The 132,001-nt window shown below is 52.5% G+C and overlaps 5 protein-coding genes and 1 long non-coding RNA gene across 26 annotated transcripts; 2 read left to right on the top strand and 4 right to left on the bottom strand.

Annotated features, from left to right (window-relative positions):
* Positions 1-14,694: 14,694 nt before the first annotated feature.
* On the bottom strand, positions 14,695-39,120 carry SUGP2 (SURP and G-patch domain containing 2). 10 transcript variants are annotated; one of them, XR_012498050.1, is made up of 12 exons: positions 38,716-39,037; positions 37,217-37,348; positions 31,844-33,451; positions 28,853-28,973; positions 27,555-28,042; positions 26,406-26,517; positions 22,488-22,987; positions 20,416-20,477; positions 18,106-18,242; positions 17,032-17,462; positions 16,738-16,840; positions 14,695-14,952 (listed from the first exon to the last, which is right to left on the bottom strand). XR_012498050.1 is itself a non-coding variant. In XM_074337816.1 (12 exons), exons 4-11 carry the CDS (start codon positions 33,414-33,416, stop codon positions 17,342-17,344), a joined length of 3,114 nt encoding a protein of 1,037 aa, XP_074193917.1. In that variant the 5' UTR covers positions 33,417-33,451; positions 35,643-35,796; positions 37,217-37,348; positions 38,716-38,781; the 3' UTR covers positions 14,695-14,952. The 10 variants fall into 10 exon arrangements, 7 of the variants coding, with proteins under 7 accessions (XP_074193917.1, XP_019592403.2, XP_074193913.1 ...); XR_012498049.1 differs by having other exon boundaries at positions 14,695-16,840; positions 17,032-17,144; positions 17,342-17,462; XR_012498051.1 differs by having other exon boundaries at positions 17,342-17,462.
* ARMC6 (armadillo repeat containing 6) lies at positions 39,061-55,361 on the top strand. Of its 7 annotated transcripts, XM_074337821.1 has the most exons (9): positions 39,062-39,199; positions 42,982-43,087; positions 43,987-44,156; positions 45,287-45,369; positions 49,417-49,990; positions 51,489-51,634; positions 52,719-52,850; positions 53,456-53,593; positions 54,625-55,361. In XM_074337821.1, exons 3-9 carry the CDS (start codon positions 44,030-44,032, stop codon positions 54,835-54,837), a joined length of 1,413 nt encoding a protein of 470 aa, XP_074193922.1. In that variant the 5' UTR covers positions 39,062-39,199; positions 42,982-43,087; positions 43,987-44,029; the 3' UTR covers positions 54,838-55,361. The 7 variants fall into 7 exon arrangements, with proteins under 7 accessions (XP_019592411.2, XP_074193920.1, XP_074193922.1 ...); XM_019736852.2 differs by lacking the exon at positions 42,982-43,087 and having other exon boundaries at positions 39,061-39,199; XM_074337819.1 differs by lacking the exon at positions 42,982-43,087 and having other exon boundaries at positions 39,061-39,199; positions 54,430-55,361.
* LOC141572688 (uncharacterized) lies at positions 42,029-44,111 on the bottom strand. 2 transcript variants are annotated; one of them, XR_012498052.1, is made up of 2 exons: positions 43,974-44,111; positions 42,029-42,506 (listed from the first exon to the last, which is right to left on the bottom strand). It is a non-coding gene; the product is annotated as an uncharacterized LOC141572688 (long non-coding RNA). The 2 variants fall into 2 exon arrangements; XR_012498053.1 differs by lacking the exon at positions 43,974-44,111 and adding an exon at positions 43,798-43,967.
* A 5,080-nt stretch (positions 55,362-60,441) lies between the features above and the next one.
* Positions 60,442-87,456, top strand: SLC25A42 (solute carrier family 25 member 42). 2 transcript variants are annotated; one of them, XM_074337810.1, is made up of 8 exons: positions 60,442-60,544; positions 80,409-80,521; positions 80,795-80,900; positions 82,408-82,433; positions 82,961-83,127; positions 83,422-83,538; positions 84,066-84,217; positions 85,389-87,456. In XM_074337810.1, exons 2-8 carry the CDS (start codon positions 80,441-80,443, stop codon positions 85,694-85,696), a joined length of 957 nt encoding a protein of 318 aa, XP_074193911.1. In that variant the 5' UTR covers positions 60,442-60,544; positions 80,409-80,440; the 3' UTR covers positions 85,697-87,456. The 2 variants fall into 2 exon arrangements, with proteins under 2 accessions (XP_074193911.1, XP_074193912.1); XM_074337811.1 differs by lacking the exon at positions 85,389-87,456 and adding an exon at positions 85,023-85,281.
* Positions 87,457-90,694: 3,238 nt separating this feature from the next.
* Positions 90,695-105,149, bottom strand: TMEM161A (transmembrane protein 161A). Of its 2 annotated transcripts, none has more exons than XM_019737016.2 (12): positions 105,050-105,149; positions 102,211-102,314; positions 101,564-101,644; positions 101,116-101,213; positions 100,866-101,022; positions 99,788-99,939; positions 92,613-92,673; positions 92,392-92,535; positions 92,173-92,286; positions 91,827-92,001; positions 91,617-91,713; positions 90,695-91,507 (listed from the first exon to the last, which is right to left on the bottom strand). In XM_019737016.2, exons 1-12 carry the CDS (start codon positions 105,050-105,052, stop codon positions 91,254-91,256), a joined length of 1,440 nt encoding a protein of 479 aa, XP_019592575.1. In that variant the 5' UTR covers positions 105,053-105,149; the 3' UTR covers positions 90,695-91,253. The 2 variants fall into 2 exon arrangements, with proteins under 2 accessions (XP_019592575.1, XP_019592576.1); XM_019737017.2 differs by lacking the exon at positions 105,050-105,149 and adding an exon at positions 104,896-105,020.
* A 4,711-nt stretch (positions 105,150-109,860) lies between these two features.
* MEF2B (myocyte enhancer factor 2B) lies at positions 109,861-128,042 on the bottom strand. Of its 3 annotated transcripts, none has more exons than XM_019736987.2 (9): positions 127,987-128,042; positions 113,578-113,660; positions 112,869-113,072; positions 112,015-112,149; positions 111,384-111,531; positions 111,110-111,243; positions 110,923-111,016; positions 110,620-110,731; positions 109,861-110,318 (listed from the first exon to the last, which is right to left on the bottom strand). In XM_019736987.2, the coding sequence occupies exons 2-9, from the start codon at positions 113,629-113,631 to the stop codon at positions 110,093-110,095; spliced, it is 1,107 nt and encodes a 368-aa protein (XP_019592546.2). In that variant the 5' UTR covers positions 113,632-113,660; positions 127,987-128,042; the 3' UTR covers positions 109,861-110,092. The 3 variants fall into 3 exon arrangements, with proteins under 3 accessions (XP_019592546.2, XP_019592545.2, XP_019592548.2); XM_019736986.2 differs by lacking the exon at positions 127,987-128,042 and adding an exon at positions 125,105-125,212; XM_019736989.2 differs by lacking the exon at positions 127,987-128,042 and adding an exon at positions 116,641-116,693.
* Positions 128,043-132,001: the final 3,959 nt, after the last annotated feature.

Here is a 132,001-nt window from a genome sequence, read left to right as displayed (position 1 = left end):
CTCAGAGCCCTGGGGAGCCATGAAAGGCTTTTGAGCAGGAGAAGGTCATGATCTGTTTTTACATGTGCTAGATAAGTTTCGCCAGAGTGCCACTTGGTGGATGGACTGAGAAGGGTGATTCTAAGACTTTCTTCCTCTATTATCTCGAGGCAGAGAGTATCCTGGGCTGTGCTTGATAACAAATGACACTGTTATCAGCCCTATTATTATATCTTTGGGGTTGGCCACAGGCTCTAAGTTCATATCACTCCCAGGGCCTCGGGGAGGGAGTCTGTCTCACTTATAACCCCCTTTCTGTCTTATCTGGCCTCTCTCTCTCTCTCTCTCTCTCTCTCTCAACCTGTCTCTGTCTCTGTCTCTGTCTCTCTCTCTCTCTGTCTTTCTCTGTCTTTCTCTCTCTCTCTCTCTCTCTCTCTCTCTCTCTCTCTCTCTCTCTCTCTCTCTCTCTCTCCTCCCCCTGAAGCCCTCTTATCGCTGAAATTCCAGGCCTCCAACAGGACGGAAACATCTGCTTCCCTGAGCATGGATCCCGCAGCCCCAAGGGAGGTCACAGAAGAGCCTCCTGTCCCCCAGGCTGGGGGAGGAGGACCACTGAGGGAAAGAGAAAGGGTCACACATTATGCACTGGCTGCATACACAGGGGAGACACTATATACAGGCTGCATTCAGGGGTCTGCGTTCGAGTCCTGTCGCGTCCTATTCTGTCTGGGAGGCCTGAGAGCGGTGGCCACATGACATGATTCCGGGTGGGGAATCACAGCCAGGCGCAGGATGAGTGCTTGTTGATGGATCCAACAGAGCAGCATCACCTGCCTGATTTGCAGGACCCAGCGCAAGCAGCAAGTTCAGAAAATTATTCAGAACTTTAAGACAGTGACATCAGAGCGTTAAACTCAGACGCTGGCCCTGCTGGGAGCCTTCAAGGTCACCTTCTACAACTGGGGAAACTGAATCTGAGGGAGGGGCGTGCCAAGAGGAGAGGGACCTGCGGGGACCCTCCCACCTCCTGAAACAGTGGCAAGTGTGTTGAGTGGCTGGTGGGCTGGTGAGTAGATCCCAGGAGCTGGGCTATATCAACCTCATTCTTGGTGAGAGGCCAGGAGGAGCCATGGCATACATTTTCTAACAGAATCAGCTTTATGAGTTTTCTCTTCTGACTGGCAAAGTAATACGTGCTCAGTGTAAAATGTTTTAAGAAACACAGACAAGCATAATGTAAATAGCATTTAATTCCCTGAGTGCATTTTAATTATGAACTTACAATGTGCTTGGTGTTCACTGGTAATTTAAAACACACTGGAGGGGTGGCTGGTTGACTCAGTTGGTTAGAGCGCAGCGCTTATAACACCAAGGTTGCCGGTTCGATTCCCACATGGGCCAGTGAGCTGCACCCTCCACTAGATTGAAAACAACAACTTGACTTGGAGCTGATGGGTCCCAGAAAAACACACTGTTCCCCAATATTCCCCAATTTAAAAAATTAAAAAAAAACAAAAACACTGGAACAGGAAACAAAATTCAGACGCCATCCCTGCCTTTGGTGGGCGTGGGCTGACACACACCAGGTGCTCCATAAATATCTGCCAAGTGAATGAAATTTTAAAAATAAAACAAATGCCCAGAAATCACTGTTACTAACATGATGGTCTATTTCATTAGATTTTTTCTTTTTTCTCTTCTCAGCCATAATGCAATCATACAATACCCATGACTTCTCAGTTGAGGCCCACTTTCCACACTGATCAATACCAGTCTGCCCTCTTGTGTTGAAAGATTTCATCATCAGGGGCTCCTCCATGATTTATTAAATTGATCCCCAATGGTAGGGCATCTAGTTTGCTTCCTGGAGGGTCACATTTTGGGGATGCCTTTAAAAGTGGAATCACACATTTTCAAGGCTTTTGATGGACACTTAGGGCCATACCGCTTTCCATACCACGTGTGCCAAATCTTACTCTGCTCCCAGCAATGGTGGGTGAGTGTGCCCATTTCTCTGAATATTTGACATTTGCAAATAAATATTAGAGACATTTGCTTTGCAAGATGTGGATTAAAATCAGAGGTCCCCAAAGGGGGAGTGAGGAGTGACTTCTTAATAGACATGGAGTTTCCTTCTGAGGGGATGAAATGTTCTGGAACTAGATAGAGGTAGTGGTTGCACAACACTGTAAATGTGCTAAGTGCCACTGAATTACACGTTACAATCACTAATTTGTGTTATGTGAATTTTAGGTCAATTACAAAAAAAATCAGAGGCCTCAACCTGGGGGGGGGGGTCTCTGGCTTCTAGAAAGTCCCCAAACTCTGCTCGAGTGTCACCTCCTCCAGGAAGCCTCCCCTCATTATCACACTCAACAAACCATGTCTCTTCCAGCACTTTCCATTTATCCTCTTATTAGTCTTCAGAGCCCTCTCCCTCCCTGGAATAGTTTCATTCATTCATTCTACAAAGGTATTTTGAGGCCTAATAATGTCCTGGGCCCTCTGGGTGTTGGGGTTACAATAAGCATAAAAGGTAACTATATAAACTATATTCACATGGCAATATGCCCTGAGAAGGAAATCAAACAGGAAGCAAGAGATGTTCTGGAGAGCACGGAAACGGGTGGGGTTGGGAGAGTGAAGTGGGGACTGCCCTACTGTCTCCAGGACATGCAGGGAGGCCCCTCTGAGGAGATGACATTTGCGCTGAGACCGGAAAAAGGAGGAGTCAGGCAAGCCGAGATCAAAAGGAAGGGCATCCCAGGGGGAGCGTACAGCACACGCAAAAGTCCTGAGGTAGAAAAGTCCTTGGCATGTGTGAGGAACATGGGGGAGGATGCTGCGGCTGGAGCAGTGTGTGCATGAGGGAGATGGAGGGTGAGGAGGCCAGGGAGATGAACAGGGGCTGGGCCTCCCATGGGGCCTCAAGGAGTAGATTCTATTCTAGGATGATGGGAGCCATGGGAGTTTTTTGAGCTGGGGAGTAACTTGGTGTGGATTGTAAGTTCTGGAAAGTTCCCTGTGGCTGTTGTAGGGAGAAGGGACTGGGAGACGGTTGTGTCAGGGACAACAAAGATGACAGTCTCCAGGGGAGAGATGGCCTATCTGAGTAGAAGGAGCAATCATGAAAAGTTGGTCAAGGGTGGGGGGGTGGAATGTTCTGGAGTCTGAGGAAGGAGAGGAGTCCAGGGAGGCTCTTGCATGTCTGGATGTTTGACAGAGCTATTCCCTGATTTGGGGAGACTTGGAAGGCACTGGGCAGGTCTGAGGGTGGCCTGGGGGCCTCACGTCCACAACCTTCAGTGGATGAAGGCGCTGGACATGGGCACGGTGAATTTCCCCTTGGCAAAGACATGCATGGGGAATACACAAGCAACCCGATGTACACCTTCCCCCTCAGAGGAAGGCAGGAAAAGGAAAAAAATTAAAAAAGGTGGGGTTGAGGCAGGCAGGAGGCCGCATGAGACGTTTCACCATCCTGTGGGAAGGAAGCAAGTTAGAGCTGGCCTGTGCCTCCCCACCCTTTGGCAAACACTCTCAAAAGTCACTGCATTGTGCTGACAGGGCAAAGCTTGCTTGACTCAGCCATCAGGACAGGCCCACAGGGGACTTGGAGACTATTCCGGATTGAGTCACATGTTTCTGGGTTGGACTCTCTGCCCTCCCCCTGACTAACTGTATGAGCCTGGACATGGATGAGCTTTTAAATAAATTGTTCTGGAGCAACTAGATATCCATATGGGACAAAATGAGTGATCCCTACCTCACACCATCCACATAAATTCAACCTTGGGCAAAGCCCTTTCTTAGTCTGAGCCTCTTCTGGGAGATGGTCCTCACCTTGCAGAGCTGTTGTGGGTTTGGGTCCCAGGAAGCCTGTTGCGCGGCTGGCACACAAACAGCTACTGCCATTATCATTATTATTATTCCTTTAAAATTCTATGAGGCGCACACATGAGTGCATTTAAAACCGGAGAAATAAGGTCTATTGATTGTATGCTTGTCAATTTTCTGGTTGTTACAATGTACTGTATTCCTTCAAGATGTTCCCACTGGTGGACGTGGGGTGAAGGGTACCCCACATCTCTCAGTATTTGTTTTTTTAACAGCTTTATTGAGATATAATTCATATACCATAAAATCCACCCTTTTAAAGTGTTCAATTCCATGTTTTTTTAGTATATTCACAAAGTTGTACAACCACCACCACTATTTAATTCCGGAATATTTTCATCATCCCCGAAAAGAAACTCCATGCCAATTAGCAATCACTTCTTTCTCTTCTCCGCCTACCTTGTGTCCATGGCTAATCTACTTTCTGTCTGCATAGATTTGCCTATTCTAGGCGTCGCATGTAAATGGGACTATATAATATGTGGCCTTCTATTTTATGTCTGGCTTCTTTCACTCATCCCCATGTTTTTAAGATTCAACCACATTGCAGCCTATATCACTATTTCATGCCTTTGTGGCTGAATAATATTCCACTGCATAGATATTTCATATTTATTTATTGATTCATTCATCAGTTAGTAGACATTTGTATTGTTTCCACTTTTGACTATTATGAATAAGGTTTGTAGTCACATACAAGTTTTTGTATGAACATATGCTTCCAATCTTCTGTCTTATTTCCTACAACTGCATGTTAATCTAGAATCATTTCAAAATAAAAGCTTTAATGAAAGGGGAAAAAAGACTTATAATGCTGAGGATTAAGATTACATGTTGAAAATAATGGAAAACAATAAATATTATTTTGTAAAGTGGGGGCAACCTCTATGAAGATAGTGAAACAGCCCTTAGCCCAGGCCTTGCCATTTCCTGTCTGCTCTGGGGCTCTTACCGCTCCCCCACCCTCCCACCTGGAAATGCTGACAGACGCTCAACAGCCAATGACAAGGCTTACAATGGTTTGATGTACCTAACCATACCCCTCCCCCACTCTAATGCCTACTGTAGCTTCCCATCATCTTGCAGCAAAGTTGACTTGCTTGGTTGACCTTGGAGCTCTCGCCCTTGCTGACATTTGCACTGCCCGCCCACAGGTACCCCATGTGCCTACCCTGCTTACTCCCCTTCTGGTTTCCTCTGCCCAGATGCAGCCAGTCAACATGCCTCTGTGTTTTCACCTTTGTGGTGGGTACATCATGAAAGACTTCTCAGAGGAGGTGGCATTCTAATGAGTGGGCTTGTAGGGAAGCATACAGATGGTTAAAATTTAGTTTCAATTAGGTCAGGCAATGGTGCCCAGTTCTTTGGTCAAATACTATTCTAGATGTTGCTGCAAATGTATTTTCTAGACGTGGTTAACATCTCCAATCAGTTTACCTTAAGAAAAGGAAGTTATCCTCGATACTCTCTGGATGGGCCTTATTAATCAATAAGGCCTTGGAGCAAGAACTGATTATCCTGGGGGGAAAAGAATTCTCCTCAAGACTGCAACATAGAAACCTTTCCCGAGTTTCCTGCCTGCTAGACCGAGACTTTGAACTTACTACCCCCAACAATCATGTGAGCCAATTCCTTAAAACAAGTCTCTTCATATACTGTATATAATGTACATATATCCTGTTGATTCTGTTTCTCTGGAGAGCCCTGACTGATACAGGCAGCCAGAAGCCCGGCAGTGGCGGGAGGCAGGGCTTGCTTCTCAGAGACAGGATTTCCTGGACAAAGTGAGAGCATCCAGTGGCAGAACCTCAGCCGCTTTCCTTGGCCTTTCCCAGTTGGACGCAGGCCAGGCTCTCGGCCTCAGAGGATATCCAAGACGCCTGCAGGCCAAGGACACACATTAGCGGCCTTGGCTTTCATGGTCCGAGGCAGAGGTCACACCAAGGTGCTGGTCCAGCCTGCCAGCCTCAACGAAAATAAACCCAGAGCAGGGAGCTGTGAGATTAGGCACGCCGAGCGCGCGCACACACACACACACACACAAAACAACCCAGGGCCGGTTCTGGGGTACAGATCTGAGTGTGGCCAGCACCTGGACAGGGCCATCCTTGGCCCTGAAAAGACTGAGAGGTGGACCAAGTGGCCTGGAAGAACAAAAAATTTCATTTTGGAGAGACTCAGGCGAGAGGAAATGATTACAGAAGCTGATAATGAAAGGGCACTTTCTCTTCAGGGGACCCTGACGTCCCTCATAATCTAGGGCCTTGGAGGTCCCCTTCACAGATGAGGCAGTGGGGGCAGACCCCAGCCCACATTTCTGATTTCAAAGCCTGTGGCACGGGGTCTCCAGTCTACCCAACCAGGTGACTATTTAACAGGGTTCAATATAACTATTAAACATGTACTGACCATCCTCACATCTACCCAAGAGAGGTGAAAACATACATCCACACAAACACTTGGACACTTGGACACGTGTTCATGACAGCACTATTTATAATCGCCAAAAGGTGGTAACAACCTCGATGTCCATCAGTGGATGAATGATAAACAAAATGTGGTCCATCCATACAATGCAATAGTATTCAGTCATGAGAAGGAAAGAGGCTTTGACACACACTATAATGTGGGTGAACCCCAAAAACCTGATGCTGAGTGAGAGAAGCCAGACACAAAAGCCCACATGTTGCATGATCCCATCTATATAAAATGTCCAGAACTGGCAAATCCATAGAGACAAAAAGCAGATTAGCAGTTGCCAAGGGTGGAAGGAGAGGGAGGGGGGAATGACTGCTAATGGGGATGGGGTGTATTTGGGGGGATGATGAAAGTGTTTTAAAATTGACTGTGGTGATGGTTGCATATATCTGTGAGTGTCTTAAAAAACATTAAACTATATGCTTTAAATGGGTAAATCGAATGGTATGTGAACTTTATATCTCAATAAAGCTGTGTTTAAAAACATTCTCTAACCACTCCACATTTACTGAGTATCCACTGTATACCAGGCCCTGCACTGGGTGCTAGAACAGAGTCCAGAGAGGGAGGAAGAGTCATAAACAGATGACCATAGTGCCAGGGGATTCCTTTCTTACAGTACAGAGAGGGAAAAGATGGAACATTTGTGTGGATGTGTGAAGGATGGAGGAGGGAGTGTGTGTGTTGGGTTTTGAAGGATGAATAGGAGTTTGCCAAGTTGAAGGAGGGAACTGATGGTGAACTCAACTTTATAAATCTAGTAAACAATAAAATAAACATAATTTAAAAAATGAAAATAAAAATGCTTGCATCCTCATTTGTCTGCATGAACTGAAGGAGTGTTTATTTTTGGATACTTCACAACCCACCCTGAACCACACCTGGCTCACGCAGGCCAACTCTCAAATGACACTGTTCATGTGCACCACAAAGACAGTGCTGTGACAGCACGTTAGTCTCTTTGTCAGGAAGTGTGGAGAAATCGCAAATTTGAGCTGCCTGCAGTCCTAGATGATGTCTATGAGGATAAACAAGGTCAAAGACCAGGCCTAACAGAGAACCTACCCCAAGGACCCGCCTTCTCTTAGCTAGGCTGGGTTCTTTCTGATCTCCCTTTTCCCCGGTGTGGCCAGTGCATGGCTCTGGCAGGTGGCCACAGCGAGTAAGGAGGACTGACGTTCTTATCTGAAAATAAATCATGGCTCTGAATGGATAAACAAGAAACTAGGGCGGAGGAGGGGCTGAAGGGAAGGAGAGAACTGTGCCTTTCCTGGGAAGATGAATGCAGCCTTCAAGGGCTAGCCTCCTGGGGCTGGGCCTGCAGCCATACGCTCTGCCCCCAGCTGTTCCCAAGTGCCTGGGACCCACTGTACCTTTCCTCTGAGTCTTGACCCCTGGGCCTGACACCTCTCCCAACCCAACGTGGACCCTATTGTCTCTCAGAAAAGTCCCTTCCTTGCGCTGTTAATGTGGATCTTGCTTTTTTGTAAACCCTTTTGTGTGACCTTTGACCGTTCGCCCAGTGTAAGATGCTCCCTCATGACCCATTTTACAGAAAGAAGGGGAGAAAGCAGGACTAGGACTCAGTGGTGGGGGCTCCAGGGGCCCTCCCTAGGCCTGACTGATGGTGATTTTAAATGGGAGGCATCTGAAGGGGTGAATGTCTTGGTCAAAAGCAGCTGAGTATAGCTCAGGGGTGAAGGCTTGGCTTCTGGTCCTGGCTCTGCGCACCTGCAGGGTCTGTTCCTGCTCCTTCCAGGAACAGCATCTTGGCATGTACAGAGCTGACCCCCTCCCCTCTCAGGAAGGTTGTCAAGTGAGTGAATGAGTGAATGAATCAATAAATAGATGGACAGAGGCTACCAAGAGACTGTCAGGGAGACACCGGAGGGACTTTCACAGCAGCCTGCAAACCAGTCCTGGGAGGAAGCAATGGGAAGAGACTGCCTCCATTCAAATCTGGTGCTTTTTTCCCGAGACCACAGCTGCCTCCAAAACAAAGACCTGACAATTGCCACCAGCATGTGCTTTGCCGGGTTTTTTTTTCTTTTACTTCCTTTGAATATTCAGTGAATTTTCTTTTCAAACCGCACAGGCAAGCACTCTCTGTGAAATGAGGTGCATGGCTTAGGGAGGGGCAGGAAGAGCCCCCACCTCCCCCACTCCCCTCCACTTTCTGGGAGGGGAGGAGTGGAGGAGGGGAGGAGAGTTCAGAGCAGACCTTCCTTATCTGTGCTCAAATACAGCTGAGCGTCCCTGCATATGGCCATCTGTCTACATTTTACATTTCTACAAAAATTACATCCACTTTGGCTTTTATCCTCCAGGATCAAACCTCTTTTCCCAAAGCTCTATAATATGTCGCACCCGAAGACCCCTTCACTTTTCCCTTTCTTCCCTCTATTTGCTTTGTCACCAGGATTTGCTAGCACAGCAAGGCTCCTGCCACATCTGTGGACATCCAGGCTCACACCCTGAGTTGACTGCAGTGGTTTGCCCCAATGAGTAGAGGGGCACCAGTGTTTAAACACACCAGTCCAGCTTGGCTGGCAAAAATGCTGGAGTCTGGTACAACTTCTGTGAAAAACAGCTTGGAGAGTTCCTCAAAAGGTTAAATGCAGAGTTACTAAGATCTAGTAATTCTACTCTTAGGTATAGACCCAAAGGAATTGAAAACAGGTGTGCAAGCCAAAACTTGTATACACGTGTTCAGAGCAGCTCTATCCACAATCGCCAAAAGGTGAAAACGACCCAAATGCCCATCAACAGATGAATAGATGAACAAAACGTGGCCCATCCACACAGTGGAATATTACTCAGTCATAAAAAGGAGCAAAGCACTGACACCTGCTACAACATGGATGAACCCTGAAACAATGCTGAGTGAAAAAAAGCCAGACGCAAAAGCTCACGTTGACTAATCCCATTTATCTGAAATGTGCACAACAGGCAAATCCATAGAGATAGAAAGTGGATTAGTGGTTGTCAGAGGCTGGGGAGGGAGTATGGGAAGTGATTGCTCATGGGGATGGGATCTCCTTTTGGGGTGACGGAATGTTCTGGACTAGAGGTGCTGGTTGTACAACATTGTGAATGTGCTAAATGCCACTGAATTGTTCACTTTAAAATGATGAATTTCATATTATGTGAATTCTACATCAGTAAGAAACAAAAGTTTGGGGTGATCATCATGGAAGCCAGCAAAGAGGGGGTGCCATTCCTGCCAACACGGGCCAGCAATGGGTGTTAGCAATTCTGACATTTCTCTGGGCTCTTGTCAGTGAGCAACTACCTGTACTCGGGTAGTTATTGCCTGCCTGCATTGCTTTCCTCTGAAACCCTTTCACCTACATTTTTCTCAGGTGATGCTCTGGGAAGGAGGAACATCCATAATCTACAAATGAGGAAACTGAGGCTCTGAGAGGTGAAGTGAATTTGCAAGGTCACTCACGGGTGGCTCTTCCATCAAGACACATGATTTAGGTAAGGATTTGGGAACTTTATTTTTAGGAGGACGATTGGGCCAATAGGAAACCTCAATGACAGGTACCCAGTGACACAGAACGGTGGAAATAGGACAGCTGACATCGGTGAGCTTCGCAGTGTGGCAGCACCGATTCTCAGAACCCTGGCAGTAGATACTGTTCTCGCATTTTACAAATGAGGAAACAGGCTCACAGAAGTGGATCACTCGCCCCAGGTCTCACAGCGCAGACAGGACATGTTAGGACTGAGAATTCAAACCCTCAAGTTCCGCTTTGCTCTGAGCTGCCTTCAGGCAAAAGCAAGTCATCAAGATGTAAACGCTGAAATCTCAGCGTGGAATCTCACTTCTTACAGGGGACCAGGAACTCCAGGAACTGGTAGGCTGCACTCCCAAGAGGCCAACCTGAGAAATCTCTGGAGGAAAATCAAAGAAAAGAAAGCTCAGCTCTGTAAGGTCCCCCTCCTGGGGTCTGAGGGAAGCAGCTGGTGCCAGATTCATCGTGGAGCTGCAATTCTTGAGTCAAAGTTCCCAGGGCTTGGTGGGAAATAGGAGCAGCATGTGTGCATTTGTGAGGGTGTCTGCATGTGTGCCTGTGTGTGTGCATGTGTCTGAGCCTGTGTGTGCATGTGTGCCTGTGTGTGTGCATGTGTCTGAGCCTGTGTGTGCCTGTGTGCCTGTGTATGTCTGTGTGCGCATGTCTGTGTGCACATCTTTGAGCCTACACATGCACACATGTATTTTGTCTGTGTGTGCATGCATGTATACGTATATGCACTTGTAGACGTGTATACATGTATCTATATGTTTGTGCCTGCACATTCACGCCTTTGTGTACGTGCATGTGTGTGCACACAAGTACACGGGGAGCTTCAAAACCAGATGAGATCAACAGGATATCCTGGATTTTAGAGTTTGGGTCTGGAATCAAACTGTCTGGGGCCTCAGTTTCTCCACTGGGAAATGAGCCGGCTTCTGCTGGATTCGAGGATTAGCGTCCAGAACGGCCATCGACTATTAGATTTATCAATTTATAGTCTGTGCTACGGGCTCCGAAGTTGACACCTGTTATCTCCTTTGATTCGCAAAGCAAACCCATGGCTGAGTTTATCATCCACGTTTTCATAGACAATTTTTTGTCATCCTAAAATCATACAAGCAAAGATGTCAAACCACACAGAAATGTGTGAGGTAAACAGTGAAAATTCCACCCATGGCCCTGCCCTCTTCCCAAAGGAGCCTGTTAAGAAACGGGTATGGAGTTTTCCAGAATTTGTCTGTGACTATGTATTTATACATTTGAGTTTGCATTTGTTTCTACATAGTCCAATATATGTTAAAATGGTGATGTACATACTGTAGAAAAGTGACTTTTCAATTAATGGTAGATCATACTTGATTGTTTGATGTTATGGACACAGGAGACAGAGTCCCAGAGGGCATGGCGCTTGTTCCATGTCACCGCTGTCATGCCCCAAGCTGGGCTTTGGCCTGGGTCTTCCTGTCCACCCCAAAGCAGGTTCCAGCGATAAGAAAGGGACTTCAGACATTGTACAAAGAGCATTCGTTCACTGTCCTTTCATCAAACATTTATTCAATGCTGGAAGTTCAAAGACAAGATGCAAACCCATAGAGAAGCCCCCAGCCCCAGTGAGGCAGAGCCAGATATACATGCCCCCAGCCCACAGCGGTCAGGGACAGGCCTGAGGAAGCCAGAGAGGCAGCCAGGCCTCTGTCTGAGAACAGGGCAGGCTGCCTGTAGGAGGGGACCTGGGAGGTGGGCCTGGAAGGTTGAAAGGAAGTCCACAGGCACCGGGGAGCCTGGGGGCAGGATGGAGAGTCACACCCATTGATATGCCAGCCTCAGTAGCTTGGGAGCCTCAACACTTGACATTCAGGAGTAGGAACTGATTCCTGACCCTGGAGCCCAATTCTAAGTCCCAATGACGAGCTGAAAGGGTTGCTGCTGCTGCCAAACAGGGCCAGCCTGTTCCCAGATGGAAAACTGAGGCTCACGCAAGCACGGTGAGTAAAAGAGAGCTTTGAAGAACTCATTGTAAAAAAAAAAAAGAACTCATTGTACAGCCTGGAACTAGCTCGTCTCTTTTCTGGGCCTCAGTTTCCCCATCTGTACAATGGGGCAGAAAAGCTGGCAGAGCAGTAGCTATGCGGGAGTTTGGCTACAGCCCCAGCACTAACTGTCCCCCAATCTCCCAACCACATGGAGTTCTACAATGTACCCCTTTTCTGGACAGACGCTTGGCCTCAGCCCCTCCGTTGAAGGGCGGGGGTTGTAGGTACAGCCCCATCTTCAAGCTAGTAGGGGAGGGGTGGGCAGGGTGCACTGTGACAGGTCTTTGGGATCCTCACACACAAGGTCTGCTTCACGGGTGGGGAAACTGAGGCCCAGGAGGGCAGGACGTGGAAGGAACAATACCAAGGCCAGTCCTGGATTACCACATTTAAGCCTGCCAGCCTGCCACCCCATTTCACGGGCGGAGATTGAGGTTTAGAGTCCCATGTTCCCACAGCCACAGGGAGGGCGTCTCCAGCCCTCATGAGACCCCTGTGATACTCCCATCGGCCGTCAGTAGAGTTGCAAATCGAGGCCTGAAGAGGCAGGGACCCCTCCCAAGCCCACAGCTTCCTCTGGGAACTCAGTCACCCAGGGCGGTTGAGGTTTGGGGGGGCTTAGGGTGGGGATGAGATGGTCGGGGGAAGGGATGTGGGGGAAAGCAGAGGTGTGGGAGCTGGGCCATGGCCATGTAGAGCTTGGGGACAAGGTCTGGAGAGGCCATGGTTTGTGGCAGAGTACTTTCCGGGGTCCACAGTGCCCCCCATCCTGGTGAGGCAGGCGCCGCTGGGAAAATAGGAGCACAGACAGGATCACCCCTAAAGTCAGACTGCACTGGAATGCTGTGGAGGGAGGGCCCCTTGGTCCCAGAAATGCTATTTCTAGGGCTTTATCCACCGAGTGTTGCAAATAAAAAATAACTGCCAACGTCAAACCATGTCCAGCGTAAGGGAAACCAAGAATTAGGCTGCAGGTCAAAGGACTTGGGACCAGAATCCTTGAGAATAACCCTGATGGCTGTGGGTGGGGATTTGTGAGATAAGGGACAGACAGTCCATCATAAAATATACTTAAATTTGGGGGGTAGTTTTTAAGTAAAAAACAGCTACAGGCAGAGAGTAACATGTGCAGTGAAGTGTAATTTGCATCTTAAAGTTATATCTGAAACGTGAGCCTGCACGTACAATCGTCTATAGAGAGACCTGAGCCCTGGGTGCTGTGGGTCAGGGAGACTTATTTTTCCACGGAAGACATGTTTGCACCTTTGGATTCTGGCTGGTGTTACTGATTCACAAATAGCACTTGAACATTTACTCACATGGAAAGACTGCTGAGACCTCCAGTGACAAGATGACGCGAGTCTCCAGGCAACATGCTTGGCGTGTCTTATTTAAAAAATTAATTTTATTTTATTGCTATGGGGGAGTGGGAAGGAGGGCAAACCTCTGTGATTTGTTCTGGATGTATCGGGATTCTTTTTTTTACCTTTTACAAAGAAAATGTATTCATGTTGCTTCACTGTGTGTTTGCGTGTTACGTATGCACGTATTGTACACGTGTGTACATATGCAAGCATGCATGCAAAACAAAGGCCTGCTTCAAAACCGGAGACCAGAGTCTCTCACAGGGCCCTGGGGCACCCAGGTTTCTAGGAGGGAGGCTGAGGAGAAGGGAGGGTAGTGGCATGTTAGGTCCCAGTTAGCCCTAAATTAGAAGGTAGCAGAGGAAATTTACCTTCTGAACTGGAATAAATCCTTCCCAGAATGCAGAAGGGAAACTGAGGCCTGAGGTCGAAGCCTGACCATGTCCTCCTCTACATGACCTTCACCAGCCTGGTGGTGAAGTGAGCTGGGGGTGGGGGGTACGGGAGAGCAATTCTAACTGCTGCGGCTTCCTTACCTCCAGTCTCCTCAGAGCGGGTGGGGTAGTTACAGGTTCTGGGTCACTTTCTCAGGGAATGGCACCAACGCCTTCATCACACACCCCCACCCACCCCCTAGTTTTTGGTAAAGGAAGGCAAACGTGTGGGAGGTTCTGGGCTGACAGTAGCTCCCACCATGATCAAATGGGTCCCCACCACTGTTGAGTGTCCTCCAGGACACAGTGGGGAGAAGGGAGGCTCAAGGGTCCCACATCAGCTTCTTAAGGGGCCCTGTCTCCTCTGTCCCCCTCTAACCTGCCAAGACTTCCCCCACCACCAACCCTTCCCATGCTCTCAGGAGCCTGGCTCCTGCCCATCACACTATGCTCAGGTGGCGGCCCCTGCAGGCCCACAGGTGCCAGGCTTGCCCATCTGCTGTGCTCTTTGCCCTTTCCCCCAATCGGGAGGGCCAGGGGCAGCTGGTGGAGGAATCAGACAGAGGCTGGCAGCACATGGGAACAGCAAGGAGCTTTGAAGATACCCACAGGCCAGCTCCTTGGTCATGGGAGGCCTAGGTGGGCCTTGGTCTATCTCTAATAGCTGGAACTCCAACCCTGGGAGTGGGCAAGGCCTTGCGTGGGGCAGGCAGTCGTGGGCAACTAGGGCAGGGCTCCCGTGTCCAGACACCCTCTCGAAGGTGGTTTCTGTTCCCAGTACTAAACCTCCCTCCCCACAGAAGAGAGCAGCGCCCACCCTCTCCGGGATCACTGGCTGCCAGTGACTGACCAGGCTCCTGCCCCTGCAGGCAGAGCGGGTGCCCTGAGGCAGGCGGTTTACCGTCTGCTTCCCTGTAAGCACCACATCCACCATGCATCGCCACTGGCCTGATTTTAAAAACATGTCCACGGAGACTGTGGAAGATTGGGTTCCTCTATATTTATTGCAACTGCTAAATGATTAACAACATTCACAACTTCTTAGATTAAAAAAAAAAACAAAAAAACCCCGAAAACTTCCATTTTGTAACATCACAATGTCTTCTAGGTTTTACCAAGGACCGAAAACACTAAAATTCTCTATCTGATTTCCAGTGACGGAAACAAGCCAGACAGTAAGCACCCAAAGTGGCGAGTTAGCACTTTCCGGATGCCTGTCGTCCTCGCGGGAGAGACCCTGGAACTAGAATGACAGAAAAGACGCTGTGACTTTGACGAGGCCACACACCCACACGCGCGCTCGCACGCTCCCTGCAGAGAGCCAGGTGGCACAGAGGCTGGCAGTGGGCCCAGGGCGCCCCACCATGCTTCGCCTCAGTGTCCTGACGCCTCGATGCTGTCTCCCCAGGAGAAGCACCACCTGAGGGCCCAGAGGACTTTCCAGGCTCCAGAAGTAGCTGTTTCCTTTAACGTCTGCCAAATGCTCCCCGTGTCAGCTCAAAGTGGGATGTCCCCAGGAGGAGGAGTGGCAGGAGGCTGCGGGAATAGGGTATCCCTGGGAATTCCTAAAGCATTTTGCTTGTGAATGAAAGCAGAGAAAGCCAAGAATGAACACACAGGACAGAGTGAATACAACGGTCAGGGCGAAGACGACAGTCAGGGCTACGTTCCAGAGAAAGAGAAAATGTGCATGGCTCGCCAGCAGGCACTCTGAAAGGCCCTGGGGACCAAGGCCCTGTTCTCAGAGTTCCATCCTGTGGCCCAAGCACGGCCAAAGGGAAGGCTGATGGAAGGATTAGGCAAGAGAGGAGCAAAAGATGAAATTCCACAGCCCCGTGCGGGCTGCTTCACCTCTGCTGAAGGACCACCAGCACTGCCACGGCCACAAAGGTCTGCCAAAGCAACAGAAGTGACCAGAAGCAGGCAGAGAGCTGGGGGCTACACCCGACATGAAAGGAGGCGGCATCAGGAAGGCGAGATGCTACAGTGAATGGCAGGACAGACAGACAAGGCAGACCAGAGGAGCTGGGACCACAACTGGGAGGTCTGTGCTCTAGGAAAGCAAGGTTTTCTTGATAGCCAATAAAAGCAGCTGACACAGTAACTCACTGCTGTACTATCAGTACGACCAAGTTTTCCAGGTTTTAGCACACATTTAAAACTTCACCACTACTGCTTTAGGAGGAAGGGCTGAGATTCCCACAGCCTGAGAATTTTGCACGTAGTTGCGAAGAGCTGGGAGAAGCTGGAAGGGGGTGGCAATCACAGGCCTTGAATGGCATACAGCTGCACAGCCCACCCCAAGAAGATCCTTTCTGTTCTGTAGAAGAGCCCTAAAAAAGCAATTCTTTCCACTGCCACACATGCAAAAACCGAAGAGTCCTGAAGAGTTTACCCCCACCGCTTTGTAGGAGGCTCCATTATGTGGTTTAAAAAGAAAAACCAAATTGTAGCTTTCTGTGTGGATTCTAAAGAGACCTCTAAATTTGGAGAAAGTTTCATCAGTGTAGTGACTACTCCCCACTGAATACACCGATATGATACTGTTGCTAAGATTTCAATAAGTCTCTTGGGATGTACTTAAGAGATGAGACTCCATAAAATAACATGTTCGTGGAATCAAGTATTTCCACTTGTTCAAAGAGCTTCAGCGCTCCCACTCACAGGCTGTGGTACCAGAGCGCAGATTACATCCCATTTAACCTCTGGAAACGAAAAGACACAATCAGTAACTGTTTCAGCATCAAGTCTGCTAACAGAGCACTTCTAGAGAGCAACGTGCTCTGGACGGGAAAACAGACAGGAGCTACTTCCCAAGCACTACTGTCCCGGTGCTACCCGGGCAGCACCACCTTCTGAGCGGGAACCAGGAAAGACTCGGAGGGGACGTGCTGCCCAAAGCATTTGGAAGAGGAGGAAAGGCAAAAGCAGATTGGAAACGGTGCATTTTTTTTCCTTTAAGAAACAGAAAAGCCAGCGGCACCTCCGCACCAGAAACTGCAGATACGTTTGCTTCTCGTGTACACACCAAACCAACTTGGGAACTGGCTCCACGGTGGATCCGGGACAGAGGTGGCGTTTTTAGGGTAATTGCTGCTTCAGGGCTTATCTTTCTCACCAATGGTTTTCATCTATTCAAGGAGAGAATGATTTTGTTCAAAACCGAGCTGGAAATTATGGGTGGGAAGGGCAACTAAAAAGAGAGGAGAAGGATGAAGATAGTCGTAGGCCCAAGGCCCTTCAGAAGGAAAAGGATTTGAAGACCCTCAGAAAGGGAAACCAAGTGACCATACTCTGCGGCCAGCTTCCAGGTTGCTCTTACACTTATGGGACGCAAGGCCACTCCTGGGGTGGCCTGGGAGCCCGCACCCAGGCCCCGCAGGCAGGCCCCAGGCAGCTGCGCAGGGAGCGTGGGACTCGCTCCTTTAGCCGAACCTGGAAGGTGAGAGGGGTACACATTGCATTCAAAGACTCCTTTTGCTTCCCTCACAGAATTTTCGGATTTTTTTTTTTTGGGTGGGACTTTGATTTTGGTTTTGGGGGTATGGGGAATACTGACTTTTGGAGGAAACGTGGCTGCTGTCAGAACCCGGCTTAGGCAGGGCGCCCGATGCGCCGGCTCGTGCACGTACCTATTTGTTGGCCCGTTTGTGTCTGTACATCTGCATCATCCTCTGACGGAACACGTCGAATGTGTCTTCCTTGTGCTCCGGCCCGTCGGCACCCAGCCCCTCCCCTTCCGAGGCCATTCCCCTGAAGAGCAAAGTGCAGAGTTAGCCACACCCGCACCCAGACCTGGCCTCCAAGACACTGGAAATGGCTTAAGCAGTCAGAGTGGACAGAGTAGTGGGACATGTGACAGTGATGGCGAAGCAGAGGGACTGTGGAGATGCCATCTGTACAGCGAACAGGGGTATCCGCCTATGTGGGTGCTCAGGAGCCCGATTACAGTAGAAGCGCCCCCATAGGTGCTAAGCCCAGTTGTGCATGAAATGTCTGCTGGCCATTCATGGGTTTAACCAGTTCTGGAACGGGTTCTACCTGCCAGGCCTGCATATGGGTTCCTAGGAAAGGGAAAGTGGTTCTTGGTAGAACTACCCAGAATCACCACTCAGCTTTTATGACAATAAATGTGGCCAAAATGCCAGATGCCACGAAGCCATTTAAATAATCTGCACAAACAGCAAGGAGCCGGGTGAACACCTGCCTATGGAAATGTCCGCTTCTCATTTCATCTGAAGACTCCCCTGCCTAATAAAAAATAACTGCAAACGTCAAACCATGTTCAGCGTGAGGGAATCCAAGAATTAGGCTGTGGGTCAAAGGACTTGGGCCCGGAATTGCAGAGAAAACCTCTTCTCTCAGGCATGTGCACCCCCCGAGCCCCGCCGCGTACATGCCGACAGGCTCCCGGATGCCCTTCCCACAGGATCCCAGCCCGTGGCCCTCCTTCCAGCCCATCTTCTGCAGCATCTGGAACCCCAGGTTCTTGTCAGTCAGCTTCTGCTGGGCGAAGTCCGAGGCCTTGGGTTTCTGAGGAAAGAGCAGAGTGCGGCATGTGGGCTGCAGCCAAGTGCCCCGCGTGAGGGTCTGCAGCCCGGTCCAGCACTAACGCCCCCTCAGGCCTCTCTGACTCCCCAGGTACTCACGATCAAGCCATTGTCTCCTACCCTGTTCTCACCCTAGAAGGGACAAAACTACCCAGCGAGGCACTGAGAGTCCAGGACAGGAAGTGAAGTCCACCCTGAGGTATGAAGCAGTGTGTGTGCGCATGAGTTACTGAAGCAGCTGGGGCAGCTGGGAGGTGAGGGAACAGGAGTCTCGTCAGGATGGTGGGCCGACATCCACCTGAAGGACGTTTAAGGAGGCACGTAGGGACTCAGGGAAGGAGGAGCTTGCTGTTGGCAGGGGCAGGAAGAGAGTACAAACAGCAGTGTAGGAGACACGTGTGCAGGCTGAAGAACAAGGGAAAGCCAGGGGAACGATGGGCAGGAGTTGCCAGCCCTGGGGGGGGCCCTCACCATCAGGAAATCACCTGGAGAACAGAGGAGGTGGAACCTGCCACTGAGGTGACGAGAAGGCATCTGTCATGCCCTCCCAGGCCCAGAGAAGAACAGCTAAGACAAATGGAGGGTGGGAAAGGCTGGCCAAGGGTCCCCAAACAGCAGGCCGGCCCCACTGCAGGAAAGTGCTTGGTGGGAGCAACGGAAGGAACAGGGGGCAGCTCGGCCTGGACAGGTCTTGTAAGCTTTCAGTCTGTGTCTAAGAGTCACCCCTGGGTTGCACAGCGAACTGCAGGCGAGGCCTCCTCCCTTCCTCCAGTCACCACAAGGAGACCCGCGTCTATAGGACACCCCTGCATACCGGGTTAACACGCATTTCATGTAAGCCTCAAGGTATTTTCTACCTGCAGGGTAGGTGTGACAGATGTACAGATGGAGGCTCAGGAGTTACACGCCAAGATGAGGTGGCCATCCTGAACCTGAACTCAGCTGATCCCTCACCAGGCACCTCGGTGCTGGCCCCCAATGCACTAGCAGGACCACGAGCTCTTGGCACAGGAAGGAAGGCCCCTCCTCCTGCCGTAGCTGGGGTCACAGTGATGCTTCATCTGGCTGCTGAGACTGGTGCTGCACTCGGAATGGGGGCCGCTGCTCACCTCCCTGACTTCTAGGGACCTATGATGTCTTCACATGTCCCAGGTGACTTTGCCTGGCCATCTGGAATTTACCTCCGTCTTCTTCTGGTGACCTGCTTCCCACAGGGGCACCCCGGTTCAGCCAATGGCAGCTCCTTTCTCCTAACTGCCCGGGCTGACAACCCTGGGGTCTCCCTGGACTCTTGGCTTTCACTGTTCCACATCCAGCCCACCTGCGAGTCCCCCCTGGCGCAGCTTCACCCCTCCTATTCCTGGCTCTGCCCGGCCCTCATCCTACAGGTTGCTCTCAGCACAGTAACCACAGCAGCCACATCTTCCGTCGAAATCCCGCCACCAGTCCCTGAGGGCCTTCCCCAGAGAAGAGCCACAGTGCAGACATCTGTCTACAGGCCTGAGTGACCTGAGTCCTCACTGCCTCTACTGGATACTCACCTCCCCATGTTCATCACCCCACTTGGGCCCCAAAAGCTTCCTGACCACCTGGGGGCCTCTCTAAGGCTCTCCCTAGATGACCAAACAAATGTTACCTCTCAGGGAAACTTTCCCTGGCTTTCCTCATCAAATGGCACCCCTGACCCCACCTTATTCCATCGCCCAATGACCCGCTTCTCAGTACCCACAGCACCCCCTGCGACCTAGTCATGCATTTTGGCCCTGCTTGCTGCTGCCCCAGGGTGGGACGTGGGGCCTGGAACCTAGGAGGTGCCAACCAGTTAACACACACTGTCTGCTTAACTGCCTTTTAAACCACAATTACAATCCACTAAATCTGAACTGCTCGAGGGCTGAGACATTATCAAGTTTCTCTCTCCATTCCTTGCACCGATCGGGCTCCAACGATCTGTTATGGACGACTCTCCTGCGCTTTGGACAAAGCTAAATCGTTTTCAGAAGTCCCGGCAGAGAAAAGGCATTTGTTGTGCTTTGTACATTAGCACCCAGTCTGAAGTATGAGTACAGCTCAATCGCCAGCCCGTGTCCTTTGAGACTCTGACAAATTCCAACTGACTATGTCACATGTGAGGACTCACAAATGGTCACGCTCACCTTCTTTTTGGACATGGGACGACCCCGGGGCCTGTCGTAGGCGATGCGAACTGGTTCGTGAACTGGAAGACAAAAGAAACATATATATATATATATACCTATATGAGCTTTCCCCAGATTTCTGAGAGAGAACATGCGGGCACTGTGGTTTGGACTAACAGCCCCTCTGCTAACAGAAGGTGGTTACGACCCGCACAAGACCAGCAGCCTGGCCTTGCTCCTCTCAGGAATCGCATGACCACGGAATGCAGAGGCTGAATGTGCGGGCTCCACTGAGGGCTCCTTGCTGTGAGAGTGTGTCTCTAATTAACGTAAGGTGCCTACGTTTATGATGAAGGACCCGGTACGTGGCTCGTGCTCCATGACCACAGGAATACACTTTGCTGTACAAACGACCTATGTGCAACCCTGCGCTCCCCGGTGCCTCTGCAACGACTCCACTGACAAAGAATTCAAGTCCAAGGGCGGCCGGGTGGCTCAGTTGATTAGAGCGTGAGCTCTGAACAACAGAGTTGCGGGTTCAATTCCTGCATGGGATGCTGGGCTGCGCCCCCTGCAACTAAGATTGAAAACGGCGACTAGACTTGGAGCTGAGCTGTGCCCTCCACAACTAGATTGAAGGACAACGACTTGGAGCTGATGGGCCCTGGAAAAACACACTGTTCCCCAATAAAATTAAAAAAAAAAAAAAAAAGGAATTAAAGTCCACACAGAACTTTCCAGCAAAAACAACCATGCTTCTCATACAAAACTCCGAATCACATCATTATTGTTATTGTTTTGACGAAGGGGAGATCGGAGGCCCGGTTTTGTCTCATCACTCACTCAATCAGAGAACTGAGAGCTTCCACAACGGGACTCCACTTCCCCACACACACAAAGGACAAAGTGAAACATTCCGATATGCTACCACCACCTGCGGTGAGTTCTGAAGGACGCAGAGTTTGGTAGAACAGTTAGCAATCCGTTGCCATGCCCAAGTTTGCAAACACAAACCACGGACGGTTCTGTTAGTGGGAAACTATTGACACTGCTCGGTGTGAATGTGTCAACAATAGAAAACACAGGTGACACACGACGGGAAACTGTTCACCGTGGCCACTTCACACGCAGGTATCGCGGCATCAGCCCCACACTCTGAGCATAGCCCAGGCCTGGCTGCACAGACCTCTAGCTGGGCAGGAGCCATGAGGGGTAACCTGGGCCATGGCCCACCCATCAAAAGGCCACACACGATACAATTGCACTTAACGAGTCTAGAAAAGGCAGGACCACGAAGCCAGAACACAGTCGGTGGTGGCCGGGGCTGGGGAGGGGACTGCGGAGGGACACAGACTTTCTAGGGACGGGCTCCAGCTCCACTGTACTGGTGGGTTCCTGACTGTACACATTTGCCAAAACTCCTCAAACTGTCCACTTGGAAGGTGTGAGTTTTATGGCTGGTAAACTGCACTTCAAGAAACTTGAGACTCCCCACAGGAGGGGAGACGGGCCCCATGGGGCATGAGGCTCCCACTGACAGGTGCCCGACAGCCGCCCTGCCCCGTTTCCTCCTGCTGCATCCTCACCATAAGCAGGTGTCACCACCCCCAAGGCCACAGGCAGGAAATGGCTGAGATGACCGGACCCGTCCCCTCCATGGCCAGGACTCCCCTGCTGGACTCTGAGCAATAATGGAAACCCGAGCAGCACGCAGGGCAGTAGAAGCCACAGACTATGTGGCAGCATCTCCTTAGAGGCTCAACATTAAACCAACTGGAAACATGAGTTTCATACGAACATTTGGAGTGGTGTGCACACCACTAGGACTGTTTTAAGTTAAAAATCCGAGACCCAAGAACCCCGTAATGAGTGGGGCCTGGGAGGATTTGGGAGGTAACGTCCAGGTTGGTGGTGGAACCAGGACTGACAAGGGTGACAGGCCAGCTGGTTATCTTGTGGCTGAGCCTGGGCTGAGGGCAAGTTAATTCCTCAAAACAGTCACACAAGGTCTCTAACGTGTCTCTACAAGCTCCATTAACTCCTCCTCGGGTGCTAGAGTGTGGGGCGCTGCACCGGTGGCAGGCACTCACCTTTGGGCTCCTGGATGAGACACAACCTCTTGGGAGCCGGAATCATGCCGACCTTCAGCGACTTGCTGCTGACCCTTTTCCGGGGGAAGCAGGCTCCCAAGGAGGCCTGTGACAGGGCAGGCGCGTCAGCGGGGCTGTCTTCGGCTGCCTCACTCGGGAGGCCATCAGCAGAGGGGCTGCCCTCAGAGCCCTCGGACTTGGCAGCCCCTCCAGCCCTCCTGGAGGGCCCTCCGGAAGCGGAGGCCTCCTCGCCCCCCTCCTCCTCCTCCTCTTCCTCCTCGTCGTCGTCCTCCTCCTCAGCCATCACCTCGAGGCTTTCCAGCTCAGCCTCCTGCTGAGGGGGCTCATCCTCAAACTCTCCTTCCCCTTCTACAGGCTCTAGGGCGCTCTCACCGGCATGGAGGTTCAGCGGAGACGATGTGAAACAAATCGATGGGCACAGTTCAAATACTTTCTTTCGATAGAATTTGAAAGCTGTGCTACTTTGGTCATGTAGAAACCTGGATAAAGACGATATACACGGGTTAACCAAAGGGTCCTCTGAATATTCTTATTTGCTGAGCTCTCCAAATGGGCCCGACAGTGCTGGGGGTGGGACAGAGGAGTGAATAACCTGACCTCTTTCTACCAGCGATGGCTGATGGTGCAGCAGCTTCCCAGTGAGAACGTCTGAGGAGCCAGAATGTGAGGCCTAATTGCTTTTCGTGGAAGGAAGGTGGAGGAACAAGGTATGCGGGGACGACCAGGGAATGTGCTGGAACGAGCTCCATCACTGCAGCCCAGAGATCTGACCTGGCCTCACTCAGTCCTTTCTAGTGACACAATGGCCTTTATGGGCCTCTGAGTGCTCCCTGTGACTCGGTCCCTCTCACTTCCAGGCACGAGATGGAGGAAATGTGTCACCTGCAGCATCTCCTGTCTCACGTCCTGCAGAGAAGCTGCATAAAGATGGTGGTGATAAAGCTTCTCTGCCTAAGTCCGAGGGCCGCCTTGACTCGTAGCCACAGCCAGGGGCTGCAGCTGGGATAGAAAACCAAATCACGCCCAAAGACACAAAATACACTTGGACCAAAGGAAAGACAGCCCTTGTCCTTGGACTGGACAACTTGACCTCATGAAGATGTCAATTCTCCTCTAGTTAATGAATTAATGTCAAGAAGCATCCCAATAAAAGCATCATTTGTTTTTAGATCTGGACAAGATGATTTTAAAGTTCATAAAGAAAAATGAACATGCGAGAACATCTGGGAGGACCCTGAACAAGACCTACCAGGTATTACAAGGTGTGTGAAGTCTCTACAGTGAAAACAGCATGGTACTGGTGCACGGACAGATGGACAGACAGACCAAGAGAAAGACCACAAAGGCCACAAAGCATCTGATGACAGTAGCTGCTCAAACCACTGTGAAAAAACCACTCTTTTCAAAAAATGGTGTCGGGACCATTTGTTGAATATTTACATTGGATCCATGTTGTATCCTCTGCTCCCCAGTAACCCCACACAGATCGGGGATCTAAATGTGAAAAACAAGCCAGACGAGTTCTGGAAGAAAAGAACATCAATGTCTTTATAACCTGAGTATGGGGAGAGTATTTCTAACTATGACTCAGTATACAGGTGCAATCGAAGAAAAAATTGTGAAATCTGCATCCATGAAACACTTCTGCACTGCAGAACATCCCATATGTAAAATAAATGTCAAAATAAGAAGGAAATATATACAACAACACAGATAAGAGCTCTTAAAAATCAAGAAAGAACAAGCTAAAAAAAACCAATAGAGGAAAGGGTTAAGAACGTCTGCCCTCTAAAAGATCCAGCTGGAATGTGAAGTTACAGACTAGGAGGAAATGTCTGCCCATCATCTGAGAAAGGACTTGTATCAATAATATACAATGAACTCTCAAAATTCATTACTAATAAACAACCCAATCAAAAAACGGGCCAAATATTCAGACAAACAGTTCACTAAAGAAATATGGAAGCCCCTATGCATCGTCTGTCCTCAGAGAAATGAAAGCCAGAGGGATACCCCCTCTCTCTCACCACACTGGGACATTAAAAAGATGGATACTAGCAAGTGCTGAAACTCTTGTCCAGACTGCTGAAAATACAAAATGGTGCAGCCACTTGGAAAGGCAGTTGGCAGTTTTCTCAAAAGTTAAATGTGGACCTACCATGGGAGCCAGCCTTTCCCCTCCTAGGTATTTATCCAAGAAAAATAAAAGCAGGTGTCCACAGAAATCCTTGTACACGAATGTTCACAGCAGCTTCACCTATAATATTCCCAAAATGAAAACACCTCACATGCCGTCAACAGGTGAACGCGTTCAGTAACTGTGGTCCAGCCAAATGGTGATCCCACTTCCAAGCTTACCTTTTATAATTTTTAGTTTACAACCATGAAAATCCTATACTTATTTTTAAAATTAAATAAAAAATGGGAAACAAAAGCCCTAAAACTAATTTTTCTGCAGGAACGAATGAACCTGACTATACGTCAAACTGATGGCACAGCCATGCACACAAAATGAATCAACTCAAGCGACTACGGAGTGCTGTATCAGAGGTATAATTCTTCCAAGGACAAAAAAACACAAAGGCATCTTGGCCTTTCCCAAATACGCACGCTGTCGAGTGCAGTGAGTGTCAAACTATTTTATGAGCACTGGGGGACCACGTGTATCACCCTCCCTGACTGACGCTGCTGCGGAATCCAGGGCTCTTGCTGTAGGTGAGGGAAGAGCATGTTCTGACGAGCACTGCTCAGAAAAGGCTGCACAGAGGGGGAGGAATACCCCCCAGCCCTGGTGGTGCCAAGTGCCCAGGCTGATGCAGAGTTCTCTTACAAACTTTAGTTCTCATGGGGGGATAACAGGACTGATGAAACAGTCCTGGGTGTCCTGCACTGAGCTGTCCCACTTGCCGGGCCCTGCCAGGGTGAGGTCCCCCGTGCCATGGGCAGTCCCACTCTGACGCCTGCAGGTGGCCTCCTCCTCAGGCCACCTCCTCTGAGGTCACCAGGCATGGAAAGGCAGAAGCAGGCCGAGTGCCTGGAAGGCTGCCAGTACTCCAGGCAGCTGGGCTGGGTCCCCCAGGAAGCAGAAGGCCTACTGGTGAAGTGCCCACTCAGGGTCCGAAACAAGCTAGAGGACCACACTGGGTCATCACTGGGTCCCAGACATGCTCTAGGACATGTGAAGGTTTGAACCGTATTCTTTATTAGACTCAAGCATGACTCTGCAGCACGTTGGGAGCCAGCGAGGAACCAGCGCTCCAGCAGACTGTAGGATGCTATGTGCACAGCACGCAAACAACCCTTGTTCCCACACACTCCCCAACCACTCTGAGGGGAGACCAGCAGGTTTATAGCTCAGTAGTGGGGACACTGAAGGAGAACCCATGCCCCAGAGACAGAGCTGCCTCTGAGTCTAAGGAATGGGGAATGTAACGGTGCCCCTCCTGCCACAAGGGTACCCAGCCGTCACTGCGTGGAAATGCGTATTGCCCACACCTGGGCTAGGGACCACTCTCACCCCAGAGCAGTGAGTGTGACCAAGGAGCAGTGCCCTCCTCTTCCTCAGCCCCTGTTCTGCCTCTGCTCAGGTTCTGGGGACACCGTCCCTCTGCCCAGGGAGCTATCTCCCTTCCCCTAGAGAACTCCCGCTTGGCCTTCGGGCCCAGCTAAAACAGCCCTCCACAAAGCTTCTCCCGATCCTTCAATGAGGCAGGTCTCCCCCACCCCACCCCCCAGGACAGATGCTTTTCCCTCATGGCCCTGACTCAGCAGAAGTGAAGTCCCGACTTCTCCCAGGGTGACCCCCAGGGCAGGAATGTGTATGCCAGAACACCTGCAGGCTCTCAGGACACTCGTGGGGCAAACAATTTCAATCAGGAGGGTGTGATGAATACGTACCACAGATCAGGGTTGTCGGCGCTGTTTTCTATGCTGAACTGTTCAATCTCTGGTCCCACCTGAGCAACAAATTTGGCCAGTTTCTCTGCAGTCTCCATTGTCTTTGTGTCAACTGCAACATAAAGGAACTGTCACTCGTTGGTTCTGAGCTGCCATGTCCTGCGTGGACACGATGGGGCCGTGGAGACTGATTACAGAGACGGCCCCGAGTATCCCCTCCTGCATCCTCGCCCTTTGCCATGTGACTCTGCAGCTCTGTCCAGCAGAGGTCAGCTCCCCTCTCTCCTGAATTGGAACTGGCCTCAGACTCCTCTGGCCGACGGACATGGCGGAAGTGCCAGCCCAGGACTCGCAAGCCTCGAGCACCTCCACTGCCTCTCTCAGAGGCCTGACAGCAACCTCAGGGGAAGCAACCCCAGCTCGCTGCTGGGGGGCATGGGGTGGATGGGGGTGACAGGGATATCACCTCAACCGGCCCCAGACAACCAGCTGCTGCCTACAAACACACATGCAGGCTCACCCAGGTGTGGTTCCTATGCGAAGCCACAGTTTAGAGCTGCTCGTTCCATGGCAACAGCTAGAAAGGACAGCGGCTGTGTGGCTTTTCCCCTCCGTTCCTACCTAGTGCTGAGTGGGAGCGCTGGTTAGGGGGCAGGCCTGTGGCAGAGGGAGAAGGTAACAGCCGGGACAGACAGAAGGGGCTAAGTTGGTAACTTCAGGAGAAACTGTAGGTGAGCGAACCCTGAGGGGGGAACACACAGACCCGGGGAGAGGAGGCCGAATGAGACCAGCGCAGCCCTACAGAACGTGAGGGCAAGAACAGAGAGAACTTGATCAGGCAGCTCCCAGCCCCAGGCTCAGGCACATGGTGGCCAGTAGGAAGACGCTGCAAGGACGCAGAGTCCCTGGGCAGCAACCTGTGTTAGCTGTACCCTCAGGTCAGGAGGAAGGCTGCAATAGGACTCTCCGGCTGCCCCCTCAAAGAAGCAAGAGGAGAAAGCACCGCCTCAGGCACCCGTCCTAGCTAGGTCCCTGTTGCTACTGCTCACTGCTCAGACCACCGCCCACCCTGTCCTGCTTTGCAGAGACCCCTGGAGACTGCAGAGTCGGGGCGGGGGCCCAGAACAGGGGACAGGAGTGAGCACACACCATCAGCAGCTGGGCAGGGAGACGAGCTCTGAGGGGCTTCGGAGTCGTCCACTCCTGCTGGCTTGGGGGACGGGCCTGCGGCTTCTGGGCTGAGGTCCCCAGGAGAAGGTCTGGCTGGGTCTGGCGGGCAGCCCTTGGCGGCATCATTTCCATCTGGCTGGGGCAGCTTTCCCTGCAAGGAGCCTGGAGCCTGGCGGCTGTGGTGTTTCAGTCTGGTGCCTGAGGAGAGGAGGGTCTGCGTCCCGGTGGTTGCTCTCCTCACCTTCCAGCCCTGGAGCCCTGGAGCTCGGAGCAGCCCCCGCCGCCGCCCGGGCAGGAGCCTCTTCTTGAGGCTCCGGACGGCCTGGGCGTACAGCATGGCCCGGACCGCACACTCCGCCGCCGCCGGCTTCTGATCCGCTCCTGGGGAGGTCTGGCTCATCCGCTGCACGTCTGCGAGTTTCAGCTTGTAATATTTATACTCCAGACTACTGTCGTCAGACAGAAACCTATGTAACAAAACAGGTGCAGTGGGACATTGCTAAGACACCAGCACGACCGAATCGTTGCTGCAAATACACTTCAGCAATCCCTTCCTACGAGATGGCTTCTCTGCTATCCAAGGCTCCACCTGGCTCCACCAAGGACCCAGAGCTGGGCCCAGGCCACCCATCCTGCCCAAGGTGACCACAGGGCAACCAGGAGCTTTGAGCACTGGTGGGTTCCTCCGCCACTTCCTCCTTCCAGTGGCCTCACGACACGAACCCGTCACCTTGGAGTCATAGAGCATTCTGCTACCACACACAACAGGTATCGCTCCTAGATGCCATTTTCAGAAGTGACACCCTTCAAATGGTGGGCTATCAGTGACCTGTCCACTGCATCACTCTCTCTATAAGCAAGTACTGCATTTATGATGAAAACCTTAATTTTAAAAAGTTGGTCTATTCATGTGAAGAGGCAATAAAGCAAAAGGAAGACAGTTTAACAAGTAGTAGCAATAGATGACAAACAGCGGCTGTGACATATCCCTCATCTTACACTCACTCTGCATGCACATCTCAGCTCATCCTTAAACCAGCACAGCAGACGCAGAGCTCCAAGCCCAGCGGAGAAGGCTGGCTACACGGCAGGTCTGCCGCAAGGCTGGTGCCTGAAGCCAAGGGAAGCTGACCCACTCTCACGTTCTGCCCGCTGGCCGGCACCACTGCTCAAAATAGCAAACACCTCACCCTCTGCTCTGGACACCACCACAGCGACAGAAACGTTACTAGGTGCTCTACGGGAAGAATTCGGAGGGCTGACATTTAAAGACCCACCAGTAAGCAGGGTCCTCCTTGAGAAGAGCTCTCTCTTTAGGAGACAGGCTGCCTTCAACGACACGTGTGACCAGCTGGTCGATGGTGTCCACCACCTTGTGATCAGCTCGCTGGGGGACAGCTGGAACACACAGAAAGGCTTGTCTGAGAAACAAACTGGACCACGTGGGGCCTGGGAAGACCAGAACTGAGTCAGGGGCTTAGGACGGAGCCTACGCAGGCACCAGCAACCAAAATCCTCATTCAGGAGAGACGAGCATCGAAGAGAGGAAAGTGGCATGTTATTCTAAAAACCAACATGCAAAATAGCTCCCACAAGCTGCAGCGGCATAGCCACCAGGACAGAAACAGTCACAGGCTTACGGTGGCTGTACAGAGCACTATATGCGTATGTCCTACGGAAGGAAACGGTATATAGCAACCCTGTGCCACTTCTTACGTAGCACCTAACTTGAATGTTCACAACATGTGGAGAAAACATAAAGATAGGAAATGTATTTAAGTATAAAATAGGTAAAAGTTTATCTAAGTTGTGATTCCCAATAGGAAGAAGAGAAGAAAAGATACATAAATATGAGCACATAGAAAAAATAAATAGAAGGAAATATCTAAAAGTTAACAGACATTATCCAGGGGAGGTAGATTTATTAGGATTTCATTTTCTTTGTGCTTTATCTATAAAACATAAACATACGTGTGTTCTGTAATCAGAAAACATGAATTTACAAGGAAAAATTTCCCAATTAAAAAAGTCAATGATTCCAAGGTGGGTGTTCATAGAAATATTTGCTGAATGGATGAAAAGAAAGCATTTTTTAAAGTATGAATTTCCTCCAATGTGACTGCAATTTACAATGCCCCCAGCAACACAGCGAGCATCTGGGTCCTTAAATAATAAGACTGATTAGCTTTCCGATATTTGCTAATTTTAACAGCACGGAATGGTCTATTCGTTCACTCATTCAATAAAAACCAGCCCTGAACTGGAGAGGTTTTCCAGTTTGTTCTGTGGAGTAATTGCGCTGTCTTCTCCTTGCCTTTGTCTGAAGTGTAGCTTTGAGCTTATTTTAAACACCAGTGGGAGCTCTTTACACAGGATAAGTCAATCTTTCAATTGTCATGTTATTGTAAGTATTTCCCTTTCGAAATTGCTTTCCTTTTTGTTCTTGGCTCTCATTTTACAGAACTGTTAATTTGAAGTGATTTTTCAAGACAGAAGGTTTCAGAGATATACACAATCTGTGGGTCATTGCAACCATCTCTGGAGAAGGTGAGCATAGCAAGGGCCAGAAAGTGGGTCCCAGCAATCCTTCTCCCGAGACTGTATCCTTTCAAGGAGGATTTAAAAATAAAAAATAAAAATAATAATCAACAAATTCAACCAAAGAGCTCATCCCAGCATTTCCAACAGTAACGGAAACCATCCACCCACTGCCTGGATTGCCAAGGCTCACAGACACCAATTACAAGGGAACCCAGTTCTGCTCGGCCCCAGAAGCCTCTAATAAAAGGTAGCATGAGTCCAACATCAAGGGAGAAGTGAGGTAATTCAGATTAGGTCAATATCATGATGCAGCAAAGACTGTAGAGACATCGGAAAGGGCCTTTGACAGTCCTGTACAAGGGCAGGCAGTCGTGTTTTCAGCACAGCAAGACTGCACTGCCAGGCCAGCCTGCCCAGCAGCACCACTAGGGGACGGTGGGGAGCTACTTTAGGCTGCGGGAAACCTTTTCCTCAAGTATCACTGTTACACTGCCTTTCTGCTCCACCAGTTTGGGGGGTGTGTGGAGGACAGGGCCTGCTTCTGCCCTGGGTCCCCTCCTGGAAGGCTCCCTCTGGAAATAGGCGTGGCCGCCCATCTATGGTGGGACCTACCAGTTGAGTCTCCACCAGGGTGTAGAGGAGTGAAGAGATGCAGGAACAAATGTGACTTCCTCACTGGGCTGGGGCAATGGCAAACCACGTCAGGAGGAAACAGGACAGGGCCCCTACGCATGCTCATGAGTCCTGGGATGTTTGGGCTTTGGGAGTAGCCACATTGGGAGCTAAGGGGGAGGGAAAAGGGACACCAAACATCCAGTCACATCTATTACCGTGTTTCCCTGAAAAGAAGACCTAGCCGGACCATCAGCTCTCATGCGTCGTTTGGAGCAAGTATCTTACATTGTGTAAGACCCGGTCCTATAGTAAAATTAAGACGGGGTCTTACACTAATATTTGCTCCAAACGATGCATTGAGAGCTGATGGTGCGGCTAGGTCTTATTTTCGGGGAAACACGGTACCTCCTGCTTGGCCTGCCTCCTCCCCTGTAAGCCGACTGCTAACTGCAGGTTACCGTCCACCTAAGTGATCCATGGACCTTTGGCCAGTTTAGAAAGTGAGCGGGTGCCTCCACCACACAGATAGACCTGGCTGATGGCTGTCTGTCCCTCAATACAGCTCAAACACACCTCCCTCTGTCTTCCCCAACTCTCCAGGCGTGGCTAGGCTGGGACCTTTCCACTTTCCCCTTCATCCCATCACAGGAGGGGCTAGTTTTTGTTGATTTCTGCCCCTCAGGAGCCTGGGACTCCTCAGAGACAGTGCCAAGTGTTTACGTTTTCTTTTAGGAATACTTCAGGGGGGACCCTGTTAGAACAGGACTTCTTAACCTTGGCTGCAAAGTGGTACAAAACCCCCAGAAAGTGAGGCAAAACTGTATACAAAGACGTGTGTATTGTTCCTGGCAAGGGCTGCAGCTTTTCATCAGATTCCAAGGAGTCTATGACCGAGAAATATCTAAGGACTTCTAGGGTGGACAGAAGATTCCTCATATATGCTTATGGAATGAAGGGTAGACACTGGCCAATGTGAGTTTCCTGCTAAAATTGATTTGTTTCCAGTTGGCTAAAGAACTTCTCTGTAAAAAAACCTCCAAGAGAATAAAAATCATTACAAGAAAACATGAAAAACCAATCAAAACAAATAGAACGTGCGCTGCTTCCCTTACCATCACTCAGACCACTGGACGCCTCGGCCTGAATGTCAGGTTTGGTAGGAGGAACCATTTTCTCCTCATCTGGAGTTGGCTTGGGTTCAGCTTTCTTGACCTGCAGTGGACAGCCGCTGCTGGCCAGCCAGGCCTTCAGGTGCTCTATGTACTCTCTCCCAAACAGCGTGGAGTCCTCGAAGTTTGGAAATGCAGCAGGAGAGGGAGCTATATCTTGGAGGCCAACAGCTTCTAAGATTTTTTCTTGACGGAAAGAAGAGGCCAAGGAGAATGTCTGCCCTAAAAGGGCCAAAGATTTCCGGCAGAGAGAATTGGTGGTCTCCAGGGCAAGAGCCAAGTCCAGGGGGTTACTGAGAGTTTTCATTTTGACACTCAGCTCGTAGGCGTTGCAGGCCATGAGCAGAGGTGTGACGCTCTTCAGAAGCCGGTCTTGAAGCCTCATTATGTACTTGTCAAAGGGCTTTATGATTTCAAAGAAGCAATTTTTGGTCTTTACAGCACCTTTGTCTAAAAGCATGTTTAAAAACTCGTTATCGACTCTGGGTGTTTTCAAAGCAGAGTGCTTTAAAAATTTGATAGTAAAAAAGCAAAAATCTCTGTGCTCTGGTTTTAAAGAGCATTTGAATGAAGCGAGCATTTTAGCACAGGTTTCAGTTTCAAGTTCAAAGAGAGTCTGGAAAAGCTGGGAAAATTTAACATCATCTTTTATGGTATGGAATCCTGCCCATTTGATGATTTCTATCCCAAATCTTGAAAATACATCGGACTTGTCTATGATGTCGAAGCTCATCTTTCTTCTGGGGAGGCGAATGTCCTTCAGATTGAGCCCCAGAGGGATCTTCTGAGTAGGGAATTGGATATCTTCCATCCCGGGGTTTGTCCCTAGGGTCACATCAGAACTGGGGGTGGTTTTCTGGATTTGGTTAGTGCCCTGAGTTTTGGGAGTAATACGATTTATGGTGGGTACTTTTTTTGTGCTCACACTTCTCAGCGTGACAAGTTTCCCGACCTCCCCTTTCGGTGTGAGCAGGCCCGGAGTCTCCCCCTTTCCTATGAGGGCACCCTCCTGGTCAACGATGTTTAGACCTCGGCTTCTGCCCTGGACTTGACTGTTGCCTCGGAGCACAGAGTCTGCTTCCCCTGGACGGTCCACATCATAATCCCGACTCTCCTTCTCCAAACACTCTTTCTCAATCAGCCTGGAGGAGCCAAAGTCCCCCAGTAGTGCAGAAGGACCAAAATTATATTCTTGTGACCAAGACAATTCTTGAGAAACTGGGTGGCCAAAGTCTTGTTCCCAAGAGCCACGGAGTGTAAATTTCCAGTCCGGAGAACGGAAATGTCCCAATTTCCGGTGGCCAAAGACTTGGTCTCGGGAGTCAGGGTGGGAAAAGTCCAGATCTCGGCCACACTCTTTGCGAAAGTAGTTGTCTTCACTTACAGATGGGTTGCTTGATCTGAAAGAAGGCCCCGGAAACACATCACCTCTCAGGCCTTCTCTCCCAGCATCTCGAGAGTGAGCTACGGATCCGCCCAGAGTGTATCTACTGTCACTGTGAATGTCATCATACATATCTGCTCTGACTCTTGGGACTGTCCTTAGAAGATCTGAAATAAACAATCCAAAAGGAAACACAAAGGTACTTTAGACAAGAGGCTGCAAATGGACGGTCCACAGACCGTGGTGGACGGTCCACCATAAAGCTGGAGTGCTTTATCTGCCTGAGTGAATTTTGCAAATTCCTATTTGTTGCCAACATTTGTATGGTTTCCCTTAAACACCCGGATTTACTGCTTATAAATATAGAGACCCACAAGCACTGGGCCTGCCATCTGCTCCGATGACAGTGCATCGAGGCTGGGCAGTAGTGCCCCTCACTCATTCAGATCTCCTGACATGGCTCAGTGGGCATCTGGTTTACCAGCCTTCCTTTAGACTCAGGGAAGGGTGTCTGGTCCTCAAATAACCTGGACGTCTTCACTGTGACTAGAACACTCGTATACTTCTACCTCTATCACACAGCACACAGGTTTTCTGGAGGTTACCTGCTCTTCTTGCCTTTTTTTTTTTTTAATTATTGGGGAATATTGGGGAACAGTGTTTTTCCAGGATGTCAAGTAGTTTTTCTTGTTTTTTTCCTCCAATCTAGTTTTGTGTGTGTGTGTGTGTGTGTGTGTGTGTGTGTGTGTGTGTGTGGCGGGGGGGAACAGCTCAGTTCCAAGCCAAGTTGTTGATTTTCAATCTAGTTGTGGAGGGTGCAGCTCACTGGCCCATGTGGGACGCGAACCAGTGACCTTGGTGTTATGAGCACTGCACTCTAACCACTGAGCCAACCAGCCGTCCACCTGCGCCTCAGCTCCAACTTCAAGCTGCTGCTTCTCACTGGCCCATGTGGGACTCGAACTGACGGCCTTGGTGTTATGAGCACCGTGCTCCAACCACTGAGCCAAACGGTCACCCACCGGCGGCTCAGTTCCAAGCTCAAGGCGTTGTTTTCAATCTAGTGTGGAGGGTGCAGTTCACTGGCCCATGTGGGAATCGAATCGGCAACCTTGTTAAGAGCTCGCGCTCTGACCAACCGAGCCATCCGGCTGCCCCCCACTTCTTGCCTTCTAATAGGAACTCTTGGCATACACTTGACACTGAGTCAGGAGCCACGTCTGACACTGCACCCACCACAGCCAACTGGGCCCCAGCCGAGCATCTGACCCAAAGCTGGTGGATACACACCCTTAGAAAGGTCCACTGGGTCAAACGATCCTCGGAAAAAACAGATTGAAGCAGAGAGGGAAGGCACCAGTTAAACGAGCCATCGAGAGAGGACACAATGGGAATTGAATAGTGTACTTTTGTCTTCCTCTGTGTGAAAATGAGGAAAATACGTACCTGTATTTGCATTTGCTTATTCACGTATAAAGAAACTCTGTAAGAAGCTAGGAACATAAATGAACTATGGGCCTCAGGGAGACTTTACAGAGTACCTTTCTAACTTTCTGCTTTGAATCAGAATCTATTATCTAGTCAAAAAGTCAAATGAAAAAGAAGAGAGATGCCAGGAGGTAGTAATGGGGCAAGAGGCCACAGGAAGCCAAATCTTTGTATAAATCCAAGTTTATTTACTCAGCAGTACTTACTGAGCACCTACTGTGTGCTGGCATTGCTCAAGGAACTGAAGTTACAGCAGGGAAAAGAGACAGCAAAGTCCCTGCTCTCCTGGACTTGTCACTTGAGGGAACCAACAATAAACAAAAATCCATTAGGTAAGTGCCAATAAGAAATATCAAGCAGGCGGGAACTTGAGAGGGAAAACCATCTTTAGACAGGCTGGTCGAGGAGGGCAGTTCTGACAATAAACTGAGCAGCAGAGGCCTGGTGAGGGGGGCCATACAGCTATGGAGGAAGACTTCTTGGCAGGAGAGTGTGAAGACAAAACCCTTAGGTGGGACCAGCAAGGGAGGAATGTGCTGGAAGTGAACAGAGGGAACGAGGGGAAAAGTGGTAAGAAGGTGGCTCCTAAACTCTGCTGCACATTGGAGTCCCAGGCGACCCCTCCACACACACACACACACACACACACACACAGATTTAATTAATCAGCATGGGGTTTGACCTGGGCATCAGGGTTTTAAAAGGGCCCCAGATGATTCTAACGTGCAGCAAATTTCAGGGACCACTACGACAGGAGATGTGAACAGAAGGGGGGTACTAGATCAAGTGAGGACCACAACGGTCCTGGATGCTGGAGTGTTCTCTGAGTGAGCTGGAAAGCCACATAAGGGTCCAGAGCAGAGGGCCGACCTCACTGGCTACTGTGCAGGAACAGACCACGAGTGGCTGTGGATGTTCCAGGAAGAGTCCACTGAGATGATCCAGGTACTGATGACGTGGCGAGGGTGGTAGCAGCACAGGTAGAGTGGGGGCTGGTTTCTGCACGACAGGATTTTCTGATGCCCTGTAAACCAAGGCATCGGAAAAGTGGAGTAGAGCAGAGACACATAGAAAGGCCAACCAATGGACCATGCAGCTCTGTGACAAAGAGATGGTTCCAGAACTATCTAGCATCCTGCTTGGTTTCTCGTCCTCCCCCACAAACTTACTTGAGGTGACAAAGTATGTATCGGTATGAAGTCTCTAGATAAAGATGCCAAGATTTAGATCTCCATATATACATGCACATGTACACATGATGTGTCTGTCTGTATATACATGGATGCACAAATATGTCACTAAAAGAATTAAAGGATGCATAGACTACCAAAACGGTGGTTACTTCCGAGGGTTAAAGAGACAGCTAAGAGGACTTTCACATTTTACTCTTAAGTACTTCTTCATTCTTCCAATCTTTTATAACAGCTACGTTTGTGTCCCATTCACATACTTTTTGAACACTCAGAATCAGGAGACAGCCTCTGAGCCTTGGTTTCTCCAGGCCCAAAGCATGTAACAAGAGTTATCCCTACCTGGAGCCCTTCAGACTTACTCTACCCACGCTGAGAAACCCTCTTCCATGTCGAGGCTGGCTCAGGGACTCGTGCAGCAGTGAGCAGCACAGGCCTGAGAGGACAGCCCACAGTAGAGGAACGAGTGCACAGCGTACCTCCCTGGGGCCGGGAAGGGCAACCAAATCAACCTCAAGGTCTGCTGCGGCTTCCTGTGGGGAAGGCACCTGTGAGCTGGGCCTTAGTGCCTAAGGGAATCAACCAGGCAGAGCTGGGATTCAAAGCATAGACAGATGGCCCAGTCTCATTGAAATACAAATCCCAAGGCAGGGAGTAAGGGTTGGGAGCCTCAGGCGCGGTAGTAAGGGACCTCCATGTCGTCCTACCATGTGTGTGGGCACCATTTTTGATTCTGCTGGCATGATGTTTCAATATTTTCCAAAGGGAAATGTTTTCAGGCAAGGCCTCCTCTCAGCAGCTCCGTAGCCCCCCCACCTCCCATGCCCTCCTGTCTTGCACACACCACTGTTACCTGTATCCCCGAAGTGGTGAGTCCCAAGAGTCTAAGGAGGACCTTGGTCCAGCAAGGTTGGCAATAGATCTGTGGTGCGAGCAGATTTGAGGGGAATGAAGCCAGAAGTGGAGAGACCGTTCAGGAGGCGATTATTGCAATAATCCAGGCCAGAACTGGGCAGCGGTGGTGGGGATGGAGCCAGGAGACTGATTCAAAAACCTTTCTTTAGGTGGGGGAGGGTACCTTCTTCAGCATAAGGTCGTAACATGTAGACCCAGAGAAAACTTCATCTCCCCTCAACAAATAAGGAATGTAGGATCAAAGGAATTGCACAGTTTGCCCAAGGCACTGAAATCCTCCTGTCCCAACCCGCAATGCCCGATTACCCCTGAACCCCCAAATCAAGCACTTCAATTTACCTTGAGCTTTAAACTGCAGAGCTTCACCTGCTGCCTCACCGCTGGGATCCATGTGATATCGGTTAGCTTTTTCTTGTAATACGGCATCAAAAGTCTCCTGTGCAATTCGCCTTGCTGCCATGTTTCTCTGACCTACAGGGAGAGGAGGGGGAAAAAAAGACACTAGGAAAGACAACTACTGCTCACAGAGCCTGCTCTCTATTTCACCTAATCCTAAAAGCAACCAGGCAGTAATCCATAATCCCGCACAGTACTACAGAGGAAGGTAGGATTATTTTAAGGGGCCTCTGCCCTCAGGAAGCTCACGGGTGTGTGTTGGCTGAGGAGGAGCAAGAAGAGCATGGTGATCTTGGACAAGTGCTTTTGCCTCTCTGAGCCCATTTTCTCAGAATCCCTTAAAAGAAGCGCTATGAAAGCAATCCCTAACCACCATGTGCGTTGCTGGAGGGCAGCATGAAGCAACACACATCACTGAACATAACCGTGTAGGGGAGTGGGAGCATAAGCATCGCACATGGTGGGTAGGAAAGACGTGATCATTCCCATTTCCCACCCAGGGCCAAGAGGCTCTGAGAACCAATGTCCCCTCTGAGAGAAGCCTCTCAAGCGAGTGGAAGAATCCCTGACTAGTGAGAGTTGTAGGGAAGGGACTCCCATCATCTCGTTTACTTCTTGCAATAACCCAGTGAAGTGGGTCCAGTTATGAATGACATTAAACAGAAGAGGAAATGGGGAAATGGGAGCCTCAGGCTAAGTGACCCCCACCCCCACCCCAAGGTCAGCCAGCCTGGACTGGAATCTGGCAAACAGGGCACGGGTAGTGAGGACAAAGACCTGAAGATTAAGTAGAAAGACTGAAAAAGAAGGAACACTGAGGAATCCGGTGGCGGCCTGTCCTTACCCACCAGACATCCCTTCCAACTTGAAATATGCAACCTAAGACCCAAGCCTGCGCTTGCCTTATAGTCTTCCTTATAACCATCACCCCCTTTCCCACCCTTCAGCCCTTTTCCTAGGATGCGCCTTGTTCTCAGCTGGCGAAGGGCAGGGTCTCCAGGCCAGGGCGGCCCGGAACCAAATCAAACGACCTAACCTTTCTGTGCTTCCGTTTCCCCATCTATGGAATGGGCAGCTAATGGTGGGGACTGAACCCGTTAAAAATGGCAAAGGGCCCGATACAGCGCCCGGCCGTGGTGACCGCCTCACGAGGGGCCGCTCTGGGCTGGGGTGGAATGAATGAGCAAGGGAACGAATGAAACCCTTCGGGTGCGGCCCGCCTGCTCCCGGCCTCCGAGGATGAAGAAAAAGGGGTGTTGGGCCCGGAAGGCCGCGGATCGCCCCTCAAGTCTATACGGGCGGGGCGCGGCCGCCGCGCAGCCCGAGGGCCGAGCCTGCGGCGCAACCGCGGGGACGCGTGGGGGGCCAGGGCCCCCAAGGGCCGAGTCCGAGTCCTCCACCCCGGGGCCCACCCACCGACGATACCCGTGCCGGGGCCTCACCCCGAGCCCACCGCGCGCGGAGTCGCCCCCGCCGCTGTCTCAGACTTCTCAGCCTCCACCGCCGGGAGAGGCGGGGACATGTAAATGAGCCAACGGTCTCCGCAGCGCCGCGCAGGCGCAGGCCGCCGCCGAGCCCTAGTGCACAGGCGCAGGCGGCGGCCGCCGCACCCTCTTGCGCAGGCGCACTGCTCGCTCCTTCAGGGAGGAGTACCCTGAGAAAAATTTCCCTGTATGGGGCAGCGGCAACAGAGTGGCCCGGAAAAAGCAGCAGAGACGCCGCCACCGCGCAACTGTTGGCACTCTTGGCTTTACCTGCGCTCATGGCCACCCTTGGTCACTCAGGGAGCGGTTCGCTCACCTGAGGAGGCTGAGGCGAAGCTGCGCAAGCGCGCCGGCGCGCGTACGGCGGCCGGCAGGGTCCTACGGCAGCGCCGCGGGTGACAGACGCGAGCCCCACCCTTTCCCACGTGGCGGCGAAGACCGGGTGAGAAGAGGGAGCCCGGAGACCCCTTGCGCGCCGGCGGGGGCTGGGGGCCGCAGGGTCGGGTTGGTGACTGTGGGCCGGTCTGGGTTGGGGGGAATGAAAGACTCTTACAGAAGCCGCCCGGGGGCGAAATGCCCCACTTCGCAGGCCTCCGTTTTCTTTTCATTCACTACCTGAGTACTTGGTATCTGTTGCATGCCCGGCCCCGCCCTGGAAAGGGGTGAGAAGGTGGGGAGCAAAATGGACTGGGCCCAGCTCTCATGGAGTTAAATTTCATTGGGGAGGCGGCTAGACAGTACAAGCAAATAAGTAAATGAACCATGACACTGCAGGTAGACATAACATCCAAATAATAAAAGAGTGATGTGAAAGGAGAGCCAGAAACAGCGTGATTATGATGGATGCCCCTTGAATAGCTGGGAAGGATTAGAAAGAGACAGGGACGCCCGGGTGAGGAGATCCAGGTAGGAAAAGAGCTGGTAAGGAGACGGTTTTGTTCTGAGAGAGTTGGGACTCCACTGCGGGATGTTGAGCAGGTGAGGAAGGCAGTCTCTTTGTGGTGAATAGACGTGTGGATGTGGCAGGGAGGAAGTAGGCGAGGCCACCTGTTGGGGAGGATGGTGCCTGAACCACGGTAGGTGTGGCTGGCTGGTGGAAGCAGATGAGTAATTCAAAGTCCCCCATGATTCAGTGCACCATTTTCTGGATGAGCAGAACCCTGGCTGTCAGGTGGGGGCCTTGCTAATTTCCTTCCTTTCTCCCAACACATTGAACCCATTGTGGGAGCTGGTCATTTCCCCTCTCTCTTGGCCTGGCCCAGGTGGCTCCCAGATGACCATGCTCAGGCACCATCTTTCTCACGGGCTCTAGATACTTTCATCCCCCGCCAGCCCCATGTCAGACCCAGGAGATCTCGGAGGACCTTTGGGGTGGTCTCAGAGCCAGACATTGATCTCCCCAGCTCAGATGAGCTCAGAGCTGGGCAGAGGGAGGTTTATGGGGGGGGGGGGAAGTGGGGGGTGCAGAGCAAGGCCAGAGAGCACAGGCTCTGAGCGGCCAGGGGAGGCTCCCAGGAGGAGGAGGCCTGGAAGTCCTGGCAGAAGCGCCTTAGAGGACGCAGGTGGAGGCAAGGTGTTCATGAGCCAGGTGTGCATGATGGCCAAGTCTCGTACTGCCTGTGTGAACTCCGGCAGGTTCGTGCCTCGCTGAGGTTCAGATTCCTCTGTAAAGTAGGCATAATGGCATTCCCCTTTAGGACCGTGCCTCTGTGACAAAGTGGCCACTCACTGTGAGCCCACTTGGGTCTGAAGCACTGCCAGTGTAGGTGAAGTAACGTCAGGTGGCAGAGCCAGGAGCAGAGTCCCACCTGTGGTACCAGCTCAGAAATTTCTGTCCCTCGAAGCTGGCCAGGGAACATTCCACCATCACCAGCCTGGACTCCCTATCTCAAATCAGAAAATCCTTAATATTTTCCTTCAGCTTTGACCTTGAAAATTCTTAGCAATCCCTAAACAGGCTTCCGAATGTTCTGGGGCAGAAAGGAATGGGAGACTGACTCTCTGCAAGGGTGCGACGTGGGGTGTTTGATGCCCTTCTGCTCCCACCTCCACAAATAAACTGGCTGTATTACCCCTTAAGTAACCAAGGAAAGGAGCTAATAGGCAATGTTTGTTGAGCTCTTACTCTGTGCCAAATCCTGCTCTAACTGCTTTTTAGGAATTAACTAGTTGAATTTTTACTATAGCCCTATGAGGTAGATTCTGTGTTTATCCCCGTGTCACCCATGAGGAAATTGATGAACAGGGAGGTTACATAGAAAGCCTTGGATGTGGGTGTCGTTCCCCTGCCCCCGCTGGCCTCGGAGCCTGTCCTCCTCCTTCCCGGAGTGTGTGCACCAACACAGATGGAATATTCACATCCTGCGCCACCTCTGTAAGGAGGAGCACAGGCTAGAGTGACTTGTTTCCCACACGGCTCAAATTTGCACTCAGATTTTTGCCACATTCCCATAGTGCTGTCCTAGTACCCCCATGCCTTTGTCCCCCTACCACTTTCTGTGTTGTGTGATCCTAGAATGGACCCAGACCAGAAACAAACAAATTGTTTTAAAAGACTATGTTAGGACAATCAAGGCAGTTGATCAGGGAATGTATATTAGAAAATAATATTGTATCAGTGTTAACTTTCCTGTGTTACATTTCAGATATGTCTGTCTGCCTTTTATTTCCTATGAACTGGTCATTAGCTCTAGAGCTGTGCTTTTAATATGGTAGCCCCCATCCCCTGTAGCTATTTACATTAAAATGAATTTAAATTAAGTAAAAGTACACCTTGCCTTCCTCAGTGGCACTAGCTACATTTCAGCTGTTCAATCCCACCTGGGCGGCACAGATACATAAGAACACTCTGTCCTTGCACAAAGTTCCAATGGGTGTATAGTCAGACTCAGATCTGAGGTTTTGGCAAGATGACTGACTTCACAGGTGCCTTTCGATCTGGTCAGGAGGCAGGTGGTGTTGGGTTTCTCTTTTGATAACGAAATAATACGGGGGACACAGGTACTGTCCACCCGATATCAGGTTCCCCATCAGTTTTGTACCTCATGGTTTTCAACCTGCAGGGATCATCGTCTAGGTCTGTCCTGTTTGGTCAGTTGGCTGAAATTCATCTACAAGTCAGAACTTTCTCTCATCCTCTCTTTATAAACAGATACCCACTTGTGTGAGGGAAGTGGGATAAATGGTGGATTCTTTATTTGCCAGTTTTCAGAAGAATAAGCTGGGTTTGTTTTAAAACTATTATGAATGCACAGATTTTGATTTTGGTATCTATTGGATTTTTGTAAATGTTCGCTTGACCCATCTTTAGCTAGCTGGTGCCCCTTAGGGTTTGCTCCCAAGTCCTTTGACATGACCTTGATGGTCTTTTTTTTTTTTTTTTTAATTGGGGAATATTGGGAACAGTGCGTTTCTCCAGGGCCCATCAGCTCCAAGTCGTTGTCCTTCAATCTAGTTGGGGAGGGTGCAGCTCAGCTCCAAGTCCATTTGCCATTTTCATGTGGGAATTGAACCGGCAACCTTGTTGTTGAGAGCTTATGCTCTAACCAACTGAGCCATCCGGCCGCCCCATGACCTTGATGGTGTTTAGAAGCTTCCTTGTGTTCTGCTCTCACAAGATGCTCCTGGCTCCTCTGGCCCATTTCTTGCCCAGACCTGGAAGCAGCCATTCTTCCAGGAGCCCTGGTTATGGTATTTAGAGACCGCAGTTTGTGTTTGGGGTGCTCATTGCTGCTGTGGTGTCATTTCTCCTAGGCATTTTTCAGTTGGTACAACAAGAAAATAGTTTTTTTAGTTTGCTTAAGAGAATATACATCATGAATTTGCATTGATACTTCCAGTTCAAATTTAGGAATTCTGAGTTTTTAACTTCTTTGATTTTCTTACGTTAGAATCTTTTTTCTTTTATGCTGGTTCCTAATGACATAAACATTAGTACTTATTTGCTACATCTATAATAGTTTCAGAATAACATTACTAATACTTCCAATAACATGATTACTGAAAACTGTTGAAGATTTTCTTTTGTATTTCATACTATCCTTAGCATATAACCCAGTAAGAATGTGCAGTTACATAACTGTGTTTTAAAATCACATGAAGTGATCTGATTGGTGCAGATATGCTGTTAGATTCCTGGACTTCATTTTACTCTTGCTTTTTAGGGATTGCTTTTATTTTTATTTTCATTTACATTGGTTTATTTCTTTTCCTAACCGCATAAAGCATTTACCTGGGCTCCAAATTCAAACCTGTAAAACAAGTACGTTCAGAGAGAACATCCAGCTTCTAGTCCTGTCCTCACCACCCTTTTCTCTACCTCTCCTTACAGGTGACTCTTTCTATTAGTTTTTGAGTTATCCTTTTTATTTATTGTTATTAATTTTTATTTTAAATTTGATTAGTATAACAGTATGCTATTATAATATCTTACATAATTATATACAAACATAACTATATAATAAAGTAATATATTGGGGGTGCCAAAAAATGTATACAAGTGGACACTTTGGTCAACGTTGCTCAAGCAGTAGTTCGCTGTAATCAGAAATGTTTGGACGCTTTTGTGAGCACCTTTTATAATCGCAGAAGTCAAATGTGACTTGTAGTCATCTTTTGTTATCGGGATACATTGAGTATTACAATTTTAATAGTTTTTTTCCTTTCTTAAAATGTGTATACATTTTTTTGGCACCTTCTGTATAGTTATAGTCGTATGTATTATATATAATCATTATATACAACATAATCATATTTACTATGTTACAGTATAATATAGTACACAGTATATATAGGCTATTCATATATAGCATAGTGTATATATACAGCATACTACTATATACTATAGTAAAAAATAATAAAGATAAAGTAATAGTTTAATAATATTAATATGATATATGATTATATCATATATAATGATATATTATACTACTTTATTATTTTATATAACAATCATATAACATGTTATTAAGCTATTATTTTTTACTATAAGGACATAATTATATTAACATTCCCCCGTTCTAATAAAATGTAGTAAACTACCTGTCCTCTTCTGCAGTTTTTGAAGCTCTAGGGATGTTGGGATGTCACTCTATCCTATGATTCAGGTTGTAAGAATTTTCCAGGGTGGTCACACAGCTCTAGCCCCAGTAGATGCTCCTTAAATTGTGGCCAGGCTCCCAGCTGCCCTCTTGCCCTGAATGAAGCTTTCTTCTCACCTTAACTTCTCAGCTCAGGAGAGTCTATCAGGCCCCGGTGGCCCCATGCACATGGGATGAAGATGGCCTCCAAGCACATCACCCAGGAGACCTTCGATGCAGCTGTTCTTGAGAACATCGAGGAATTTGAGATGGGGCCAGAGGAAGCAGTGAAAGAGGCTGTGGAGCAGTTTGAATCACAAGGTAAGATGGTGCGGCTCTGTCCGGCTCTGGTCCGGCTCTTTGCTCGACAGCCCCCTCCTGTCCATGGCTCTTAACGTGCGAGAGTGCTGTCCTGCTGTGGCCCCGTCTCGCCTGGCATGGCAGCCCTGGGCCCCTTTCCCTCTCCACACTCTGCCCCAGGCAGGCTGGCGCCCACCCTCTACTTGCCTGGACCTTACCCAGGCATCTGCAGGGCGGATCCTTCAAGGTGGGTCTCCTTTTAATTGTCACTTCCTCGAACAGGCATTTCCTGACCACCTCTCAAGAAATAGAGCCACCTACCGCCATGCTCCACCTGCACCCATGCTTGAGTTCAAGAAGGCAGAAGTACACGTTGATTACCCACCTGTGCAAACAGGTGTCAAGTGTCATGCTCAAACCAGGCCATGGAGGGAGTGGTTAAGAGGGAGTTGTTTCTAGTGATGTGGACAGGATTAGGAGACCCTGCAGGCCACAGCAGGGACCTCTCCTGCCCCAGGAAAGGCCGTGACGGGGTGAGGGTCGCCTGGCAGAGGCAGGGAGCTGAGAATGAACACCTGCCCTCCCACTCCTTGTCTCGATCCAGCTCCCCATTGGCCAAACCCAGTCAGACGCTGGAGGGCAAGGGAGCCCAGGAATCCAGCCTCAGAGATCAGAGGCTGGTGTCCCGGTCACAGAGTGGGATATAGACACTGGACAGGGTCTGGAGGGGCACCCAGAAGTGTCCTACACAGTGGGGGTTTCCTTTGGGGGTGCCAGTGAGGGCAGCGATGCAGCCAGGGGAAGGAGTGATGGGTATCCCAAGGGAGAAGGCTGTGGGGTCCTCTCCCCTTTCAACCCGCCAGGCAGAATGTGCCTCTCACTACAGTGATGGTGGACTCTGCTCTGCTCTTCTCCTGCTCTGCTCCCTTTGGCTGGACAGGGCTGAGGGGCAAAGGCCCCCTCCCTCTCCCCCCACACCTTCCGTGTGGATGTGGCTGTTAAGTCTGGCCTGGGTGGGGAGTGGGGTGCGGGGGGGGGGGGGCCTGGGCAGATTCCTGAAGGCCTCCTAAGTGGGTCATCCCAGCAGAAGGGACATGAGGTGTGACCCCAACCGGCCACACTTGTTTCCTGACTCCTCCTCATCCCTACAGGTGTCAATCTGGGCAACATTATAAAGATGGCGCCCAAAGTCTCTGCAGATGGACCCCAGGAGCCCACACACGAGATCTTGCAGGTAGGAGGGGGCGGCCCATGTGGTCAGGGCTGACCTTACACGTGTGGTCCCACACACATCACCTTGTAATGGTCTCTCAGGGGTACCTTTTCCCTGGTTCCCAGATGGCAGACGTAAGCTCCGAAGGTCAGGGCCTGCCCAGCGTGTTCAGGCAGGCCGAGTTTGCAGCCAGGGCTCCCTGAGTCCATGTCTAGGGCCCCTCGGGGGTGGACAGCGCTCATGGTTTTCCCTGGTGTTAGGAGCCTGCTGGTAGAGGGCACCGTGGAGGAGATTCTCTCTGGCCTTCCTACCATCGAGTTTGCTCAGTGGGATCATAGTAAGGCTGTCACCTATTGAGCACCGACTCTTAGCTCTTAAACTGGCCTGTAGGGTAGGCAGTGGCATTCCTGCATTCTTGATGGGGAGACGGAGGTTCACAGCCTGCCCTTGTTTTCTAGCAGCCCAAACAGGGAACATCTAGCTCACAGGAGTTAAGTCCTTCCCTTAGGGGCATGCATGAAATGGTAAGCTCTTGGTGAAACAGCAGAAGCTTTTTGTGTTTATTGAGAACGGGCTATGAACTCACTTCTGTGCAAAGTGCTTTCCTTGTACTATCTCAGTTATTCTCTGAAGGACACCTGCAAGATTGGGATTGTTATCCCTGTTTTACAGATGGGGAAATTGAGATCCAAAGATAAGGCAGCAGGGGAGTGTAGTGATACAAGAGGAAGTTGGAGGAGACAGCCCTAGGTGTGATCCCAGCTCTGACTAAAGGCAAGGTGCTTGCTTCTCCCGGTCCTCAGAGTCCTCACCATCTCCTGCCTTACAGAGCTTTTGTGAAAATCATCTCGTTGTTTTCTTTGCTAGTAAGGATGAATGTATTTTAAAATGATCTTGTATTCTGGCAATTTTTCTATGGGTGCTTCATCTTTTTTTGTCTTACGGATTTTTAGATGCCCTTTATATATGAAAGATCTCAGTAACAACGATCTCTAACAATCATTGAGTACTTCTGAAGTGCTCAGCATCGTACTAAATGCTTAAAACACATGATCTCAATCTGTAATTAGCCCATTTTGTTGATTAGGAATCTGAGGCTTCCCAAAAATAACTGTCTCACCTATGGTCACAGCCAGTGAGGGGCAGAGCTGGGACCCAGACCCAGGTCCCTTTCTCAGGGAAGCCAAGCTCAGAGAATGGCTCGAGTGTCTTCTACCAGCAGTATAGGAAACTCCTTATTTGTTTCCAGCCTTTGCTCTTTGATTCTTCTTAATTTCACTTGTAAAATTTTATTTTTCTTTACAGAAGACAATGTGAATATGTTCTTGGCATAAAAGACGCAAGCAATTCTCAGGCATTTATAGTAACATCTGAAAGTCCCTGCTCTGTGCATCCCACCAGCCTCCTTCTCGCCCCTCCCTGGGGGTGGTGCCACACACTTTGGCGTTTGCATCTCCCAGCCCTTCTCATGTGCCCGCGGCACTGTTGACCTCTGCTTGTGTGTTTTAGTTCTGATGCATACAAACTGCTTATCTGTGGAGGGAGAAAAATTCAACTTTGTGATGCTGCCTTTTGAAGTGAATCAGCTAGAGTTATGAAGTTTGTTGTAACAGACTCGTACAAATAAAACCAAGATGAAATCTTGAAACTCTGAGTAGAAAGTGAGGCTGGCCGGTTTTATGTGTGGGAAGTTGCAGAATAAAAGCCATCAGTCATAGAATGACCCCAGGGTTAGAGGACAGAGCCCTGTCACCATGCTGAGCTGTCACAGGTGGAGCACAGGTTTCTCTGCCACCTCCACATTAGCAGTTGTCCTCTGCTCAGCCAACCTGCAGGGTTTTGGGGTCACAGGCAGCACCGAGGAACTGTGAAGACAACCCCCATAGCCAGCTGACTCAGACTCAGCGTTATGATCAGACCCAGGACAAGAAGAGATTTCCCATAAATTTGATAACCACCAGTGTGCAAATATTGGTCATTTTCTGTCCTCTCTTTATCTGGTTACATAGAATAGTTGTAACTCTAGTATATTGTGTCTCAATGGCACTTGTGTCATATGCTTTTCAAGTTTCTTGCAGGGTTCCAACTAAAATGCCACAACCTCTGTTTGTTTTGTTCTTGTGGTAAAAAACACAACATAAAACCTACCATCTTAACCGTTTCTAAGTGCACAGCTCAGTGGCATTAGTACATTCACATCGCTGTGCGGCCATCACACCAGCCATATCCAGAACTCCTTTGTCTTCCCAAACTGACACTGTCCCCGTTAAGCACAAACTGCCCTTTCCCACCTCCCCCAGCCCTTGGCACCCACCATCTACATTATGTCTATGAGTTTGTCTCCTCCAGGGACCTCATATAAGTGAAATTTTGCAGTATTTGTCCTTTTGTGTTTGGCTTATTTCACTGAGAATAATGTCCTCAAGATTTATCCATGCTGTAGCAGGTGTCAGACTTTCCTTCCTTTTTACGGCTATGTAATATTCCATTGTATGGATGGACCACATTTTGTTGATCCATTCATCCATTGATGGACACTTGAGTTGCTTCCACCTTTTGGCTATTTTGAATAATGCTGCTGTGCGCCTGAATGTACAAGCATCTCTCTCTTCGAGACCCTGCTTTCAATTCTTTTGAGTGTATATCCGAAGGGGGATAGCTAGATCATGTGGTAATTCTATACTTAATTTTTTGAGGAGCTGCTAAACTGTTTTCCAAAGCGGCTGCACCGTTTCACATGCCTCCATCCATGCACAATGGCTCCAATTCTGCACGTCCCTGCTAACACTAGTCATTTTCTGTTTTCATAGTGGCCATCCTTCAGGGTGTGATGGTATCTCATGGTTTTGATTTGTGTTTCCCTGTTGATTAGTGATGGGGAGCACCTTTTCCTGTGCTCATTGGCCATTGTGAATCTTCTTTGGAGGAATGCCTATTCAAGTCACTACTCCCATTTTAATCTATTTCTTAGTATTCTGTTTCATTTTAACACATGCTCAGTTAAGTCCACAAATCTATCCCAGTGAGGCTTGGCTGACAGGCATCCTTGCCTTTCAGGGCATTTGAACTACATCAAAGGCCTTTGGGCTGAGGGTATCTATAGAAACACCCTTACTGTGTGGGTAGGCTGGGGTGCAAATTATTTCAGAAACTCCAGAGGCATGGATTCATCTTGGACTCCTGCTGAGGCAGGCCCTGAAGTCATGGAGTCGAATAGCAGCTAGTCCTGTCTGTCCTGTTCAGATTGTTTTCTCTCATTATTTTTTCTCCAAGGGCTTAGAGTTGAATTTGAGTGAACCAGTGTGGTTTCATTTGGCAGATGCTAAGTTAATATTTGTGGAATGTATGAGAAAGACAAACAGGAAACATGTGTGAGCAGGTCTGGCAAAGGCAGCTTTTGCCTTCTTCGGAGAACTGACCATTGGTGTATAGCCATGTAACAAGCAACTAGAGTTTCCAGGCGGGAATTCCCGCCTGTTCTCAGGAATTTTTTTCGCTTTCCCATTCCTGAATCCCGAGAAAAGTTGGTCGGGAAATCGGGAAACTTGGCTCCTTGAGCCCAGGTGGTTGGTAGTATTGGCCGTCACATTGTGGGAACGATTCATTGTGGAGAACAGAACACAGTTTATAATCTCAGGATTCGGGAACGGGAAAGCAAAAAAAAATCCTGAGAACGGGCGGGAATTCCCACCCGGAAACCCTACAAGCAACCAAAAACAACAGACAATTTATTGTTTCTTACAGTTCTACTGGGTTGACTGAGCTCAGCTGGATGGTTCTCTTGGTGTCGCTTGGGGTCTCTCATGCAGTGGCAAGCAGCGCTGGAACATTTAGCACATCTGCACTTTGTGTGGTTCCTTGGCAGGGACACTGAGAGGGCTGGGCCTCTCCCTCTAAGTGGCCTCTGAAACTCAAGGCTCCTACAAGCACAGCTGTAGCAGCTGCCACGGCTGGAACTGGCCTCACAGAATGAGTGCAGGCCCAGACCTTGGAGGAGGGGGTGCTGCAGCCGTGCAGCCCTGTGGCTCTTTGGGCTGAGCTGACACAGGTTTCTCCCGTGTTCTGTAGGTCCTGGACGACCTGCAGGAGTCTGTAGCCTGCGCCCGCCCCCAGGAGGTGTCCGTACATCTTGCCCGCTTTTGCGAACAATGCAAGCAGCACAAGGCCTGCCGCTTCCTGGCAGCCCAGAAGGGCGCCTACCCCATCCTCCTCGCCGCCTGGAAGCTGGCTGCCGCGGGAGACCAGGGCCTCCTGCTCCAGGCCCTCAACGCCCTGTCAGCCCTGATTGACAGCCAGCCCGACCTCCTGGACACCCAGGGCCTAAAGCTGCTGGTGGCCACGCTGGCCCAGAATGCCAGCACAGCTGATCTGCTCTGCTCTGGGATACGCTGTGTACGGCACGCCTGTCTGAAGCACGAGCAGAATCGGCAGAGCCTGGTGAAGGCTGGCGTGCTGCCCCTGCTGACCCACGCCATCACCCGGCATGGCTGCTGTGCGGACGTGGTCAGGGAGGCCTGCTGGGCCCTTCGTGTCATGACCTTTGATGATGACATCCGTGTGCCCTTCGGCCACGCCCATGACCACGCCAAGATGATCGTGCAGGAGCACGGAGGCTTGAAGGTGCTCATCGAGGCAGCCAGAGGTAGGAGCAAGAGGGAGAGTCAAGGCTTAGGCCTGCTCCAAGCACGGCCGCCTTCAGGCTCCACTGGCCTCTGTTGGCTTCATTCCACCTACCTGGCAGCCCTCATGGAACAGTATCCTTACTCCTAGCTGCTCCCGGAGAGTTCCAGGCCAGCACTCATTGGCCAGGACCAAGTCCTGTGCCCATGTCTGAAGCCATTTGGGAAGGAGGCTCAGCTCTGTCCAACCACAGATTGAGAGTGAGGAAGGGAGAGCTCCCCAAAGGGAAAAACAAGGGTGTTTCGCGAAGATGGGGTAAATGTCGCTGGCACTCACCGTGGCCGGTCCCAGGTGGCAGTTTACACTCTGGTTCACACTTGATTACAAATCCTTATGCTTGTACATGTTCCTGACTCCAGGGTGAGCATAGTAAACCGGCCATGGGAGGTCACAAAGCTGACATTCAGACCCCAAAGCACCAGCCCCCTGTCCACTGCATCCACCAGGAAAGGCCTGACTGGGGTCTGGGGCACAGAAGGTGCTAGAAGAGTGAGTTTTCCTTCCCGGCCTGCCCGTGGCACTGGCTCCATGGCCAGGCCTGTGTGCAGGATGCCAGCCCTGTCTGCAGCGGAGGTGGGCCTGCCTCAGTCTCCCGTCTACACCCTTGGAGAGGGTGGAAACAGGTCCTGACCCTCTGTGAAGTCAGTCTGCTTTTTCTGGGGTAGCAGAGGAAGGAGCCAGTAGGATATGTGGATGTACAAAAGGGTTATTGCAAGGAGTTGGCCTTCAAATCTGAAATCCTTGGGGCAGGAGCAGACAGCACAGTCCACACGTGTGCTTCCTCCTCCTCAGGGAGACCCCAGTTTCTCTCGTAAGGCCTTCCGCTGCTTAGATGAGGCCTATCCAGACCATTGAGGTTCTCCTTTACTTCGTCAGCTGGTTGTGGATGTTACAGTGTGTAGAGAACATCTCCACGGCACATCCAGATTAGCGCTCATGGTGGCACTGGGGTTGTGGCCTCGCCAGGGGACACACGAACTGACCATCACCGAGCTCTGTATAAATGATGGCTCTCCACCCTCTCCTAACCCACACCGGGCTCAGAGCAGCCTCTTCATCCTGTGCCTCTTAGCTTGGTCTTCACGTCTGTTCAGTGTTGTCGGTCAACTCTATCCATATGTCTCTATGGTTTCTGGGTTTCCAGTTGCACTTAGAAAGGTCATTCCCACCCCAACATCATAAAAATAGTCTCAGATGTTTTATTGTAGTACTATTAGTTTTCTTTTTTTAGATGATACCCTCAGTAGGTCTGGAATTTATCTGGGTGGGGGGAGTGTATTCCCCAGCAGGGGGCGCTGCAGGCCTGGGCAGCCCCTGGTGTTCCCTGGGGCTCAACTGGTACAGGCAGCCACCCCACCAGGCAGAGGATGGAGCAGGATTTGCATCAGGACCACCAGCTCAGAGCCACGGCTGGTCCCCTGCCCCTTCTTCACCCCTGTAGCTCCTCTCCGTCTCCGCAGCATTCCCCGACAACCCCAGTGTCCTGAGTGAGCTCTGCAGCACCCTCTCCCGCCTGGCCGTCCGCAACGAGTTCTGCCAGGAGGTCGTCGACCTTGGGGGCCTCGGTGTCCTGGTAGCCCTGCTGGCCGACTGCAGCGACCACCAGGTGGGCATCCAGAGCCATCTTAGGGTGCGAAATCCCCCTTGCTTGGGTTTTGGTGTGGTATTTTCCTCTACACCAGGGGAAGGCTTTGGACTCCCAGAGAACTCTGCCCCTTTGGTCCTCTGCCAGACACACAAGTTGGAGTCAGAAATCACTGGTCCTGTCTGTTGATCCCAGAACCAAAGTGTGGTTTCCACTTCTCATTGATGCATGGGCGGGAACTAAAGTTTTGGGGCAGACAAATCCACCCACCTGCTGTTACTGCCATTTAGCACCTTTGTATTTTCTACTAGGAGTGGGAGGAACGAGTGGGTGTCACCAGGGCTGGCCCAGACCCCAAGTCAGCTGTGTGATGCTTGAGTGAGGCCCACCCCGCACTGCCTGGGTTTCTTCATCTGTATGACAGGCAGGGACCCCTACTGACACGCCTTCATTTAGCAGTCACTTATCAACCCCTGCTCCACATACCTGGCCCAGGGTCAGGGAGCCTGGCCCGGGGCAGCAATGGTTCTGCTGCCCCCAACCCCGTCCAGTGACGTCAGCCAGGCTCCTGTGCAGGCAGCAGAAAGCTGAATCTGAGCTGGCTTAAGCAATCGAGGGAATGCAATTAGCTTGTACTCCTGGACCGCTGGGGTGGGGGCCTTGATCCACCCCCTCCCTCACTGGTCTGCCCCTCACTGGGGCAGTTAGCAGTCCCAGCGGCATCTGGCTGGCTGTCCTCAGCTCAGGTCAGTCAGAGCCCACCTTGGGCCTACAGCTGTGGCCAGGGGGACCTGGGGTCCTGTTTGCTGGCCTGAGCCAAGGCCTCCTCTGTGTGTGTGTGGGAGGGTGTCAAGGTTGTCTCAATGCCTGGGCTGGATGCAGGTGGCCTAAACCACAGGGTCCGCCTCCCCTGCCTCCCCTGCCTTCTCTATACAGCGAGTAGTAACCCTGCTGTTACGTGCCAACTACACTCCCCAGGGTGGCCCCAGCTGTTGTTCAGACCCTCCCTCGAGCCCCCCTCCACAATACAGCAATCAAGCAGTTAGTGCCTGGTGCAATGGGAGGGGGACTGGCCGGGCCTGACCCCCGTGTGCTCTCCGTGTAGGACCTCGTGAAGCAGGTGCTGAGCGCCCTGCGGGCCATTGCGGGCAATGATGATGTGAAGGATGCCATCGTCCGTGCTGGTGGGACAGAGTCCATCGTGGCTGCCATGACCCGGCACCTGGCCAGCCCCCAGGTACCACCCGGAAGCACATGAGGTGGGATGGTGGGGCGGGAATCCCAGCTCAGTGTCTATATCTGCGTGATGCTCTTTCCATTTCCTCAAGCGGGGCTGAGGGAGGGGTGGAGCCCAAGGGTGAGGGGGGGTGGAACCCAGGGATGAGGGAGGGGTGCAGCCCAGGGGTGAGGGAGGGGTGGAGCCCAAGGGTGAGGGGGGGGTGGAACCCAGGGATGAGGGAGGGGTGCAGCCCAGGGGTGAGGGAGGGGTGGAGCCCAAGGGTGAGGGGGGGTGGAACCCAGGGATGAGGGAGGGGTGCAGCCCAGGGGTGAGGGAGGGGTGGAGCCCAAGGGTGAGGGGGGGTGGAACCCAGGGATGAGGGAGGGGTGCAGCCCAGGGGTTAGGGAGGGTGGAGCCCAGGTGAATGGGGGGGGGCAAGAAGGGGCGGGGAGAGCTTGGTTGATATTTTTGTCACCCTGGTACTGTTCCTGTTAGTACTCAACCCATACAGACCTGGACTGACAGCAGTCCATCCAGGTGAGGTTGCAGGGCACTCCCCTGAGGAGTTGATAATTATGGGGGTCTGTTGGCCGGGTCTCCGTCATCCTGTGACCCATCCGCAGGTGTGTGAACAGAGCTGTGCAGCCCTGTGTGTCCTGGCCCTGCGCAAGCCGGAGAACAGCCGGATCATCGTGGAGGGCGGTGGGGCCTTGGCTGCACTGGAGGCCATGAAGGCACACCCACAGGAGGCCGGCGTGCAGGTGGGCACATGGAAAGAGGGACAGGAGCCTGCTGGGTGGGGGGAGGGGGGGCGCGGAAGGAGGACCTCCCTGTCCCTGCCCCCATCCCCATCATGACCCAAGTCTCGGTTCTCCTTCCTTCCCAGCCTGTGGTCTTACGGCTGCATCCCGACTCCCAGAGTATACGAGCCTCGCTCCTGTCTTCTCCCTGCATTTGATCTTCCCTAATAGGCCCTTTGTAGGGATCTGGGGGGGAGGAGGATTGGGGAGAGCAGATGGGGCTCTGCTGGGGTTTAGGGAGATTGCAGCCCTGCCTTGGACTACTGTCCACACCTCACTGGGGAGTCGGCGGGACCGTGTGCACAGCTTGGCCAGAAACCCATGCTCCTCCCTGCGCTCCCTGGCTCTCCTGTCTCCCACTCCTGCACCTTCCAGCACTGGGGCCTCCTCCTAGTCCTTACACACACTAGGCTCCGAGCCCAATGTGGCCTATGCCATCCTGGTCCTTCCTCCAGGACACCATGCCCTTGACTGGACCTGGCGTCCTCTCCCGACTACCCTTGCAGGAACCTCCTCACACCTCCCCTGCGCCTTACCCACTCTCCCAGTGGTGGCAGGCCTTGCGGTGCTTCTAGGCACCCACACGTGGGAGATATATATGCAGGGTGCAAATGGTGACCGAATGAATATGTCATTCCCAGATGGGCCCTGTGCACACGCCCCTCTTCCCACTGTCTTACTGCGCTCCTCCCCTGGGGCCCCTGCCAGGCTCTGTGACACTGAGGATCCACCCCTGAGAAGGGATCAGCCCCACCTGCCAAGCCCTTGGCGTCCCTGAGCTTTAGTTTCTTCACCAGGGAGATGGGGGATTAGCTGCTGAGAGGATGAAGAGATGCCTCAGGCCTGATGAGTCACAGTGTAACACCCGTGGAATGCCAGCTGTGCTCCTCACTGACGCATTGTGTTATGAGGGCAACCGTGAGGTCAGAGCGGACTCTACCCCAGGGCCCCGCCCACCAGCTCATAGCCCTCACCTCTACTCTCCCTTCCAGAAACAGGCCTGCATGCTGATTCGAAACCTGGTGGCCCGCAGCCAGGCCTTCTCACAGCCCCTCTTGGATCTGGGGGCCGAGGCCCTCATTACTCAGGCCCGGGCCACCCACCGAGACTGTGACGATGTGGCCAAGGCCGCCCTGCGGGACCTGGGCTGCCACGTTGAGCTCCGAGAGCTGTGGACTGGACAGAAGGGCAACCTGGCACTGTGACCCAGCCTTGATCTGGGCCATGAGTCTGGGTGAGTCGTGTGACTCAGGAAATGGGGAGATCCATGTCCTGCCACTCTGCCCCGATACCCCCCCATTCCTCCCCTCACTCAGCAATAGGTGTTTTCTGATGGGGGCCAGGTACAAGTTGGGGGGTGGGAAGGGAGCACTGGTGAGGGGTCTCCACTGGGTCCTGTGCTCCCCTTACCAGCTGACAGTGTTGGTATCATCTGTCCTGCCCCGCCCCCCACCCCGCCCTTTCCTACCAGAAGGGCCTTCTAGCGTTGCTTGAGGCAAAGGGCTGTCTGAAATTGGGCAGCCACACTGGCCAGTCTCAGAGCAGGGCAGGGATCCCGCTCTTGCCCCTTCAAGTCTGTTCTGGCGCTACTCCTGTTTTTCTTACCTGTAAAACGGGTGGCAGATACCTTGCTCTTCTGGCCAGAGGGCAGGGACCAAGGCTGGTCCATCTCTGGGGCCCCAGGCCAGCCAGTGGTGCGTGGTAATAAAAGACTGTTGGTTGAATGATGGAGGGGACTCTTCTGTGTGTGTCATGGGGGGGTGGGGGAGGCTGTGGCCAGTCACCTCAGAGAACGGGATGGGTGGATGTTTGGGCAGGCCTTGGGGTCACTAAGGAAAGCAGAGCAGTTTTGAGAACAGCCTGGGATGTAGTATTTGCTGTCACCTTCAGACAGGCTGCTGGGGCCACAGTTGGCGTGAGCTTGGGGTCTGCAGGTGCCCTGGTCGTTGTTTCCGAGCGTGCATCGCCTTGGGGAGTTGGAGAGCTCAGCATCCAGCCACTACTCAGCTGTGTGGCCTTCAGCAAGTGACATCACCTCTGAGCCTCAATTTGATCCTTCATAAAACAGTTTAGGAAGGGATAGAGCCCCTCTACCTGGTGTTGGAGCACAGCTGGGACATGGGAAGTGTCGGTTGTCTTAGCTTCACCTTGGTCACCCCAGGAGCACTCTCCGTTACTCCCTTTCCTGGTCACATTGAGGTCCTTGCTTGCTGGGTGTCTTGGAGCAGCCCACCCTCCCTCTCTGAGCCTGTTTCCCCATCTATAAATGGATATTACTTTTGCTGCTCCCAGTACCCAACTCACCCCCAAGTGTTCTGAGGGTTCCTAGGTAGCTGTGTGTGGAAGACCCCAGGTCTCCTTCTCTATCGTCACACTTGGGGGGCATCTTGTGGTCGCCTGGCAGCTTGTGCATTCTGTGTGACCCGGTCAGGGTCAGAGCAGCCTCAAGACCCTGGGGGGCTCTGAGTGCCATGCCCGGACCCTCCAGCCTGCACCTGGGAGCCCCTCTCTCTCGGAGCCCCACTTCCCTGCTGGTCATTCACCTCCCCTAGTCTGAGGAGAGCCCCAATTCCACCCTTGACATCAGCGCATGCTCTTTTCCCAGAAGGCTCCTGGTTTCCATGGAAATTGGTCAATGTAAATAGCTGTAGGGCATCACACTGGCCCCACCTCCCTGTGGTGTCCAAGTCTCCTCTGCCCCCAGCTGGGTGGGCCCTTCCAGCCCAGTGGGGCAAACATGAACCTCTGCCTCAGTCACCCCACCCCGTACTTGGCCAGGGAAGGATTCCTTGCCTGCTCCAGTCTACCCTGACTTTGACTTCTGGGTCAACCACGTGTGTGACCTTGGGGCAGTCCTGTGACCTTGGGGCAGTCCTCAGGCCCTATGAGCCTCATGTTTCTTCGTCTGTCACTTGGATGTTTCTTCGTCTGTCACTTGGATGGGTGCTGCCAGCCCGTTTCTGAGGAAGGCTGAAGTGCTGCCCTGTGATCCCTGCCCCAACTCTGCTCTCAATCCACCCATGGCTCCCCATTGCCCTCCCCATAAAACCAAACTGTCCTCCAGGCCCTGCCCACCTCGCACCCTCATCTTCCCCATGCTCTCCTTTAATCATCGTTGCAGTCACACCAGACTCCCCACCTCAGGGCCTTTACACATGCTTCGCGCTCTGTTTAGAGCACCCTTCCCTCTGCCCTCTCCCTTCCCTAGCACCCCAGTCCCATCATCCCTTGTGCTATGCCTCTGACTTCTGACCCTATCTGAGGTGCCCTTGTTTGTATGCTTTCCTGTTTGTCCACCCCCCACTGTCCATGAGCTCCATGTGGGCAGGCTGCTGTCTCCCCGCTCTGCTCGTGTCCTGTAAACATTTCTGCACGTGTGTATACCTGAGTATGTTAGGTACACAGCGTGACTGGAGGGACAGCCTCTCCCACAGCCCGGTGCCCTCCCCTGGGCTCCCGGCCAGCTTCCTGTAGCTGCAGGTTTCTTCAGGGAGGGGTGGCTACTCCCGTTTATCAGTCCCTGCCACCTTAGCCTGAGGAATTGGGTATCTGCAGCGGGTGCACTTGGGGCCTGTTTGAATGTCCTCAGTCTGGGTGTCCCTGTGCCTGTGCCTCAGTCTGGGTGTCCCATTTTCACAGAGGTTGGCCAGGCCTGGGTTCCACTTCCTGCTCTGCCACCGCACGTGAGCCTCAGCCTCCTCACATGAAAACAGGCTAAGTGTGTGTTACTGCACTGGGTCCATCACCTCCTGCAAGGCCTGGCTGGGGGTCTGCCCTACATAGCCCGCCCCTAAGGAGCACTTGCCAACCTTGTTGATGACATCAAAATGTGGCCTGAGGGGGCACCACTGCAAGGGCGGTGTCAGCACACCCAGGCCGAGCCTCTGCGCTGGGTGCTCTTGGATGCGTGGCCTGGCCTCACTCAGCCTCTCAGGAGGCCCTCGCAGGAGGCTGCGACTGCGTTGAGACCAGCCGGACTTGGCTGTAATCACTGTTGTGTCCAGGACATGTCCCTCTAGCCAGGGAAAGGCCAGGCTCCTAAGTTGTGAACACATCTCTGTGACACAGAGCCTGTGAACCCCATTTTCCAGATGAGAAATAGACTTGCTGGCATTTAGGGGGCCGCGGCAGGATGAGAACCCTGCTCAGCCTGTTTTTGTTGCCAATGTTGCTAACCTGACCTTTGACAAATGGCTCTCTGGTCTCGGTTGATTAAGCCCTGTCACTCTGCCTGGGCCTGGCTCACTGCTGTCATGTGAGATGACTCCTGGAATCCCCAAGAGGTAGAGGAAACTAGGGGGCGGAGAAGCAGTGTCCTGCTCAGCGCCAGCTAGGCCAGCTCAGAAGAGCTAGGATCCTGGGCTCCCTGGCTGGGCATAACCAATGTCCCCATGATGGGGGTGTCAGTTGCTGATGCCAAGGGGCTTTGCCTGCCATTGCTGGAAGAGAGGTTGGCTGGTGCCAGCCTGCTGACAAGTGAACAGAAGCCAGAGCCCAGCCAGCATTTCTGGCACCATCAGGACAGGCAGCTGGGTGCTGGGCCACTGCCCGACCCTTGCCTCAGTTGGCACTGTCCCTGGGGGTACTGTGGAATTTCCCAGGAGTTTGCTGCCTCCCTCCCATGGCCTGGCAGGTAGGTCCTTCGGGTGGAGACTTCTCCAGCATTAATCTCTCCCCCTTCGGGTGGCAAACCACACCCATAGTTGGTCTATGTCCACATTCCATCAAGTGCCATTTACAGAAAGGGAAACAGGCCCAGAGAACAATTTGCCCATCACAAATGCTCAGCGAGCATTCGCTGCAGACCAATGCAGTTGTGTTTTACTTCCATTCATTTCATTAAAGCTGCCATCAACTCTGGGAGGTAGTTGGAGAAACTGAGGCAGGGAGTTTTGAGTCACTTGCTGATGGTCCTGTGGTCAAAAAGAGCAGAGATTCAAACACAGCTTCAGGCCCTTCCAGCAAGGAACGTTTTTCACACAAGGCTGGGTTTTCTGGTCTGCAAAGTTGGTACGGTACTGTCACCTCCATCTGAAAGTCACGTGGTTACATGGTATTTGGGAAGCACCAGGCCTGGCAAGGACCTGATGCTCTGTAGGTGTTCAGCAGACACCACTTCCTCCTCTTCTCTGGAGGGCAGAATGGAGACCAGGGCCTTGAAGTTTCAGGGAAGCAACCACAGCTGGGAGGTATGGAAGAGGAGGTTGGAAGATCAGGAGTCAGAAGGTGGTCTTGGGCTAGTGAGCCCAGCCATGCACATGTGGTGTGAGCCTGTCATGTCCTCCAGTGGGGCCCTTTGAGATACAGTGGGTTAAGCCCTTAGCAGCGGCATGTACAGCCCTGAAATGGGAGCCTTTGTTAAGGCCTAGCTCAGCCTTGCTCCTTCCAGGACTCCCTGGTTCTGAACTGGATATCTACTCCATCCTGCCCCTGGAGTAATAAAAGCCAGTACTTGGGAACATTTGTAACCCTCTCTACCCTGGAGATGAAAGGAGTCAGAGAAAGGGGTGGCCTCAGGGAAGGTGCCAATGACAACAGAGCACTGGATGACAGATGGCTCCCTAAGCTGCTGGTGTGTGTCTGCAAAGAATCATATGAATTGCACCTCACAGAGAAGCTGAGGCTCACAGGCCTGATATGACCTGCAGAGACTTTCACCAGAAGGTCAAGGAGAGGGCTGAAATATAATTTCTCCCAGGTGAGAAGCCCCAGAAAGAAAAGATTAAGATGTAGGAATCATTGTCCCATGAGCAAACTGAAGCTCAAAGTGTCCAAGGTTGCACGGTGGGTCAGTGGCTGGACAGCGATTGGAACTCAGGTCTCCCAGGCCTCCAGTGGCTGTTCTCTGACACTGCCTTATCCCTCTTTCAAAAAGCAGGCTGCTCTAGATTCACGCCCAGATCCAGCCACTGAAGTGCTTTGTGATGTTGGGGCAAGGAGCTTGACCACTGTGCTCTGGTTTCTGTAAAAGGAGGCAATGGTCGTGTTGAATGAGTGAGATTGTGGTTAGGATTCACAAAAAGCTTATAATTCACAAAAGGCTTTTATCAGGGATGAGGCCGGGCTGGCATGTCACAGGATAGTGGGACAGAAAGCTTGAACTCAGAGAAGCCAAACACTGCCAGAAAATCACAAAGCCCAAGAGTAGGATTCCACCTATTTCCTGGTCTTCACCAATCCTGAGCTGCAGAGGGCGAGCCTAAGTGACTTCCAAAGAGTTCGCCCTCTCCGTGTCGTTTGCAGGGGAATAGTGGGGAGTGAGGGAATGGAGGCTTATCCCCGAGTCCTTTGGCCCTCATGGCCCAAGCTCACTCGACACAGCCTCAGGGGACCCCGCGCAAGGCGTCGGTGGCCGCCACGCTCGGCCAAACACTGCACCTTGCACTCTCGAGCCCGCTTCGGGGCGCACCGCCCACGGCCCCTGCGACTGGCTGCCGGCCCTGCCCGTCTTCGGCTTCTCAGCCAATCATCGTCGCCCTCCAGGTTACGCCCTCCGTTCCTCTCGCGCCTGTCGCCCCAGCCACCTCGGAGCCCCGCTCTTGTTCCCAGCAATTGGTCGTTAGGGTTGCCTGTCTTCTACCAGTGCTCTAATCATCGCCTGCCTCCAGGCCCGCACCTCCCAGCACTTCGCACCCGGCGGGACCATCCCAGGGACCCAGAGCCTTTGCCAACAGCCCAGCCTCTACCCCTCAGCGATTGGCTTCAGGTGCTGCCTGTCTGCTTTATGCTCACCAATCCTTGCCGTCTCCAGCGCTGATTGGCCATCGCGCAACCAATTGGAGCGCATCATGGACCCCTCCCGCTGCTCACTCTGGAAGTGCGTGAGGCGGGGCCGCGGCGGCTGGAGGCGGTGGCGGCGGTGGCGGCGGCGGCGGCGGCGGCGGCGGCGGTGACGGAGACGCGTCCCAGCCGGTGAGCGAGCGCGGGGGGCGCGGGGCGGCGCAGGCATAGGGGGCCAGTGCCCCTCGGACCGAGCCAGGGCGAGGAACGGCCCTGTCATAGGTCCTGGGGCGCTGGTGGACGAGGCGGAGCGTGACAGCGTCGCGGGACAGGGAGAGGTCAAAGGCCCCCCCGGCCCCCACACCCCATGTCTGATGTCCCTTGGGGGCTCCCGCAGCCGGACCTGAGCCCCTCACCGTCAGCCCCCACACACCTGACACTGCGTCCTTTCTCATTGACCCCCCCCCATACACCTGAGACTGCCTCACTGACATCCCCACACCCCCGGGGGAGGGAGGGCCACAAAGTTGGGTCTGCACCCCTTCACAAACCTGAGTCTGTGCCTCTAATGAATGTAACGCTCACACACCTGACACTGCGCCCCCACTCATGGACATCCCCCACACCCTGATACCGTCCCTTTGGGTGACATCTCACACCCGGAGCTGTCTGCCCCTACAGTCCCCTGCACCTCCACAATTGGGCCACCACCCCCACACCAACACCTGGGCCTGTGACCCCAAACTCATGGTGCCCCACTCACATCTGAGCCTATTGGTGTTCCTTCACTGACTTTGCTCATATCCAGGGGTATGCCCCTCCTTTCAGCAATTTGGGTCAGGACCCTCAGGTGCTCCCCCACCCCTACCTGCCCTGTGCCCCTAGAAGCACTTCCTCACTCACACCCCAGTCAGTGCGCTGGCTCATACTTTCTTCCACGTGCACCTGTGTTTGTGCCCCTCTCTGTAATTCTCAAATCCCCCTAGGTTCCCCAATATTCCAAACCTCACTATTTCAGGATCACCCTCCCCTCCAAAGAGAAGCCCACCCAGATGTCATCTTTTCATTTATGACAGTCTATCAAGTGATACGTGGATGTAGAATAATCCCATCACAGACAAAATCTGAATTATCTCCATTTTCTCAGCAACAAACCTAAAGTGACTTGAGCTAAGGAAACAGAGCCCACCCCTCCCTGAGCATTACTGAGCCTTCTCTGTGGAGCTCCCCCATTTGTTCCCATCTGTTGTGTTTATCTCTGAGGGATTGGCTGGAGAGGGGATCCCCACCCTTTCTGCAGCTGTTCCTTAGGCATCATGACTTTGACTGGGTCTGGAAAGACTGAGCTGGAAGGGCAACGTCTCTGAGCCCTGGGGTGGGGGGCCGGGGTGAGGGTGCTGGGGAGTAGGGCTTCAACATCCGGGGTGCTGCCGCTGGCAGGGTCACCTGGAAGGGAGTTGCCAGGCTTCTGGCTCCCACTCTTACAGACTGAGGCCCCTTCCTTACCCTCTGGAGCTCCTTGGGCTCTTGGAGCCAATGAACCAAGAGAGTAAGGAAACACTCTTCAGAGTGAAGGAGCTAATGTTACAGCCACTCAGAGCTAAACTGCAAAACTGGAGCCTGGTGTCGTGCTAGGGATAATGGTTTTTCTGGAATTTTTCAAGTTCCCAGGAGTATGATTTGCTAGTGTGTAGCACAGAAGGAGACTGGTGGCTTTGTAGTTAAGAAAGCAATAACGTGCCATTTCCTGTATGGCTTGCATAGTGTCTTTTACCCTCTGCCCCCTCCTGTCTTTCCCACAAAGATGGTATTGGAATGTTCCAGAGGGTCATGTCACCTTCAGCTTTTCCTATGGATACTGAAGCCATTGGGGTTTTCTGTTCAACTTCAAAAGGAGTCATTTAAAATGTGTGTGTGTGTGTGTGTGTGTGTGTGTATGTGTATACTTATATGTAGGTGTTATACACAGATAAGCATATATACACATTTATATATACATGCACTGTACATGCATTTTATATATACGTGTGTAAAATATACATATATATACATATGTGCACATATATTTTATATATATACATAAGCAAATATATAGACTTTGACAAGGTAATTGATGTACATGGTAAAAAAAACACAACTCAAACAATTGTAACAGGCGTGCAAAAAAACAGACAGGTCTCCCCGTACCTGCATCCCGTCCCTCTCTGAAGGCACCACGGTTAATAATTTCTTGCTTCCTTCCAGAGATAGTTTATGAATTTGGGGAGGGAGTTAATCCCCCCACCCATTTTAAGTCACTGGTAAATTTCCGTCAGATTTTATCCAACAAGTATGTTGATTGTATACCCAGCCTCTAACTGAGGGCTGTTGAAGTTGTTGCTCATATTTTCTTTTACAAATCCAGCTGCACTGAATAGATAGACTCATGCGTGAGCAAATATGTAGTGAATGTTGTGCGGAGCTTCATAGAGTTTCCATCCAATGCAGAGAATTCCTAGGGTTGGCCAGGCCAAAGGTCATGTCCATTCAAATGGTTACTGTTCTTCCAGAGAGGTTGCGCAGTCTCTCAGCTGTGAACTTGGAATGCCTCTTTCCTCCCACAGTGGCCAGGACAGCTTTTATCAAGTGTTCTGGTCTCTCCAATCTGATAGGTTAAAAAAAATACAGCCCAAGAGATCCTTTTGAATGTCGCTTCCACGCTTCCTCTCCATCTCCTAGGGCTTCTGGCTCATGTGGTGGTGATTAAACATTAGATTTCTGTTTCTCTTCCAAGGTCAGACTAAAGCTCAATCCAAGAAATATTTGAGTCCCTCCTCTGCAAAGTTCTGAAGGCAATCTTGGGTTTGTGGGGACATCGCCCAGAGTCCTAGGAGGGCATGTCCTGAGATGTTGGCACGAGATATCTTGACAAGAAAAATTGGCTGAAGAACTGGTTAGCTGTTGCTAAATGCCCCCCTCCCCACGTGGATCCTGCAAAAGAACGAGGGTTGAGGATGAGATCGAGAGAAGTCAGATGTTAAATCTATTTGGGAATCTGTCTCCACATTCTCTCAGTTGTTGGTGATTCCCCATTGATGCCAGGGGGAGGGCATCATCCATCTGAGGTCAGGCCATTTCCCACGTGTCCTCCCGTTTTGTGGTCTTTTCTCTTTTGGCAGTTAGGCGTTAGAGGAATACTGTGATGATCAGAGCTATTAGCTTCTTGGGGTTTATTTGGGCTTGTTGGATTTTATTACTGCTTAACAAAAAGGTATGTAATGTACACATGAAAAGAACCGAGGTAGAAGGAATAGTAAAACTAACACCCAGCTCAAGAATTAGTGTTGCCCTTGGCAGCTCCTTCCTGGTCACTGTGCTTGCTTTTTTTTTTTTTTAAATTAGGGAATACTGGGGAACAGTGTTTTTCCAGGACCCATCAGCTCCATGTCAAGTCGTTTGTTTTGTTTGTTTGTTTTTAATCAAGTTGTGGGGGCCGCAGCTCAGCTCCAAGTCAAGTCATTGTTTTTCAATTTAGTTGTGGAGGACACAGCTTAGTTCCAAGTCAAGTCGTTTTCAGTCTACTTGTGGAGGGCACAGTTCACTGGCCCACATGGGACTCGAACCGGCGACCTTGGTGTCATGAGCACCTTGCTCCAATCACTCAAGCTCAGCTCCAAGCTCAAGCCGTTGTCTTCAATCTAGTTGTAGAGGGCGCAGCTCACTGGCCCATGTGGGAATCGAACTGGCTACCTTGTTAAGAGCTTGCGCTCTAACTAACTGAGCCATCCGGCCGCCCCACTGTGCTATTTTTAAAATACGTTTCTTTTCTTCACTGAGTACCTTTTGCTGCGGCTGAGTGCTTGGATTCCAGGGTCTCAACAAAGTTCAGCAGAAGCCAGGTTTTCTGCTGAAGCTCTGCCAGCAGAGTGCCCTGGAGGTCTGGAGAGGAGAGCAGTGACCTCAGCGACAGGTTACCAGCCAAGGGACAGACTGGCTCTGGGAGGTTTGATGTCAGACTCCTGCCATGTTAGTTTCCTGGGGCAGCTGTCACAAATCACCGCAAACTGGGTGGCTGAAAAAAGAAATGTATTCTGCCATAGTTGTGGAGGCCAGAAGGCCCAAATCAAGGGGTTGACAGGTGCTAAAGACGGAACGTTTGTGTCCCCCCCTTAAAATTCATATGTTGAAACCTAAACCCCAGTATGATGGTATCGGCAGGTGGGGCCTTTGGGAGGCGATTAGGTCCTGAGGGCGGGACCCTCATAAATGGGATTCGTGCCCTTATAAAGACACCCAGGGAGTGCCCTAGACCCTTACACCATGTGAGAACACGGTGAGAAGATAGACGCCGACCATCAGATCCTTGATCTTAGACTTCAGCCTCCAGAACTGTGAGACATACGTTTCTGTAGTTTATAAATCCCGTCTGTGCTATTCTGTTATGTCAGCCGGCACAGACTAAGACAGCAGGGTTGGTTCCTCGCAGGGCCCGGAGACAGACTCCATCTCAGGCCTCTCTCCTGGCTTACAGTAGCTGCTGGCAACCTCGGGTTCCTTGGCTTGCAGCCCTATCGCCCTGATCTCGGCCCCTATCTCCACATGGCATGTCCGTGTCTTCTACGAAGGACACCAGTGATTGTGTGTAGGGCCTACCCTAAACCCAATATTCTGAACTAATTACATCTGCAAAGACCTATTTCCAAATAAGGTCACCTTCTAAGTTTCTGGGTGGACGTGAACTTTGGGGGACCCTATGTAACCCTTATCACTATGAAACCAGCATTCCTCGGGGTTTTATTCGAGGAAGTGCTTGTTCAGCTTCCTCTGCTCTTTTGGGCAAAACGAGACCAGCATGGTTGGAGCACATTTCCCAGCCCCTCCAGATGGCCCATGTGGGTGGCTTCTGTGGGTTCCCTCGTCCCCTGCCTCCCTGCCCTCAGGTAGAGGCACCTGCCCAGAGCTAGCAAGGATTCGGACAAGTGAACGTGCACATGTCAGTTTTGCTCTTTGCCACCCCTTGGCAAATGCTTACTGGGCTGTGAGCTTGGTCCTAGCCCCAGTTTTACAGAAGAGAGACCAAGGCTTGAGGTGGCCTTTGTCCAAAGACACACAAGGAGAACACGGGGGAGCCGAGACAGGGGCAGGTCGGTCTGACTGCAAACAAGTTGCCGTAGCACCGTGCTTTCAGTTGCTGTTACACACCAATGTGGGTAAATTGTCCTGGCACACCACCGCTGGTACGGCCTCCAGGAGTGGAACAAACTCGAAGTCTCATTCTACGACCCATAAATATTTGTGTGCCGGGGCCAGGGACAGGTGCAGAGGAAGCAGAAATTCTGGGGCTGAGAATGGCAGAGAAATGCGGACATGGATCAGACCCTCACCGAGTGATTGGGGCACTGTAATTGATCGGTCCTGATCAGAGACTGGGCTGGTAATTCAGGGGTCCAGGAAGGCTCCCTGAGATCTGAAGCCATCAGGGAATTTGCTCAGTGGCAAAGCATTGTGAGCAGAGGGAATGACTGCACCTGGACATGTGGGGCTCAACAGAGGTGGAGGGACAGGGGAGCGAGAGAGGGTCCTGAGGGGGTCCATGTGCTCGTGAGAGACAAGCCAGTAGATGCCGTGTTTCCCCAAAAATAAGGCCTACCCAGACCATCAGCTCTAATGCAGCTTTTAGAGCAAAAATTAATATAAGACCCAGTCTTATACAAGACCCGGTATTATTATATTACATTATATTAGAGACCCGGTCTTATGTTAATTTTTGCTCCAAAAGACGCATTAGAGCTGATGGTCTGGCTAGGTCTGATTTTAGGGGAAACACAGTCAGAGGCCTCACGTCCAGGCTGCTATGGGCCAGCGCAGTCAGCAGGCCTGGGCGCAGAGTTTCTCTGGCCTGTGCCTTCCCAGCTGTGAGATGGGGACCTGGACGGGAGACCAGCCTTGTGAGAGGTTTCGAGATTTCCATGATGAAATGTACCCCCATAGAGCTCCCGACGATGCTGGAGCCATCCTCCATCTCCCGGCCCTATGTCTTGCTATGGGATGAGTCAGAAAAGTGCCTATGTATGTTTCACTTAAGTATTCATTACAGCCACGCCGACCCAAGATCCACCAGGTCTGCGATATTTGTCAGCACAGTGTGTCACCCCTTGTCCTGTCTAAAGGGCTGATTCTCAGGCCTCACTCTAGTGACTCTGGCTTTAGTCTGTGGTAGGGGCTCAGGAGTCCTGCACACGTGTCCCCAGAGATTCTGAGACAGGTGTGCCTGCAAACACCTGGCATACTAGCTCAGACTTGGGAGAATATACAAGACCCTTCCAATCCCTGTTGGAAGGTCCCTGTGGCCCTGGAGGAGGAGGGGTGGGGTGGTACTCCTGCCTTGCAGCACGATGGGAAGATGCTGCCCATTGCTGCTCAGGCCTTCGCTATGGCTGGTCTATCCTTGAGCTGGTGAAGGGGTGCGTAAGAGCCAGGCCTTGAAGAACAGGCAGGTTTGGGGCTGCTCACGGACCCGTTTTCTTGGAACACATTGGTCAGAGCCAAATGATGGCAGCCCATCATGTGAGTCAGAGATTGTACCGCTGTTGTGCTGGGCAGTGAGGACGGTGGGTGGAGGACGGCTTGGTGGGGAGCAGGCGCTTCCTAAATAACCAGCATGTGATGGGCAGTGAGGCACTGCTATCCACGTTTGTTCAGCACTTTGGGGAGATGAACCTGGAGGAGGGAGAGAGGAGGGGGGCTGGACTCCAGGGACCAGTGCTCAGCCCTTCTGGAGGTCCTGACATGGGGGGTGTGAGCTGAATGGTGAGATCTGGGAGCTGGGAAGGCCTGCTCAGACCAGGTGGTGATGGTGGGCTCCCTCCCAGCCCTGTCTGAGTCCTCATTGGGCAGAACAGTATTTACCAACGCAGTCACCTGCTTGAGCAGCACCAGCCTGGGAAGATAGCGACAGATGAGAAACTAAGGCCCAGAGAGGTTTAGGGACACGTCCAAGGTCACATGCTGGACCCCATCTTCCCATAGCAGTTGCATGGCATGGCCAAGAGCCCATACATGCTTCTGCTTGGGGAATGAGGCAGGGATTAAAGAGGTACCATTCCTGAAGGGCAGGAAGATGGATAGCAAAAGCACCTATCTACAGGTGTGTGCTTCTGCCTCCTTGCGAGGTGGTCATGGACACTGAGTGTGACCCAGGCCCTTGCCTTACCAGGACCTCAAGCCTTGCAGGGCAGGCAAATGAAAAGTGGCCCCTCCAGTGTTCAGTGAAGAGCAGAACAGCTAACTTTGGGCAGGTGAGGCTAGGGCATTTAGGATGGGCTTTGAAGGATGCAGAGGAGTTTGTCAGGCATGAAGGGAGTGCAGCCAAAGCAGAACTTGGCGTGTCCAGTGAATTAGTTCACTCATCCAGCAAGTAATTGAGTAGGTGTGAGCCCCGTGCTGGGCTCCATGTGGCGAGAACACAAGGCTTTAGGGTTTGGACATTACGCAAGTGCACCCTCTTAAAGAGTACCGTTGAGTGCCCCAGGTGTTTTAGGTTACTCCAAGTGCAGCTGGCGACTGGACTGAGGACAGTGACTAACCATACATAGAATGTTCTGGATCTTTCAGAACATAGATGCCTGTGTGTCTGACCCATAGAGACTGCAGCACAGGGTTGTAGTGACCAGAGTTTGTGTGAAAGGCACACACTGAAGTGCACGTAGCAGGTAGAAGCGCATTGCCACCGGCCGGATCGGGGTTAACAGGGAGCAGCCGTTATATAAGAGCTCTGCTCTCTCAGGCAGAAGTTAAAGCCCATTAACTGGAAAAGGGAAAGACCTTTATCAGCAGGCAGATAGGAGGTAATTGGCTTCCGTTTACCAAGACATTAAGGTATCTGTTCCGTGGCTGTTTGTAAACTCCATCGATGGAGAAACTGCCCGCATTTGTGCAAACATACCCCGCGGGGTGGAGCGCAAGGCCATGCCTCCACTCTGGGCAGGGAGCTGCCAAGGGAAACAGGCACGAGTGTGTGTGCATGTGTGTGTCTGCGTGTGTGTCTTAGGGCGGCTGCAGCGTGGGGCTCCCAGGCAGGGCTCCCTGAGATGCTGTGACTCCCAGGTTCACAGTTGCTAGGCAATGCTGTTCAGTAAGTTATATTGCCAAAGGGGGCCCCCCACCCTCACCCCGCTTCACTTTGTCTTTTTGTTTGACAAATGGAAAGATTGCCAGGTCAGAAATACTGTGTGAAAGATGAGTGTTTGTTCACTGGAGTTGGTCTGCGAATGCCACCCACCTATGGCATGGCCCCTAGTTCTCACCCCATGGCTGGGGGGGAGATACCTGAGTCCCAGTTCCTGGTGCTTGTTAAAGGTGCCTCTGGAGAGCGTGCTGAGGCTGGGCCTCCTGGGTTGGAAATACAGTCCAGGGCTGCAGGAGGGAAGGGAACTATACAGGTCAGGGCTCTGCAGCGGATGGAAACCCATCCCAAACTGGCTGAACTGCACAGGGGCTTTGTGAGCTCCAGGGTGGAAAAGTGCGGGTTCCTCCCAAACGTTGGGTCCCTGGACACCCCCCCACACCCCCGTCTGCAGACACTGCCTCCCCCTGCTGCCCTTGGTTCTGGGTCCCTGCCCTCGGGCTGACCCACTTCCCCTCCCCGGGGAAAGAAGACTTCTCTGGCCCAGGGACCCCTCTCAAAAGTCTCCGTCTTTGGGTCCCCAAAACCCAGGAGTGTGAACTCATGACCGGGTCACCCTGGAGTCCAGGTGACAGAGGGTGGGCGGGGAGGCTGCCCAAGCTGCTGTCTACAGAAGGGGGCTGGACAGCCACTCTAAGGGTGACCCACCTTCCAATTTCAACTCCTTCCAGACCTTTAGTTGTCATCAGTAGGCATTCTCTACAGGTGAAGTTACATCTAGGGGGGCACGTTGTCCCTCTGGTGCCATTAGAGTCCCCTGAGAATTAGGACCCCTCAGGGACAGTGGGCCAGGCAGGGCTGGGCGCTGTTTTTACTGCTTAAAGTTTCTTTATTGCAGTATAATGTATCACAAAGTGAATAACCCCTGAGTGTACAGCTCAAGGAATTTTTATACCTGCATCCACCGTGTAACCAGACCAGGATACAGTGTTTCAAACCCACGCTGGCTCCTCCACACCCCTTCCAGAGTGGGGTAACCCATACCCCCAAAGGTTGCCCCATTCTCATCTGCTGACGAGTTTTGTCTGTACTTGAATTTTTTTCATTGTGATAAAATATATACAACATAAAATTTACCATCTTAACCATTTTAAAGTGCACAGTTCAGTGGCATTAAGTACATTCACATTGTTGTACAAGTATCACACCATCCATCTCCAGAACTTTTTCACCTTGTAAAACTGAAAGTCTGTCCCCATTAAACATTAACTCCCATCTGCCAGCCCTAGCCCCTGGCACCACCATCTACATTTTGTCTCTATGCATCTGACCCCTCTAGGGACCTCATATAAGCGGAATCATGCAATGTTTGTCCCTTTGTGACTGGCTTATTTCATTTAGTATAATGTCCTCAAGGTTCATCCACGGTGTAGCCAGTGTCAGAGTGCCCTTCCTTTTTAAAACTGAATAACAGTCCACTGTGTTGGTGGACCACATTGTGTCACTGTGCGTGGATTTCACTTGGACGGGGTCATTTGGCACAGTCTTTTATGTCTGGCTTCTCTCACTCAGTGTGGTGTTTTTGAGGTTCATCCCCGTTCAGCATGAATCACTACTTCACTCCTAATTATGGCTGAGTAATGTTCCACTGTATTGGATGGACCACATTTTATTTATCTGTTTATCCCCGATGGACGTTTGTGCTGTTTTCCACCTTTGGGCGATCGTGACTCGCGCTGTCACGAACCTGGTGTACGGTGATTTGTTAGAACACCTGTCTTCAATGTCGGTGTGTGCCGGGGAGTGAAATTCCTGGGTCGTGCGGTAACTCCATTTTCAACTAGTTGAGGAGCCTGCAAATTGGTTTGCACAGCCGCTGCCCTGACTGCATTCCCTGCGTATGAGGACTCGGGGTTCTCTGGGCAGGTTTAGGAAGACCGTGGCAGGAGGATGAGTTAGGCGAATGGTCCTATGTTCGGCTCCCTCACTCCAGCTAGTGCACGAGGCCCCCAGGTGAAGGGCTCTCACCTGGTGAAGGGCAAAGCCGGTCCTGACCTGTGCCTCTGCCGTCCTCCTCAGCCAGTGACTGGGGTGGGGGTGGGGGGTTCAGGGTGTGGCCTTCCCCCACTGGACCGTGAGGAACCACAGGGATGGCTATTATGACCCACCCAGCAGGGGGTGATGAAGCAGGGCTGAATGGTGGAGGGAAGCTACACCCAAACCGGAATCCCTATGGGTGTTTTGCAGAGTGGTTTTAATTAAACTTAGGTGCTTTGTATGTTTTACCCTCACATCCAACCTGGTGGTGTGATGGAACCAGGTGGTACCAGAAGTCCTGACAACCTGTTCCCACTTGGGAAGTTGGGGGGGAGGGGCAAAGATCCTGCTTTCCTTGCAGGGAGAACGCTGCCAAGGATGGGGTCCTCACACAGCGGCCTTCTCCCCCTACATCGGTGCTACCTGAGCCCCCCCCTGAAAACAGCCCCACCCCCCCAGGTCTCCTCAGAGCTTGGGTGAGCTCCTGAATCCCGCCCCCCCGCTTCTCTCCATGAGACCCCCACCCTCTCACCTGAGTGACCCCACAAGTGTCCTGTCGGGGCCTCCCTGCCTCTCTGTACTCCTCCCCCACGGCAGCCCAGAGTGACCCCTGCCTCTGTCAACCCACACTCTGTCCCAGGCCGGCTAGTTCCTGTCCCCGGGCCTTTGGACTTCCTGTCTCACCGCCTGGAATGCAGCAACGGCCAAACCTCCTACCTGTTCCCTGTTTATTGGGGCTGTGGCTCCAACACCGCCCCTTAGAGAGTCTGGCCAACCACCCGGTCTTCAGTCTGGGCGCCCATCCCCTGGTCACCGCCCTGTTTGCTCCGTCATAGACTGTGTCACTGCGTGAGGGCACACTCTGTGCCTGTTCCCCGCCGCGCTCCCAGGGCCAGCAGGGTCGAGCGCAGAGACCGAATGACCCTTCTCACCTGGCAGCAGCTGGGCTTCGAGAGTCCTGGCTGTCCTGGCGTCTCACTGGATTACGCTGGCCTGGAATCAGCCTCCCTGTGACTCCCCTGCCTGAGCTGTCCACCGCGCCTCCACCCCCACGAGCTGCACCTCTGCCTTGGGTCAGCCTGTGTCCATGTCCTGTGGCTGCTGTACTAACAGACTGCCACACAGCCTCAGCAAAGGCTGAGAGCAACACAGGTGGATATGCTTTCAGTTCTGGAAACCAGAACCTGAAATGGGTGTGCAGGGCCGTGCTCCTCCTGGAGACTCCAGGAAACAGCCTATGTCCTGCCTTCTCTGGCTTCTAGAGGTACCTCCATGCTGCGGCCCGGCGCGCTTCCGGAATCCACCTTCGAAGGCAGCGTGGCAGTATCTTCACCTCTCACTGAAGGAGCCTGGGTGTGGAGGGAAGGTGCGGGGGCAGCAATGCCAGGCTGCAGGGCAGGAGCATGGACCCGCCCTGCACTGGCACACGCCTGGACGCTGCACTGCCTTGCGTCTGTTTATACAATCAGGTTCCCAGCGCCCACAGGCACACCTTGACGTCCGCCCCTTAAACTCACACAGCTCAGCTCCTTTAGCTGCTGGGATCTTTTGGCTCTGCCAGGCCCTTAGGGGACCTCAGAGTGTGGACCCACCCTCGCTCCTGCTTTCCCTGCACTGGAGCATCTTCGGGTGGAGGAGAACCAGAATGGAATGATGTTGAGGCTGCCTGGGGGCTGGGCTCCGTAGAGAAGGACGTGGCCATGGCTTTGGAGCTTGGTTTGGTTTTTGTGTCAAGGCTGAGGTTCCCTCAGCCCTTGGTCTGGTCAAACTTCTCCATGTCTCCTCAGCAAAGTGGGGAGATAAGCCAGCAACACTCGGTTGGTAGTGGCGGGGGTGATGCCCACAGCGGTCTCGGGCAGGGATGCTCAGCAAGGCCTTGCGCCGCCTCAACGCCGCCATCTGTGAAGCAGCCTTGGGACTCGTTGGTTAGGGCTGGCCTGATCAGAGAACATGGAGGCAAAGGGATTGAATAAACAAGAGCTGCCATTGTGCCGCTGTGTGCAGTATGTCTTCACCAGAGGCAGACCCCACGTCTGCTGACCCCTGACAGCCGCTCCAAGGACGGGCCAGGATCCCGGTGCACCTGCCAGGAAGAACACTGGTCACCCCACAAACCAGGCAGCCTGCACCCCTCACACAGGGCTCCCCTGGCTGCTTGCACCTTTCCCCGGCCCACGACCCTGAGCCCCTGGCTCAGAGACATAGATGGGACAGAAAGGAGCCAGGTCACCAGGCCACCCCTTGATCGCCACAGACATTGAAAGGTGTTCTTTGAAAGCTTTGGCACGTCCCAGAAGCTCTTGGATTTCTCAAGTCATTTTTTTTCCCCAGCTTGTTATTTTGAAATAATTTTAGACTTAAAAATAACAACAGTCCCTGTATAACCTTCACCCAGCTGCCCCCAGAGTTAGTCTCTGTGTCACAAGGTATCTAGCCCAGAAAATGTGCACTGATGCAACGCTCTGAACTCGTCTCCAGACCAAATTCGCGTTTCCCCAGTCTTTGCCCCAATGCCCCCATTCTGGTCCAGGCTCGCACGTTGCACTCACTCCTCTGTCTCCTTGGTCTCCTCCGGTCTGTGATGGTTTCTCGGTCCTTCCTCAGCCTTCACCACTGTGCTGACAACTGCTCGGTCATGTGTAGAGCGTCCCTCGCTGTGGTCTGTCGGATGTTTCTTCGTGAATAGACTGAGGCAGTGAGTCTTTGGCAGGAATCCTGCAGAAGCGATGTCATGTCCTTCCCAGTCAGGCCCCCCGCCCCACATGCTTCCATGGGATTCCCCGATTTATTCAGTTACCTGTAGAAATAAAGGAAGACCACCCAACTGAGAACAGAACCTGTTATTCAGAGCTTGCTACAGCCAGGAGGCAAGCTGCCACCCCTGCACTTGGCAGACTGGGGAGAGAGGGCCTTATGGTGGGGCAGGGGAGGCCCAGGGGCCCCACTGGAGGCTATTGGCATGGAGAAGCCTGTGTGATTGGTCAAGGGGTATATTTGGTGTTCTCTGGTTGGTCCTGAGTTGGAAGCAGGAGCAAAACTGTCACCAACCAAGTTCCAACTGATTAAGGCTGATTGTTACAGGAGTTGTGGGTGGTCCTTGGCTGGTTGCTACAGAAGGGGCCTGTCAGAGTCCCCATCAGGCATGGTCTGGCTTTTGTGCCTGTGTATATTGTCTTTCTTACCTGAAAGGTGTCTTTTAAGGTTTTTTGGGGTTTTTTTTTTGCATTTTTTATTGAGGTATAATTGACATATAACATTATGTTAGTTTCAGGTGTGCAACGTGAGTCGCTATTTGTGTATATTGCGAATTGATCATTACAATAGGTCTTGTTAACATACGTTACCATACACACATAGTTACTATTTGTTTTTTCTCGTGCTGAAGGCGTTTTTAAGGAACAATCCCAGACACCGCCCCCAACCGCTCACTTAATCCAGTTCCCCCACGTTTCTCCACGTGGCCATGAGCCATCCGAGACTGGGAAGGTGGCTCACTTCAGAGGTCACTCAGCTTCTACTCTGAATGTGCATTTGAACTTTGAAACAGCTTCTCTCCTGGAGGAAGAGCCACAGGGCAACACTATGTCACCACAGTGTACATTACAGCCCCATAATTTAGTCTGTAAGTGGGAGTTCGTGCCTTATGACCCCGTCACCCATTTCACCCATCCCCTCCCCCTCCCACTCCTCTGGCAGCCGCCACTGTTCTCCGTGCGCTTGGGTTAGTTTTTTTGTTTTGTTTTGTTTAGATTCCACATATAAGTGAGCTCATACAGCATTTGTGTTTCTTTGTCTGATTTATGTCCATTTATGTCACAAATGGCAAGATTTCCTTCTTTTTAAAGACTGAATGATACTCTATTATGTATATGTATCACTTTTTATTTGATTGTATTTTAAAGTGGAGAAAGAGCAGTTTATTAGAAGAAAAAAGTACACTTCAAAGAGGTAGAAGTGGGCCCGAGCAGAAAACAGTGGCTCAAGGCCGTTATTAGAAGAGAAAGTACACCTCGCAGGGTTAGGAGGGCCACGGCTTAGAGGCCCAGAGGCTCAAAGGCCAAGGCCAAAGCCAAGGGCATTTAAAAAGTCCATTTATCCATGGACACCGAGGTTGCTTCTGTGACTTAAGTATTGTGAATAATGCTGCAGTGAACCAGGAGATACAGGTATCTTTTTGAGATAGTACTTTTGTTTCCTTCAGGTAAATACCCAGAAGTGGAATTGCTGAGTCATATGGTAGTTCTATTTTTAATTTTTTGAGAAATCTCCACACTGCTTTCCACAGGGGCTGCACCAGTTTACAATCCCACCAACAGTGCACGAGGGTTCCCTTTACTCCACATCTTCACAAACACTTGTTATTTCTTTTCTTTTTGATAAGAGCCATTTTAACAAGTGAGAGGGGATATCTCACTGTGGTTCTGATACTGTTTTATTGAGGTACGATCGACTGGGATATTGCTTCGCATTTCCCTGATGATTAGGGCTGTTGAGCACCCCCTCACGTACCTGGTGCCCATTTTGTGTCTCCTTTGGGAACTTGTCTATTCAGATCCGCTGCCAATTTTAAAACCAGGTTGATTTTTTTAGTATTGAATTGTATGAGTCAAATATTGTTTCTTTGGAGCAAACATTTACAACTGGCCTCATCTAAGGATCCATCTCTCCCTGCCCAGATGCTATTGAATATAAATACATCTTTGAGCTTGTGAGTGACTTACGTTTTGAGAAGGCCAAGTGTGGGTTTTAAAGCAAAACCCACTGTCTGTCTTTCCTCCCCAAAACAATGCCTCCAAGGTACCCTTTGGGTTTGGCGTCTTCCTAAAAATTCTGGCCAGGTATGCAATCGCTTGTCAAGGAGCAAGTGTCACACCTGGGCAAGTGGCCACCCCGTCTCACCCTCGCCCCCCAGGGCAGCCTGTGACTTGCTTTGCCCCCTCGCCTTCCTGAACCTCAGACCACAGGGCACTCGTGACCCCAGAGAGCATCTTTCTGCTGTGGCCAGAGGCCCGAGGGTGACTCCTGAGCTCGGTTCCTCCAACATCCCTGGGGACCTCCTCCCCCAGTTCTACAGGCTGCACCCCCGTTCTAGGATTCATTTTATGGTGTTTTCTTCTCACTTAAATTCACCTAAAGGACATTTTGCATTACTACCTTAAAAAGAAATTTAGATAAAACTCTGAGGGTAGAACTTACAATGTATGTGTGTGTGTGTGTTTGTGTGTACCCATATGTTCATATATAATATAAAATATATAACGTTAGAAAACAAAATTCAGCTAAGTTTTTTTTTTTTTTTAAGTTTTAAAGATCGTATTGGCTTTATTCGGTGATTCATGAATTGGGCAGCATCGCATCTAACAGACAGAAAGGAGCTCCGAGAAGCCGTGCAAAGTGAAAGACTTTTAAAGGCAGAAGGAGGTTAATATTAATAGCAAAGACAGGATTGTTTGTGGCAAGGTCACCTTCCTTTAGGGGACAGCAGGGGTCTGTCAGGCAGAGGACCTCACTAGTGCTAACCAGGTGATTCCAGATTGACTAGTGTAAGAGTCCACTCCTGAGAGAGGCTGAAACTGTAATTAAGTTAGATATTAAGTCTTAGTTTGGTGATTTGGGGCTTAGCACAAGTGACTCCATTTTGAGCTTGCTGTGTCTTTTTTTTTTTTTTAACAATAAAGATCACCTCATGAGCCATAGCTTGTAATACAGTGGTTTGAGTGTGTTGGTTGAGGCCCATTATTCATGAAATTAATTTAGTTGGTTGTGATCAGCTTTACTGAAATTAAATAGAGGGAAGGGGAAGGAAGATTGCAGAGCAAATTGCACTTTGAAAGAGCTATCTTTTATCTCCGAAAACTTTTGTTTTCCTTAGGGCTTGCATGCATGAGTGTGAGTAAGTATAAGTGTATGATGTAAAATGTATTTCTTAGTGTGGGTTATGGTTAAAAAGATTTCTTAAATAACTGGTTAGCTAATAAACATGAACAGTTTTTTAAAAAGAAAGAAATTCGGTATTACTAGCAACAAAGGAAGGAACAAGGTGCAACAGAAACAAAAGAACGTTGAGAAACCTCCTCATTCAGTTGCCTGCCTCGGTGCAGAGTCTCCACCTCTGGCTCCAGAGAGAGGGAGGGTAGCAGGTACTGCAGGAACCAAAGTCGGAACAGGTGCAGGCAGCTCTGGCACCTGGATTTTGTGTGCCAGTTGCAGGGAGAGGCTCAGTGGGGAGCATGGAGGGCTCCCTGAGTGCAGTGGGAGGTTGTCTGTCCAGGAAAAGGCACTGGGGGTGGGGGGTGGGGACATGTGGTGGGGGCCCTGGTGCCCCCCAGGTTCTCTCCTAAAAAGGGCCCTGGCTTCGTTTCCACTGGCTGCCATAACAAATCACCACGAACTGGGTGGCTTACGACAACAGAGATTTATCCTCCTAGTTTTGGAGGTCAGATGGCTGAAATTAAGGTGTGGGGCCCACTCCCTCCAGAGACTCTAGGGGAGGGGTGACCGTTCCTTGTCTCTTCCAGCTTCTGGTGGCCCCAGGTGTTCTTGGCTAGTGAGGACATCTCTCCAGCCTCTGCCTGTCTTCACAGGGCCTTCTTTCTCCCTGTCCGTCTCTCCTTTTCCATCTGTCTCTTATCAGATCACTTGTCCTCAATCCAGTATGATCTCATCTCGAGATCCTTACCTTAATTACATCTGCGAAGGCCCTTTTCCAAATAACATCCCATTCACAGATTCTGGGAGGACGTGTCTTTTGGTGGCCACCATTCAGCCCCCTACAGGGACCTTCCCCATGACCGGCCTTGACCTTCTGTTACCTGCAGTGACACCCTCTGCAGGTGCGCCCTAGTTTGTGTGATGCATGTTTTCTGTCTGTTCCCACCACACTGAGGCCCCATTTGCGTCGTCGGCACTGAGATCCAGAGCAGGCCCTCGTAAGGTCCAGGGGGCTCCATGAGCAGCCCCGGGTTTGAGCCTGTGAGCACCTGCAGTTTATCACAAAACTGCAACCTGGGGAGCTCGGAGCCGGAGCTGGGGCGCGCACCTGGCCATGGGCACCTCACCCACGGCAGGTGCGCGAAGGGCTGGATCCTTTCTCCAGAAGGTGGTTTTTCAGAATGTGTTCACGGTCAACACCCCCACGAGACTCAGCACCATCCGCTCCCAGATGCAAGGATGATCCCCGGGGTCCAGAGTGTTGGGGGGACATGAGCGACAGCGGAGGTGCTAGGGGTGGGGGTGACAGCCTCTGCGCATTCCACAGGCTGACACCCCAGCAATTAGCTTGAAAACACTGTTAGGGCCTGGTTTCTCTTTGCAAACAGTTTTAGATTTACAGAACAATTGCGAGGATAACACAGCCCCTCCACCCCACACACCCGGTTTCTTCCTTTTTAATGTCTTACATGAATATGGTGGATTTGTCACAACTAATGAACACATCGTTAACCTAAAAATGAAAGGCCAAAATGAGAGAGGTAATAAGCATTTATTTGAGATCAAAAAGAATAGCTCTTGGGGAAGCACTGGTTCGGGGAGACACCCAAATAGAGTTCCAATTAGGAGACAAAGGCCGGGGGCATTTATGAGAAAGGGAAGAACAATTACATCAATAGAAGGAAGGCATCTCTGTTGGTGCAGATAAGCTAACTAGTGACACTAATTCTAAACAATGTTTTTAATTGTCAGTCTGTTAGTCATAGGTTGGCTTCCTTGTTATCCTTTCAAGTAATTGTTTGAGACACAATGTTTCTTTAGGCCCAGTCCAAGGATTATTTTGCCCTGTTTTAACCTTCCAAAGGTTTGAGGCGTAAGACGTGCAAGGCGGTTCCTCTTGAATGGCAGCTCCGGCTCCATTTTAAGTGGCTCCATTTTTCCCCCAAAAAAATAGTGATACATTATTATTAACGAAAGTCCATAGTTTATTCAGATTTCCTCTTTTTCCCCTGATGTCCTTTTTCTGTCCCAGCATCTCACACAACATTTAGTCGTCATGTCTCCTTAGTGTAGTGTAGGCTCCTCTGGGCTGAGACAGTTTCTCAGACTTTCTTGGTCTGATGACCTTGACAGTGTTGAGAACTGGTGGGGTGTTTTGTAGGATGCCCTCAAGTGGGATTTGTGTGGTGTTTCTCTCATGGTTGGACTGGGGTGACGGGTTTGGGGAGGAGAACCCCACACGTGAAGTGCCCTTTTCATCACACTGTGACCAGGGCACATGCCATCGACATGACTTACACTGGGGTTGACCTTGATCACCCGCTGAGATGGTGTCTGTCAGGCGGCTGCACTGTGAAGCTTCTCTTCCCGCTTTCCTGGCTGTCCTCTAGGAAGGAAGTCACTACTGACAGCTCACACCTCAGGCGAGGAGGCCCAGTTCTCTTCCTCCAGGGCAGAGCATCTGCATACATTGTCTGGGATTCTTCTGATGGAAGATTTCTCTCTTCTCCCCCATTTATTTATTCAATCATTCATTTATTTTAGTGTGGACTCATGGATATTTTATTCTTTGGATTAGAATCCAGTACTGTTTCATTGATTTCGTTGCTCACACTGTTCCAGCTTTGGCCACCGGGAGGTCTTTGACTCACCTGGGCCTGGGTCCCATGTTTCATCGTCACACCCCTGAGTTTTGGTTTCTCCTTGGCGTCTCAGGCTGCTCTGGGCTCATCCCTACTTTTCCTGGAAGCAGCTGTTTTTCCCAGAGCCAGGGGCCTTGTTTGAGAAGAAAACAGCAACAGAGGGCCAATGGAGTGGGATCCTGAGAGTGCTTTCTAGAGCCTTCTGCACTGGCACTGATGTGGGGGGACCCAGAGGACGGTCTGCTCAGGGCACATCTGCATCCTGTGCGTCATTTTATAGGAAAGTGATTCATTGGATAATTTTAAAGTGTGGGAACTGAGACCTCAAAGAACACCAGTGCATGATGGCATCTGGGTGACATCTGTCCTTCACCCTTCCTCCTGGCCCCCTCACTGCAGTTTGCTGAGCTTCGCGTGCGCTGCCACTCAGATGATAAATGTAGGTTTCCAGTGAGGAATCATCAAGTATTAGGGCCCTTGCTGTAAGCTCGGCTGTAAAGAGCAGGCATCCACGCAGTAAAAAAAAAAGATTAATTTTCAGAATTGTTTCTGTGGACAGAGGCTTGGGTCCAAGCTGACTTGAATCCAGTATGTGTTTGGCTGAGGGCATTTGGCGCCCTCCAGCCTCCATGCCTCACAGCCCACCATGCCCCTGCCCTTCTGCTGTGTGATCTCATTGGGGTGGCTTAACCTCTCTGAGCCCACCTATGTAGTTGGTACTAGGTTTAAAAAGCTGATGATTGAGAGGCCTATTTGTGACGATCAAATAAAAAGGCTTTTGTAGCAGCGGACGGGTGGCTCAGTTGGTTAGAGCCCCAGCTCTGGGCAATGGGGCTGCCAGTTTGATTCCCACATGGGCCAGTGTGCTGTGCCCTCCGCAACTAGAATGAAGTCATGAGCTGCCGCTCAGCTCCTGGGTGGCTCAGTTGGTTGAAGCTCGTCCTCTCAACCACAAGGTTGCCGGTTCGACTCCCGCAAGGGATGGTGGGCTGTGCCCCCTGCAACTAGCAACGGCACCTGGACCTGGAGCTGAGCTGCGCCCTCCACAGCTAAGACTGAAAGGACAACAACTTGACTTGGAAAAAGTCCTGGAAGTACACAGTGTTCCCCAATAAAGTCCTGTTCCCCTTCCCCAATAAAAATCTTTAAAAAATAAAAAGGCTTTTGTAAGCGATGAAGCCATCAGCGCAGGGACTGCGGCCTCTGGCTGCTCGTGCAGCGTCCTTTCCCTGCAGGGAGACAGATGCCAAGTTAGGAAACTCACCCCAGCTGAGTGACTGGGGGACAGGGTGGGTGGGGGAGGCCCCTTCTCACCTGGACTCCTACCCCCTCTGCCCCCCAGGACCAAATCTGCAGCGTCCCCCGCAGCCTGGAATGGGTAATGGTGTGAAGGAAGGTGCAGTGCGATTGCATAAGGATGCCGAGGCCGTCCTGCCCGCAGCCGTCTCTTCAAAGGCAAGTACCCGCCTCCCCACGGGCGTGCTCACAGGTCCCTCTCCTGTGTGCATACACCTGTCACGGAGGAGCACCTTCCTTCACCCTCTATCAACCCCCACCCTGGTCCAGGGCTAAGAGATGACAGCAGCTTAAGTATCGCGGCCTGGCTGGGCTCTGAGCAAGCGGTTTTGGGGCCAGGGGCCAGAGTCCTCACAGGACATGGTCCTCAGGGGGGCAGAGCCCTCCCCGCCCTCTCTGACGACAGACCATGTAACGATGTGTTTCTTGCAGAGCGATCACAGGCAAGTTCTCAGATCCCTCCTGTCCGGGGCTGTGGCCGGCGCTCTTGCCAAAACAGCAGTAGCTCCCCTGGACCGAACCAAAATCATCTTCCAAGGTAAATGCTGTCTGTCAGTCTGTCCTGTGCAAGAATGCTGCCAGGCACTCACCCTCCTCCTCCATGGTCCCCTAAACTGCACTGCAGATTGGTTCTTGGGGCAGCTGTCACAAACCCAGCGGCTTCGAATAGGAACGTGTTCTCTCACAGTTCCAGAAGTCTGAAATCAAGGTGCTAGCAGGGTTGGGTCCTTCTGGGGGCTCTCGAAGAGACTTCCTGCCTTTTCCAGCTCCAGGTGTCCTTGGCTTGTGGCTGCATCACCCCAATCTCTGCCTTCCCCCCAATGCTTTTGTCCTCTCCTCTTATAAGAACAACCGTTGTTAGATTAGGGCCGACCCCACTTCAGCACAGCCTCGGTTTCATGTAATGACACCTGCAAAGACCCTGTTTCTGATTAGGGTCAGTCACAGGATGGGGGGGAGGTCAGGGCACGGACATGTTTTTTGGGGGGACACAGTTCAAGAAACCACCATCCCTCCCTCCTTAGGGTTAAGTAGGCCCAGGGTCTCCTGGAGACGAGGCCTTTCCATCCTGCACACAGTGACCGGTCACTGCTCGGCACTGGGCAGGTGGATGGTCACAACCCAGGACCCCTGCCCATCAGCTCTCTGACAGGAGAGGCCCTCCCCAATTCCTCAAGCTGGTCCCCCTCAGTTTCCTCATCCATACGACAAGGACAATAACATCAGCTGCCTCCCTGAGGGCTGTGGGAAGGGCAGGCCCTCGGCTGAGGTCCCCCGTGTCCGTTCCCCATGTCCGCTGCGTTACCTGGCAAATGCAATGTAGCGCCCTGCATGTAACTCTGAAGGCAGTACGTGGGCACACAGCCACACAGGCGAGAATGCAGGGTGGCCGGGGAACACAGCAGAGGCTCAGGACGTGAGGATGCGGAGGCTGCAAGCCCGAGACCCATGATGACCTGTTTCTTGATCCGTGTGGCCACTGTGGCTCCAGCCCCTAGTGACAGTACATCAAGGAGCAGGAGAGTGAGCCGGGTAGCGAGGGAGGGTGGGAGAGGCAGGTTAGGGGCTACGTGCTGGGCCATCAGGAAGAGAGGGCAGACCCCAGACAGAGACCGCTGTTGCCTTGCCCTGGGGGAGCTGAGCCCCTGGGCTGATGCCCACACGGCTGGCAGCTGTGATCCTTCCTCACAGGGGTCTGGCTGGAGTCCCACCGGGGTGGGAGTGCCAAGTGTCGACCCTTCAGAGGTGCCTCCTACCACAGGCCCCTGCAGAGACCCTCACTGTCCTGGGGGTCAGATGGCAGCTCAGTCCCCCTTCCTGGGGACACGTGGCATGCAGAAGGGCCCCAGGACCAGGGGTGAGGAGGTTCCCTGGAGGAGTGTTCCTGCTCAGGGTGCTAGCCCCTCAGCCCTTGGGGGAGAGCATTCTCAGGGGCTGCTGTCACTCCCCAGGTCAGATCAGACTCCTGCAGTGGGGGTCACATGGACTAGGGGGTCCTGTCCTGCACATCTAACAGTCTATGTTGTGCTTTTGTTTTCTTCTAGTGTCTTCAAAAAGATTTTCCGCCAAGGTGAGCCACCAGGTCACCAATCAATCCCTGGCTCTGGGGCTGTCACCAGCTGCCCCACTGGGCTGGCAGGAGGTGGTAGAGGCCTGGGGGAGTGGGGAGATGCTTTTCAAGGTGCTTTCCCCCTTGGGTTCCCCCAAGGCCTCCCCTGCCAGGCCCCAGGTCTGGGACCACCTGTCCTGGCACCCTGAGTTCTGCCTCGAAACAGTGCCCCCTGGGAATTGATAGAAGACCTGGGTTTCCTGGGGGGGGGGTGGCGATGAGACTTTATGTTCTGAAACCACATTTTCACATTTGATTTATTTTTAAGCACAGAGCAGGCATACTTAATAAAGAAAAAATGTTTTTGAAAGCTAGACTACCAGACAAATGCCGACAAAACACCTTCTGTGCAGGGCTCTGAACCTGCTCTGCAAACCTGGCCTTCCTGCTGGACATGAGGCGGGGTGTTGGCGGAGGGGCTAGGAGCCGGGGCAGACGGAGTGGGGAGCAGGAAGGTGGAGGTGCTGACCTTGCCCCTCCCCCACCAGGAGGCCTTCCGGCTGCTCTACTTTACCTACCTCCACGAAGGCTTCCTCAGCCTGTGGCGTGGGAACTCGGCCACCATGGTGCGCGTGGTGCCCTATGCCGCCATCCAGTTCAGCGCTCATGAGGAGTACAAGCGCGTCCTGGGCCGCTACTATGGCTTCCGTGGAGAGTGAGGCCCCGCCCTGCACCCCAAAATACTCTCAACTCTCTCCAGTCCCCCTGCTGTCCCGTCTCACTTCCGCACGCGCCCCACATCAGAGCCCAGGTCCCAGGAGGACGAGGAGGGAAGGTCCCCATCATTCATTCATGGAATCGCAAAGCGAAGCCCATCAAGAGACCCCACCGGCGCGGCCACCTGCCTCCGTCCCCCTCCCCCCACACTGAGACCTGTGGGCCTTAGGCTGGGCCTCCCTTTTTCAGGCCTTGGGGTCTCACTATCTTCTCGCCCCTTCTACCCTTTCAGAGCCCTGCCCCCTTGGCCCCGCCTCCTCGCAGGGGCACTCGCTGGAACCACAGCCGCGTCGCTTACCTACCCCCTGGACCTGGTCCGAGCGCGCATGGCCGTGACCCCAAAGGAAATGTGAGTCCTTTCTGTGGTGACCTTCACTAGCATTAGGGGCTCTGTGTCTCTTGGGGCCCCGAGGTTGGATCCCTCCATCTGGCCCCCGGGGTTTGCATCCTGGCCTCTGCATCCAGGGCACGAAGGAGGCCGTAGTATCAACTCCACCACGTGGACCCCACCTGGTACAGGAGGGCAAACCAGGCATGTGGTTCTGCAGCAGTTCCAGAAAGTTCTCTAAGCCTGGGGGTCAGTTCTACTTCCGAAAAACTAGTCTTCATTTTCAATTGGACACAGATGCCTTAAAAATCCACAGGCATGAAAGACGAGGGCTGAGCAGGATGATCCCAGCGATGAGTCCGAGTACGGCCTCGGGCACCCATTTCCCCCTGCAGTGCCAGGTGGTTATGTTCCTTAAAGAAGGACAGCGTCAGCATCCAGGCTTGCCCTCCCCCTGCTGCAGAGGCACCTAGGATTAGTGAGTTAAGCCTAGCGGTTCCTCCCTGTGCCGCGGCCTCAGCCTGCCCTCCCGTCGCCCATCCTGGCAGGTACAGCAACATTTTTCACGTTTTCATCCGCATCTCCCGGGAGGAGGGGCTGAAGACCCTCTACCACGGCTTCACGCCCACCGTGCTGGGGGTCATCCCCTACGCGGGGCTGAGCTTCTTCACCTACGAGACACTCAAGAGCCTGCATAGAGGTGAGTTGGGGTGGGTGGGGCCCAGCGCCCGCAGGTCACACAGACCTGGAGACTGGGTATTAGGACCCCTTGGGTCAGACAGGCTGGGGGCTCAGGGTCCAAGTCAAGAGAAGGCACATGACAGCAGCCCACCCCTGTGGAACCCGGACTCAACGCCCTTTAATGCCTTGCTTTAAGAGCAATCTTGTCAAGTCCAATGTGTTGCCCAGAGCATTGGCTGCCACTTGTGCAACCACAGGCACCTGCGAAAAGCCTACAGAGGTAAAACCTAGACTGAGGGCGAGTGCCTTCTTGTGTTTTGGTCATTTTGAGAGCTTCAAATAGTATAGAGAACACTACAACCACCTGCCCAAGTGCCTGCCGTACCCTCTCCATAGTTGGAAATACTTGCGCACCTATATGTGGCAGGGAACAATGGCTCCTCTCTGCTTCCTGGTTATAAAAAGCACGGTAACAAGTGGAGTCACATCCCGCACCTCTGGGTAGTGAGTGCAGCTCTGCCTCAGCTTGTGTCCAGTCCACCCCGCCAAGGTCCGTGGCCCTGTCGCATCCTTTTAGAGGTGGGGTGGGCCTGAGGTGCGGGGGGCGTGTGGAGCATCCAGGCTGCTGGCAGATTTTCTGTGATCGGTGGACATCCAGGGGCACCTTCTTGTGAGTGAACCACATTGGTGGTGTCTCCCCATTTTTAATTCCTGGTTTTAAATTTACAACATGTTTAGAGAACCCCTGTTGGTCAGTTGCACGTCCTCAGTCCCTTTGGACCCACGAGGCAGCGCTGGGTGTTCACCATCCTGTGCTTGCACAGGGCGCCCGGGTGGTGGTGGCCGTGGCAGAAGGGGAGAAGGAGAGGGCCTCGTGGACGGCATGCTGTTCGTCTTTACTAGACAGAAAACAGGATCGATTCAATGGGAGCTTGTTCTGTGTCTTTGGACCTGGTTATAAGATTCTTTGTGCCTTTCTGTCTTTTAAAAATCTTTTATTTTTCAAAAATAAGGGTTTTTTTTAATGACCAGGTGGGAAGGCTCAGGGGACCTAATCAGGTCCTGAAACGCAGGGGCGACAGAGTACGGCGTCTGTGGGTGTGCGGGGTGCGCCTGTGGGTACTGGTGCGCGTTGGGGTGTGGGGTGCGCTCGACGGCGCCCTCACGGACCCTCCTGGCCCTCCCCGCAGAGTACAGTGGCCACCGGCAGCCCTACCCCTTTGAGCGAATGATTTTCGGGGCCTGCGCCGGCCTCATCGGGCAATCTGCCTCGTACCCGCTGGACGTGGTGCGGCGGCGCATGCAGACGGCCGGCGTCACAGGCCACCCGCGCGCCTCCATCGCCTGCACGCTGCGCACCATCGTGCGGGAAGAGGGCGCGGTGCGCGGCCTCTACAAGGGCCTGAGCATGAACTGGCTCAAGGGCCCCATCGCCGTGGGCATCAGCTTCACCACCTTCGACCTCATGCAGATCCTGCTGCGACGCCTGCAGAGCTAGGGCCCCGCGCTCGCTCCTGTCAGGACTGGGAGCCGAGCCGGAGCACGCGGAGGACCCCCGACCCCTAAAGTTTTGGAGCTCCAGGATCGAAGTGGCCTGGTTCTGCCCCGGAGCCACGTGGGAGAGCCTTGTGAAACACGCAGGCGGCCGGGGGTCTGGGTGTGAGAGGAAGGCCAGAGGCCGTTGAACTGCAGTGTTGGGACCGGTTGGCCTGTCTCCTCTCTTCCCTCCTCCCTGGGGCTGGCGCTGCCTCCCGGAGGTACCCCCGCCCCCAACCGCCCTGACGCTGGAGTAACCAGCACCGCCTCCTGGCGCTCTGTGCCCTTGGACAAGCTCCTGGCTCAGTGACCCTGTCCCTACTGGGCTCAGAGCCAGACTCCACCTGCCCCTGTCCTGGGTCTATGCTGCGCGCAGGGGAGCCAGAGAGTGCGGGAGAGGCCTGGCCTCCCCGTCCACGTTGGGACCAGTCTCCTGTTCAGCTGTGGCTGCAAATACAGCCTTTCACCAGCGCCACCCCTGCCCTGCCTTTACTTCCCAGGTGACACAACTCCTCCGTCCCCAGAGCCTTCTGCTGGGGAACAGCCCTCTCTGAGATTGTTACCCAAGCCTGACTCCATGTCAGCGTGGGGCCCTAGAGCCAGTCTTCCCCACAGCAGCAGCCATGGAGGCTGGGCCTCAGGCCCTGACCTCTGCCCACAGGCACAGAGGCTCTTGGGGGCACCGGTAGCATCTGGCACGTCCTTGGCGTCCCACCTGAGTGCGCATTTGACCAGGACATGGCGCAATTTAAGGCCCACGGGGTTGTCTGATTTCCATGAATAGAGTGCATAGAGGTGGTTGGCAGCCCTGATCCTCCCCACATGGGAGCTCCCGAGACAGTGTATGGCCTGGGATGGGGAGCTCAGAAGAGTCGGGGTACCCCAGGACACCCCCCAGAGAGTTGGGCTCCCGGTGAAGTTTCCAGGTCCCTCTGGTGTCACAGGGACTCAGAAACACCCATTTCCTAATGATGTTTGGAGTTTCTTGACTTCTTGTTTTTTTCAATTTGTCCAATCTTGCGTCTGGTCATGGTAAACCCTGACTGGCCCAATCTGGTTCCAGGACAAGGTTGACTCAGCCCCACCATGTGTGAAATGATTTGTGTGCTTGTCCCACACGCATTTCCGGTTGTGACTTTGATTTCTTCCCTTTGTTCTGCCCTATGTCTGTTCTTGCCCGGGACCTGTGGGTGTCCTTCCTTGCATGTGTCAACCCGCCAGCCCCAACCTCATCCCCATACTCTTGTCCCCAGGGGCCCAAGCAGCCTGTGACGGCTGTCCTGTTGGGTAAGTGTCCCACCTCTCTCCCAGCCTTGCCCAGCGCTCAGGAGAGGCAGGGGCGCCCCAACAGGGAGACGGGATGAGGACCCAAAGGCCCCAGCGGGGAGAGAGCAGCTGGGCAGGTGAAACCGGTGGCTGATTGGGCAGCACCCTCCTCTGAGCTGCAAGCTGGGCAGGAGGGGGAGGGTACCCCAGGTCCTGCTGGCCCTAGTGTGCCTCCTTAAGGTGGCTCCCAGCCCAGGGGGCCTCAGCAGCTCCACCCCACTCCCCAGCCCCACACACAGCTGGGCCGGCACCCTCTGCGGTCACTCCCCACCGGCTGCCTGTCCTGGTCTGGAGTTATTTTGATGCCATGAAGACACTTTGTTTATATATAATGTTTATATATTTTAAAGATTTGTGCCAAGAGAGTATATTTAATAAAAACTAAAATGACTTTTCCTCCTGCCCATGTCTGTTTTTTTAGGCTCTGATCCCCACCCTATTCACCATGAACCAAAAACAGGGTTGAGGTTATTTTGACAGATTTGGGGATAAAGTCATGAATAAACTTTTTTTTTAAATGTAATTGTTTGAATTGTTCATTCATACTATGATTTTCTGGAAAACTGCACAGAAGCGTTTACACAGTAGGTGAGGCTCCCAGTTCTTTCCACAGGGGAGTTCCCATTACTAGCTCACTGTGTGTCTTTCCTGAGACCCTGTGCATACACACTTGTACCTTTGGGGACATCAGTTGGAATGGGCCATGTACTGCTCAGTGTGCACCCCAAATCCTAAGGTTTCTCTCTCCTGTGCCCTGTGGTCTGTCGTGTGTGCTGGGGGCACCACCCCACGGCTGGCTGAGGCCTCAGATGCCGAGAGTGTCACCGTCTTCAAGGACAGGAGAGGGAGGCCACCAGAGGTACGACAGTGGTCATGGAACAACGTGTAGGGTATGCCAGCCAAAGGCGGGAAGGGGGAGCCTCGCGTGTGGGTGGTAAGTGACATGCTATTTACTTATTTACTATTTAACCCCATTTATTTACTCATTCTGGGCTAGCTTTTTGCCATCGGAAATAACGCTGTGATTGCCACCCTGGCTCCTGCACCCACAGAGGAGAATCTCCCAGCATGTATCCCTGAGGGACCAGCCAGCTGTGGAGTCATCTCTTCCCGTAACACCAAAGGGCTCCTCAGCAAGGTGGTGCCAACGCAGGTGTCCACAGGTGTCGAGCAGGGTTCAGGACACACCCTGACTAGTGCCTGTGACAGCCTCTGACTCCTGCCACTCGGGGGTGCCACGTGGTACCCCCTTGCTGTTTTTTTTTTTTTAAGATGTTTTTATTGGGGAAGGGGAACAGGACTTTATTGGGGAACAGTGTGTACTTCCGGACTTTTTCCCCCAAGTCAAGTTATTGTCCTTTCAGTCTTGTGGAGGGCGCAGCTCAGCTCCAGGTCCAGTTGCCATTGTTAGTTGCAGGGGGTGGAGCCCACCATCCCTTGTGGGAGTCGAGCCCCCTGGCCCATGTGGGACTCAAACGAGCAGCCTTCGGCGTTAGGAGCCCAGAGCTCCAACCGCCTGAGTCCCTCCATGCTGTTTTAATCACACCTTCCTGTGATCCCTTACAAGGCCGGGCATCTCTTCATGATTGTTGGCCATTTATTTCCCTCCTCTTCGTCATTCTGTACGCGGCAGCCCCAGACCGCAGGCCTGGTACGAGAGGCAAGATGTTCTCGAGTGACGTAGTGATGTTTTTGTGCTCCAGGGAGGGAGCAATGGATGTGACACCAACGTACTGGAGACGTGGCTGCAACTGCCCATCAGCTCCTGTGCCCAAGGGGCCTCGTGTTCCTCTGGGGAGGGGTGAGTTGGGGTTCCCAGACTTATCTACCCTGAGGAGCCATGGAGTGTGAGTAGATGGGGGAGGATGGAGCAGAGAGCTCAGGCAGGGAGCCAGACTGGGGTCTGGGAGAGGAGATGGACTGAAAAGGCTTTAGAAGACTCTGGGTGAGGGGTGGGACCAAGAGGCCCCCCCCCCAGGGCCCAGCCTGGGCACCCATCTTCAGTCTGGGAGGGATCAGACCGAGACGCAATTCTCCTAATTTGTGTCTTCCTAGGAAATTGTTGCCTCCAGAAGGCTTTTGATAATTCCCTTAAGATTTTATTGTCTCTGCTTTGATTGTGACTCTTTAGCCTTCTCAGCTTGTGTGTTGTTTTCCATGGCATTTGGGGGGGGCACGGATCCTGGCTATTTTATCTTCTGAGCTGTCACGCCCTGACATTTGTGTCTCCTCCAAATCTCTGTGTTGAAACCTAAAGGCAATGTGGTGGTGTTAGGAGGTGGGGCTCGGGGAGGTACTTAGGGTCAGATGAGGTCGAAGGGTGGCAGGGGGGCCCATGATGGAGTCCATCCCCTCACAAGAGTCCCTTGAAAGAGCTGGCTTCCCTCTCTGCCCTCTGCTATGTGAGGACACTTCTGTGTGAGGACACTCGGAAGCAGGTCCTCCCCCAGCCTCCCCCTGATCTTAGACTTCCAGCCTCCAGGGCGGTGAGAAATCAGTTTCTGTTGTTTGTCAGCCACCCAGGCTATGGCATCTTGTTATAGCAGCCAGAATGGATGAAGCACTTGCCGGCTGGTCCTGCTCTAAGTCGTGGCCCGTATCACTTTCCTCAGCTCTGTTCTAGCATCTGCATGGCAGGTCTAGGTTTTTCTCTCAGGAGCTGGGTGTGCTGGGGGGCCCTCATGCTCCCCAATCAAGGTGACTTCTCAGGGAAGGAACGGTCGGGATGGAGGTTCGCAAAGCCCCCATCTGGCAGCCGGGCAGAGCTGTGTGCAGGGAACCAGCAGCCACTGGCCCAGAAGGGGGGTGGGGGTGGCGGACGAGGATGTTGCCGACAGGTTTCCTGATGGGCTGGGTGTGTGGAGAAAGAGAAGGATAACTTTTCTTGAGTTGAAGGTTTGATTTCTTTTGGGTTTTTTGTTTTTTATTTTCCTTTTTGTCAGCTGGTTTGTTTCTGCTGACACAGGTTTTCTCGGCCTTGGCACTGCTGATGTTTGGGGCCAGGTCGTTCTCCGTGTTGGGGACCATCCTGGGCCCTGTGGGATGTTGAGCAACCTCCCTGGCCTCCCGACCCCCACGTCGTGCCAACCAAAAATGTCCCAGAATTGACTACAGTCATGCCCGCCTATGAGCAGCACCAATGCGTGGCAGTTGCCACTGGCGCTGTCAATTAAAAACTGAGATACTTAATTCTCCCCCCGAAACACAGGATCTACATCACCCCATTATGTCTTCCCTATTTTTTTCTGTGGTTCTATTAATACCTTATTCTTGTCATTTTTACATTCTTTTTGTGTGTGAAATGTGTCATAAAGACTCTGTAAATGTCTGTGTGGTTTGCTGTTGTCCCCGGTTCTTCCTGCCCTGGCCACCCCATGAGTGCTGACATTTGTGTCAGTCGGCATTGCTTTTGTTTATGGTGTTTCCGCCTTCCTGTGTGTCCCTATGGACACATTAAGTTTGCCTTAACCCAGGTTTTAACCTTTGTTTTAAATATACTTTTCATGTTTATCCATGTAACAAAAGCAATTTCAAAAGTCAACCACCACTCTAGGGGCTAGGAGAACAGCATGGAATGCTGACTGATTCAGGAGTTGTTGAATAAAGCCAATTCATATCTTTAAAATTTACTCAGTTGAATTTTGGCTTTTCAGCTATGTTTATGTTGTTAAATACACATGCATCCACACTGGGTTCCCACTGTGTGGCCACAGTGACAGAAAAGTTCCAGAGTCAGAGAGGGCCCCTCATCCCCTTCGCATGGCTCACCATGACCTCAACAGTGTGGCAATTTGTCTTTGCGTGACCTTTGTGGGAAAGCAGTCCCCATGTGGCAGAGGGCAGTAGCTGCTGTGGACCAGCCCACAGCCATGGGCCCACCATCCCCCCCTCCCTCCATCTCCCTTCTGTTTCCCTTTTTGTAAAAAGCCACCTGCTCCATTGTTCAGAAGAGTGGCCTCCTTGCTCTGCTGTCCAACCTGAATGTGCACACACAATCCAGGAACAATGGCTGTGGGACCATTTGCCACCAGCCCTCGGAGACAGGTTTCGATGCAAAGCTCAGGGTCCAAGGGGGGCTCTTGCAGGCACTGCAGTAAAGGGCAGAGTTGGGACGCCCAGACCTGCTCGCACCTGGGGACACTGAGGCACACACGGAAGGGGCCGCCATGGGCCCCAGGAGTGTCTGCAGGTGGCTAGGAGCCTGCCAGCTGTTGGTGGAAGTAGAGGCCGAAGAGGCTGGAGAGCAGCTGGCTGGCGGCAGTCCACCAGATGAGGAAGGCTAGAACGCAGCGGAGGAAGAGGGGTGTAAGCAGGCCCCCCAGGGCCCCAGTGATCCGGGCCGCTGCCTGCTGGGCCTCGTCCTCCTTGGGGCCTGCTGGGCCATCAGGGGCGGCTGCCTGCACTGGGGACAGTGGGAGGGCTGGGCCCAGGCCCCAGGAGTAGCCACCTATGAGAAGAAAGGAGGAAGGGGTAGAGGGAGGGGAGGGGAGCCAAGGCCAGGGCTGCCTCAGGGGCCCCCCAGCCCACTTCTACCCCAAGAGGCAGCTTCCTCTCACCAAGTGTCTTGAGCAGCAGCGTGCAGTTGAGGGTGAGGATGAGAGGCGTCAGGTACTGCAGACTCACCACCGTCACGTAGCAGTAAACCCGCACCACCTGGGGGGCAAGGAGCCGCGGCAGTGACCCTCCAGGCTCGGGCTGACCCCAGGCCAGAGGGCCTGGCAGCCTCGCTCCGCACCCCAGCTTCCCTCGCCCATGGGCACCCGTACCCGCCGCTGGATCTCGCGGGCCTCGATGCGGCCGGCCTCCCGCCGCAGCTGCTCCACGCGGGACTTAGCTAAGCACAGGTAGGCCTGCAGGTGGGGCCGGGTCACTGCCAGGCGCAGCAGGCACAGCGCCACAAGCACCCAGAGGCGCAGTGAGTCAAAGGCCGAGTCTGAGAGACTGCGCGGGGGGGGGGGGGGGGGAGGGGGGGGCTGGTGAGGCCACCCCAGCCTCAGGCTCTTCCCCTGGGCCCCACAGCTCCTTAACGGCTCCTCCCTGAGCCTCGGAGACAGGAATACACGGAGCCGGGGGCCCAGCCGCCCTCCCTCCCAGCCTCAGCCCCATACACACAGGGAGAAGGGCGTCTCCCCAAATGGCGCCTGATGCAGAAGGTCCCGCGCAATGGGCTTGGTCCAGAGCCACAGGATGAACAAGGGTGACAGGAAGCTGGTGTGCAGGAGGAACCTGGGTGCGAGGGCACGGCAGGGTGAAGCTTGGGCACCACCTACCATCCCCTCAGCCTGTCCCCTGAGCTTCCTAACCTCCCACGCACCCGGACCCCCACTTAACTGTAGCATGGGCCGGTCTTCTGACATCGTCAATGCATCCCGGTGGGTCTGGGCCAACCGCAGGCCTGGGAAGGTGAGGAAAGCGCCCAGCAGGGAGCCCAGGACTGCCAGCCCCACACGGATGGCCAGCTTGGCCAGAGGAAGCCTGGGAGAAGAGAGAGGTCCGCAGCCTGCCTGCAGCTCACAGCCTGCCCCTACCCCCTCTCCCTTTCCAGGACTCACGCCCAGTCCCAGCCCTGCATCTTCAGAAGTGGCTCCAAGTTCTGGGTCATACTGGCCAGGCCTGGGGAAGACAAGGAGAAGAGGGAGGTAGAGTAGACCCCTGGGGCCTCAGAGCCTACTGTGCACCGCTCCTTTGCTTCCCAGGTAGCGATACACCAATGGCGGCCAGGCCCCGTGCCAGGCATGAGGACCTGGTTACCTGCTCTGGTTACGTGTAGCTCTTTTTAAAGAACAGGAGAATGTGGTGGGCAGACCCTTGATTGAACCAGGGGACAAGATGGGGGCGGGGGGAACACTGAATCTGAGCTTAGTGGATTATACCAGGAATCGGGGGACATGAGAAAATCAAAGTCCTGGGAAATCCCTCAGTTCTGGCCCCCAGATTTTCCAGAGTAAAAGCAAGAAATATGAACTCACCACCATAGTCACCAAACACAGAAGGAAACAAATCACCACAGAGGAGAGTCAGCAGGAAAAAACCCAAAAGTTTAGACCACTGGGACTTCAGAAATTGGCATTATCAATTATATGTGAAATGACGGAGGAAAATAAAGCTGGAATCACAGAACAGGGAACACGAGACTACCTCAGATAACCAGGTAAATTTGCGAAGGAACCAATTAAGCTCTTCCATAATAGGAAAATACAACTATTGAAATAATAGGTTGTTAAACAGCATATTAGAAACAGCCATGAAGGAATTCATGAATTAGATCTGAAGATATCACTCAGATTCCAACTCAGAAAGATAAGAAGGTGGGGAATATGAAGGGAGATTGAGAGATGAGGACAGAATAGAAAGTCAGGTCAGAGCTCCAGAGGGAGACAGAGAGAATAAAGGGCAAGAGACACCGTAAGAGAATGGCTGAGAAATATGCAGGACAGGTGCCACCCGTAAAGTACATCAAACCAGGTAAAAACAAAGAAACCCATACCTAGACACATTGGTGAAACTGCAGAATATCAAAAACAAAGAGATGGCAAAGCAGCCAGGGAGTTAAGACAGATCACCTATAAAAGAAGGGCAATTAGGCCGGCAACAAATGTCAACAGTAACAACAGAAAAGGAACAAATAGAGTGAAAAAGTAAGATGGCAGAAACAAAACCAAATGTGTCTGTCATCACAATAAAGGTAAGCAGATTTAACTTCAAAGTTAAAGGACACAGGCTGTCAGACTTGATTGAAAATATCCAGATACATGATTTTGAGACACCTCAGCATGAGGTCGCCGGAAGGTTGAAAGAAAAGGGATGTTAAAAAGGCCTAACAAATGCTAATCAAAATAAAACTGAAAAGGCTCTATTATAACCAGACAAACTAGACTAAGACAGAAGTGTTATTAGAATCAGAAGGGGTCAATACATCATGATAAAACTGCCAATTCACCAGGAAGATGTAGCAGTTCTAAACTTGTAAACACCTTGTCAATTTGCCTCAAAATACAGAGGGTGCCAAAAAATTCTATACACATTTTAAGAAAGGAAAACTGTATTAAAATTGTAATACTCAATATAACTTGTATACCAATAACAAAAGATGAATACAAGTCATGTTTGTTTTTTTTCTAAATCTTTTATTTATTTTAAGTGTGTTTTTCCAGGACCCATCAGCTCCAAATCAATCTAGTTGTGGAGGGCGCAGCTCACAGTGGCCCATGTGGGGATCGAACCGGCAACCTTGTTGTTAAAGAGCACCGCCCTCTAACCAACTGAGCTAACCGGCTGTCCCAACAAGTCACGTTTAACTTTTGCAATTACAAGAGGTGTTCAAAGTGGTTACCATCAGTATCTAGACACTTCTGATGACGGTGAACTACTGCTTGAGCAATGTTGACCAAAGTGCCCACTTGCATACACTTTTTTGGCACCCTCTGTATACAAAGAAAACAATGACAGAACGACCTGGAGAAACTGAGACCTCTATCCCAGAGGGAGATTGACCCTTTAGTGACAAGAAGTTAGGAAAGATGGAGATTTGAATTTATTGAACATAGACAGGCAGTGAAGAACACATGGACCAGTCACAAAAACCAAGCACACTGTAGGCCATAAGGCAAGTCTTAAGGAATATTAAAGAACGTATTTCAAGTAGACCATCGTCTGTAACCATGGTATAATTAAGCTAGAAATAAGAATTTTATTAAAGTTCCACATTTGAAGTTTTTAAAAAGGGTTTAAAAACAAATCACAAGGGCCGGCCCGGTGGCTCAGGCGGTTAGAGCTCCGTGCTCCTAACTCCAAAGGCTGCCGGTTCGATTCCCACATGGGCCAGTGGGCTCTCAACCACAAGGTTGCCATTTCAATTCCTCGACTCCCGCAAGGGATGGTGGGCTGTGCCCCCTGCAACCAGCAATGGCAACTGGACCTGGAGCTGAGCTGCGCCCTCCACAACTAAGACTGAAAGGACAACTTGAAGCTGAATGGCACCCTCCACAACTAAGATCGAAAGGACGACAACTTGACTTGGAAAAAAGTCCTGGAAGTACACACTGTTCCCCAATAAAGTCCTGTTCCCCTTCCCCAATAAAATCTTTTTTTTGGAAAAAAAAAAGGTCAAAATGGTCAATTTAAATAAATAAATAAATAAATAATAAAAAGAAATTACAATAGAAACAGTGAAATACCCAGAACTGCATGATAATGAAAATACAAGTCAAAACTCAGAGGTGGACAAAAGTGGAACTTAGAAAATATTCATAGCCTTAAATACTATAAATGATAGCAATAAAAAGAGGCTGAAAATTCATGAGTTAAGTAGCACCTCAGAAATTGGAAAGGAGAAAAGAACCCTACCAGAGCACTAATCTAAAATCCAGAGGTCCCAGGGCAGCCGGTTAGTTCAGTTGCTTAGAGTGCGGTGCCCTTAACAACAAGGTTGCAGGTTCGATCCCCATATGGGCCACTGTGAGCTGCGCCCTCCACATCTACTGAAACAACTACTTGACTTGGAGCTGATGGGTCCTGGAAAAAAACTTAAATAAAAGTTTTTATAAATAAATAAATACATAAAATCCAGAGGTCCCAGCCACACAAAAGGGGAAAGATCGGAAAGGATGAAAGAAAACCAAACAGAATCCACAATTCACTAAAAATGCAATTGTTTAGCAAGGTTATTCCATGGAAAACACTCAACATGATCCCCACTCATAACACAAAAGTGAACTCCCAGGAGTTTAAGTGCTTGGTGAAACTTTAACTATTGTGGAAAAAAATGTAAAATCTCTTTGTGATCATAGGGAAAAGAAGGGAAGGGAATTCTCCAAGATAAAAATCACCTAAAATAACAAACTTCTGTTCTTCAACAGACACCAGAAGTGATGGCTGCAACTATGTTCAAAGGCTCAGCCAAAAATAGTGGTGTGTGTGTGTGTGTGTGTGTGTGTGTGTGTGTGTGTAGAGAGAAAATAGTGCACATGTGGTTAAATGAATCTAGGTCAAGGGTATATGAGGTCATTAGAGGACTTACCCAACTTATCTGTAGATTCATAATTTTTCAAAATAAAATGTTTAGTGAAAAACTTTTTAAAGAAAAAAAATACCACAAAGAGTAAAAAGACACCACAGATTGAAAATTTAATCACTTCCAAGATACACATATTTTTTCACACTTTAACTTCTTTAAAATTAGGATACATATACCAATTGATAGCATGCAGTAGTTTAACAGTGCTTATCTTTTTTCGGTGGTTCATGAAATAATAATGGTAGGATTAAGTATGCGCCACACAAAGAACAAAGGATCATTATCCATTATATAAAGAAACTCTATAAATCAACAAGAAAAAAAAGACAAACAAAAGCTTTACAACATTGGACTTGACAACAATTTCGTGGATATGACACCAAAGGCAACAGGCAACAAGAAAAAATAGACAAACTGAACTCACGAAATTTTTTTTTTTAAATTGTGCGTTAAAAGATACTATCAGTAGAGTAAAAAGGCAACCCATAGAATGGGAGAAAATATTTGCAAATCATATATATTTGGTAAGGGGTTACTATCCGGAATGTATACGGAACTCCTCAAATTCAACAACAAAGAAACAAACAACCCAATTCAGAGATGGGCAAAAGACTTGAACATCTTTCCAAAGAAGACATCCAACTGGCAATAAGTACAAGAGAAAATATTCAACATCACTAATCATTAGGGAAATGCAAGTTAAAACCACAATGAGATACTACCTCACACCCACTAAGATAGCTCCTATAAAAAGAAAAAGGGAAGGAAGGAAGGAAGGAAGGAAGGAAGGAAGGAAGGAAGGAAGGAAGGAAGGAAGGAAGGAAGGAAGGAGAAAGAAAGAAAGAAAGAAAGAAAGAAAGAAAGAAAGAAAGAAAGAAAGAAAGAAAGAAAGAAAGAAAGAAAGAAAGAAAAATAATAATAAGTACTGGTGAGGAGGTAGAGAAATTGGACCCCTTGTGCGCTGCTGGTGGGAATGTAAAATGCAGCCGCTGTGGAAAACAGTATGGTGGTTTAAATTAAACATAATATTACCACATGGTCCAGGAATTCCACTTCTGGGCATATACCCAAAAGAATTAAAAGCAGGGTCTCAAAGAGATATCTATACACCCAGGTTCATAGCAACATCACAAGAGCTAAACCGTGGAAACAATGTAAGCGTCCTTTGACAGTTGAATGGAGAAGCAAAATGTGGTCCATCTATACAATGGAATAATATTTAGCCTTAAAAAGGAAGGACACTCTGCTCAGGGAACCAAGCCAGTCACAAAAGGACAAATACTGTATGATCCCACTCGTATGAGGTCCCTGGAGGAGTCAGATTCATAGCGACAAAGTGGAATGCTGGGGACTAGGGGAGCAGGATGGCAGTTAGTGTTTACTAGAGATAGAGTTTCAGTTCCAAGATTCCAAGATGAAAAGTTCCATGGATGGTGGTGACAGTTGCACAACATGATGAATGAACTTACCACCACTGAACTGTACACTTAGAACTGGTTAAAATGGTAAATTTTACATGATGTGTATTTTACCACAATAAATTTTTTTTTAAGAAACACATACAATTGAAAGAAAAATGAAACAATATGAAAAGACTTTTGACAGAAGAGGAAACGTGAATCACGAATAAACAGGAGAAGATGCTCAGACTCCCAGGTAACCAGTGAAATGCACATAAGACCACAACAGGCATCACTCTACACTGCTAGGCTGGTACCATGGATTGCAAGTCATTTAAAACATACTGTCCCCCTGGGAGTTTGGTATGGTCACCACCCAACCTTATAAGCAGGGAGGCCGAGGCAGGGGGCCAGTTGTGACCTTGCCCACACCCACCTGCCATGTGGCCAGGACTCAGTGGGCAGGCTGAGCACTGAGTCCACGGTCTGAACCCCAGGCTACGTGGCTGGTGGATGTGCTGGGAGAACTGCTCTGAAAATGCTAAGGCACTATCTCCTAAAGGTGAACATGTCCCCATGGTCCCCAAGTCTGTGCCCAAAAGAAATGCCTGCCCGCGTGTACGAGGAAACACATACAAGAATGTTCCCTGTAGCAGATGTGAAAAAGCTAAAATCTGCAAACCAACTAAATGTCCATCAACAGGAGAATGGGCAACGAGTAGTTTCATCCCATCATACATGGTGACAAGAAATGAACTAAAGGCACCCAGGCCAACATGCTGACAATATCAGAGAGACAGAAAAGCACAGCTGGAAGACTGCACATTGCAAAATTGAATAAATTATTTAGGGACAGAAATGTACATGATGAAACTTTTTTGAAAAGGCAAAGGAATGATCAACACAAAGTGTGAGAGACTGGTTAGGGCTGGGAGTGGGGGGGGAGGCGGTGGGATCGGGAGCCGTGCCAGGGACACGTAGGAGCACTGGGAATGTTCCAGTTTTTATTTGAGAAGTGGGTTCGTGGGGGTTTACATTATTATTTCGCTTTGTAATTTACATATATGTTCTTCTATGTATATTAAACATATAATTTTAAAAATAGAAAAGCAGGGAGAATTGGTGAAGATAAAGCTCCAGGAATCAACAGGGCCATGTGAGCCATAATGAAGATTTTGGTCTTTATCCAAAGACCATTTGAGTCTGGTGTCAGGCAGAGAAGTGAAGTGATCCAAATTATGTTTTTAAAAGATCAAAGAATAGACAAAGTCAAAAGAAAAATGAGAAACTAAGAAAAAATATTTGCAACTCCTATCACACACAAAGGCTAATTTCCTTAATATATAAAGAGCTCCTACAAATCAATAAAAGGATCAACAACCCAGTACAAAACTGGGCAAAAGAACAAATCTTTTCTGGAAGGGAAATAGAAATAGCTCTTCAGCATATGAGAAAATGCTCAACCTCACTTATATTTTCACCCATCAGATCACCCAAGATGAAAAGGTATGAGGAAACACATTGGAGAGGGTGTGAGAAAACAGGCATGTTCATAGGCACCTTTTCCCCGACAGGCGATTTGCAACCTTCTCAAAATTACAATGTACTCTGTTGCACAGGGCCACAGGCACAAAGCGATTCCCATGCAACAGTGTTATAGAACAACATGGTTTTGTTCAACATTTCATAGCAAGAGACTTAGATGTCCATAAATAGGGGCCTGGTTAAATAATCATAGAACACCTATAACATGAAATACCATGTAACTGTCACAAGAAACGAATCCATATGTAGAATCAAGGGACAAGCTCCAATACTTAATTGTTTTTAAGGGAAAAAGACAAGGTGTAGAGATATATACACCACTGTTTTATGTGAATCAGGAAAAGTGGCACCTAGGTTTTCTCTGGGGGGGAGAAGCAGTGTGGAAGGGTGACTTTCACTCCATAGCCTCTTATATTTTGTGAATTTTCTACCATTTACCTATGTCCTCCCACAAATCAAATTAAAAATAGGTAAATATTAAATCACTCTGCCCACTGGGGAGAGGTAGAGGGGAACAGAAGTGCCTTTGAGAAGAGCTACAGCCCCAGGCATCTGTCAGCGATAGTGTGAAAGATGTCCCCTCATCCCCAGAGCACAAGGGGGAGCCGAGGGTGGCAGAAACCCATGGAGACTGCGGGGGGGGGGGGGGGGGGGGCAGGATTCCCCTCCTTCATCTACTATGTGCCGATGGGACAATTAAACCCCACACTTGCTGCCATACACAAGGGGGTGATGGAGGTGTCTACCCCACACCCGATGCACGTACCTGGCTCCAGGCCCAGCTCGAGGGTCTCCTCAGGCACCACCTGAACCAGCATGGCCAGGAGCAGGAAGAGGAAGGCAAAGGTGAGGCACACGGAGCGCTCACCCCCCTCCTTGGCACTGAAGTACAGCTGGGTCACTGTCAGGAACACCTTGCTGGGGGCAGAGCTAAGGAGGCCCCCAGGCCTGCAGTGCCCTTGCCCACTCCACCCCCCCAGCCAGTGACACCCCAAATCCAGAGCACAATAACCAGGTTTCGGGTTTGGGGTGCTGGGGAGCAGGGGAGTGACCGAGGAGAAGAGTGAGCTGCTGAACAGGCCCAGAAACAGGCGGGAATGCTGCCCATGCCCGTCAGCAGCATGGGGCCGTGCGCATGGCAGGCGCAGCTGGCACAGGCCGCCAGCTCGGCTCATCACTCCCTGTGGCCAGTTAGAAATGGCCGCCAAGTCAGTCCCTCAGGAGGGCCCACCTCCCCGACCCACCTGCCCCCCAGCTGCACTCACAGCACCTTTCTTGGAAAAACTGTCAGATACAAGGGCTGTCTCCCCAATCTGTCCTGAAAAGATCTGGGGATTTTCACGAACAGGGTGGACCCCAAGATGGGCTTCCCTTCTTCCCAAGACTACTCCACAATGTTTTCTCCTACTTGAGCCCCCAAAGTCACGGGTTCACCTCTACTCTCTGTGCAGCTTAATAAAAAGATTGCTGAGGCATCCCCTTTGCAGCCCCTGCATCTGGGCAGGCCTAGTGACTTGCTTTGACCGAAGGGATAGACAGGGATGGGTGGCTTGTGTAGGGGCTCAGGAGACCTGCAGAACCCCATCTGCCTTGCTGCTTTCTGCAGCTGCGATGGAGGAGCTTGGCCAGCCTGCTCGAAGGGGGCCTACAGGGACCAGAGCTGAGGCCACCCAGCGGATCCCGGCCGAGGACAGCAAATGCAATAGCCACTGCTTGACCCCCTCCCGGGGCTGCGGAGTCTGTGGCACAACAGTTGATAACTGATTACGGATTTAGGGGGTAAAGGGATCCTTGGTCAGGCTCCCACGTGCCTCCTGCCTGCCCTGCCCAGACCGGAAGGATACAGGGAAAAAGCAACGGTGAGAAGGCACCAGAACACGGCGATATTGGTCTCTCTGGCCGGGCCCAGCACATAGTAGTAGGCCTCTGTGAAGAGGTACACACCGCCCGCGTACACGGCAAAGTCCACGAACCACTGGTACTCCAGGAAGAAGCGCAGAACTGCAGGCCACACTGCTCAGCCTGGGGCCCCCAGCTCGGGGCCTCCCCCACCTCCCCACCCTGCCAGGGCGCCGGGACCCACTGGGCTGTTACCGAGGGCATCCATGGCTGTGAGGGGGCAGGTCTCCAGTTGGAAAGGGGCATCTCGGGGCACACAGAAAGGCTTCTCTTCACTACAGCCATTGGCCCACCTGGCAGGGGGTGGGGGGAATCTGAGCAGCATTCTTCCCTTTCCTCTCCCCAGTGCAGCCCACCTCTCCCCACCCCGGCCTGGGGGGCTCAGCTTGCCACGCTGAGCACACAAGAGCTGGTCTGGGAGGTGCCTTCTCCCCCAGGATGGGTGTCCTCTGCACACCATTGTGTAGGTACCACAGCAAACATCCAGTGAGCCTCCCATGCCAACCGGAGGCAGCCCGTGCATGACGGTGGCCATCATTCATCCTGGTGTGTGCCCAATTCTCCTCTATGCCCAGAGTGGGGCCTGAGAGTGGGAAAAGCAGGCCCTGTGCCCCTGCAGCCTCCCCTATGGGGGCTCACTCACCGTTCCCTCTTGCCTCTGGGCCTCTGCTTCCCTGCCAGGGCCCGAAGCTCTTCCTCAGAAGGGTGCTTGTATCGGAAGAGACTAAGGGCAAAGACAGGCAGTCAGGAAAGCTCAGGCATGGGGGCTGGGGGCAAGGCAGTGAACCCCAAAACCCAGGACTGGAGTCACAGGGAGGGCTGGGCCCCCCTAAATGCCTGGTGACAGGAGGGGCAGGGACCATGAAGGCCAGGGGGAAGGCCCGGGAGGTGTGCGGGGGTCCTGGACACCCCTGAATCTGCTGGCTAACTCTCCTAGCGGAGCAGGCATGCACTGTCCTGGGGAGAGACGGTAGTTTCCACCTGATCTCAGAAAGGGTCTGAGACCCAAACAGGGATAAAAAGCACCTCGGGGGAAACATCTCCAGCAAGAGTAGGGTCGAAGCGGGGCTGGAGTGGGGGAAGCCGCTGCTCTTCGGAGTGAGGAGATGGTCTCATGTGTGTACGTCTGTCAGAACTGATCCAACTGTGCGCTTCCAGTGCATGCAGTTGACAGCACATAAACCATATCTCAATAAAGTTGTTTCAACTTCTGCACAGGGCATGAGGTGGGTCTGGGGGTGGGGCCAGAGGGCGGGGCTCCTCCCACAGCCAGGAGGGTGTGCCGCTCACCTGCCATTGCAGAGCAGCCAGCGTGCAAAGGAGCAGTGCGGTGCCAGCCTGTGCATGAGGGTGGCAGTGAGCAGGGTCACCACCAGCTGCACTCCAAGGACCGCCTAGGGGAGGGGACATGATGGGCAGTCCCTGCCAGAGGGTCACAAGATCCCTCCTTCTGAACCCAGCTATTTATAGAGATGCAGGGCGAGGTGGGGCAGGGCGGCCTCCTTTGCCTCCAGCTGCATCTTGGAGGACTGGCGTGAGCTTAGGCCCAACCCTGGGAGCCCCTGCTGAGCAGGGAACCCCGACCTGGCTGGGGTGGGGAGGGGGTGCAGAGCACGTGCTGGAGCAGAAAGGGTTCACTTCCAGCCTCTGCCATGGATTTCAGGTATTAATCTCCCCAAACGTCGGTTTCCTCATCTGGAAATGGGGTGCTTCCTATTTTGTTTCACAGACTCTCACAACTGTCTCCAGAACCTCCAATGACCCCGGTGCACCCAGTGAAAGCGGCTCCTCTCCCACCATCGTCCCAGCCTCACAGCGGCGGTCTCAGGCCAGCTTCTGGCTTAAACATTCACCCTGGTGGTCCCATCTTAAATGATCCGATGGCTGCGTCACCCTCTCTTCCTCTCCCTCCTTTTGTCCTCAACCTCCTCACGCCACTACCTGTTTCGGTGTAAAGACTTAGACATGTGAGTGGGATGACTTGTTTTTCATTAGGAATTTTCTCACCAAGTTCTATGCAACAACCTTTTTAACGATAATTCATAACACATTTTCACATATTTGTTTAAAAATGTTTTAGGAGAAATGTTTGTAGCAAATACCAATTTGCTATCAGTAATCATATAATTATGTAAAATTATGTGCTCAGAAGACCTCTCTAGTAGTATTATGGTATTGTAATGAACAAGTAAAATGAAATAAAGATCAATATGAATTATTAAAATCCTTTAATCAGGCAAAAATAAGATACCTTTAAAAGGAAAAGCTCTAGTGGAATGGATATCGGGTCTAGCTTGCGGAATGACTGCTGAAAAATCCATCATTAAAATAACTGACTCATAGGATATTTTCTCTATGCCTGTGACTTGTAAACTGAAACCAGAGCATTTTTTCAGTATTGTTGGGGTGTCATCTTTCTGATCTCTAAATCTCACTAACCTCCTAGTCTCACTGCTCACCCTCCCCCCACCAAGTGCCGACTGGCAGGTGGGCACTAATGACCACTGCATTGTCAGGACGGTGGGCACCCTCAAGCTCAGTGGGCAGGGCCTTTCCTGGCCTCGCCCTTCCTCCTAGGACCCCTCCTCTGCTCCTTGGGGAGGAGGGCAGCATCTCCCACCAGCACTTACCAGCGGGCACCAAATTTCAGAGCCTCTGAGTACCCCGCCTGCTTTTCTCTTCCCTCTGAGGTCTCTCTCCTGTGACCCCATCCCTTGCCAACCAACCCGGCCCAGCACAACCGCAAAGGACCCCAACACAGCTGCCTCTCCAGCCTGGACCTCTCTCCAAGCTCGCAGACCCTGCTTCCCCAGGCCCTTCCCATCACTCCAGCAGACACAGCACTAGGCTTCTCCAGGAGGTGCCGGTCACAGCCTGCAGGGCCGGCAGGCCCAACTCAAGACCCTCCACCTCACTGCCTGGCTCTCCCCGCGGCCATCCCTGCATCCAACCACTCAAGTCTCCCAGACCTCATCCATCGCTGACCCCATCACCCTTCGATACCTCCCGGGGAGGGGGCCCATGGTTCAAACTGTGGTCCCAGCACATAGGACAGGAAGAACTGGGAAGAGGGAAGGAGGGAGGGAGGAAGGGATGGGAAGGAGGGAAGAAAGACATGTGTCCTCCACCTAAGGCCCCGCAGTCCAGGGGGTTCTCATGCCCCGCCCCTAGCAACATCCAGTCTCGGGTCGGCGCTCTGCAGATCTCCACAGATCTTCTGGAGCTTCCCATTCGCCCACTCCTTCCCTTGCTCAGAGCCTTTCTCTGGATCTTTCCTCCATCTCCTTCCGAGAGCCCTTCTGCCACACCGCGCACAGCGTCCCACACCCAGCCTGGAACGACGCCCCCTTTCAAGCACCCCCTCTACTAATATTCTCACTTTAGGCCCACCTCCAACAACCCCTCCTCGGGGACACACACCCCTGTCCCTGGCAGAGTCAGACTGCCTTCTGGGCCCCTCCAGCCTATGTCTCCCTCGGCCGAGTCCGAACACCTGGGGGCTGGAGGTACCGGCCCTCGCCAGGCATGAGCCTGGCGCACAGGGGCCAGGCTAAGTTTGAAGAACAAACTCAGTGGTTTGCACACGGAGCCTCGAGAGACCTGAGGATTCCAACTATGCCGTCTCCAATTCTGGGACCCCCGCTCGCCCCGAGGCCACCCGGATCCCCTCAGAGGGCCTGGCCCCTCCTCTCAGGGCCATCCTTGGCCCCTCTGCACACCCCGGTACCCGCAGGGACTCCCGAAGCACCCGTCTGCGCGGCCTCCACGCTCCCGTAGGACTGGGCCCCAGCAGGACCCCAGACCTCCCTCGCGGGGTTCCGAACGTGCTGGGGTCCCCAGTCCCCTCGGCGGTACCATGACCCCTCGGCGGGACCCCAGGGCTCTAGAAAGTAGGGCCCCCAGAACACTCAGGGGCTTTCAGTCCCCTCGGCACGACCCTCGACCCCTTCATAGGTCCCGCAGCCAGATGCTGACCCCAGAGATGGAGACACGGCCCTCTGCACGATCCAGAGTCCCTCAGAGCCCCCAATCCCTACAAAGGGACCCCCGTCCCTTCGGTGTCTCCCTGGACCTTCTCGGCGGGACCCTGGGCCCATCATGACCCCCACGCCTCAGAACGCTCGCTTACCATTTTGCCCGCGGGAGCTCGGTGGGAGAAGCCTGGGGCCCCGGCTCAGGGAACTTTATAGGAACTCGACCAATCAGAGCCAGACTCTGGTCTGACAAGCAGCCCTTGTGACCAATCACCAGGCTTGGATCCGGGGCACATCACAAGGGACTGCTCGCGTTGAATGCCGGAAGTTGTAGTTCGAAGACGCCCGACTTGCTCATACAGGGGTTGAATCAGGACTTTATCAGGGACACCTGTGTGGCCGCCCTCTCTGAAGCTCAGTGTCCTCATCTGCACCTGTCTAACAGGTCTGCGGCCAATACATTCATTCACGCACTATCTCCCGAGAGACACTTTTGAGCATTCAAGAACATTCAATGTCTCCCACTGACTATACTCCCAAGTTCTGGGACAGAATTCAGACCCCTCTTCCTGATTTCAATCTGCCGCCAGCACTATTGTGCACACTGTAGTGCAGCTCGCCACCAGCCACTCTATCTCATACCTCCAGGCCTCTGCAAATGCTGTCTTCCGTCTTGGAATGCCTCCTTTCTTTCTCAATCTTTTTCATAAGGCAAAAGCTCAATTCATCTCTATCAGGCAGGTCTATGGTTGTGAACTACACCAAAAAAAATAAAAAAAAGAATCCAACTCCAATGGGCTCCAGCAAAAAAGGGACATTTTGGAATCGCAACACAAAACTAAAAGTGTATCAGCGCCAGGCATGTTTGGATCAACGACCAAATGTCAGCTTCAGAAAACTGATGTTTTCTGTTTCTAGGCTTGGAGGTAAGAGCTCCTAGCATAGGTGCCTAAGTTTTGCTATCTGTGTGTCTATGAAAGTGTGTCTGCATGAGTGTGGACATATATGTGTATGTGACAATGTCTTGAGGGTCTTTATGGGGGTGGTACCTGAGAGTAGGGCCTATATAGTTGATTGCCTCCTCCCGTGGGTGATTTTGTCTTTGTTTATGGGCACATGTGGATGTCTGTTTGCAGGGGCTTCACTGTTTGTCACTTTGGTCCTCTGAACTCAAGAGTGTCCCCTTGAAAGAGGATGGATGAGAGTGGCAGTGAGGGTCACTGGGATTCCCTAGGACCTACACGGGGGTCATGACATGCCCCTCATGGCCAGGGCATACCTGTGGGATCCAGGGAAGATGGGATATGGGGAAGGTGTCAGAGAAGAGGGAACAAGAAAGAAAAGGCAAGGGGCTGGGGGGATTTGCTGCAGGCTCACTGCATGCCAGGCTGGGAGTGGGGAGCACTCACTCATGTGCTTCCTTCAGCAGGCCAGGGTGGCAGGACAGTTGTCTCCATTTCATTGATGGCCCTGAGAGGCCCGATCTCTCCTTCTACCTGAGCTCTCCCCTGGGCACCTAGTAGCTCCTGAGTCCGGTGTCAGAGTGCCCTACGTGGTGCATCACAGCCTGGGCCCGGCGCTCCCAATCTTCCTGAGCCGTCATTCCACCCTCCTGGTGCTTATGCACAAACTCTGGAGTTGGCCTTGATGCCTGTCTCACCCCACACCTGATCTGTCAGTTCCTCCTGATAGCTCCACTTTCCAACTGTAACCACACACACCCTGGCCTCTCTCCCTTCACAACCTCTGCCCAGTCCAGCCTCTACCATCTTTTGCTTGCAGTCCCCTCCTCCTCTGGCTTCCAGCCCGTCTCCCACCCCATCCCCCACAGTCTAATTTTCTCCTGAGCACCTTGAGGGCCCCCGTTAACAGCCAGGCCATGTCCCTCTTCTGCTCACAACCATCCATGGCTCCTACCTCATGCAGAGCAAAACCAGTCATCTCTCCTATAATAATACATTGGAAGGTCTGTGTGCTCCTTCCTTCATTGTTTGCTCGACATCTCTGGTCTCCACTGGATGCTCCTCATTCTCTGTCTTCCATTGGGTATTCCATGTTCCTGATCCTCACTGGATTCTCCCGATATCTGTCCACACTAATATCCCACATTCTCTAACCACACTGAGGCTCACACTCACCATTCCACCACCTCTGTTTACGGTACTCTAGAAAAACGCAACTCTCAGATCTCCGACTCCCATCACCATGTTTGTGGCCTGGCCAATGACTCCCATGGTGCTTCCTAACAGTGATGGAGAGCTCCTGGGGTCCTGGGGGCGCTCTGACTGTAACATGGGCTCTGGCCAACATCACCATGGTGTCCTTAGCAAGGCTGGTAGTAGGACACCTCCGTACAACCCTGCTGCTTCCTCCCCAACAGAGCCACTGGGGCACGGCTGGGGTCTGGACGCAGAGGTGTTTCTAGAACCTGGTAGCCTGCCCACTATCCCCTCACGGTCTAGGATACTCCAAGCAGTACATGTACATGTACATGTATAATGACACACACACAACACGTGACACGCTTTTTCTGAGTCACCAGGCTCAGAGCCTGAAAACACGGGACAGAGCCCCTGGAAGCCAAGATGGATTTTATTTATTTATTACTATTTCTATTTTATTTTAAAATGTTGAGTGGGAAGTGCAGAATCCAAAGCAACTATTGGGCGCCACCTAATGGCATATGGCGCAAGTGCAGCCTCCCAGGGATGGGGACGCACACCCACATGCACCGCCCATAGAGGCCTCCAGCCTTTGAAAGCAGCCCATGTTTTTATGAACCCCACACGGGGCACTTAGCCCGTGGACACAGACGTCAGAGGTTGAACTGCCTTCTTGACAACTGTGAGGGTGAGATCCAGAGGCTGAGAAGGGATCCTCTCGGGCTGTGCCTCAGTTTCCCCCAGGGGGCCTGTGTCTGGTTGTGTGGGGGCTTGTGACTGTGACACTGTGGGGACCACCAAGTGGGAAGTTTCTTCACCCCATGTGGATGGCCAGGGACCTTGTAACCAGAAGGGTAACCCAGGTGGAGAATTTGCACCCTCAAGGTGACCACCACGCATATGCTGACGGTGCTGCTGTGTCCAGGCTGGATCCTGGATCCCACTGCCATGGGCTGCAGTGGGGGCAGTGACTCACCCCTCCTCGGGGGGATGCAAGTGGGGAGGATTTAGGACCTGAGTGTGAGTTGGGTAAGAGGACTCCCCAGCCTAACTCAGGTACCCTCCAGCGGCCTTGAGTTCACCCCACAGCCCCTGCATTCTCTTCAGGCCTCCCAGCACAAGTGGGGGCTCCCCTAATGCCCCCATTGTGGTGAGAGGCTACGAGTTGCGCATGGCACGCTCTCCCCTTCCCCCCACATCGCAGCCATCCAAGGGTCCTGGTGGCTCTACCCTATCACACCAGTGCCCTTCCACCGCTCCTCAGCCTTCCGCTGCTCTTGCCCCGAGCCCCCACTCCACCTCCCTGCCACACAAGCCCAGGGGAGGGGACCTTTGATCATGCCATGTCCCTCCTCTAGAAACTGGGGCCCCAAAGCCCCTACTCACTGGGGATGAGGTGTCCAGGACTGAGAGCTACAGAGGACAAACCCCATGGGTCTGCATGCAAGTGGAGGACCCCACCTTCTATAAAAGGTCTGTCACTTTACATATTCCGCCCTCTTCCCCACCCCTCAAAGGAGTCACCCCTAAGTGTTGGTGGGGAAGGGGGGGACTACAGGCGGTGGGGAGGTGCTGAATTCCAGGGGCCAGGACTGACTTTGAAGCCTATTATGTACATGCTTCCCCTCTTTATCCACCATCTAGGGCTGTGTGCACTAATGGTGGGATGGGAGACATTGCATTTTACTGGGAAAGCACCTCTGCAGGCCACTGGGGTGACAAGAGGGGATGAAGGTCTTGAATGGCCAAGCTGGATCAATCACCTTGGGATCTTGGTAGAATGGGGGTGGGGGGCAAATTTTATAAGTGCTGATACCAATACTCCATGTTTTCCACATTCCTGTCCAAATTGGAGATCTGAACCAAACAAGCCTTCTGTCGCTTAACTTAGCAGTCAGAACCATTTCTAGGCTTGGGGCAGTGCTGAGGCCTTCCTGGAGGAGGGGACAATGGAGTCGGACCTTGGAGGATAGGAAGCCGTCTTTTTTTAAAAAGGTGAGTTGGGGGTTGAGGGAGGTGGTCCAGGAGGAAGGATCAGCATGGCCCTGGCATTGGAACTGCAAGTGTTTCTGGGGGCTCAGGGCAGGGGACAAGGTGGGGAACAGGGGCAGAGTGGGTGGTGGAGGCAGCTCAGGAGCCAGGGGAAGGGCAGAAGTCAGATCTGAGTGTTATAAAGACCCCACTGAGACCACCTTCGGGGTAGCTGGAGGCATGATGAGCAAATGGAGCTCCCTCAGGCTCCTGGACCCCCAAGTCTGCCTGCGCACACAGGACACGCCAGAGTCGGGCGCTGTGTGCCCCTTGGAGTGAGTAGATAACTGCCTGGCTCCCTCCTCCCTCCAGTGGAAGGAAATTGCTGAGTCAAGAGCTCAAGGGATAAGCTTATTTATAAAAAGAACAGCTTAGCAGCCCAACATTCAAGGTTCCCAACTGCTTCCTGCTGCAAGTGGTTGAGAATAGCCGGGGACTTCTTCCTGAGGCCACCACCAAATGACCGCAGAGTTGGAGGACCAATTCCTAGGCCCCTTACCGATGGGATGGGGCCACTCCAGGGGCCTGCGCCCTATGGTCCTGAGCCCAGCTGCCCACCCTGGTACCTGCTCATCGGCACCCCTGCAGGGCCCTTGCCCTCCTGTCCCCACCCGCCACAGGCCTTCCTTCCAGATAGCCCACCCACGCGTGAATCCTCTCAGGGTGGAAGTCAGAAGGGAGTACCCTAAACCAAGACAAGGCAAGCCTGAGGCTGCTGGGGAGGAGATGGGGAGACTTGGGGGGCGTCGGGGGTGGCTATGAGCAGCGACAGATCATTTGGCCCACGGATGCCATGTGTGTTTTATTGGTGAGTACACACTCAGGAAGGGGGAACAGGGCCCCCCCAACCCCGGGTCCCAACCTAGCCTTTCTCCTCCAGGTCCCCACTTTGGAGGGGGGTGTATCCACTGGGTGTTCACTAAGGACTCAGGAGAGAGACTGGGGCCCCACTTGCTCTTGCCCAGCCAGGCATTGGGGGCAGGGCCTGTGCCACCTCCGGGTCCACTACCGGGGCCAGCCATCAGCAGTGGGCAGCCGGCGGAGGGCGGGGCCGGGCCGTAGGGGCTCTGCCAGGGGCCGGGCCAGGAGCAAGGGGTAAGGGAAGGTCTTGGGAAAGTCGCTGGGGCCTCCAGGGGCTGGTGAGAGGCGTTCAGACTTGATGCTGACTGGGGGAGTGGGCGGGGAGGCACCACGGGCTGGGGGGCCCTCCTCGCCCAGGCTGCGGCCCCCACTGCAGGAAGAGAGAGAGGAGGGGGAAGGAGGAGGATTGTGAGCTCTTCGAGGGAAGGAGAGCAGCCAGGAGGTGGCACGGCTTGGGCAAAGGCTCAGCAGGAGGACGTTGGGAAAGGAGGGGGTGGCCATCCCTCTGGGGGCCCCTAAAATAGCCTTCCCCGCCCACCAGCACTCCAGAGGGGCTGAGTGCAGAACCAGGGATGGCCACCAGGGGTCAGCAGTGGCTAGGGGCTTCGGAAGACCTGGAGGGGCCCCACGGCGGAGCCGGACTGGGGGTACGGGGCAGTCGGGGCACTTACCTGGGCTGGGCAGAGGCCGCTAGAGGCCCATCACTCCTCGAGGGCTGCCAGGAGGCCAGGGTGGGGGGCTGCAGCAAGCCAGAGGGCGGAGGGGGGTCTCCCAGGCCATATTCTGGGGGGGTGGAGAAGGTGGGGGAGCAGGAGGAATAAATTCAGGCCACCACCTCTGGAAGCCCCTTGCCCAAGCCTGACCCACCCCACCAGCCAGTTTTCAGTTGGTTGGTGGGGGAATGTAGGCTGCCCAGTAGGCAGGTGTACGGTATCTCCCACACCTGTATGTGTGGGTGTATATGGGGTGCATACCTGGGGGGCCTGCTGAGAGGAATGGGAAGCCCCCAAGTGTGGATCCTGGGGCTGCGGCCGAGCAGGAACTCTGCAGGGTACCATAGAGGCCTCTCTGTGTGGAGAAAGGGTGAAGGGGAAACTGAGGCCCACACTCAGGCCATCCTGCTTTCACTCATCATCCCTGACACTCCTTCTCTCCACTCACCGAGGTGCTCAGTCCCCCTCGAGCCCCTGCCAGGCCACCAGGCAGGTCTGGCCTCCGCCCGTCAGCTGCCAGGTACAGGGGCGGCGGTGTCTTGCTGGCAAGGTGGCTTGGTGAGAAGAGAGGGTGGGCCAGGCCTGTGGAACAGGAGACCCCCAGAGAGAGGGCAGGCAGCCGTTTCATCTATTGAAGTCTGAGGTCCAGAGGTGATGCACCAGAGCCAAGATCCCCACCCCCACAAGCCCCCCTTGGACCCCCACCTATGCCTCATACTCACCTGGGGGCCCAGCTTTAGGGGCTGCTGGCCGGAAGGGAGATGGTCGGCTATGGGCGGGCAGGGCCTCCCCAAGCCCATTCAAGTCGCAGCCTGGTGGGGGCAGGGCCCCATATACCATGTCTGGGCTGGGCATAGTGGGGACTGCTGGCTGAGGGCAGAGAGGACAGGTTTGGTTGGAGGAATGAGATGAGTGCATCAAGTCCAAGACAGAAAATCCCAATGAGTTCAGGGGCCAGCCTCCATGTTCTGGAAGCCCTCACTTACTCCTCCCTCTGGCCTAACCTCACATGGCTGGGAGAGCCGATGCCTGGCTCTGTTGCTCCTTGACAGCTAGGCCAAGAGCTAAAGCTTCTCACTCAGCATGGGGTTGGCCCTGAGGGGGCTTTCCAGGTGTTTGATGAATGAAAAAAAATAAAGAAGGAATTAGCTGTTGAACTCTTAGTCATCCTTCAAAGCCCCAGCTATAATGCCCACTCCTCCGGGGTAGCTTTTCCTGCCCATCCAGGCAGAGACCTGACCCAAAACTCTAGGCTTCATGGCCCTAGGTCCCTCTTTCAGTCTCAGCCTTGATCACTTGGGCCTAGGAGGTGGGGGGAGGGACCCATTCATGGCGGGGCAGGGAGTCACTTACATAGAGCCGGGGTCGGGGCAAGGCTGGGTCACCCCCGTCACCTGCCAACTTCCGCAGCTTCTCTCCCGGTTCCTCAAGCCCCTCATCTGGCTCCAGCTCTGGTCCATCAAGGCCTACACCTCTCCGCTTCAGTGTCTGTGGGGAAGGGACACAATAGGATGACCCTTTCCCCCATCCTAGCCAGGGAGCCTGGTCCTATGGGAGAGGAGAGAGATCTACCTAGCTCTGTGGGTGGGTGGACTGCAGGCATAGCCTGCTCCAACCAAATCTCACTGACTGAAACGCTCAGTGAGTTATCATCTAGGAAGTTCCAACAGTATATAAGAGAGGGACTGTCCTGCCCTGGAACCAGAGCTCTCCCCAGGCCTGCTGGCACCAGCTTAACACTCCTGCTGAATATGACTCAGGTCTCTCCATTCTGCACCCATGTGCTGCCTCAAAGCCTGGCGTGCAGTAGGAGCTTAATAAATGTTGGGAGATGGTACAGCATCTGAGGACAACTTTACAGGCTTTCCTGAGCTCCCTTCCCCCTGGGAACTGCACACTCCTGGACCTCAGCGAGGTCCGTTTGCTCCAAAGTACCTTTGCTTTTTTGTCCTGTATTCACCAAATGGGTGATGACATTAAATGAGATGATGTATGTGAGGGGTACATAGTGCAGCCCTCAATGTGCAGTGGTTGATATTTTTATTTCTACTGTCCAGGCAGCTGCCCCAGAGGGACCCTCCATTTCCCCAAACCTGCTTTCACTGGCAGCAAAGCCAGATTGCAACACTCATCTTTCAAGAGTCCCTAGGCGCTAAGCAAGCAGAGTGTGCTGGAATCCCGGGCCGCGGGGGGAGGGCCCAGGGTACCTCCAGGATGTCGGTGTTGGTGCGGCTCTCGTGGGGTTCACTGTACTCCGTGTATTTCAGGAGCACGCGGTCCATGTCTGTGCTGGCGTACTGGAAGAGGCGGTTGGCACTGTTGAAGATGATGAGGGCGATCTCACAGTCGCAGAGCACGCTCAATTCGTAGGCCTTCTTCATCAGCCCAAATTTCCTCTTGGTAAATGTCACCTGGACCCAGGACCCATGGGTGGGTGGGAGAAGACAAGGATTTGGGGTGACGTGGGGGAAGTGGTGGGGCCTGTTTTCTGAACATGCCTCCTGACGCTGTGCCTCTGCATATGCTGTGCTTTCTGGCTGTGCGTCTCACTTCTCAACCTGGTAGACTTCTATTGATGCTTTGAAACCCAGCCCACATGACCTCTTCTGTGGGCAGTTTTCCTTGGCCTCCCAGACAGAGCTCACATGCTCTCTCGGAGCTTCCCCCATTCTGTGCCTCCCTCTGAGTTGGGTGTGTTTGTATGAAGCTCCATCTCCCCTATGACTAGAGCTCGAGTCATTAGGAAGAATAAATGAATAAACCATCATGAAAATGAGCAAGGGCTATATCTCAAACTTCAGACATAGCATCAAGACTCATGCCCTTGCAGATCCCCAAATGGCCAGGCCTTTGCCCAGGCTGTGTCTCCTGCCAGGAATGCCTTTTCCCAACCACTGTTCCACCCAGTGAACTCACCTGCCGATTCCTTTGGTCCAGAATGCGTGAGATCTGGATTTTTTTCCTTCCCATCGTCCCAGGCTGGGCAGAGCAATCTTTGCCTAGGGGAGACGGAAAAGAGGACAAAGTAGGTGGGTGGAGAGTGGAGCCGGGAACAGCCCCACAGCCCCCACTTGCAACCAGCCCAGGATGCAGTAGATACTTGATGAACACCTTCAGAAATATTCCACATGAGAAGGCTGACCCAGGGGTAAAGACCTCCATCTCTTGGAGATCTGCCACCCCAGCATGTGAAAAATGACCCCCTGGTAATTGTGGTACCTTGGGGAGCATGAATGTCCTGGGCCCCACTATGTGCAATGGGGTTGACAGTGTTGTGCCATGCCCATTGTTGTCGGGGACAAAATGAGCTCACCTACAGGAGCCATTCAGGTCTGCCTGGCACACAGCAGGTGCCACATACATGCTACCATTATGAATATTGGCAACAGCCTAAAAGCCCTCAAAAGACTGGTTGGAGGGACACCCATGGTAGCGATCAGTAATCCTAAACCACTGAAACAGAGCCTGGTCTGTCTTTCAACTCGTTCAACCCACAACAGCTCCCAGAGCAAGATGGAGGGCTGCAGTTACAAGAAAAGATACATTTAAAGGCTGCATTGAGAGTGGAAAAAAGACTAGAAGAAAATGCTCATGAAGGGAGTCACGACCAGGTGGAAATTTATGGGTGAGTTTTTTTTCCCTTTTTTAAAAAACTTGAGATGCAATTCATATGACATAAAATTCACCATTTTAAATTATGCAATTCGGTGGCATTTAGTTCACTCGTGATGTTCTACAACATCATGAGTGAACTAAATGCCACCGAATTGCATACTTTATCTAGTTCTCTATCTAGTTCCAGAAATTTTTCATCTCCCCCAAAAGGAGACCCCGTCCCCACGAGCAGTCACTCCCCATCCCCCACCCCCCCAGCACCTGGTAACCTCTGATCTGCTTTCTGCCTCTATGGATTTGCCTGCTCTGGGCATTTCATGTAAATAGAGTTATACAATGTGTGGCCTTTTGAGTCTTTTTTTTTTTTCATTTTTGATTATCTGAATTTTCTAACTGTTCCACTCAGTAATTATAGACTATTTCTGTTAAAAATTGTGTTTTCTTTTTTAAGGAACAGAAACCCATCCCTGCCCCACTTTCCAGCGGGAAGAGGTAGGGACATCCCGGAAAGTCCTCAGGTTTGGAGCCCTCAGACCAGGATTTGGGTCCAGCATGACTTGGGAGACACCGGGGTCCTCTTCACTGGGATGTCAGATCTTCCCGGCAGGGTCCCCAAGGGTGAGAACAGGCAGCTCAGGGAGGGTAGAATGTCCCCAAGATACACAGCATGTTGGGGTGCAGGCCCTCCTCAGCACCCCTCATGCAGGGATCCTTGGAACGAAGAAATCACGTTGCCTATTGTGCAGCAGGCATCCTGCTGAGCAGACAGCCACCCCAAGGCCCCCAAGGCCCCTGACACCCCCTCCACCAACTCTGTGACCACACCTGAGCCCCAGCCACTCCACGTCACAGGCCTGCCCAGGGTGAGTGGGCCTGCGCTCGGGTCCCAGCTGGCCTTGGACCCACTGGGCCTCAGGTTGCTGTTCTGTGAAGGCAGCGGGTATGAAATGCAGAACCCAGGACAGGCCTGGGGACAAGCCCGCTCTGGGGAAGTACAGAGAAATGTAGGGTCATCTCCACAAGTCGCCACACCTGCTTCCCTGATGGCAGCATGGGGGTGTGGGCAGGACCTCTTTCATCGCAGGGTCCTAGGGCCCAGGAGTTTGACACACCTCGGCCATCATATGTGACCCACTTTGTGACCCCAGGAGTGCCTGCCACCTTCTCTGCACTTGGTTTCTGAGCAGTCACACTATGTAGAACTCATGATGACAGCCCCAACTCCAGATGGACTTGCTAAATTTAACCTCTGGGGCTAATTTTATCCCTGGCCAGAATCGGGCTGGTTCCCACGGCTGGGATGGGTTACCCTTGCCCTGATGGGTCCTTGGAGACAGGAGGGGGGCAATAGCCCGGAGGTCCTGGGTGCCAAGATGACTCCGGAAATGCCCCCCACGCCTGGGGTCCCATGGGAACATGGGACTTGGACCTGAGAGTCTGGGCCTGGAAGATCTGACTCCAGCCCCTTCTCATTTTGGCCCCATTTTAGACAAGGAGATCCCAGCTAGGGCAGGGGTCACATAACAGGGGAACCTCAAGAGCCAGAAGGTCAGAGGGGTCTTTCTGAACTGAGACCCAAAGGTCAAGACAGAAAGTGAGTTCCAGGCAGAAGGAACAGCAGGTGCAAAGGCCCTGAGGAAGGATGAGACACAGCAACAAGGCTGAAGTGAGGAGCTCAGGGGAGAGACTGCAGAGGCAGAGCTAGTCTGGGCTCTCTGAGCTGCAGGGAAGGCTATGAGTTTGGGTCTAAGAGTGATGGAGAGCCATGGGAGGGTTTTTGAACAAGAAGGGATAGAGTTCGATTTATCACTGAAAAACTCTTCTGACACCCCTCATCCTCAACCAGGAACTAAAGTCATTCCCAGCTTTGTCCCTTGAGGGATCTACCCATTACACAGCTTTGATCATGACTCTCCCTGCTCATACACTCTTCATGGCTCCTTACTGCCCTCAGGAGAAAATTGCAGTTCCTAGCCTGGCATTCGAAGCCCTGCCTCAATCAGCCCCTGCCCACCTTTCTCTACCTTCAACAAAATGTCTCTGCCTAGAAATCCTTTTGCCCCTTCTTCACCTGGCCAACTCCGATTCACACTTCAAAACCCAGCTCAAAAAATCCATTCCTCCAGGAAGCCTTCCTTGCTCTCACTCTGGACTCCTACAGCTCCCGTCTTTCCCTTCAGTTCTGACCCTGTGGCGCAGGGGATGTATATATCCAGCTCTGTGTCCCCCAGACTAGAAGCCCCTCAGGACCAGACATAGGAGTGGTTGGGTATATTTGGTGAGTGGAGCAGGTCAAGAGAGACATGTCTGAACCCCCTGCTTCCCTCAACAACTTCCTCTCAGACTCCCCCAGGTGACTCTTACCCAGAAATACACGCGCATGCAAATCCAGTCACTGGGTGGACGTGTGTCAGGCCCAGGTGTGAAGGGCCAGCCAAGGAATGTGGGGGCGGAAAGCCCGGGGTGTGCATATATATTTGTACTCACATGCAAATCCCCACCCCAAGCCGCAGACAGACCAGCGGGCAGGTCTCCAGATGTTGGTGTGATCGGAACTGCTGGGGGGAGGTGGCACTGCTGAATGTGCCAGGCACGAGGGGTGAGGCTGAGGTTTGGGGAAGCCTCTTCTGTGCACACCCCCACACCAATGTCCAGCCAGAAAGCAGAGAGCTTGTGGTATCTGCCCACCAGAGAGGTAGAGATGGACCCATACACAGGGAATGGAGCAGGGAAGAAGGGTCAGGAGAAATCCAAGAGGGCATCTCAGAGGAGAAAGCATGTAATTGGGCCTCAATGGAGAGGCTGGGTGGGGGCCTGAGCAGAAGGGCAGGGGGTGGACCTTTGAAGCCGAGAGTCCAGCCGCTCCCCACCTCTTTCTTCATCCCCTCATACTTAGCATTTATTAAGTAACAATTGCAGTGCCAACCATTGCAATAAAGACTTCACAAGAAGTAGAAAGTGTAAGTAGACCAATGGCCACAGGAGATTAGCATAGAAAAGTGACTGAGACCTACCATAAAAAGACAATAGGCGCAAATAGCTTTATGGCTGTTTTATGGAACCTCAAAGGACAGGAAAGTACAAAGGTATTTAACTCAGACCTGTGAAAACAATGGGAAGTGCCTTACGTTATGTTTATGAAACTCTCCTCTATCAGAACCCAAGTCCAAAAAGAGAGAAGTATTGACCATGAAAGGGGCAACATTAGCCACGGATTTCAAGGAAGACCTCTCTGAACAGATGACATTTGAGCTGAGATCTCAAGTACGAGACAGGGAGAACGAAGCAAGGGAAGAGTCAGGGGTGGGAAGATCTGAGGGACGGGTGGTCCTGGCAGGGGAACTGCAAAGGCAAAAGTCAGAGTGACCCTGACTTTGGCATTTTGAAAAAAATCAAAGAAGTCTGTATGTCTGGACAGCGCGGCAAGGGGGAGAGTCCAGGAGGGTGGTGGGGAGGATTGTGGGGTGGATCATGTAAGTCCCTGTGGGCGACAGTGAAGAGTGTGGGCTTTACTCCGAGGGCAATGGGGAGCCATGGAATGTTTGAGGGCAGGGGAGGGTCAGGATATGATTTTAGAGTTTTAAAAATCCCCTTGCAATCTCACGGTTGCTGGTAGGAGAGAGAGGAGGTACAGCCACTGTGGAAAACCAGCATCTACTAAAGATGAACATATGTCTACGCTGTGACCCAGGGTTACCTCTCCTCAGTTTCACCCAAGAGAAATGGACCCATGTTTTACCAAAGACAAGAGTGTTCTCAGCAGCTTCATTCATCACAGCCCCAAACTGCAAACAACCCAGATGCCCTCAATGGGAGAATCAGTAAATACTTTCTGGTAGATTCTACAGTGGACTACTACACAGCACAGAGAAAAAATGCACTCCAGTTCTGTGCAACCGCACGGGAGAATCTCTCAGACCTATGCCGACTCAACAGTACTGGACTCCACAGAGGAGACACGCCATGGGAGTCCCTGTACATGAAGTTCCAGAACAGGAAAAACTCAGCCACAGTGACGAATGTCAGCACAGGGCTCGCCAGAGTAGGTGCTGTGACAGGGCAGAGGGGGTTGGGGGCTCTGCTTCCTGTCCAGGGTCTGAGTACACAGGTGTGTTCAGTTTGTTCAAATTTGTTAGCCCTGCTCAGATGATTTCTGTGACTTATCTCAACCAAAAGATTTAAAAAAAAAAAAAAGATTTTATTTATTTTTAAAGCCGCTGCCTGCTCCTGGCTGACAAAGGGAGCAGCGTCTCTCTCAGTAGGGGTGAGGTAACGGGGAGAGGCTGGGGCAAGTGTCCGGGTGGGAGAGGGGGGGCCTGGACTGAGATGGGGCTGCAGATGGGCAGAAGTGCCTGGATCATTTGGCAACTGAGGACACAGGACACACTGGTGACACACGTCTCAGGTCGGGAAGGAACCCAGGTTCCCAGGCCTGAGCGTGTGCAGGGGAAGCACTGGGGGGGATGAAGGAAGATTTTCATGAGCACCTGGAGCATTATAAACTCTGTACGGTGAGAAGTGTGGTCACTAAGTCAATTGACAAACACTCCTGGGGTCCTTCAGGCCATGAATGTCACCTCCCTGGCCTGGTGAGGCCCCTCAGCCCCCATAGTGATGGAGATAGGTGGGCGGGAAGGAATCCCAACTTCCCACTGACCCTTCACCCTGGACTCTCCCCACGGGACTCAGTTTTCTCATCAGTACATGACAGTGAGACTCCTCCTCCCTCCAGCTGGGGAGGAAAGGGGTGGGGGGACCTGTTGACTTGTCTTCTGGCCTCTGGCAACCCTCTGGCCTTGGAACTGAGGACGCTGAGTCAGCGTACCATGTTGCCAGACCATGGCGACAAGCAGGGGACACACTGGGCAACATCAAGCCCCTATTTCCTCCCCCATAAAATGGGTCACGGAATCATGGCCTCAAAGGCTTTGCAGTGAAGGTTTGAGAGAAAAGATATGGAACAAGTCAAGTTCCTCTTCTCGGCTCCCAGTGGGGCTTTAATGGGGGGATGAGTGACAGCACGCTGCCAGACCCGAGCCCAGAAGCCACAGCTTGTTGGGGTACTCAGGCCAGGAAAGGAGGGGAGGAAAGGAGAAGTGAGAGGCAGGTGGGTGGTAGTGGGGGGGGAGGTGAGGGCCCTCAGGGATGAGGCAAAGCAGGGAGGGGGCGCTGCTCCTGGGCCTGTAGTCAGCGAATCACGTCGGTGGACCCGCCTCATGCAACCCAGGCTGCGGTTTCATCACCTGCTCCCCAAGTACCTCATTACTGGCAACAGGAAGAGCCCCTTGGAAAACCGGGACCCCTCCTCTCTCTTGAGGGCTCAAGTGGCTCTGACCCCAGCTGCCGGTGACCCCTCCTCCAGCCAGAGCCCTGGGCCTGCCTTCTCCCTGGGGCCTGGGAGATGTTGTCCCAGGTGGGGGGCACTGTGGGTGATCTGGGGGCTGGCTAAGCCCACAGCGGCCCCTGGAGCTCCACACCTGCCCCTGGGGACAGGATGGGATCCAGCCACACCTCTTGTGTGGCCAAACTTCTCTGGGTCTGAGTTTCTACCCACAGAAAATGGGGAGTCAGGGGAGCCTTGCTGAGTTTTGTGGGGAAGCTCCACAGTAGGTGCTCTGTAGATGCTATTTCCCTCCTTCCTCTGTCACTAGGCCCTGACCTTGGGGTTACTGCTCCTCAGCCCCAGGGGGCACTCAGCTCAGAGTGAGGCAGACCCAGGCAGGGGAATTAGGGGGCAGGGGGCAGGGAGAAAGCCTATTCCTCATACGGACAAATGGGGGGGTAGGGAGATTCCCTAAACACATGTAGAGCCCCTGAAAATCCACAGGTGCGTAAAACACATGGATCCCCAGAAACATGCATCACCCCCAAATACATGTGGATCCTGCATACAAAAGACCCCAAAACATGCAGCCCAAAATACATACAGAACCCCCCAAACAAACATAGCTCTCCCAAACACACTCAAATCCCCCACATATAGACACATAGAGCCCCCAACACATGCCAATCCCCCAAATGCACACAGACCCCCAAATACATGAAGACACCCCTAAACACACCAGTCCTCCCAACATCATGCAGACCCCCCCAGACACACACAGAGCTCCCCAAGCACATGCAAACTCCTCAAATCTAGGCTAGTTCCCCATTACACACAGGCCCAGACACAGGTAGGACCCCATCCCTGCAATGATGTCACCCCCCCTCTGGCTTCCTGAAGCAAATGGTCAGCACTCCCCAAGGGAGAGATGGGGGCAGGGGTTGGGAGTTGTTACCCACATGTGGCTGTGAATCCCAGAAACCCAGAAAAAAAATGTTCCAGTTCAAGATGACCCTTTTGGGGTCCCTTTATCCATAGCTCGCTCTGGCATCCATGGGGATGCACCCATTTATATCCATGAGGTCCAATGGGCGACCCTCAGGCCCGCCTCCACAGACCCCTCCCCAGACCTGCACTGCGAGGGCCACTGTGGCCGTGCACTGAGAGGCCAGGGCTGCAGCTGTGGGCCTGGCCAGACCAGGGTTCAAATCCTAGCTCTACCACACACTCATTGTCTGATATGCTCTGAGCCTCAGTTTCCCCATTTGTACAATGGGCCTCTGCGAGCTCCCCAGGCACCCACCCCCTTGTCCCTCCTTTTGGGGAGGCCTCATATACCAGCAAATTCCCAGACCACCTTCTGCCCCTTTCCAGGCACCTGACACACCAGCCCCAGACAGCCTCGCCACACTCCCCAAATCAGGCCTTTGCCCAGGCTGTGCCCTCCCCCTAGAAGGCCCAGGGCTAAGGCGCTGTCCTTCAAGGTCAAGCAGAAACCCGTTTCTGGAAGTGCTGGTTTCCCCAGGCAGGAGCCATCTTTCCCTGCGGCGCTTAGCCCTGCTGGGTATTTTTGGTGCTTCTTTGTTTCTGTCTTTGATAATCATGTTGCCCTATGAGGATGCCCACTCTGTGAGGGCAGGGATGGCCTTCCCCAGACTGGCACACAGTAGGCCCCCACTCACTCTTCCTAAGTGAATGGGCAAACAATGGTTTAACACATGGAAGAAACACTGGCAACTGGTTTAGTTTTCTTTGAAACACCTCGTGACCCACAAAACAAATTTGAGGCTCCAATCTGGTCCATAGGCTGACAGTTTGAAATGCCTGCTCTAAAGAGCCAACAGCACAATAGCCAATTGGATGGTTTTGTGCTCCTCTCGGGCCAAAGGACGAACCCTCCTAAAGTCTCACTGCCATGTTGGAAGGAAACCATGTCCTGAGGCCCGGCCTGGTGCTCACATGCCACAGAGGTCAATTTCTGTGTCACAGCCAATACAGACAGAGGCCCACTGCCCCATCCCCCCTCGTAAGGGGCTGGGGACCCTGATTCCTGGAGCCAGAGAGACTCTACATTCAGATGCCAACCCTGCTGTCCCATGCAGTTCGGAGCCCAGGGCTACCCAAGGTGCCAGGTAAGGTCCCCAAAGCCACAGTGCAGCTGCAGGAACAGCCCAAGGTTTCCCTGTCTTTGTTCCAGAGAAAGAGCTTCCCATGGGGCCCCAGAAATTCATCCCCAAAGGCCCACGCCTCCCTGCTTGGGAAATTAGCACATCTGTCAGCGCTGGGCAGAAGGGATTCAGCCCATAACCTGGCAGACCCAAGACACTGTGAGCAGGAACCCCAAGATGGGGCCTTGGGGCATCCTGGTCTCCACTCTCTTCCCCCAGAAAGTGTGGGAACCCACCAGATGCTGGGGACATAGGGGCCGGGAGTGAACAGACCCAGCCTGGCCTCCCCCATTGCCCAGTCTGACAAGGGAGGTAACAACAGACATAACTATGCCAGGAACAGAGGCTTTCAAGGAAGAAATTCAACAGAGGGAGGCTGTGGGGGTGGTAGGGGAAAGAGCTGCTTTGGACAGAGGAATCAGAAGGGGCTTTCTGAAAAGGGGGCATCTCAAGGGTGAGAGGACACCAGCCCTGTAGGGATGTGGGGGAGAGAGTGCCCAGTAGAAGGAATGGCAAGTGCAAAGGCCCTGAGGTAGGAAGGTGTTGGGTGGGTTCCAGATGCAGGGGAGGCCAGCATGGCTGGGGTGGGGTGAGTGAGGGGCAGCTGGAGACCAAGAAAGCAGGGAGGCTGCAAGGGGACCGGGAGTCAGGGTGGGAGGGTGGACCATAGAGCAATGGGGAACCAGAGAGGATGTGTGAGCAAGGTAGGGTGTGGTCTGAGTCGGGATTTTAAGCAGACCCAGTGGCTGCCGTGGGGAAAGGTCCTGTCAGAGCGAGGCCAGGACAGCATCCAGTAGGAGACTGTGAGGGCTGCGGGTGTGGAAAGTAGATGAGGCAGGCCTCTGCCCATAGCAGTGGCTCCTTATGCCAACCAGCTTTGAGTACTACCTTCCAAGTGCCCCACCTTAACCTCAGGTGAACCTGAGCCTGGAGAATGGGACAGAGAAGCGACAGACTTGATGCCTCCTTGACCCCTGGTAGAGAGTAGGGTGGGATGGGCCTGGATGAGGCTCGGTCATAGTTTGGATGGCACCTCATGCCCGGGCCCATGCGCCACCTCATTTACACACAGGACCCGCCTGACCCACAGACAGCCCAGTAAAGCAGAGACAGCAGCCCCGTTTTACATAGGAGGAAGCAGGCTTCTTCCTAGGTCCACATGGCAAGACCCCCAGATTCCCATTCAACCTGGGCTTGTACCCCAGGGACGTCCTATGATCACCCAGTCTGGGAAGTGGGCCTGGGCACCACTGGGGTCCAAGACACTTGCTGCTGAGCCTCGGGGTGATGGGGCGGCCTCAAAGCCCCTGAGATACAGACCCAGAGAAGCTCCTTTGGGGGCTCAGAAGTGGCACCCTGTGTACCCCATGGGTATTCACATTCTGGGGCTAGAATGAGCTTTCCTACCCTGGGAGCTCAGGCATATGATAAATCATTTCCAAAAAATGTCATCTGTCTCCAGGTACATATATGCTTCAAATCTTCCAGAAGGCCAGAACCCCAAAATGTCTACATTCATTGTATCTGAGTTGGGGTGACAAATTATTTTAATTCCCTTTCTCCTCTTAATTTGCACTTTCCAGATGTCTATCTGTTTGGGTAATGATTGAATGAAATAAAAAATTAGCTGGAGATGGTAAGTATGATGGAGAATAGCTTGTTTAGATCATGGGGTGGCCATGGAGCTCAGAGAGGGGCAACCATCTGTCTGAGGCCACACAGAGACAGGAGAGAGGAAGCTGGAGCCCCTCACTCCTGGCTTTTGTTCTCTCGGGGGGCTGAGAGGCTGTCTTGTGCGCCATTCCTTCTCTGGGGTGCCTGGGTGTCTCTACCTGGCCCCAGTCTTCCCTCCTGCAAAATGAGGACTTCAGACCATATAACCAGCTTCTAGTTCTCCCAGGTGAGACCCTAAATATTTGGAAATTCCATTCCCTGGAGGCCAATATTCACTCCTTAGCTCAGACAGGTGGTGGGAGCCAGGCATGGGGAAAAGGGAGGGTGAGGCTGACTTCAAACCCACACATCAGTCCTTCCCAGTCGAAATACTTTTTTGAACCTTGTTCCTTTACCCCAAGAGTCTGAGAGTTCTTGTACCCAGATGCCAAATGTCCAGAAGTTCTGACCTTCCCCAGTGAGGATTTCTCAGTCAGGCTAGGCAGGAGGCCTGAGCTACCGTGTTTCCCCGAAAATAAGACCTAGCCGGACAATCAGTTCTAATGTGTCTTTTGGAGCAAAAATTAATGTAAGATCTGGTATTTATTATATTATATTATATTATATTATATTATATTATATTATATTATATAGACCCTGTCTTATACTAAAATAAGATATGTCTAATGCGTCTTTTGGAGCAAAAGACTAAAATCCAATGCATCTTTTGGAGCAAAAATTAATATAAGACCTGACCCGGTGTTATAGTAAAATAAGACCGGGTCTTATATTAATTTTTGCTCCAAAAGATGCATTAGAGCTAATTGTCTGGCTAGGTCTTATTTTCAGGGAAACACGGTATTTCTGACTTCTTGGGTCTGCAGCTGGGGGCTGGGGGTGTCCAAGGACCCCAGTCGCTAACTGATGTCTGCAGCCCTGGACCCTGAGAAAGGTGGAGAGAGGGGGACCATGACCGTGAAAGTTAACAGCCACCAGCTTGTCATGTGCTGAGTATTACTGTTCCTGTACCCTTGTCCTACATGGGGACACTGAGGCACAGGAAAGGTGGTAGCCCGTCCTTTAAGGCAGTTGTGGCCCACCACCCAGGTCTCTGTGCCCACCACATGGGCACCCCGTGGGTCCAGCTGAGGCCCTACATTTGCTGCATGAGGCACAGACCCCACGGGGCAGGTGAGGGTCACAGCAGTCAGAGACATACAAGGGATGGTCATGCCACACACAGGTCTGGGGCTGTGACACACGAGGACACCTGCAGCAAGAAGGCACGGGGTTGTGTACAGGGGCCTCGAGGGCACGCAAAGGGTTGTGCTCCAGGAGAGGAGGACACTGTAGCCCACAGACCAGACACACAGCTCACGGACACTTAACAGGGGCTCCTGGCACCACAACTTTGGACACACAACTCCTCCCAAACTGACATCAAAACCCTCAGACACATGCTCCTTAGACACAACCTCTCAGAAACAAAACTCTAGGACTCACAACCCCTCCAACACATCCTGCCCCTCAGCTTCACACCCCTCGGACTCACAATCCCAGGACGCACACCTCTGAGACATACACTCTACAACACACAGCAGCACACTCAGACCTCCAAACCTAGCTCAGCGCACAGATGACATTCAAAGACACCATACGAGCCTCGTTCCGCCGCGACACAAACCTGCTCTGCCTGGACCCTTGGACGCGCACGCAAGAATCCGCAGCCGCCGCACAGAGCGCCGGTCGCCCCGCCGCCGCAGGTGCCTACGGAGCGATAGGCCCCGCCTCCAGAAGCTGATTGGATGGGGGCGGTTCATTTGCATGGAGGGCGTACCCACGGGCCGCGATGGGCGGGTACTTGGGCGTGACTCCGCCTCGTGAGTTCAGGGCCCGGGGACTCGGACCGGGAAAGACGCTGAGGTGCGTACAATGAGCCAGAGGGAACTAGAGAAGAGGCGGGATCAGGCTCGCCAGGCTTCCCCCACCCACACTGGGCGCCCCTGACCCTGTCTCTAACCACTGCCAACCCCAATACTGGACTTACTCCATCCTGAGTGAAATATAACTCTGACCCTAAGGACCCCAGGGGCTGAGCTCTTCTGAAAACAGCACTGACTCTTGCTCTCACCCAAATGGAGAGACTGCAGAAAGGGGCTCTGGAGTGGCCTGTGTGGCCTCGCCCATTGACAGGAGGGTGACAGACCCCTCAGCTGCTGGGCTCCCTCCTCCACTTCAAAGGTCAGCTGGCGGGAGGGCTTCCAGGACTGGCCCCCAGCCCAGACCTCTAAATCCACGTTCTCCCTGGGATCCCAGGCCCAGAGGGGGGTCAAAGGAGGGTTGTTGAATGAATTAATGTGAAAAGAATTACAGGATGAAGGTGACATTGAACTGGGTAATCCTGGAGAAGCCCGCAGCCTGGAGGAGGTAGAGCGCCAGCGCCACACTCCCCCAGCCCTGTGGGGTCAGGACTGGGCCAGAGGGGTCAAACAGGGCTTCCTAGAAGAGGGGGCACTTGCACGGGGCCTTGAAGCCCACTGAGAGAAGGGTTTTCCAAGAGGGAACAGCCCCATAAAGGTGCAGGGGAAGAGTGTAGAGTTCTTGGGGTGGGGGAGGTGAGGGAGAGGAAGCCAGGGCAGGAGAAGACAGGGTTGGGAGCCCAGGGAAAGGCTGGGAGATGGCGAGGAGGGGGTTGGGGCGAGTGAAGGGGAGGAGCAGGTGGGCTGCAATGGCTGCCTGGTGTCCACCTTCTCAGAATAGGAGATGTCTGGACCCCTGGCCTCAGGGGGGTGCATGTGGAGATACCATGTGTGGGGGACACTGAGGCAGGGAATAGGCTTCGTCCCACACCTCAGTTTACCCGTGACATGGGCAGTTTGTACCCCTAGCCTGGGCACAAGTTTCTTTTTGGACATAAAAACTAGGGTTCACACTGTGTCATAATGTGGGGACCAGGGCTCCTGCCTCTCCCACCTCCTTCCACAGCTCTCAGTGTCCAATGTCAGACATTCAGGTGTCCCAAGGACACACTGGGGCCCAGGCTGGTCTGGGGGCTTCTGCCTTGGCTCCAAGGTGCAGAACAAGGCTTGGGTAGTGTGGAGGTGGCTGGGGAGCCCCAGGCCCCCCAAGGGCCGCTCTGTTTACCTGCAGCCGCCTGCCTGTCTCTGATGCAACAGGCAGGCTCTGGTTACATAAGGGCGGCAGCTGGAGCAGCTCTGGGAGCAGCCAGGGCGTGGTGGGAAAGCTTGACCTGAGCTGAGTTGGCTGGTGCTGCCCCCTATGCAACCCCACACGCCCTGCCCCTTTCCACCACTGGGGCTCCCTCCCATGTTCCTGCCTCCCCTTGTAGCCCCCATTTTATCTTCTATCTGTTCACATCCCGTCTCTTATAACGGTCCCTCCTTTTCTGCTCCTATCCTATATTCTTCCCATCACTGGCTGTGTCACCCTTTGTGGACCCCTGCCCCCCATTAGGACAGTCAAGATTCTTGGCCCCAGTCTTCTCAGATGAGGGGACACCCTTAGTTATTGGAGTAAGATGTTGGAGAGTGGAGGGGAGGGTTAGGGGAAGAAGAGGGTGGAGAAGGCCAGAGGTGGGGGACTTGGGAAGGGGGCCTGAAGGTGGGGGAAGCGGGGGTGGAAGGGTGGTGAGGTGGAGAAGCTGCTCGCCCCAAGTCCCCGTCTTGCAGATCCTCTCCCACCATGTCAACAGGGACAGGCTTTGAAGGACCCTCCATGGCAAGGACAGTGTGGTCCTGTGGGTAGGGCCTTAGGTTAGAGGACTCTGGGTCCCCACCCCAGTTCCAACTCCCACTCACTGTGTGACCTCAGGCCAGTCACGTCATCCCTCTGAGCCTGTTTGCTCATGTGAAAGGTGGGGACAATAGCAGCCTCTCCTTCTGGGGGGGAGCACTTTAAGGTCCACCTCCAAGGCCCCCTCCTTCACAAGCCTTCTCTATCCCCCTCCCTTGTGGGGTTCCTCCACCCCTATCCCTCCTTCCAGTCCAGCGCGGACCCACAGGTTTCGGGTGTCTGGGTCCACTTCTGTCTTTCCCAGCCTGGTTCCTCCTCGAGGCTGGGCCCAGAGTGTGGCAACGCCAAAGGGGCATCTCCATGGGTTTCCTGAAGCACTGGAGAGCCCAGAACAGGGTCTGAGTGGTGGAGAGGCATGGGAACCAAGTGTGGGGCATCCGGAGGCCTCACTGGGGGATGTGGCAGAGCTAGGAAGGGGCTTCCCAGGGGCAGGACCCTCTAGGGGTACAGAGCAGGCCTGAAACAAAACCAGGACTTGGATCAAGGGATAAGGATGAAAAGCGAAACTGAAGTCCGAATTTTGCCGACCACTGCAGGCCAACCCGGGGCACTGCTGCCCTCTTGGGCCTCTTTTTTCCTTATCCACACAGCTGAAGGAAACTTGGGTAGGGCAGGGGGGTGCTGGTGGTGGAGAAGCCACACTTCACCAGGGCTGGGATCCTTTCCAGGTAACTCCTACTCTCATGGATACTAGATTCCTGCTTGAATGCACCGTGGCACGGGGAGATCACTCTCTGCCAGCTACACACCTACCTCTGGGGCTCTGCCAGGAGTGAGTCCTACTGAGCTGGAATGCCACACCTTCCACCCCAACAAGAAGGGAAGGCTGCCATCGTGTGTCCAGGAGCACATGGGGACACATGCAAGATCCTGCTGAGTCGTCCAGCCTCCAGGAGCCTTAGTTCTCTCTCTGAAAAATGGGAGTGAAGACGTAGGGGGTGAAAAAGGGATGAGGGTCAAATGCGCCCCCCAGGATCAGTCAGGACTGCAATGACTGCTTAGAGGCTGAGTGCCCAGCCAAGCCTTTGCTTCTTGCGCCCCCTGGCGGCCATCTGGGACCGGGCGTTCGCCTGTCCTGAAAGGGAGAGGTGGCCATGCAAATGAGATGCAAATTAATCAGCATCCCCGCGGGCTCTCTGTCTCGGTGTAAGGGATCTGATATCCCATTGTCTGCAGAGACCTCTTTGAGAGAGCTATTAGTCTCTGGTTGAGGTTGCGTCCAAGGGCAGCGGGTGATGGGGAGGCCCTGGGAAGGTCTGGGGGCACTCACAGCTGCCCCCCACTAGTTCACTGTGCCCTTGGGATATGTACAGTTACTTCACTCAGCTTTTGTCTATCCTATAGGTCTGAGTCCTGGGGCCAGGGCTGGCCCACAGCGGGTGATCAATGTTTGCTGGGTAAATGTCGGCATTGTGGACAGACAACTAGTGGTACTTTCAGAGCAGGTGTGCAGAGTGATTGTGTGGGGGCTGCACACCAGTCAGGGCCTCAGTGGGGTGGATGTGAGGCTTAAGCTGAGTTGGCACAGTGGGGAGGCAGGATGGCAGCACAGAACTGCACCCCCCTCAATACATCCTAGGAGGGAAGGGAGAGGACTTTTTCTGACAATGGGAAGTGGTTCTTTGTCACCTCCTGTGCCCCTAGACCTTCTCCCAGACCCTCAGGCCCCTTCACAGCCCTGACTTCCCACCAGGACTCTCTCTCCGCTAAGCTGCCCCTGGCCCTTGCAACCTCTTCTCCACAACCACCCCCAGTGCCAAGGGACACGTGGGGGGACCTCCCAGAGCAGCGGGCCTGGGACCCACCCTGCTATACCCCAAACCACGCCATTCTGATCTTCCTGATACATTTTACTGTACACTATGTTGGCACACAACTGGCCTTGGAGCTATGCAGACAGTGGGCCATGACCTTCCAGACCTAGAATTCAAAGGGATCAGTGTGGGCTCTTCTGCAGTCAGCAGAAATAAACTCAAAGAAATGTTGGCAAATACAGTAATTTAGTGATTAGTATCAGGTACAGCTGGATCCAGGAGCCCATGCAATGTTCTCAGGTCCCCTCTTCCATCTGTCCAGCTCAACAACCCCAGTAGGAAGGTACCTTTCCCACACTTCCAACAAAATTCCCAGAGGAGACCTCTCATTGGGTCACATGTCCATCTCAAACCAATCAGTGACCTGGGAGATGGGGATCCCACGTCTACTCCTGGGAGCCATAAGGCCTGAGCCTAGGGTGGGTGTTTCTGCTTGAGGCAGAATGCAGGCCAGGCAGGCAGGTACATGAATGTCCACCTCAGCCTGTAGAGAAGGTCCAGTCAGCCTTCTTTGTCCAGATGAAGAAAGGGAAGACCAGAGAGGGCCAGCTCTAGGCCCCTCATCACACAACATGTCAGAGGCAGAGCTAGGACTAATCTGGGCAGGAGTCTACCCTCCTCAAGATGTGTCACCTTGAACAAGTCACACTACCTCTTGGGGGCTCTCTTTTCCCATCTGTATTTGGGGATGACACCTGCTTTACAGGGCTGTCTGATGAAATATGACCTCTGTAAAGCCCCAGCACATTGCCAGGCACACAGTAGGTGATCAATCGGGATGATCACAGTGGCAGTTATTGGATGAGGGGCCATGGCTGATGTGGAGTAGGAGTCCAGGGGCAAAGTCTTGTCGGGACATTCACGGCTGGCCTGCAGACTCTGGGCAGGAGCGGGAAGACCACACTGGCCACACTTGCTCTGTCTTCAGTCCCTGCTAGGTCCCACAAGATTGTGTCCAAGGGCCCAGCTCTGGTCAGGCTAGGGGGGCAAGGGATGAGGGTCAGAGCGAGGAGGTCTGAGATGCCCCCAAGGCTGCAGGGTCACCCTGATGAGGCAGCACCTGAGGCGGGAGCCTGACAGGGCCTGGGGGCTTGGAGGGTCTGGGTGTGACTCCACACTTCCAGTCACAGGCAGTGACCCCCACCTTGCCTATCTGAGCCTCAGTTTCCTCCTCTGTAAAATGCAGCTGTATACAGGACCCTGAGCGAAGCAGGTGAGGACAGAGGCTGGGGGAAGTTGAAACTTGACCCAGTGAAAGTCATACAATGTGGGGGGAACAGTTGGGGAAAAGTGGGAATGGAGGCTCTGAGGGGCAGTGGGCAGCAATTCTGGGGAGTAGTGGAGCAGTCTGCAGGCACAAAGGTGGGATCAGGAGGAGCACAGAGCATTCTGCTCAGAGGGGGTACAGCACATCATGCAGGGTGTGGGGAGGGCGTCCTTGAGGTGTAGGGGTGGGAGGGCCCAGGGCATGCTATGGGGAGACAGTGGGGGTGTTGAGCCCAGGGATGGCGGGCAACACTGGACAGGGCACTGGCGTGAGCTGCTGACCCCCAGCAGCCACTCCTGCCCCAAGCCCTCCAGTATCCCCCAGGCAATCCCACAACCCCCAGGCCCAGAGCTAAGCCTGGCACACAGCAGGTGCCCAATAAGTGCTCTCTGACTGCGCATGTATGAATTCTGCTCTAGGGGTTGTGGGGTCCCCGTCCATGTGTCCCTAACCCTCAGAGAGGGCCCCCACGGTACAGAGCACCATCACAGCAAATGGGCAGGGGCTCCAAGAGCTACACAAGCCAGGGGCTCAGTAAGTCCCTCAGGCACCTCTGATCGGCTGGGGTGTGTCCTGCACAGGCACAGAATCACAATACACCAGGTCCTCTTGGTATCACACTCCTCACATGATCAATCACACCTCCCAGGACGGATGCCCTCCTGCTGTCCTCTCCCATCCAGTTCTGGGCCTAGCCATGTGGCTGGCCTTGACAGATGGGACATGCACAAATGGGAAGCAAGCAGAGGCTGGATGAGCCCAGTGCACTGAGGCTGCCCTCTTGGTCACCAGCCACCAGCAGCCCAGGCTGGACTGCTGAAGAGGCCACATGGAAGTTGAGAACCCCCACCACCACCACCACACACACACAGCCACCAGCATTGGTCAAGAGCCAGATGTGTGAAGCCACCTCTGACTGTCGCCCTTATAGAGCTCTATAAGTGCCACACAAGTGGCTGCCAGCTGATGCCAGCACAATGGCCCAGCTGAGCCCAGCCCGAATCACAGAATCATAGGCAATCAGATTGGAGCTGTAAGCCACTAAGTTTTGGGTGAGTCTGTCACATGGCAGTAGCTGACAGTTAGACCAAGCATCCCCATATACAGCTGCACTTCCTTTGCCCACCGATGAGCCACTTTGCCAGAAGGGAAAAAGAGACCAGAAAGGGGGAGGGACTTGTTCTGGGTCACACAGCAGATCAGCAGTGCAGAGAGGGGTCCAGAGTTGGGTGGTAATCACCGTGCAGGGCTCTGCTTGAGAGGTGTATGGGTAAAGCAAGCAGCTAGCATGTGGCAGGGCAGGGAAATACGGGTTCCCCTCTCTGTCTTGGAGGAGTTCTTGGCATTGGGACAGGGCCTATGGCCTGAATGAGGGGCAGGAAGATGGCAGAGAGAGCACGAGGGAAATGGGCTGACAACGGCCCTGAGCAGCACAGCGCACAAGGTCCCCTCGCTGACCAAGCACCTTCCCCCTGACCAAGCATCCTACAAGCCCAGCACAAAGCCCGAGTGGTTAGACGGCACGTCCCTTCTTGGACAACAAAAGGGTGGGTTAGTTCCGAGCACAAAGCACTGGGAGATTCCTGAGCCTACTCAGCACTACCCTGGTCAGAGGGGCCAAAGTACCTACAAGTCTCTTCTGGGGTCAGACTGAGGGTGGGGGTGGTTTCCTGGGGCTGCAATAAAA

The sequence above is a fragment of the Rhinolophus sinicus genome, linkage group LG07 (assembly GCF_036562045.2).
Source record: "Rhinolophus sinicus isolate RSC01 linkage group LG07, ASM3656204v1, whole genome shotgun sequence".
NCBI classification, from domain to species: domain Eukaryota; kingdom Metazoa; phylum Chordata; class Mammalia; order Chiroptera; family Rhinolophidae; genus Rhinolophus; species Rhinolophus sinicus.
The sequence above is the reverse complement of the archived record's forward strand: the minus strand, read 5'-3'. Positions and strand labels throughout refer to the sequence as shown.

Excerpts from the sequence above, each read along its gene's own strand:
- ARMC6 (XM_074337817.1), top strand. The coding sequence starts at position 44,220 with ATGGCTCTTAACGTGCGAGAGTGCTGTCCTGCTGTGGCCCCGTCTCGC. Across the intron at positions 45,370-49,416 it reads CCACACACGAGATCTTGCAG|GTCCTGGACGACCTGCAGGA; the intron begins GTAGGAGGGGGC and ends CGTGTTCTGTAG. Across the intron at positions 53,594-54,429 it reads CACAGGAGGCCGGCGTGCAG|GGAGATGGGGGATTAGCTGC; the intron begins GTGGGCACATGG and ends TTTCTTCACCAG.
- MEF2B (XM_019736987.2), bottom strand. The coding sequence starts at position 113,631 with ATGGGAAGGAAAAAAATCCAGATCTCACGCATTCTGGACCAAAGGAAT. Across the intron at positions 111,017-111,109 it reads GAGGGGGACTGAGCACCTCG|AGAGGCCTCTATGGTACCCT; the intron begins GTGAGTGGAGAG and ends TTCTCCACACAG. Across the intron at positions 110,319-110,619 it reads GCGGCCTCTGCCCAGCCCAG|TGGGGGCCGCAGCCTGGGCG; the intron begins GTAAGTGCCCCG and ends CTCTTCCTGCAG.
- TMEM161A (XM_019737016.2), bottom strand. Across the intron at positions 92,536-92,612 it reads ATGCAGGGCTGGGACTGGGC|GCTTCCTCTGGCCAAGCTGG; the intron begins GTGAGTCCTGGA and ends CTCTTCTCCCAG. Across the intron at positions 91,508-91,616 it reads GCTGCTGCTCAAGACACTTG|GTGGCTACTCCTGGGGCCTG; the intron begins GTGAGAGGAAGC and ends TTCTTCTCATAG.
- SLC25A42 (XM_074337810.1), top strand. The coding sequence starts at position 80,441 with ATGGGTAATGGTGTGAAGGAAGGTGCAGTGCGATTGCATAAGGATGCC. Across the intron at positions 83,128-83,421 it reads TACTATGGCTTCCGTGGAGA|AGCCCTGCCCCCTTGGCCCC; the intron begins GTGAGGCCCCGC and ends CTACCCTTTCAG. Across the intron at positions 84,218-85,388 it reads ACTCAAGAGCCTGCATAGAG|AGTACAGTGGCCACCGGCAG; the intron begins GTGAGTTGGGGT and ends CCCTCCCCGCAG.
- SUGP2 (XM_074337812.1), bottom strand. The coding sequence starts at position 39,037 with ATGAGCGCAGGTAAAGCCAAGAGTGCCAACAGTTGCGCGGTGGCGGCG. Across the intron at positions 22,988-26,405 it reads GCCGACAACCCTGATCTGTG|GTTTCTACATGACCAAAGTA; the intron begins GTACGTATTCAT and ends GTCTTTATCCAG. Across the intron at positions 20,478-22,487 it reads TCTCATCCAGGAGCCCAAAG|TTCACGAACCAGTTCGCATC; the intron begins GTGAGTGCCTGC and ends TTTGTCTTCCAG.